Raw genomic sequence first — 144179 nt, 5'->3', positions numbered from 1 at the left:
AAAACAAGACCCGTATATATGCTGTCAACAAGAGACCCACTTCAGACCTAGGGACACATCCAATCTGAAAGTGAGGGGATGGAAAATGATATTCCATGCAAATGGAAATCAAAAGAAAGCTGGAGTAGCAATACTTATATCAGATAAAATAGACTTTAAAATAAAGAATGTTACCAGAGACAAGGAAGGACACTACAGAATGATCAAGGGATCAATCCAAGAAGAAGATATAACAATTGTAAATATATATGCACCCAACATAGGAGCACCTCAATACATATGGCAACTGCTAACAGCTATAAAAGAGGAAATCGACAGTAACACAATAATAGTGGGGGACTTTAACACCTCACTTACACCAATGGACAGATCATCCAAACAGAAAATTAATAAGGAGACACAAGCTTTAAATGACACAGTAGACCAGCTAGATTTAATTGATATTTATAGGACATTCCATCCAAACACAGCAGATTGCACTTTCTTTTCAAGTGCACACGGAACATTCTCCAGGATAGATCACGTCTTGGGTCACAGATCAAACCTCAGTAAATTTAAGAAAATTGAAATAATATTAAGCATCTTTTCTGACCACAGTGCTATGAGATTAGAAATCAATTACAGGAAAAAAATGTCAAAAACATAAACACATGGAGGCTAAACTATACGTTACTAAATAACAAAGAGACCACTGAAAAAATCGAAGAGGAAATCAAAAAGTACCTAGAGACAAATTACAATGAAAACACGACAATCCAAAACCTATGGGATGCAGCAAAAGCAGTTCTAAGAGGGAAGTTTATAGCAATACAAGCCTACATCAAGAAACAAGAAAAATCTGAAATAAACAACCTAAACTTACACCTAAAGGAACTACAGAAAGAAGAACAAACTGACAAAATTCGACACCCATTTATGATAAAAAAACTCTCCAGAAAGTGGGTATAGAGGGAACCTACCTCAACATAATAGAGGCCATATATTACAAACCCACAGCAAACATCATTCTCAATGGTGAAAAACTGAAAGCATTTCTTCTAAGATCAGGAAAAAGACAAGGATGCCCACTCTCACCACTATTAATCAACATAGTTTTGAAAGTCCTAGCCATGGCAATTAGAGAAGAAAAAGAAATAAAAGCAGTACAAATTGGAAAAGAAGTAAAACTGTCACTACTTGCAGATGACATGATACTATACATAGAGAATCCTAAAGATGCCATCAGAAAATGACTAGAGCTAATCAATGAATCTAGTAAAGTTGCAGGATACAAAATTAATGCACAGAAATCTCTTGCATTCCTATACACTAATGATGAAAAATCTGAAAGAGAAATTAAGGAAACACTCCCATTTACCATTGCAACAAAAAGAATAAAATACCTAAGAATAAACCTACCTAGGGAGACAAAAGACCTGTATGCAGAAAACTATAAGACACTGAAGAAAGAAATTAAAGATGGTACCAACAGATGGAGAGATATACCATGTTCTTGGATTGGAAGAATCAATATTGTGAAAATGACTATACTACCCAAAGCAATCTACAGTTTCAGTGCAATCTGTATCAAATTACCAATGGCATTTTTTTTTTACAGAACTACAACAAAAAAAATCTTAAAATTTGTATGGAGACACAAAAGACTCCAAATAGCCAATGCAGTCTTGAGGGAAAAAAATGGAGCTGGAGGAATCGGACTCCCTGACTTCAGACTATGCTATAAAGCTACAGCAATCTAATCAATATGGTACTGGCACAAAAACAGAAATATAGATCAATGGAACAAGATAGAAAGCCCAGAGATAAACCCATGCACCTATGGTCAACTAATCTATAACAAAGGAGGCAAGGATATACAATGGAGAAAAGACAGTCTCTTCAGTAAGTGGTGCTGGAAAACTGGAGAGCTACATGTAAAAGGATGAAATTAGAACACTCTCTAACACCATACAGAAAAATAAACTCAAAATGGATTAGAGACCTAAATGTAAGACTGGACACTATAAAACTCTTAGAAGAAAACATAGGAAGAACACACTTTGACATAAATCACAGCAAGGATCTTTTTTGATCCACCTCCTAGAGTAATGGAAATAAAAACAAAAATAAAGAAATGGGACCTAATGATACTTAAAAGCTTTAGCACAGCAAAGGAAACCATAAACAAGATGAAAAGACAACCCTCAGAATGGGAGAAAATATTTGCAAATGAATCCATGGGCAAAGGATTAATCTCTAAAATATATAAACAGCTCTTGCAGCTCAATATTAAAAAAAGAAAGAACCCAATCCAAAAATGGGCAGAAGTCCTAAATAGACATTTCTCCAAAGAAGACATACAGATGGCCAAGAAGCACATGAAAAGCTGCTCAACATCACTACTTATTAGAGAAATGCAAATCAAAACTACAATGTGGTATCACCTCACACCAGTTAGAATGGGCAGCATCAGAATATCCACAAACAACAAATGCTGGAGAGGGTGTGGAGAAAAGGGTACCCTCTTGCACTGCTGGTGGGAATGTAAATTGATACAGCCACTATGGAGAGCAGTATGGAGGTTCCTTAAAAAAATAAAAATGGAATTACCATATGATCCAGCAATCCAGTAGTGGTACTGGGCATATACCCAGAGAAAACCATAATTCAAAAAGGCACATGCACCCCAATGTTCATTGCAGCACTATTTACAATAGCCAGGTCATGGAAGCAACCTAAATGCCCATCGACAGACAAATGGATAAAGAAGATGTGGTACATATATACAATGGAATACTGCTCAGCCATAAAAAGGAATGAAATTGGGTCATTTGTAGAGACGTGGATGGATCTAGAGACTGTCATGCAGAGTGAAGTAAGTCAGAAAGAGAAAAACAAATATCGTATATTAACGCATATATGTGGAAGCTAGAAAAATGGTACAGATGAACCGGTTTGCAGGGCAGAAATAGAAACACAGATGTAGAGAACAAACCTATGGACACCAACGGGGGTAAGTGGTGGGGGGGGTGGCGGCAGTGGTGGTGTGAAGAATTGGGAGATTGAGATTGACATGTATACACTAATATGTATAAAATGGATAACTAATAAGAACCTGCTGTATAAAAAAATAAAATTCAAAAAAAAGAACGATGACATGAAAAACAAAATGATCACAAAATTATAATTTTAAAAATTCTCCAGGGAAAGTGCACAGCTGCCTCTAGATCCTGGAAAGATGACAAAGGTCTTATCTTTTAGAAGATTTGAGCTTTGGGAAGAAGATGTGAGATAAAATGAGAAAAAGGAAAGAACAAAGTTCCTGAAATAGTGGTCAAATGGTAGAAGTTTAAGAGTTAATTAGTGAGTATGCCTCTATGGTTGGAGATGGTAGTTGGATAATATGTGAATAGGTAATGATTGCAGCCCTAGGCTATGGTCAGTATGGCTTGGCATTGTTTTGCCTTCAGGAGTTGAAGTTTCCTGGCAGTCACAGAGTCAAGTGAAATCTGATGCCATGGAAAGATATAATAATGTTATATAGCTATGTGACCCAATTTTACAAGAAGATCCAGCTGATACTTCTATAAGAAAACATAAAATTGAAATTCAAATACCCTGGGGAAATGTGGAAGCTGTTCAGAATTAACATGAATGAGTATTTAGAAGAATCTGGGTTGGGGACCAGGAAGCATAGCATAAACTTGTAGAACTATATACATCAATGAACACAATTATGCAAAAAAGCCTTTAGTTTAGAGGAGCTTATGGTGACAAATCCACACAGCACAACCTGTCAGATCTAGGGATGCTGTCAGCAGGAAGCTGAAATTAAATATAACCAAGGTAGACTTGAAAATCTTGACTTTTCAGCAAAATATGTTGACAGGCATTGAAACTGTTCAACAGAAATATAACAGCTTTATTTGGGCTTAAGTGTATGCAAGTCATATTGCTTCTGATCCAAAAGCAAAAACAATAATGGAAGAGAAGAACATGAAATATGTTCATTGGGAAGATAGTCAAATAATAGGTTGAAAATAAGAAGGAAACCAAATATTCTCTTTCACCAGTTGAAGACATGTCAGAAACATTGTGAATCACTAAGTTTAAGTCAAGCTCTTGTATGTTAGATTTCACAACTGCTCAGTTGAATTTATTGGCTTATAACTTACTAAATGCATAAAGCTATTTATAGTAAATCTGTGCAAATAAGGCAGTTGTATGTGGGTGGAGGGGGGGAGGAGGAGGGAGAGGGAGAGAGAGAGAGAGAGAGAGAGAGAGAGAGAGAGAGAGAGAGAGAGAGATTGAACACCATTTTACTTGCATACCCCCAATCATGAATGCTCTCAAACTCCCTATGTTAGCAAGGAAGACATAACTTAATGGCTTAATTGGTGCAAGTCTCAGGGTAATCAATGATTAAATTCTAATTAATTTGTTTTGTGTATATTTCTATAGACAACTGCACTCTTAGCCATACTGAGATTGTTGGTTATAATATAGAATTATCCAGAGCCATTCAGTCTTTTCATACACAGTGATTTTTGCTTTTCCCTTATGTAATGTCCCTCCTACAAACTACAGATTAGAAATTGAGGCTTCTGAAAGAAACATCAAAAGGGCCTCAATAAAAGACTGTATCTAGTCTTAACTGTTAATAGTACAGGAAATAGACTCATGGGTACAGCTTCCAGTGTAAGCTAACATCATCACCTCAGACAGACATTTGTCAGACTGTGCAAGTGACTCCAACTTGTACAAGGATTCCTGCAAGGATTTCCGGGACTCTTTTACTCAGAAGCAGATGACTTTGTAAGGAAGTAGATTATTTACCCAAGATCAACAAAACATGAATTAATTACTGGGTCTAAATGTACCAAAAGAACTAATCAACTTGTGGTTAATATTCTCTCTTTAGTGTGCATATGAGAAAACCCCTTTTCTTTTTAATATACCTTGACTCCTCAATTTAACAGGGTCTATTTGTACAAACTGAAATGAAACATTGTTTAAATGGTATTTTATGATACCTGAGTCTTTGGAATACTGAAAAGACATCCTGGGGAAGTCTTACTATAGACTGTAAGCCAATTAAACATCAAGAAATTTTAAGAATAATGACTCTATAGAAAATAATATGGGAAATTCCCTGGTGGTCCAGTGGTTGGGACTTCATGCTCCCACTGCAGGGGGCACGGGTTCAATCCCTGGTCTGGGAACTAGGATCCCATATGCCACGTGGCACGGCCAAGAAAAAAAAAAACATATGTGTTGATTGGCTTACAAAACTATTCAGCATAATGTAACAATGGTTAAACATAATGGAAAAAACTTTTATTAAATTCCTTTATTTTTCATGATCTTGTAGTTACTTACAAATATTCAGTAAGAATCCTTATTCTTCCTACCAGAATATAATAATATATTATATTGTAATTACATTGTAATATATGACCATGCAACAGATCTTGTTAAATTTGGTGTGCAAACTCATTTTAAGGCATAAGAGCCACACTTCACTTATAGAAATGATGCCTACAAAGTCCTTTCAGAAAAATGGTCTCTCACTTGGTATACGGCTTATGGAATCCCAGGCTTACAGATACTAAAAGATGTCCCTTTCTATAGGCCACAACATTGACAAGTATGGGGATCTTAGGGAAAGAGGACCCATACAGTTTTAGGTGCAGCAGATAAATCCTGGTAGAGGTAGTCTGGATAATTATTAGTTATTGATCTCAGTAAAACTGGTAAGAGAATAAAATACTTCTTGCATTCCCTCCAAAATAAATTACAACCCTAGAGGCTTTACAAGGCTTCCAGAAAGAAGTTAACTCATAGCCTTAGTATCTAATTATATTAACTATATGTTAATAAGGATGTTTATGGACATTAATCAACATTTCTTTTTACAGCTATGCAAATAAAACTTGTCAAATAAAATAAAAATTCAAAATAATTGTATTGAACCAGAAAATTGCCAAGCACTTAGGTGAATGGAACCATGCCTCACAGGTAGAAATTTGACTACAGAGAGGAACTAGGGTAGTAAAACTGACATTTTGCCCTTTCACCATTATGAGTAAACATGTGCACCATCTGCAGTCAAGAAAATAAACACATCTAAAACCTGAGATAAACAAAAAACTTGTGGTCACCCAGTTTAGCTTTGGTGCCCCCCCCAAAATGAAAACTTAATCATTTCTTGTAAACATGGACTCTAACAAACAACCTTATTTTTCCTTCCACACTTATTAACTGCTATTCTTCTATAAAATACAGCTTTCCCTCCTCCATCTTTTAAGTATAGCACATGGATTATACTGTGTATACTACATATATATTATATGGATTCCTCTCTCATTCAGTATGTAATAATATAATCATTATTCTTTTTGATGCTTCATTGATCTCCAGTTTAAACAGGGGAACTTTTCAGGCTGGCTTCTGTGATCTTTTGACATGTCTCTACTAGTCTTTGGACACAACAAAATGTTGCAGGCTCACTTATACTTTTCTCCCCCAACACAAAATCAGGCATTTCTACAAGGGATCCCAGACAAATGGTATTTAGAAACTGACCACTAGATGAGCTCATTGCTGTGAGGTATCACTGCTTCTAGACCTTATCAGTGGGTATCATTATGTAATAGGGAAGAACAAATCTGACTCCAGATTGGATCTGGTTCTTTTACTTTAACCTTTGTATTCTATTGCTTTTGCTACAACTTAATAACTAAAAGAATGTTGCCTATAGCCTGAAATATACAAGGCAGCCCATTTTCAAGGCTCTGACCTTTAAAAGGCATAATGTCTTGTTGGAGGTTTATAGGAACACTGTGATCAGACCTACTCAGACAGTTGCAAGAACAAAGGATTGTGGCACCAAGAAATTTTCAATAACCAATCACTTTCCCTCCCCTTTCAGTATAAAAGAAGCCTGAATTCTAATTCCATAGGATGGTTCTTTGGGACATTAGTCTGCCACCTTCTCTGTCTGCTGGCTTTCTGAATCAAGTCACTTTTTCTTGTCCTAACAACTCATCTCTTAATTTATTGGCCTGTTGTGCAGCACACGGTAGAAGAGCTTGGACTCGGTAACGGTTAGTTGATATGGCTATCTCCAATTCCAATCCAACACTATAAGTTTCTTCCTCAGCTCTTTCCATTTCATAATTTTGTCCTCCATCTCCCAAGTTGATAACCTTGATTCCTGACAATATCAACATTTTTACTTATTTGCTCTATCCTACTATACACACAAGACAGCTTCAGAATTATTATAGCAATTCAACGACCAACCTTAAAGCTATTAAGTAAAGTTCAAGATGTCCTTAGGATATATCCCACTATGGGTGTACAGACAAGCACTGCTTTCAAAATTTACTTGAATTAATTATATTCTATGTGGTTACATTATCATTTGATATATAATTAAATTCTTTTGTTCTGCTTTTATTTTTTAATTTTAAGATTAGCTTTTTCATCCTCTTTTGGAATATGTAAAAGAGTGACATCATTTAAAAAATGAAAACTGTAAGATACACTTAGAAAAAATCCCCTCCCATCTCCATACCTTAGACTCCATTCCTGTGCAACCCTAGATAAAAACATTTTCATTAGTTTCTGGCCTATCCTTCCTGCAAGATAAGCATATCTATTTCCCCTTTTCCTTACATAAAAGATAGCATCCTGTTGAGATAGGCTAGGACCTAGGACCCTTTACTGGAGTGCTTGCACCTAGACAAACATCTCCTAGAGCAACAGAATACAAAGAAACTATAATGGACTAAAAATAACTGCACACCTTCACTGTTGGGACAATTATGAACAATACGCTACAAAAAGGCCACAAACCAACTGCCATTTCTGAGGTGCCTGGAGCAAAAGCAGGATACTGCACCTGATCCCTGCACACAACACCACCAAGGGGGTGGGCAGACCAATCCATGGACTGCCGCTGTTGTTACTCCTTTTAACGACCCAAGCAGCTTCTCTCTGGGAGCAAGCAAGGGCACCTTTTTCTAGGTTTCACTCCCTTATGCTGCAGCACAAGCCCCAGTAAAGCCTTGCCTGAAATTCTCATCTGGCCTCATCAATTTCTATTGACTGAAAAGTCCAAAGACCGGGATTGGTAACACTGTGTACCTGCTCTTTTGTACCTTGCCTTTATTTTCCACATAAAAACACATTCTGGAAATAACTCCATATTGATTCATAGAGATATTCCTCACATTTATGTCTGCAAAGTACTCTAGGTATGTTATGTATTAACTGGTCATTCTTAAATATGGGAAATGGGGTCCAATCATTATGAAATCATCAACCTTTGTGATCACACTCATTTCACAAGCACAGACAGCATTAGTAGGGGGAGCGTGGTTTTGAGAGCCATCTGATTTAGGGGAGAGTATGAGGGCAGGGATAGATCCCAGAAGAACCCAGCTGTAGGAGAATGCTGCTCAGCCCAGTAGCCAAACCTCCTTCCTCTGCCCCAATTGGTCCTAGTGCAGCTCCAGCTTTATCCCCAGGGATCTTCTCACAATTCTGGCACCCTCTCAGAGTTCTCTCCCCAAAAAGGCTCTCCTTCCCCCTCCCCAATTAAATTGCCTCTGCACTGGCATCTGAAGCATCTTTCTTTCATTTTTTCTTTTCCTTTCTTTTTTAGACCCAAGCTACACCTGTATATATTCTTTGTAAGTTACATGATAAAAGAATGTACAAGGAAAAATTTCAATTCTTCTCCTCCACACTAACTTCCCTAAGAGTAACCGCTGTTAACAGGACATAAACCACAGCTCTGGCTCATTTATAACTCCCCACTGAATCTGACTAATATACTTCAGTCTAAGGGGCAAGACCTTTTCTCTTCTCTCCCTTCCCACACAATGAGTGTAAGATCCCACTCTCTACTCAAGAGTTATGAGTGTCCAGACGCTCAGATGTGGGTTGTGCACAGATGATGGCGGGAGACCTGCGGCAGTCTCTGGGCCACCGGAAATTTTAAAATGAGAAGGCTGGCTGCGGAAGGTGGGACGTTCTATCACCCATTCATCTTCTGCCTGAATCCTAAAAACATTAGAAAGTTGCTTTTTCAAGCCCTTTTTTGGTTTGTAGCCAAAAGGGAGGAGCATGCTTTTTTCCCTCCATGAATCTATTTTAGTCGGTAGTTTGTCGAACTTTTAATTTCAAGGTCCTGAGTATCGCCCAGCGTTCTTTGATTTTTCTGGTATCTACGACACCCCATCATTGTGCGCGGTACCGGATGTAGCCACCAGGGGGCGATATGAGCCACTGATTTTTCCCAATTGAAGGTCTAAAGGAGAAGAGTGCTGACGGTTCACTTTCGTGGCATTTGACCAATCACCCAGGAGCTGCGCCGAACCCAAAGTTCTTCATCTTGGAGTCACCCCGGCTCCAGGGTGGTCCCGGGCGGGCAAAAGGCCCGCGCTGCCCAGGCCTCGAGCTCTGGCTATGACGCTCAGCCACTCCCTCGAGCAAAGTCCCCTAAAGGGTCCTGACCCGAGAAGCAGTCGGGCTTCTCGCGTTGATGGAAAGTGTTCCTCACCTTCCTGTCACACTGTGGCCGCTCTTCCCCATGTTCTGATAGCCTAAGCTGTGTACTGGGGCGGGCGCAGGGAAAGTGAGGACGAGTGATAGCAAAGCAGATGCAGGAAGCGGGAAAGATGAGGAGGAAGACAGCAAGGAACGCAGGAAGGAGAGAGGGCTCTCGAGAGTAGAATCGGAGGCGGAGGAGGAGGATGAGGCAATTCCACGAAGTCCCAAGGGCTGTTCTGAGGGTCTTCAGAGTTCCCAAGGCAGCGGGAATAGGACACTTGGAAAGAAGAGGAAAGGAACTTTTTTTTTCCTTGCGGTAATTTTACCTCAGGGCAGAAAACTCTAGAAATGCCGGCAGAGCAGGTGGATTTGGGGGAGCCCTAAAAGTTCTTCCCTGTCGCTCACCCCGAATGGATTTCATCTCATTCCACGACAAACAAACCTGAAGAGACGGCCGAGGGCAGGCGAGTCAGGCACCTCCTGGCGTCGCGCAGGAAGCGGGCTCGGGGCGGGGTGACGAGAGCGCCCGGCAGGAGGCCGCTCCTGGGCCCGCGGGGCTGTGCGTGGCCTGGCTCAGTGGCGGGAGCAGCGGAGCGGTCGACAGAGGGTTCCATGGTGTAATGGTGAGCACTCTGGACTCTGAATCCAGCGATCCGAGTTCAAATCTCGGTGGGACCTTTCTGTTTAGTTAGAAGAAGGGGATTTTTTACCCCTCATATGGGACGTGCTTTCCCGCTCCCGCGTCCCGGGGAGGCGCGGTCCGCGTGCTCCACGCGGACGTGGCGGGCAGGTGGAGAGACGAGCCCGCAGCGTCTCCGTTGGGCCCTGGCGACTCTGCCCGTCGCTGGCAATCGGAGGCCCCCGTCCCGCCGCCCAGGGGCGCAGCGACCGAGCCGGTGGCACCCCCTCGTCGGGTCACCCTAGGTCTCCTGGGCAAAAGGCAGAGGCTGCGCCCACTGAGTCCTGCCCCGCGAGGGCGCTTCGCACCGCACGTCTTGTAACTAACTGCGCGCTTGTCCCTGTGAGTAAAGGGTCGCGGTGCGGGGCTGTGACGTCGCCGAGCAGCCAGGGTGACAGCGTCTTAGCTTTCGGTTCGAGGGTTCCAGACCTGGATGGGAAGTACTGTATTGTATTCAGGTGCCCTATTTTATTCAGAATTTTAACTCATTCTATTCCAGTTTATTCCCATTTTATTCAGAATTTCTCGCTCTTAAGTCTCCATTGGACACGAAAAGGCACTATTAGGCTAAGATTTGAACCTGGACTCCAGGAAATCTCATCCCTTCATCCCAAGCTCAGCCAGAAAAGGGAGCCCGGGCTGCGGATTCCGGCGTCTGAGGAGAGCAGGGATCCCTGACCCACCTCCCCCCAGGCCTTTGAGACACGCGCAGATCTTATAGTCAAGGCTAGACTATAGCGAATATGCCGTGTTTGGTTTGATTTGAGTTGGGAACCACATTCATTTTTTTTAATCATTATAAAATTAATGTTTAAAATGTCGCCTCTAGACACTGAAAACACAATGTAACAAATGAACCCAGCCAAATGCCCCCAATTAGAGGAGAAGGTTGTTCTTGGAGCCGCAGGCGCTCTCCTCAGGGTGGGCGGCACCGGGAGCGTCAGCGAGGGCGCAGCTGGAGGGAATGCTGACTCCAGGCCTTGGGGGTCTCGGGCGGAGTCTGGGCGTCCTCAGAATGTGGAGTCCTCCGGTGAGGTGTGCGCCTCGCCACCTCGCCCGCCTGCTCTGTGGCCAGTAGGGGGCAAGGCACCAAGTCCAAAAGGTAGAACCATACGGTGTTGCCGGGGGTGATCAGGCACGGGAAGCCCGTTTTCTGTTAGGACTCGAATTCAGACCCAAGCAGGCAGGTTCCCATCACCGCACCAATCACACCACGACCGCTGTGCTCCACCCGGGACCTACGGAGCTGTGGTCGGATCCACGTTAGCCCAGCCGTCTTTCTCCTTTGCAGCTTTCCTCCTTCACGCCTCTCAGACCCGACACCTGCGCCCGCAGGCTGAGGCCGCAGCACCGCCTTGGGTGGGGTTGAGAGCCGGTCGGGGTGGTGCCCTCCTGGCCTTTCTAGGACTTTTATCTGGTTCTAAATCAACTACTAGAAGAAAAGTTTTGAAGAACAGCTGATCAGAAAAATCTAGGTTCCTCGAGGACCAAAACCTTACAGGTGGCATAAGAATTCTTGGTCTACCCACCACCCCGGGCCCCGGCGGCGGAATGCATCCTCCGCGAGGCATTTATTGGGCGCCTGCTGGATGCCAGGCCCTGCTCCGCGCGAGGGGCTGCCTGGTGAACAAACTCCCGGTCGTGCCTCGTAGAGCCCTTCTCTGGAGGCGCCCAGAGGGTGCAGAACGGTGGGGACACAGCCGGTTGCTGTCCTTCCCCCGTATGACCACCCGGGCCTGGAGGGAGACTTGAGGTGAGCGCGACGGGTGAGGCCGATCACGAGTGGGAAATGGAGGACTTGAGCCCGAGAGAGGCGGCAGTGGTCTCGTGTAGAGGGGCCGCTTTCGAGGCGGCCAGGAGCAGGCGAGGAGGGTCGTGGGTCCGGCGTTGCTTCGTCGGAGCCCCCAGTTTCCTCGGGCTCGGTGTCCACGGTCCACGAGACTCAGCGTCTCTGGCGCCGGCGAGGTTGGACAAGATAGAGACATTTGAATCTCTTTTCCGCTGGGGTTGGAAGGGACGGGGAATACATCCTGATTCCAGGATGTTATAAGAAAGCTTTGCAGCCGCTCGTCTCTGTGGCGCAATCGGTTAGCGCGTTCGGCTGTTAACCGAAAGGTTGGTGGTTCGAGCCCACCCAGGGACGGACTTTGACTTAGAATCTGATAAGCGAGGTCTCAGCTGTCGCTTTTATGCGCCTGCCCTTTCAGTTCCTCCCCAGCGCCCCTCTCCCGGAATCTCCACCCACCTCATCTCCGCCTGCTCCCGGTCTTTACCTGGTGCCCCTGGTCTCTTTGCAGCACCTGGAGGGCTGCTCTCACTAAGTCACCTGCCTTGTACGTTCCAGGACAACTGCCAGAGGATGAAGGCACACGCACACGGGTGGCGGCAATCCCTTACTCAAGCTGCGACGTCAGAAATCACGCTCCATGGCACCACCTGCGCGGAGTATTCACCGCCCCAACTCAGGACGCCTCACCCCTTTCATTTGGGACTGTCGCTTTCTACGCCAAGTGATCTGCAAAGTCAAGGCAATTCCTATACAAAAGTTTTTCTTCTGCGTTTTCAAATTGCTCGCTGTTAATCCCTTGCACTACGTTTCCTTTCAGACGGTGTAATTTTCATCTCTTTACGTTAGAGGAGAATTTTTAAATGTTTTTCCGTGTGTACATTTAACTGTTTTAACTTACGGAATACAGGTGGAATAAATGTTTTAATGTCCTTCTCTGGTGATTCTAACATCTATATCAGCTCTGGGTCATTTGCAAATGACCGATGTGTCTCTGCATTATGGGTCATTCCTCCTGCTTCTTTGGCTACCTCAAAACCTCTGATGGAACGCCAGGCATTGTGAATGGTGCCTTGTTGGAGGCGGGACAGTTTTGTGTTCCTGTAAACGCTGAACTTTGCTCAGGGATGCAGTTAAGATACTTGCAAACAGTTTGATCGTTTCAGGTATTGCTTTTACGATTTGAGATGTGGTTCCGAGCAGCGTTCCGTCTGGGGCTAACTAGCGTCCGCTACTCAAGGAAGATGGTACCGCGTACTCCAGCCCATGCCCTCACGAATTACGATTTCTTTTTTGTTGTTTTCCCCTTTAGTCTATACCTGCTTGGAAAAAGCACTATCTAGATGAGTTTCTCATCTTCTCAAAGATTTCTCCCGCCCTTAGGAAGTCCCCGCCTAGGGCCGCACTGCTCAGTACTGTGCTGCACGATGAACAGATCTCCTTTCCAGTTCTGATTTACTGTTAGCCTCTCTTTTCTCCCTGTGAGTCTGTCTACTGGAGGCTAACTCCTGCGGTCTCCCTGCTGTCTGCTCCGTGTTTTTAACTCAACAGGGTCCATGTGGGCTCTATTTCAGTTTGCCCTCATGTGTGTTGCTTGCAAACTCTCCAAGCAGTAAATTAGACCGATAGTTTCCCCATCACTCTGAGATTACTCACTCCCCTTTTTCAACAGACGCACAGTATTTTTCATTTGAATAAATTAATTTCATTGATTTGCGGCTGCGTTGGGTCGCCGTTGCTACGCGCGGGCTTTTTTCTTATTGCGGGAAGCGATAGCAATGGGCTGCGAGTCATCGCCGTACTTTCTGACGCAGTGGCTTGGCCTTGCTACGGAGCAGGATGTTCTGGCGCGCAGACTACAATAATTGCGAGACGGGGACTTCCGGAAACTTGCACCCGTCTTTCGCAACTGCGAAAGAAATTTTTAACCACTGCACTGCCAGAAAAACTCAGATAGCTACGCCCCGGATAAACCCTCACGTCACATCTTCTAGTAAAGTTTTGTTGTAAAAACCTAACGTCTGAAAAAAAAAAAAAGCTGCGGCAATGCTGAGTAACTTCTCCAGAGTAAGAACCAACTAAAATAGAAAAAGTAAATCACTACAATCTATCAGAAACGGCTTCCGTAAAACACCCCATTATTTACTATGAAAAGTTCATACGCGGCTTTCTTTAAAGGAAAAAGGAAGTACTAACCGGGGCCCACCCTACCAAGTAATACCTTACTTTTGTAGTACTTACAAAGTCTAAAAAATGAAACAAGTCCCGTGTTATATTTATCTAGTAATGTGTACAAACTAATTCTATTTTTAAAACACCAATTGCAGGGGGAAAGCGCGCACGCAGTCCCCCACTACCACAAATTATGCAGTCGAGTTTCCCGCATTTGGGGAAATCGCAGGCGTCAGCACACTCGCAGTGCAATGAGTGAGCCTCATCCTGGGAAAACCACCTTCATGATCATGGTATCTCCCCTGCCAGGTAAGTATGAACTGTATTCCCCCGCGCCCCGGTACAGCCTTAGACTCCTACACTGTACACACACGCTCACCACCCACCCTCCGCAACCCTCCCCTTCCACGCCTCTCAGAACCTCCAAACGACTCTGCTAACAAAATCCAAGCAACTTCTCTGGAAAACTTCCACAGCCCGAGAAGTGGCTCGCGGGGAATTGTACCCCTACGCTGCAAGATTTACATAAGCCAAGCCCCATTCCTGACCTCTATGGCGGCTCCTCTCCTCCAATCCCCGCCCTATCCCCGCCCTGCCGACATGACCAATGGGCGGGCCGGCTGCTGAAGGGGGAAGTGACGTCATCCTGCCCGCCCACTTCGGGAGCCCACCGAGCCGAGGTAACACGCCTCTTACCCTTTATCTGAGATACCGGCGGATTTCGCCAGCCTCCTCGAATTCTTGCCTTTTGTCCTGCGTTACACGCCGGGGACAGGAATTCTGGGATCGTGTGTTACGCTGATCCAAAAATTTTTTAAGTAGTAAAGAAATTGTAAAACAATGGATACAAGTATATATTTATGTATGTGTCTTGTGTATAGACATACAGATTCAGGGTTACATCTCAGAGTGCTACTCGGTATATTTTCTGTGCACGTCCTTCCTACTTCAATCTCGTGGTATACCAGGAACCATGTTTTTCCTTTCCCACCATACAGAATACAAGAAATGACGATTCTGAAAAAGAAGCTGATGACCAAGATAAGGGATAGAAAGATGACTTGTTTGCTTGAAGAGTGAGGTTGGTTGGTTGGTTGGTTTTCTCTTACAGGGTAAGACTGGGTTAGACCTGAGGGCGGGGAGGGGGGAAACTGCAGAAAGCAGCCAACTTGTGCTTTCAGACCAGAGGGCAAGGAGTGGTGTAACTTGATCCTTGAGGGTGCCTTTGGCTTAAGGGGGAAGTTGACTCTTCCGGAGAATCTTGGAGCCAACAACAAAGGAACTCAGCACCCAGCTAACTTCCAGGAAGAAGCTTCCTTTCCTCCCCTGCTTTCCCCCTTTCCCCCCCTGCTTTCCCCCTTTCCCCTCCTTTCTCTCTCTGCAGCCATCAGAAATAAATTCTGGCTCATTTCATCTGAAATATGCTTTATTCCAGGGATAGTAATAGCTCAGAGAATCTCCATCAAACTGGAGAACCAGACTGTACAAACAGGGAGGAATAAGAAAGGCCAATGGAAGGGAGCACACGGACCAAATGGAAAGGACACAAGTGCCCCCTGCTGAGTGACAGACCCTGTAGCTTTGCACAGGTGACACTACTGGCCCTGGACACTAGACACCTCCAATGGCTCCATGGCTTCTGCTGCACCTGGCCGGTGTTAAACTAAGGATCTTGAGGTGGGGAGATTCTTCTGTTGCAGGGGACAGAAAAAATTTCCCCGGGGCCTAGTCCTTGTGTCTCTCAACTTCTGTCAAATGCTGGAGTAGTTGTTGCTGATGGGGATTTGCCAACTCTTGGTAATAGACCCACATCTTAGCCCCTAGGAAAACTAAGAAAGCAAGTACGTGATCCTTAAAAGTTGCAGGTTGTGGGAAGTTCCTCATACAAACAAAGGGGGCTCAGATACTAGATGGCTTAGATATGGCAAAAGACCCCCCCCCCCCGTACCCAGCACCCTACAGCCAGCCCTGTGGATAACATTATAAATCCAGTGCCCAAGCCACTGCAACCCTGCCTCAAATATACACACGTGCACAACCCAACCTCGGAGCATACTAGATGTTTATCCCTGAGCACAGGGTGAAGGTTTCAACCTCTTATACAGGGCTGGTGGGTACATCATCCATTATTATTTACATTATCTCCACTGAGAATTGAAAAGTTTGAAAGTTCATATTTCTGGGGGTAGAGTAATTGATCTAAAGCCATGGTAAGAAATAGCCACCAAAACTGGTTCTAAATCCTCTCTATCCACCAATGTCCAAAGTAGGTGTTTCCTGTTGCTACTGTAACACATTACCACACAGTTAGTGGCTTATAAAAACACGCATTTATTATCTTGTGGTTCTGGAGGTCAGAAGTCCAAGATGCACCTCACTGGGCTAAAATTAATGTAACAGTGGAGTTGAGGTTCTTTCTGGAGGCTCTAGGGGAGAATCTCTTTCCTTGCCTTTTCCAGCCTCTAGAAGATGCTCACCTTCTACTCTCACAGCCCCCTTCCATCTTCAAAGCCAGTCACGGCTGATCAAGTTGCTCTCACAACACATTATTCTGACACCAACTCTCCTTCCTCCCTCTTTCACTTATATGGACCCTTGTGATTCCATTGGACCCACCAGGATAACCCTCCCCCCGATGTCAAGGTCCTTAATTTAATCACACCTGCAAAGTCTCTTTTGCCATGTCAAGTAACATGTTCACAAATTCCAGGGACCAGGATGTGGACATCTTTGGGGAAGCATTATTCTGCCACCACAGCCAGTCTCCTCAGTGAACACATTTCTGCAAACATATCAGTCAGTGGTGGCCCCTCTCTTCTGAAAGTCAGCCAGGTGAAAGCAACTCAGTCCACTGCCTTTGAGTGTCAGCCAGTCAACAGCTGTGCCCCGTGTTGAGGCATTTGAGTCAGAGAGAGAGAAGGAGAAAGTCTGTGGGGAGAGGAATCTGAGGCCCCAGTGCCTGGGAAGTTCCCAGGGACCAGAGCTGAGAGCTGCAAACAGCTTCATGGGAGGAGGAGGCTGGAGAGGGTGTTAGGAACTGAATGTATGTGTTCCACTACCCGCCCCCAAATTCATATCTTGAACCCTAATCCCTGTGGGGCTGTATTTGGAGAAGGGGCCTTTAAGAAAGTAATTAAGATTAAATGAGGTCATAGCCTTGGGACCCTAATCTGATAGAATTAGTGTCCTTACAAGAGGCGATACCAGAGAGCTTGGGCTCCTGCCCTACCCCAGCTCAAGCAAGGGGAAAAGGCCATGTGAGGACCCAGCGAGGCATCTGCTATCTGCATGCCATGAAGACAGCTCGCGTCGGAAACTGAATTGGTGAGAACATCAATCTTGATTTTGGACTTCCAGCCTCCAGAATTTGTGAAAACAGATTTATGGTTAAGCCAGCCAGTCCATGGTAATTTTTTATGGCAGCCCAAACTGACTAATACAGGAGGTTACTTAGCCATTGGCCCAAGCAGCTTCTCCTACCTGGGCCTTTGTGAGATCTGCCCCAGTTTTGTTCATTCCCTGTAATTAGTACTCACAACCTGTTTTGCCCTTGTTAGGGCTGATCAGTTACTTTAGAATGAAGATTGATCACCTGGTTTAGCATTTCATAGTGCAATTTACTCCATGTAACAATGACCTGCACCAAGGATCTCCTTAGATTTTTTTTTTTAAAACAAGTTTGACATCTTCCCAAATATCAACATAGTGTGACTTGGACAGCTGGATTGAGATTCCACAGAGTGACCCCATGACCCCATGTGGCCTGCATTTCCTTTTCTCATGGGAGATTTCCATGCTTTGGACTCTCCAGAACCACAGACCAGGGTTTGGCTGCTGGTAAGGAATCTGTGCCTAGCTCTGGGGAAACCTAGGGAAAAAGGAAAGATCCCCAGAATCAGGGCATGGGAGGGGGCAGGGGCTGAGAGGCTGCTCTTGTGGGAATAAAGAAGTCTGGAGGATGAGAGAGGAGGCTGGGGTGTGTGTGTGTCCAGCATGAGGTCAGGGGAAGTTCAAGAGAGGGCAGCTGCCATTCTGGGACCAGAGGCTAGAACCTCCATGGCATTCACGCTCTGGTCATCGTCCTCCTTATTCTTCCTCAGCTTCCGCCTTCCCCTTCCTCGCCATCCTCCCCTATCTTCTCCCCAGGCTTTTTTGTTCCCACTCCTCCTCCTTGTCCCTGCTCCTCTTGCTCCCATCCTCCCAACCCTTCCCCAACCCAGAGCAGGCCAACATGGGAAGGGGCTGCCCCAGTCTGAGAGGACGATGAGGGAGTATTTTCCACCAGCCTGAGAAACACGAACACATTGCTCTCTGGTCAGAACCTGGTTTGGAGGAGACAGAGCAAGATGGCTCTGCCTGAGGAGCTCATCCTCCACAGCCAACCCGGGCAGCACGGGCCTTAGGCCGACCCCGGGGATGTGTGACCAAAAGTCAGGAAGCTCTCTACTGGGACCCGGAACATCTGGTTCAGGAGGCCCCAGACAGGTTAACCTTTTGATGCCTGCTTCTTTACAAGGCCAAGTTCCAAGGAAAGGAGCATGGCGTGCCCACCCCACCCCGTCCGCATGGTGTTTACGCAAGGGTGGGTCTGAGAAAACCCATCTGTTCCATGGAGACCAGCTGAAAGTACATAGTCAGAAGTTAGTGGTGTCCCAGGTGCACCGACTCCACCACCACCTTCACTTCCTCTACCACAGGCTGGATGAGATTTCCACCATCAAAGTCAACCTGGGGGTGGGTGGAGGGTGGGGAAGCAACATCTGGATAAAGAAATCTAATCTAAACTGACTAGTTCTTTTTGTTTGTTTGTTTGTTTTTGCGGTATGTGGGCCTCTCACTGTTGTGGCCTCTCCCGTTGCAGAGCACAAGCTCTGGGCGCGCAGGCTCAGCGGCCATGGCTCACGGGCCCAGCTTCCCGGACCGGGGCACGACCCCATGTCTCCTGCATCGGCAGGCGGACTCTCAACCACTGCGCCACCAGGGAAGCCCTAAACTGACTAGTTCTTGTGCAATAGTATGGTCATCAATGGAGCATTTCTAGGGTTCTGATTTGACTTTGTCTTGCTTTGCTGTTCTACATTGCACTTTCCTATACTGTCTTAATTTTACTAAACTTTGTTGAAAGTAGACAAGTTTTTTTTTCTTTATTCCAATATTAGTTGGCACCTTAGTTAGTAGTGTTCTCAGCAGCAGAATAATGCCCCCTCTAGGTTGTTCCTGTTGTAATTCCCCAAGCCTGTGAATATATTACATCACATAGAAATGGAAACTTTGCAGCTGTGATTAGGATAAAGACCTTGAGATGAGGCCATTATCCTGGACTATTCAGATGGGCCCCCTGTAATTACACGGGACCTTAAAATTGGGAAGCAGAAAAGAAGGTCAGGATGATGCAAAGTGAGAAGGACTCTACCTGCTGTTGCTGGTTGTGAAGATGGATAAAGAGGGCACAAGCCAAGGAATGTGGGTGACCTCTAAAACCTTTTCAGAAAAGACAAGGAAACAAATTATCCCCTAGAGCCTCTAGAAGGTAAGGCAGCCCTATTGACCCCTTGATTTTAGTCCAATGAGACCTTTGTTGGACTCCTAACCTACAGAACTGTAATATAGTAAATGTGTGTTCTTTCAAGCCACTAAACTCATAGTCACTTATTACAGCAGACATAGAACACCAATTCAGTAAGTGTCCAGCACATTCATTCACCTTAGCAGTAATAAGATGGGGGACATAATGAACCCTGTATAAATCTGCAGGTTGTCTGTCTGTCTGTCTTTGGCTGACAGGTCAAGAAATATTGGTACATGTTTGAAGCATTACATTAGGTATGTTTTATCCTTTCCATTTTTTTCCCTAAAGAACTCTCACCCTGTTTCCTGCACAGGTGTACCCAAGATGGTTCTCACTGGAATTACAGCAAATTGAAGACATTGGTGGTGACACATTTGCTTTTAAGAACGGGTTCTAACATGTAGAGGGAAACAATATAATTTATGGAAAGTTAAATACTGTAGAATCCTCCATTCCAAAGATACATTTTTTGCAACTTTTTTATTTATTAGGGTGAAGAACTACTTTTCAAAGGTGAAACACAAGAATGCCTTTTAGGAATTTTCCCTAAAAGTAATTGATCCTGACCAGGTCTGAGATTTACTGGATTCATATGCTGTTGTTTTCATAAATGTTACATCCATAAAATGAAGTTCTTAGAAGTAATATTTGAGTTCTCCATTGACTACTGATTACATCATCAATGCCTTCCAGCCCTGGCAGCACAGGGATGAAGGAAGAATTGCTGGGATGCTTGAATAACCACAGGGCAAGAGGTCCTCAAATTTTACTACTTTATCTTTAAGTAATACGTCATAGTTTGGCTGACTTTTCATCCATTCTGCTAACTGCCAGTGAGTTCCTCTGCAGTGACAGCTAAAGGCACTTATGGAAAATACTTAAATAACCAAGTGTAAAAGCAGAAGTCAAAGTCACTTCATCTACTACGAAAGGAGGGCATGTGTCTACCTCAGGCCTGAGTCTTTTGATGGATCTTTCTGTGATTGATGGTGATGGTGGTGACAATGGTTGAGTTTTTTGTTCATGTTGTTGCTTAATTTTTCAACCATTACTAGGAAATAATTGTGGAGTGAGTGCTTGATTTTAATTCTGGCAGGCAAAAGAACATAACTAAGGACTTTTCCCAAGGAATGCTTTGAGATCTTTATGTCAATTTGTGGTATGACTTATACACTTTTTAATTAAAGATTCTTAAAGGAAAACAAGCTTATTTATAGGTTTGAATCAGTCTTATAGAACAATAGGTTTTCAACTGGGATCTGCAGCCCACCCGCATCAGAAACATGTGGTTTGTGTTTACGTGAAAAATGCAGACTCTAGGGCCTCACACCAACGAAACCTCTGGGGATTGGAGCCCAGGAAGGAGCTTCTGTAATCTCCACAGCTGATTCTGAGGCACTCTAAATGTAAGAACTGCCCTTTAATATTTTTAGATAAGGGGATTGTTACAAAATGACAAGACGGTAAATCATTCTTTTAAACTTAGACTTCAAGCATTAGACAGTGAGGTGAGCTCTTCGTGACAGTTTGTCTTTCCTATTCTTCCCCACTCAGCCTAGGGACTCGTGCAGAAATTAGAAACAAAGTAGGGGAAGAAAAACTTATTTCTTTACACACATTTTTTTTGAATTTTATTTTATTTATTTTTTATACAGCAGGTTCTTATTAGTCATCAATTTTACACACATCAGCGTATACATGTCAATCCCAATCTCCCAATTCATCACATCACCCCCCCAACCCCCGCCGCTCTCCCCGCTTGGTGTCCATACGTTTGTTCTCTACATCTGTGTCTCAATTTCCGCCCTGCAAACCGGTTCATCTGTACCATTTTTCTAGGTTCCACATATATGCGTTAATATACGATATTTGTTTTTCTCTTTCTGACTTACTTCACTCTGTATGACAGTCTCTAGATCCATCCACGTCTCTACAAATGACCCAATTTCATTCCTTTTTATGGCTGAGCAGTATTCCATTGTATATATGTACCACATCTTCTTTATCCATTTGTCTGTCGATGGGCATTTAGGTTGCTTCCATGACCTGGCTATTGTAAATAGTGCTGCAATGAACATTGGGGTGCATGTGCCTTTTTGAATTATGGTTTTCTCTGGGTATATGCCCAGTACCACTACTGGATTGCTGGATCATATGGTAATTCCATTTTTATTTTTTTAAGGAACCTCCATACTGCTCTCCATAGTGGCTGTATCAATTTACATTCCCACCAGCAGTGCAAGAGGGTACCCTTTTCTCCACACCCTCTCCAGCATTTGTTGTTTGTGGATATTCTGATGCTGCCCATTCTAACTGGTGTGAGGTGATACCACATTGTAGTTTTGATTTGCATTTCTCTAATAAGTAGTGATGTTGAGCAGCTTTTCATGTGCTTCTTGGCCATCTGTATGTCTTCTTTGGAGAAACGTCTATTTAGGACTTCTGCCCATTTTTGGATTGGGTTCTTTCTTTTTTTAATATTGAGCTGCAAGAGCTGTTTATATATTTTGGAGATTAATATTTTGTCAGTTGATTCGTTTGCAAATATTGTCTCCCATTCTGAGGGCTGTATTTTCATCTTGTTTATGGTTTCCTTTGCTGTGCAAAAGCTTTTAAGTTTCATTAGGTCCCATTTGTTTATTTTTGTTTTTATTTCCATTACTCTAGGAGGTGGATCTAAAAAGATCTTGCTGTGATTTATGTCAAAGAGTTCTTCCTATGTTTTCTTCTAAGAGTTTTATAGTGTCCAGTCTTTATTTAGGTCTCTAATCCGTTTTGAGTTTATTTTTGTGTATGGCGTATGGTGTTAGGGAGAGTTCTAATTTCATTCTTTTATATGTAGCTGTCCAGTTTTCCCAGCACCACTTATTAAAGAGACTTTCCTTTCTCCATTGTATATCCTTGCCTCCTTTGTCATAGATTAGTTGACCATAGGTGCGTGGGCTTATCTCTGGGCTTTCTATCCTGTTTCATTGATCTATATTTCTGTTTTTGTGCTAGTACCATACTGTCTAGATTACTGTAGCTTTGCAGTATACTCTGAAATCACGGAGTCTGATTCCTCCAGCTCTGTTTTTTTCCCTCAAGACTGCTTTGGCCATTTGGGGTCTTCTGTGTCTCCATACAAATTTTAAGATTTTTTTTCTAGTTCTGTAAAAAATGCCATTGGTGATTTGATAGGGATTGCATTGAATCTGTAGATTGCTTTAGGTAGTATAGTCATTTTCACAATATTGATTCTTCCAATCCAAGAATATGGTATATCTCTCCATCTGTTGATATCATCTTTAATTTCTTTCTTCAGTGTCTTATAGTTTTCTGCATACAGGTCTTTTGTCTCCCTAGGTAGGTTTATTCCTAGGTATTTTAATCTTTTTGTTGCAGTGGTAAATGGGAGTGTTTCCTTAATTTCACTTTCAGATTTTTCATCATTAGTGTATAGGAATGCAAGAGATTTCTGTGCATTAATTTTGTATCCTGCTACTTTACCAAATTCATTGATGAGCTCTAGTCATTTTCTGGTGGCATCTTTAGGATTCTCTATGTATAGTATCATGTCATCTGCAAATAGTGACAGTTTTACTTCTTCTTTTTGAATTTATATTCCTTTTATTTCTTTTTCTTCTCTGATTGCCATGGCTAGGACTTCCAAAACTATGTTGAATAATAGTGGTGAGAGTGGACATCCTTGTATTGTTCCTGATCTTAGAGGAAACGCTTTCAGTTTTTCACCATTGAGAATGATGTTTGCTGTGGGTTTGTCATATATGGCCTTTATTATGTTGAGGTATGCCCTCTATGCCCACTTTCTGGAGAGTTTTTATCATAAATGGGTGTTGAATTTTCTCAAAAGCTTTTTCTGCATCTATTGAGATGATCATATGCTTTTTCTTCTTCAGTTGTGAATATGGTGTATCACATTGATTGATTTGCATATATTGAAGAATCCTTTCATCCCTGGGATAAATTCCACTTGATCATGGTGTATGATCCTTTTAATGTGTTGTTGGATTCTGCTTGCTAGTATTTTGTTGAGGATTTTTGCATCTATGTTCATCAGTGATATTGATCTGTAATTTTCTTTTTTTGTAATATCTTTGTTTGGTTTTGGTATCAGGGTGATGGTGGCCTCATACAATGAGTTTGGTACTGTTCCTTCCTCTGCAATAGTTTGGAAGACTTTGAGAAGGGTGAGTGTTAGCTCTTCTTTAAATGTTTGATAGAATTCACCCGTGAAGCCATCTGGTCCTGAACTTTTGTTTGTTGGAAGACTTTTTTTTTAATATGTTGCCTCAATACATAAGGCAACTGCTAACAGCTATAAAAGAGGAAATTGATGGTAACACAATAACAGTATGTTGCCTCAATACATAAGGCAACTGCTAACAGCTATAAAAGAGGAAATCGATAGTAACACAATAACAGTGGGGGACTTTAACACCTCCCTTACACCAATGGACTGATCATCCAAATAGAAAATTAATAAGGAAACACAACTTTTAATGACACAATAGATCAGATAGATTTAATTGATATTTATAGGACATTCCATTCAAAAACAGCAGATTACACTTTCTTCTCAAGTGTGCACAGAACATTCTCCAGGATAGATCACATCTTGGGTCACAAATCAAGCCTCAGTAAATTTAAGAAAATTGAAATCATATCAAGCATCTTTTCTGACTACAACACTATGAGATTAGAAATCAATTACAGGGAAAAAAAACGTAAAAAACATAAACACATGGAGGCGAAACAATACGTTACTAAATAACCAATAGATCACTGAAGAAATCAATGAGGTAATCAAAAAATACCTAGAGAGAAATGACAATGAAAACATGATGAGCCAAAACCTATGGGGTGCAGCGAAAGCAGTTATAAGAGGGAAGTATATAGCAATACAAGCCTACCTCAAGAAATAAGAAAAATCTCAAATAAACAATCTAACCTTACACCTAAAGGAACTAGAAAAAGAAGAACAAACAAATCTCAAAGTTAGCAGACGGAAAGAAATCATAAAGATCAGAGCAGAAATAAATGAAATAGAAACAAAGAAAACAATAACAAAGATCAATAAAACTAAAACCTGGTTCTTTGAGAAGATAAACAAAATTGATAAACCATTAGCCAGACTCATCAAGAAAAAGAGGGAGAGGACTCAAATCAATAAAATTAGAAACGAAAAAGGAGAAGTTACAACAGACACCGCAGAAATATAAACCATCCTAAGAGACTACTACAGGCAACGCTATGCAAATAAAATGGACAACCTGGAAGAAATGAACAAATTCTTAGAAAGGTATAAGCTTCCAAGACCGAAGCAGGAAGAAATAAAAAATATGAACAGACCAATCACAAGTAATGAAAGAAGCAAAGTCTTTCTCAGGATTACAGTAGTTCACAAACCAGAAATGGAACACATGGTTATTGTGCATCTGTTGTATACCACGCACCTTACTAAGCAAGCTCCATGTGAGCCATAACTCATTCAGTCCTCGTGGGACACTCTCAGGTAGGTGTCTTATCTCATGGTAAAGCCGAGGGCACTGAGGCTCAGCAAGGTCCCTTCACTTGCCCAAGACTCCCGGCCACTGGGCTGTGGGACACTGGTCTCTCCTTGGCCTGACTCCCTGGCTCAGGCTCTGTCCGCTCCTCTCAGCAGTCGGACCCGTCAGCAACTAAAAGAGGATGTTGCTCACCTTTTCCTTTTTGCCCTGAACCAAATGATTTGAAACTATCTGAATCTTAAACATAAAGTTGCCAGACTGGCGCAGAGAACTCCTGTGGTCCCTCGCTCAGATCTGCCAGCTCCTAATCCATCAGTGCACTTTGTCCCGTGAGCAGAGCCGGCTGCTCATCCAGCCCCTCATCCAGCCCCTCCAGGTGAAGCCACAGCTCCACGAAGCTCTCCGTGGACAATCAGCAAGGGGTGAGAGGTTCATGTCTCCCAGAACCTCCTGCCCCCAGAATTATCTGCTCTCACTCAGGGTCCAGGGAGGCCTTGAATTTGGCTGTGCTGATGCCCTTAAACATCTGCAGAGCTCTATCTCAGAAACACCAACAGCCGGGACTGAGTTTCCATGAGGAGGAGAAGAAATTCTCAGACACACGTCTCAGAAGTGAGATGTGTGTGATATGGCACATCCCTGCCAGGCCATCATTCAGAAAGGGCCAGGAAAGGCCAAATTCCCCCAGACAGATGGGCTGAGAGGAATGAACGGAATATGTAAATAATACACAGATCCACCTGTGTCTGGGTTCTGATGATAACCTGAGGACAGTGTGGCTAGCTGTGATGCAGCAGCATGGGCACAGGTGGTCGGGTCTGCCCCATCCTCTCTGTACAAGGAGAAACACTGTAGAAGCCATACAAACACTTTATTTTTATTTTTATTTTTTTGCAGTACGCAGGCCTCCCACTGTTGTGGCCTCTCCCGTTGCGGAGCACAGGCTCCGGATGCGCAGGCTCAGCGGCCATGGCTCACGGGCGTAGCCGCTCCGCGGCATGTGGGATCTTCCCAGACCGGGGCACGAACCTGCGTGCCCTGCATCGGCAAGCGGACTCTCAACCACTGCGCCACCAGGGAAACCCCTAAACACCTGATTTTTAAATTACAACTTGACCTTGTATTGAAGGCTTCCTCACACAATAATAATATTGGTCAGTACTGTCGATGTTTGATAAAATGTTTTGTCCTTTTCCCATGCAAATGCAAAGAATATTCAAAGCATAGGTAGACAAATAAAATTACGTGATGAAATTACACAGTGATAATTAAAAACAATCCTAGACATTGATTCAAAATCACATTGGAGAATGGGGATACCAGGTTGTGACAATTCTTTCACCCACCAGATTTGTTAATTTAAGAGGTTTTACCCTTCAGCCCAATGTGAATTATCATAAAATCTGATTAAGTGTCCTAAAATTGATGATTAATGATTAATGAACTCTGCCTGAAAGAAATAGGAAGGGCACGCTGGACTGAGAGAAGTGCTTGTGGAAAAAGCCCTGGAAGCTCAGAGAGGCTCCTGGTGCAGGGCTGGGGTCAGGGAGGGGCCAGCCGAGTCCAGGAGGATTTGTAGAAGGGAGTTGTGGGAAGTGATGTTGCAGAAGAAAGAGGGGCCAGAAGGCAGGAGGACTACAAAGGCAGGTGAGGAGTTTAGAGTCTGTGTAGTAGAGGAGGGAGGATGAATTTCCACAAGCCGAGGAGCATGTGATGAAACAGGATTTGGGGGTAATAAGACAGGTGACCCTTGGTAGTGTGGAGAGGACAGAATCAGAGAAAGCAGTTAGAAGGAGATTGGATGAATCATTGATGAGAGTCAGTCATGGATGCTCTCTGGAAGACTAAGTGGTAACAGATGTATGAGAGACTTTAAAGAAACAGTTAAGCAAACCTCGCTGAGGATGAGGATGTATGGGGAGAGTAGGGGGGTGGACCCACGGCAATGTGGAGCAGGTCCTGTGGGCCATGACCCCACCTGAGCCTGACCTGGACTGGATGAGGGTACTTGATACCTTTGGTTAGCCCACGTTCTGAGAATGTGTTCATTTCACAGGAGAAATATCAAAATATTTGATTCGGAGCACTTTCCAGACCCCACTGGAGGGGTGTGTAATATAAGGAGTGTGCACTGTATCATCAATCTAAAGAAACACAAATTCTGATTCTGTAGCACTTCTGTACCTAAGCTTCCAATGAGGGATTCAGGCCTCTACTACACTACTTCTATCTGCTAATACCATCCGTCCCCACTCTGCCCCATGTGGCAATAGAATATACACATGTATGGGTGAGTGGAAAGGTAGACAAAGTTAAACGTAGGGAAGTTCGAAAGGTTCCAGAACTGTGAAGCATTCTATTAACTTGGTCCATATACTGTAGATTCTCAATTCCTTTTTCTATTGGTACCTGAAGGCTTTAGGCCATACTTCTTCCCCTGTTCTTTTATTCTTGTGGGTAGATATCAACAACTCTTTCTCCCCCATGCCATGAGGCCTGTTTAGAGCCTTCTCTCTAGGCTACAGGACTAAGACTAATAGCTGAAGAATAGGCGTGACCTCGTATGCCATCCAAAGCCCTCTAGATTCAAGTGGGTGATTTTTCATTTCAAGGATGTTGCAGCCTAGCACCTGCCATCTCAGCATCCCCAGGCACAGCCATAAAAATGACATCTCCTTCATGTACGCGATGTCTGCCTTTATTGTCTGGGTTATTGGGTCGTTTCACTCATAGGCAGGGACATCAGAAACAGGTGTTCTGGGAGGGATTAGCACAGGAAAACTTGGATTGGTCCTACTGAACCCTCTTTTCCTTTCAGGTGACACCTGGGAGGACTGTCACCAAAGGCCTTTGAGTTTCCAAGGCCCCGGGGTACAAACTTCACAAGCACAGCTTTGTAAAGCACCCACATGACCAATTATCTGCAACTGCAGCTGGACCAGCATTTTGATGTGGGCGCAGAAAAGCCACACTCAGTCTTTCCTCCACCATCTGGGGCTTTACTGCCAACCCCGATTCTGGAAACCAAAGACCACTCTTCCTAGGTAAAAAAAAGGGGATTAGGAAGCTCTAGTTGTCTCAGGGTTGAGGGTGGAGGGGGCAATGGGGCCTTTCCCATGCCCGCTGTAGGTCTGGTTGAAATCTGTGATGCTCTAACAGAGTGAGGAGAGCAAGAGCCTGGGATTTAGGACCAGCTCTGCCTCAGGCCCTGGGTTTGCAAACTCCTGATTGTTTAACTGGGCCAAGTTATTTATCTCCTTAGGTATTCACATCTCACATCCCTCTTCTGAACTCTTGGAAAATTATATCCCCATTCCATGGTCGTTGGGAATATTAAGCAACATGATGTCCAGAATGCCTGATCAGTAAAAATGGTTTGATAACAACTATGAATAGATACATCTAACCATTGTGTCTTTCTGGTGCTTTAACACTTACAAAATGATTGCACATGTGTTGTTTCCTCTGAGGTAGAGCACTTTTTTGATCCCCACTTTCTCTGGGACCCGTCTTCCCTTGCTTCCTCAGAAAGGCAGGTTGGCCAGTATTTTCCTCTCCTTTCAACATCCACCCTCAAGTCAATTTTCCCCTGCTAGGCGCTCTCAGTAACAGTGTGTTAGTAACATTCTGTAGCAATGTAAACCCTGGCCACACAACTCAGCCTCCAGTTTAGTTTTCATATCCATGTTATTTTCCCTTTTCCCCCTCTTTTTAAAATAAAGGGCCACCCTCACCCATGAGGTGTACTGATCTGTCTATTTTATGCCATTCCATTTAATTCATCATCTTCACTCATCTCCATGGCCATGTCCTCAGTTTTCTTCTCCTTGGGATCCACCTCTGCTCAGATTTTCTTAAAGGAGCTTCCAAACCCTCACATCCATTTCTTCTGGGACGTGTTCTTCTTACCCTCCACCTCTCTCCACATCTACACTGGAGCCTGGGGCTGCCTGGTGCTCATCCCTCAGGCGATGACCTCATCTGAGAAATGAGGAGAGACCCACGTCCTCAGGTGGAGGTGAGATAAGACAGAGCACCCCTGTGGCACCATGGAGAGTCTCATAGAAAGTGCTCAGGGAATGTAGGGGATGCATAGCCCTGACAAGAGCCATTAGGTCTTGTGGTATTTAGTTGTCTTCTCTTCCCTCTAGTCTCTCCTCTTCTTGTCCTTGGCTTCCCACATTACCAGCCATGACCTAACCCCACTGGCTCAGTCACTCTGTCTCCCGCTCACTTTCCACGGAGGCCTGAGATGAATCCAGGCTTCACAGCAGATTTTGCAGCAAAGGATAATTTTAATGCCCTTTATTTTTACACTCCTCCACCCAGTGATTCCTGCCCCCCATATCTAATAGCTCCTGTCACCCACCAGAGCTTCTCTCTCATTCTTCTGGTTTTTCTTTTCCAAATTCAGCTCATCAGGAGGATATTAGAGCAGTCCATTCAATACCTCAATACCCTCATGAATTAGTTCCATTATATACACACACACTTGTGTGGTTGCATTTTTATCATATTTTCCATGCCGTATTTAGATTGAGTATATATATGTATTACACATATTATGGATACATATATATGTGAAATATATATTGATGCACATTTGAAAATTTTTCCAGTTTCAGACTTCCCCCGTTCTTTTCTATCATGAGGTTTTCCTTCAATTTTGACTTTGCTTGATCTGTACAATCTCTTCCCTCCCATCAGTACAGCCTATGTCCAGCATGATTTTCTTGCCTTTGTCTTTTCTACCTAGGAACTTTTTTTAAATCAGTTTTATTTTTCTTGACTTTTTCTTTTGGCATTTGGGAACATGTTTGCCTCGTGGCAATCTTACCAGTACTGGGTAGTGTTAGGAAGATCAACAAAAAGCAAATACAAAAATGTCTCCATTGGTTTCCACTCACCATAGACTTTCAGATGGCCTTTCTTTTTCCCGGACACTTTCCTTACTTGATGTCCCTCCTGGGTGGGGGGGTAAGTCATAGTAAGATCATGCAAAACAACGGATCCTTTTGGCTGTGGTTTTATCTTCAGAGCTGGGTTTGGATGCTTCCATTGGAAAGAAGAACGCTCTCAAGCTGGAAGGTGAGGTCTTAGCTGCCAGCAAGCATGAGTGTCTGGTCTGTAACAAGGTTAATGCTTAAGTGTCCTGAAACAGAAGATTATCACAAGAAAACTGCTGTTCAGCAAGTGGAGACTAGCATGCCAATTCCCTGGCCTTCAAGCTTAGGGTACCGAGGTAATCACATCTGAGGCTCTTACGTGTACTTCTTCCTTATACTCTTTACCTAAGATCATAGCTCAGTCTCCCACTATTTTTTCTCTTCCTCGTTTGTTCACTCAACAGCTGATGCTACCTCGTCTGCTCTTTCCTCTCTTTTCCATGGGGGCTGCCACCCTGCCATGGCCCTTCCATCTCCATCTCTTGTTTGCACTCTGAACTCTGTTGAGTTCCTATAGCTGCTGTCCAATATTCCCTCTGAGCTTCCCTTTTAGCCACAGGGAACCCCAAATCCATGGTCCTCCTCATCAGAAGAGCATAATTTAGGCCACTGAACACATAGTACTTCGCCTGATCTCACACACTTTCTTGGTTTCTTTTTCTTATTCTCCCTTCTCCGCTCCCAAACTCCACTGCCTATTTCTTCCAGGATCATGTGTTAATGAATCCCTTGCATGTTGGGTTGGCTTTTGGAGAACCTTATCTAGGAAAACCCTTAATCCTCAACATCTGCACATGAATAAGAAGAACTGAAACTGAGGAAGAAGAGCACTGATTATAAAAACTAAGTAAGAACCTGGGTCATAGGTGGGATTGCTGGACTGGCCTGGAATCAGGTTCCCCTCAGCCCCAGGTGGGCAATTCTGTGCTAATGTGCATGGGGCTTCCAGGGACTGACGAGCTGGCAGTAGGTGGAGGACAGTAGATGGCACCCTAAAGGGACATTGGCCAAAAGGAGATCCAGAGGCCAGGTTTTCAATATGCATAATAGCATGAAGTGCATAGGCATTCAGACCTCTCCCCTTTCTTAAAATTACTCTTTCTACATGTTCAGTAAAAATCCAGAAGAAATGAACTGAGTTGGAATCTGAGGGCAGGGAATGTAGGAGAGCATGGTAGTGAATTAACTTTGGGCCAGATTTATGAAGACCCAGGGAGATACACAAGAATACAAGATGATCATTGCTTCAGACAAATCTAATTGAGAAGGCAAGTTATTTATATGAGAGTGTCAGAGAAAGATAAAAAAATCTTTAGGGCCAGTGGGAAAGAAGTCCATGCTGGAGTAGATGGAGAGAAGAAAAAGAATGGTGTGAAATAGTGTAGGTCTAATGAGTAGTCCTAAATCATGCTATTATAAAATAAAAACTGGGTGAGTTTTGATCTAACATGAACATGAACATGACTGCCTTAACCCAATCCATTGAAATTCTGATTCTAAAGTTCTGCAGTGAGGTTTGGGTATCAGTATTTTTAAAAACTCTGTTAATTTGCATCAAGGGATTATAAGGACTGTGGATATGGTAGGATATCAGTAACCAGTATGTCAATGTCCATTGTGTGGCTACTTCATAGAAAAGCTGAATATCAGCCATTAAGGGAATTTGCATTCTTCTCTCAACAGAACAATTTGTACAGCTCAGAGAAGAGAAAAGAGAAAAAAGATAGATAAGTTAGATATATAATATCTCTGTTTGGATCCAAGTTTCTCACAATTTTTATCGTACAAGATAGAGTTAAAAAAATTACATAAAAACCCAGAGTATAAAATAGTACCTCCCCTTCCCACAATAATGAAATTTAGTGTTTCCTTTTCTACTGTCAAAATGCAACTTGCAGTTCGCTATTCACTAAATGGATTTCCCTAACGGGTTCAGAACTGCAGATTCAACAAATTGTTGGGTTTTTTTTTTTCATTTAATTTTTTCCTTATGCAAAAACCCCATAATGAATCTTAGGCCTCATTCTCCTATGTTTATCCTTTTTCATGCCCTTCTATGCACTAGCATAAAATAGTAAGAGAGACTCTTTCATTGGGAAAAGTTTAAGAAGAAAGTGATGAGAATCTAGTATAACTAAAACTAATGCTTTTTCACTTTTACTTCAGAGTTTTGTTTTTCTATATGTTGAGAATATTCCTAGAAATGCCCTAAGGTGGATCCATTATGAAATTACCTTTGTAGAATGTTGGTGTCCATGGGATGCAAATGGGTTGGGCCACAGTTACACTCCTTGCTCTCTTTTTGCTAATTTCATTTTGAGTTTCCTGTTTTTCCATTTGTTCCTCAGCCCCTTTGGAGAAAGGGGCAAAGCCTTATTCCTGTCCAGGAGGGTGACCAAATAGCCTCCATTAACTGTTGACACCTCCAGATTGGAGACTTTCCTCTCCCTTCCCCCAAATGTATGGAAAGGGCCTGTGGCCTGGGTTCTAGGGCCAGGGTTGTCAATAACAGGCCACGTGGTTTTAGTTAGTCCCTAGCCCCTTGGAAACATAGCTCCTCATCTGTAAAAGGTGGAACTGGACTTGGATACATTCTGAGGTGTCTGTTGGCTCTCACATTCCAGGGCTTTCCCTGTAGCCTGCCCCTCCTCCTCAGAAGGCAGGGACGTAGAGATAGAAGAGGGTGTGTCTCTCTACCAAGGATCCTCTGCTCCCATAGCAGTCTGTTTCTGAAAGTGTACAAGGGATGCTAAGCACATCCATCCTGGTACATGTGAGAAAGTCATCATTTGGTCCAGATGAAGGGGATTCAAGAGGGACGTATGTGGCTGCTGAGGATTGGGTGGTGGGGATTCGGTTAAGCCTCTGCAGCAGCTTTGAGGTGGGATATCACCAAGCACTGGTGGGGTGAGGACAGGGGTCCCTAGATTCTGCACCACAGGCTGGATGAAAATTTAGGGAGGTATTTCTTCTAACTCATGTACCTCACTCTCCACTTCAGCCAGCCTGTGGCTCCCCCTTCAGCTCCTCCTGTCAACAGGAGCTCAGCCTGCCCCTGGCCTCTGTCACCATGTAGCCATCCCTCCAGGCTCAGCTATCAGCAGGACCTAACAAAACTCACATTTCATCTCTCTCTCTCCCTCTGTCTCCTCTCCCCCCCCGCCCCGTCTTTCACAGATACCAATTACTTTAGGAACTAAGAAAAGATATCGCCAATTTGGAAGAAACCACATTATAAAATGTACCTTTTCCATTTGATGAAAAATAATCTACAGCAGCAAGTCAAGTTAAAGCCCAAACAGAACACTGGAGGGATCCTTTCCTGAGAATCAACCTTACAACCAACAACTACTCTCCACACTCCAAGACATAGATCTGATGGAAGAAATCCCAGTTATCAGCCTCCAAGGGTGATTAATTGATAAGGAGACCAATGCTTTGATGGACACACAGTTTGGAGAGACCTTAACTCTTGCTCGTCTCAATGTTCATCCTCCACACACCGGCATCAGGAGCAACTGGAAGAAGGCAACATGTCAACCCGGTCATTCTTTGCCACTAGATGGACTGTACTAGGATCTGAGGGCATTAACTATGCAGTATTCTTGCTGAAACTGTTTAGCCTGAGTTTCATCATGAGGTAGTTATCAGATGACTGAAGAATTTAGGCCATTGAACAAGACAAGTGGCCTGTATTTCTTCAAACAGTCAACGTCTCCACAAATAGACAACAAAAAGGAGAATAGGTGTTTTGGATTCCCAAGGACAAAAAGATTGTGTCAGTATATTTCTTTAGTCCTTTGGAACCAAAAACCTCTCCTCAGCTTTTTGTGGTTGTCTTCAACGGTGGTGACATTGACTTGCTTGCAGAGGACAGGTCAGTTGTCTGGCTCAAAGGTCTACATTTTGCAGTTGTCTGATCATTTCCTGAAGGGTTCAGTTGAACCCTTTTTGCCAAGAACACCACTTACTGCATGCTGTGTGCTTCCAAGCACAGCCTCTTTGGAGACTAAGAGTGTCCACTTTGCCTGTCACCACTATTGTCATTTTAGCATTGGACAATTTGTTATGCAAGGGCCATGAGATCCATTCACTGGAAATACATGTTTTCTGTCTATAATCAGTAACTTGATTAGTGGTACTTTGAGAGTTTATGAATATCTTGTTCCGTGATGTTCTTTCTCTAAATATTTTACCATCCCTTATTGTTCCCTCATGTATGTCAATTATCATACTTGTGTTTGTACCCTGGATGTTTTCTAATTCAATCATTCTGTAAACTTGTATTCCTGGCCTTGTGCTGTGGGAAAGACAATCCATACCCCTTCCATATCATTAAAAGCTTTTTTGAGTTTCACTGTGGACTCATGCGTTTTTAAAATTCAGTGTTATAATCCATTATTATCATGATTGATTTTAGTGGGTATAGATATAAATTAATAGAAATATTCTTGGGCTTCCCTGGTGGTGCAGTGGTTGAGAGTCCGCCTGCCGATGCAGGGGACGCAGGTTCGTGCCCCCATCCAGGAATATCCCACATGCCGTGGAGCGGCTGGGCCCGTGAGCCATGGCCGCTGAGCCTGCACGTCCGGAGCCCGTGCTCCGCAGCGGGAGAGGCCACGACAGTGAGAGGCCCGCGTACCACAAAAAAAAATAATAATAAATAAATAAATATTCTTGTTTCTCCTATTCATCTTTATATAAAACTCTCCCACATTTTTAAAGCTATATTTACCATTTGTAGTCGATTGCATTTACTGTGTTTCTTTTCTGTGTTATTTTATTTGCGTGTGCATATTTGTGTGTGTGTGTGTGTGTGTTTGGTATTTAGGAAGGGCTGGCTAAATGCACTAATTTTAGCTAGTGCACTAAAATTTTTGACCCCTTAGTCCCTTAGTATGTTGTCACATTTCTAATATTTGGAGTATAAGTTTTAAATGACATCTCTCAACTTCAACTTTTACCACTGTGATGATCAAGGACATTATTCTACTTTTCTCTTTTCTTCTGTCTTTACCTACCACTTCTTACAGTATTATTTCAACCCAATCAAATGTATACCCTTTACATTCTATTTTTCCCACCTTGTCCCCACCTCTTTTTTTTTTTTTTTTTTTTAATGAGGGAACCGGCAAGGTAGGGGTAGGAGCTGGAGGGGCCCACCGGGCCCTTTATACCCCCTAGTGGCACAGGGTGGCTGCCCCACCCTGGGAGTGCCAGCAGCCTCCCTGCAGAGGCCTGAGGGTATGCCCAGGCTGCCCCCAGAGCAGGGCCCATGACACACTGGCTTAAATCTACAATTACATATATTCAATGATGACCAGCTGTACAAAACTCAAAAGTCTCCTCAGTCAGCTCTTGATGAGTAGAGTTCATCCTTAAAGATTCCTCATGATGGAGTAAGGACTCCCTAAGTTTGGCATATTTAATACTTGTTTTCTATTGCTTTGATACATGGACAGCTTGACTGAATATAAATGACTTGACCATAATGAATTTATTGATTTTTTAAAAAACATCTTGCTTTGTATGTTCTATTGAGATGTAGAATGTAACTTTCTCTCCATTGAGGGCAAAGGGAGGCCTGGAGCTTCACAGGAAATTTTTTTTTAATCTTATAAATAAATAAATAATTAAATTAAATTAAATTAAATCTTTTAGCTCTAATAGGATAGGTCTTAGAGTTGACCATTTCAGTTCTATTTCTCCCAGGTCTCTATGACTTTCTCTCTGATCCTTTCTCATCATCTTTTATTCATTACTATTCTGTTTGATGCTTTCATTTTTTAGTTCAATGTCCCTTATAATTTCAGATAAATATGATCCCTTATGTACTTTGTTATTTAGCTTCTTTTTCAGAGAATTTTCTTTTCCTTCAATTTTTTCTAATCTCTGCCAATTCTAATTTCTCATTTCTTCTTTCTTGTCTACTTCTATTTTGTGTTGTGCATTTGTTACGTGAAGTTTTGGGGGCCTTTCCCTGTGTGTGTGTGTGTGTGTGTGTGTGTGTGTGTATCTACAAATGCTTTGTTCACGAACAATTCAGATACAGATGCCGTTTTACACTTTTCCTATGTTTTGTGATTGATTTTGAAGGGAATTTTTTCATGACCTGAAATTTTTGACTATTTATATTTTTTCCTGTCATCTTAGAATAAATGTCTGTTGTATGATTTTCATTTCAACATGACTGGGTTTACTTGAACGAGAAACAGCAGTTCTAGGTAGGAACAGATTAGTGCTTTGAGTGGCTTAGTCGATTTCTTAGTTCTAGATCTGTCTTGTACAATTATTCTAGCAGATATAAGGTTTTGGGGAAAGGCATGGTGTGTCTCCTGATTCTGGGATTCTGTTTCTTCCAGTAGGACCTTTAATTTCTACCAGTTACTTCATTCTTTCTCTTCACCACAAGCTTCCAAAGGATTCTACCTTCATCTAGGTCTCACACTTGATCCCAGTAATTGTGCCTCCTCAAAATTGTCACCCTCTGGTCCTCTGCACTGTCAAACCCTTTCCTGTCAATTCCCCAGACACCAGAGCTATATACAACCAGGTCTCAGGCATCCTCTGAGTTTATCCACATGCTCTTTCTGTGAGTAATTTTACCTAGGTTCCCTCCTGAGTATGTCCTCCTTGCTCTCCTCTCCTTTATATGCAGAGTCTTTGCTGATCCCTCTACTGCTGTGTGGCTCCAAGACCTGGGTAAAAACAAACCAGTTGGAATTCACAGTGTTCTCTGGACTCTGGTTGTTTAGGGCAGGGTTATGAGTGGTGTCTTTGACTCTCTCTGTTAGTCTCTAGCCCTCTGAAATATGTGTTGATAGATTCAGCTGCCATTATCCTAGGGGGATCTGTGGTCTCCTATCATTCTTTTTCAAATGCAGAATTTCATTAGTATACAAAATTGACAGAATTATATAATAGAACATCCCCATCTTTGTCAGCCACGTTCAACATTTATCAACTTATGGCTGAAATTGTTTTACTACAATTCCACCCACTTATCTTTTCCTATATTATTTAAAGCAAATCTCAGACATCATATTTCATCTATAATTATGCCAGTATGTTTCCCTAAATGAAGACTCTTTCTGAAAGTATTATCATAGCACTACAATTATTCATAAATCAATTTAAAATCTTTAATATCATAAAATAGTGTTCAAATTCCCAGTTATTGTTTTTAAGTTAGTATCCTTTCTTGGGAGCCAAATAAAATCCACAAATTGTAATCAGTAGGATATGTGTTTAAGTCTTTACATATATGTTTACCCTCAGTTCCTTCCTTCCTTCCTTCCGTCCTTCCCTCCTTCCTTCCCCTCTCTCTCTCTTGCTCCAGCTCTCTCTTGGTCTCTTGCTGTCCTTTTTTTTTTTTTTTTTTTTAAATCATTCATTTGTTGAAGAAACTGAGCTGTTTGTTCTGTAGCATTCCTGCAGTCTAAATTGAATACCTGGGTGTACTTTAATAAATTCTCTTGTCCTCCATATTTCCTTTTTGGTGGTAGAATCTAGAGTAGTGCTGTAATAAAAAGAAAATGCAAGGCACATATGTAATTTAAACTTTTCTAGTAGCCACACTGAAAGCTAAAAAAGTATAATCACACAATAATATAAATATGACCTATTCAATACATAGCTAGTTAATGCTACACAGTAAAGGAAATATAATTCTACCGAAGTTTTAAAGCTGTGTTTAATAGAAAAAATATTGTGTATGTCTTCAGTTTTTAAGTTTACATTCACATGAATTATAAATTAAATATAATTAAAATCCAGTTCCTCAGTCCTACTAGCTACATTCCAAGTGTTCAACAGCCATATATGTCTAGTGGCCCCTATTTTGGACCTGGCAGATACAGAGACTGATGAGATTCACGTCTGATATCTTGGCAAGACTACCTCAGAAGTGGTGTGTGCTCTCTGATCAGGAGGCACATCAAGTCCAGTGTGTTTCTTCAAATAATATTAGCAGCTCTTGGAGTTCAAGGCCTAGATCCATTAACTGATTATGTGGAGCAAAAGGGTGATGTTCCATCATCATGTATTATTTAACTGGAACACTTGTATAAAAAGAAACTTCCCCTAAGTACTGTTTAGTTATTTAGTGGTACCTTCTGTAAAGAAAACTGCAGCTTAATGAGCAATTCCCCAAGCATCCTCTGTGGTCACCAGTTAGTTTCTTTTATTTCTTTTTTTTTTCCCCTGTGCTAATATGAATTCAAAGTTTCAAACACATTGAAGTATTTCAATTCATGGCAATATAGTCTTTACTGATACTCCAACTATCCTCTCTTTCAGCAGTGGAAGTGACTTTAAGCTGGCTCCTTCATCCTTTTGTTAAGATCCTAATAGTCTTTGAGACCTTTCCCGATACCAGTATGACAAGGTGCTTCTGTCTCATCTTGAATATTTTCTGCCCCTGAGTTGGACTCAGTCATTTCTCTAAGAATCTCTGGCTTATTTTTGTGCAAAACATTATTCTCAAGTCAAATTGTGTAACCTAAACATACTCATTGGAATTGGTTTATTTCTAGGTCTTTCCAGTGGACATAGCTAGGAAATACATACTCATATTTGTATTTATTCATGTATTCACATATATCCACATTCACAATTCAAATTCAGAACTACAGGCTTTTTATTGAATGTCTGTCGTACATCTGAATCTCTTTTCTCTAATACCAGTATTTTTGTTTTTAAGGACACTGGGACTAATAGAAATACGATATTTCATACAGTCTCCTTTGCTTTTTCCTACATTATATGGACAAAAGAATAAAGAAATACTAATAATGCCAATAACAACACAATTGAGGAAAGCAGTTTTTATTCTGTCACTGTCCTGGGGTACATATAGATTATTGTGTTTTATAGCCTCTTGGGAGAGTTCTTATCCATATGCTTGTTCCACAAAATGCATACACAGGTTCATTTGTTACATTGTGTTTTCAATGTCTAGAGGCGACATTTAAAAATTAATTTAATTTTATAATGATAAAAAAAAATGAATGTGGTTTCCAACTCAAATCAAACCAAACAAGGCATATTCACTATGGCCTAGCCTTGAATATAAGATCTGCACGTGTCTCAAAGGCCTGAGTGGAGGTGGGTCAGGGATCCCTGCTCTCCTCAGACGCCGGAATCCTTGGCCTTCCTCCTCCTTCTGGCTGAGCTTGGGACGAAAGGACGAGGTTTCCTGGAGTGAAGGTTCAAATCTTAGCCTAACAGCAGCTTTTCCGTGTCCAATGGAGACTTAGAAGCGAGAAATTCTGAATAAAATGGGAATAAACTGGGATAGGATCAATTAAAATTCTGAATAAAATAGGGCACCTGAATACAATACAGTACTTTCCATCCGGGTCTGGAACCCTCGACCCAAAACCTAAGACGCTGTCACCCTGGCTGCTCGGCGACGTCACAGCCCCGCACCGCGACCCTTTACTCACAAGGACAAGCGCGCAGTTACAAGACGTGCGGTGCGAAGCGCCCTCGCGGGGCAGGACTCAGTGGGCGCAGCCTCTGCCTTTTACCCTCGAGACCCAGGGTGACCCGACGAAGGGGTGCCACCGGCTCGGTCGCTGCGCCCCTGGGCGGCGGGGCCGGGGTCTCCGATGGCCAGCGACGGGCAGAGTCGCCAGGGCCCAGCGGGGACGCCACGGGCTCGTCCTCCCACCTGCCCGCCACGTCCGCGTGGAGCGCGCCGCTTGGAGAATCCGGTTTTCTTCAGGAGGAGGCGGCAGAGCGCGGGGGACGCGGCTGCGAGGCGTGGGCGGCGGCAGGAGGCTCGCGGGTCCGGGGAGCCTCCTTCTCGGGACCCAGACGGTCGGGTCCGAGAGCAGGACTGAGGAGGACGCGGGGGCGGGAAAGCGCGTCCACGCAGCGCGCCTCTGAGGCGCGAGTTCGCTTTCGGGAGGAGACCGAGTAAAAGACGGCTGGGCGCTGCCTAAAGAGAAAGGTCCCACCGAGATTTGAACTCGGATCGCTGGATTCAGAGTCCAGAGTGCTCACCATTACACCATGGAACCCTCTGTCGACCGTTCCGCTGCTCCCGCCACTGAGCCAGGCCGTGCACAGCCCCGCGGGCCCAGGAGCGGCCTCCCGCCGGGCGCTCTCGTCACCCCGTCCCGAGACCCCCTTCCTCCGCGACGCCAGGAGACGCTTGACTCGCCTGCCCTCGGCCGTCTCTTCAGGTTTGTTTGTCGTGGAATGAGATGAAATCCATTCTGGGTGAGCGACAGGGAAGGGCTTTTAGGGCTCCCCCAAATCCACCTGCTCTGCCGGCATTTCTAGAGTTTTCTGCCCTGAGGTAAAATTCCCGCGAGGAAAAAAAAAAGTTCCTTTCCTCTTCTTTCCAAGTGTCCTATTCCCGCTGCCCTGGGAGCTCTGAAGACCCTCAGAACAGCCCTTGGGACTTCGTGGGATGTCCCTTCCCTGGGACCCCAGGTCCAAGGGTAGAATCGCTGAGTGCTGGGGGCTTTGCTGGGGGATCCGGCCGCACACGTCGCACTGCAAGCACCCAGGGCGGCTCATGACCTGCCAGGTTATGTAACACAAGGGCCTCTGCTGAAGGCACGGTGAGGCCAAACAAAAGGAAATGCTGGAGTTTGAAGCAGAGGAAGGTATATGGCAGGGCCACGGACGGAGAAAGGGGACTCCTGCTCAAATGACCCAAACTCCCTGATAGGTTGTGAGGCAGGAGATAGATGGGCTCCAGGCTACACGTTTAAAAGTGGCCTCTTGCTCACACTTCCTGGGGTGAGAAGAAGATGGGCTCCAGGCCCGACATTAATTACCAGTCCCCTGTTTACATTTCCTGAAGCAAGAGACTAACGGGCTCCAGAACTACATATTTATGACCTGACTCCTGTCTATATTTCGAGATCTGCACCTCAATATAAAAACCAGCAACAGAAATACGGTAAATAACCAGACATTGGACATTTTTATGGCAGGGACAGAGTGGGACTAAACCCTGTTAAAAGATCAAGTGGTCATCCATTTCCCATCCTTGGGGCAAGGGAAACATTGCACCTTGGGGGGTCAAAAAGGAGGGGGCACCACCCCATAATATGTGATGCTAAAGACATGTAATGCTAAGGCCTCTGGGTTGTAATCCATCTTGGAAAAAGAGTTGCTCACGTGTGTTGGGGAGCGTCCTAGGGTAGGTCAGGTGTGATTCTTTTTCAATTATCTGAAAAAGAAACCAGATAATTGGCCAAAGGTAAACAAAGACCCGGAAGAACTGCGGTATATAAATGACTTAACAGCTTTTTTACTGCGCTCCTCCTCATTAGGGAGGACGCCCACACCCACACCCTTCCTCTCGGGTGGGCATCTCTGCCTTGCTTCTATCTTCACTAAACAGTTTCTCTGTGTGCTCTCCCACTTGTTGTTGTGCTATGTCTCTAATAATAAACTTTGTACCTGTTTTTACAGTTTTACCTCCATGAGAAATTCATTTTTCATTGGGGGCAAAAGCCAGGGGGCGTGGTGGCTAAGATTCCTAGTTTTCATCCAGGCTACCTAGGTTCAATTCCTGGGCAGGGAATTAAGATCTTGCTTCACGCCCCCCACTCACTGCTGCCTCTCAGAGATCAGTTTCAGGGAAGAGTTTTTATGGGCAAAATTTGGGGTGGGTGGCTGCAGAGTCTGTGACCTTCCTCTGACTGGTTGGTGGTGAGGTGACAGCGTGGTGTTCTAGGAATCTCAATCAGCCTCTGGTTCCAACCAATCTGGGGTCCAGGTTCTTGCGCCCACTGTGAATTTACCATCCTTCCGACCTGGGTGGGTCCCTAGTTCCTATAGAAAGCCTCAAGAGACCTGTATCAGATAGTTATGTATATTCCTTGAGGAGGAAACTGCACCGTGCCCCATGGCTGCATTATTGTTTCTTGACTGCCTTTCCTTTGTTTCTGCATTTCCTCAGTCCTCTCATTAGTAACTATTTGAATCTGCCCTTGGGAACTCAGTGAGGAGGCTGAAACCTTTTTCCTACAAACAAGAAATGGGGGACATCGAAAGGCTTTTGTACATGGGAGAGCCCCACAGGGTCCTGCTCCATTTCAGTGCCCCGTTTTCTTTGATACTCCTCAGTCTTGAGAGGAACAAAGGTATTAGACAAGAAAAGGAATAATATGTTTGATAGAGAGGTTAAAAATAAACTTCCCAGAGGAACTTTCTGTTAAGGGGATGTGGTTTCAAGGTGTGGTCAGGTGTAATCCTATTATAGGATTTGGGCTTTAGTTGGGTGATTTGTGGGAAGATGGGAGGAAGCAGGGTTTGCTCCATATTGAATACTGTTAGCATGGGCAATTCTATGATTGGAATAAGAAAGTAACAGTCATTTCCTTATGAAAAGAGGAAGATGTTTAAAATTTTGTAGGTTGCACAGTGACCTTGTTTTTCTCTGTGACTGGACAGAATTCTGAGGTAGCCTGTCTGAAGTTGATATTCTGTACCTGAGATTGTTTATTTCCAACATGAGAACAAATCAGTCAGGCTATGAAATCCCTATAACAGAGAACAAGAAAAGAGAGCACTCTGGTCTTTTAAGCTGTAGGTGCAAACCTGACTGGGTATCAGAGTGACTTTAACAAAGTTTCTGCAATTTTCTGTAGCTCAATTTGTCACCTAAAAATGGGACAAATAGGAATTCTTCCTACATGGGTTGTCCTAGGTTTTAAATGAGAAGTGCAGGTAAAGCATTAAGCCCCGTGCCTGGCACATAGTAAAGACTCAATACATGTTAGCTTTTATCAGTCCATCACTCTCAGCATTTTTATCATCAGCCTTATTCTTTTAAATAACTGCAGACCCTTTCAGGGTATGAATGGATTACTATAAATAAATGTTCTCCAGTTGATGGACATGAAATTGACTCCAGTGTTTATTTATACACATAATACTGCAGGGGACATCTACATGTCTATATCTAATCCAGTAATATCTCAGTATACTCCGGGGATTGTTTCCAGGACCCCCGTTCATACTGCAGAGGCTCAAGTTCGTTATATAAAGTGGTGTAGTGTTTGCATATAACCTATGCACATCTTCCTGTATACTTTAAATCATCTCTAAATTACTTAAGTTAAACACCTAATACTATGTAAATTCTAGGCAGATGTAACAGGGAAGAGCCAATTTTGACTCCATGTTGGATCTGTTTCTTTGACTTTAGCCTTTGTTGCTTTTGTTATTATAATCATACATAATGGCCTGTCTCAGGGAACTCTACCCACCTGTGACTGGCTGCAAGAAAGAAGAAATTAACACATCCCCTCCCTGAGGCTGGCCATTCCAGGAGATGTTTTGCAAGACTGATGGTCTTTTTACTTCCTCACCGCTTCTCCCCGTCTGATTCTATAAAAGAAATGGGCATCCAGACCCCGATAAGATAGTTATTTTGAGACACTAGTCTGCCATTTTCTCATTCGGCCGCCTTTCCAAATAAAGTCATATTCCTTGTCTCTGATTTATTGGCCTGTCATGAGGCGAGCAGAGCGAGTGCTCTCTCTTTCTAAGAGAGCACCTAGAAAGGGTATCAGGGTTAAATAAAAAATGTCTTTCTCCTCCGTGCAGAAGGGAGAGTTATGCTGGTATAATCAATTGAAGAAAACCATGTCTTTGGGCATGGGATGACTGTGCCTCTGACTTTTCCACAAAAATTTAGGAACTTCATCAACATCAACTTTGTTCAAATAAAGATCACCAAGTGAATAATCACAAGTTCTGAAATTCAGATTGCTAAATGTGTCCACCCAAGCACTAAAATACTGGCTGATGGTACCACCTTCCCAGATCCTATAGATTACTCATACCAAGAGCCACTGTGACCTGAGTATGCTGTCACATGACAGCCAGCAAAGTGGCCTCTGCAGATTTGTAAATCTACCTACAGATTTGTAATTTAACCATATCTACCTCTCATGAATTCATCACTGCCTTTCCTTTCTCTGGCAGCTCTAATAGCTCTTCAAGTAATTCTTGCCAAAATAATATACCTGGTTTTCTCTCCATGTGCTTTTTCCTACTTGACTTTTCTTTCAGGCCCTAAACATAGAATTTTCATAAGCTTTTCTCTCCTTTCCCATCCATATTCAAACCACTTGGTGGTATTTCTCTATTCTATTGTCACAAACTATTATTTCCTTTTCCTTAAAAATACCTAAATCCTCAAACAGACACGAGGACAATAAATACAGTACAACATTGCTCTTATTAAGAAAGAAGTAGGAAAAAATAACCACCTATCTTCCCAGGAGAATTCTTACCTTTTGGCCATATCCTCTCGAAACTTAGCTATTTCTTTTTTTTTTTTTTTTTTTTTAACATTTATTGGAGTATAATCGCTTTACAATGGTGTGTTAGTTTCTGCTTTATAACAAAGTGAATCAGTTATACATATACATATGTTCCCATATCTCCTCCCTCTTGTGTCCCTCCCTATCCCACCCATCCAGGTGGTCACAAAGCACCGAACTGATCTCCCTGTGCTATGCAGCTGCTTCCCACTAGCTATCTATTTTACGTTTGTTAGTGTATATATGTCCATGCCACTCTCTCACTTTGTCACAGCTTACCCTTCCCCCTCCCCATATCCTCAAGTCCATTCTCTAGTACGTCTGTGTCTTTATTCCCGTCTTACCCCTAGGTTCTTCATGACATTTTTTTTTCTTATATTCCATATATATGTGATAGCATACGGTATTTGTCTTTCTCTTTCTGACTTACTTCACTCTGTATGACAGACTCTAGGTCCATCCACCTCACTACAAATAACTCAATTTTGTTTCTTTTATGGCTGAGTAATATTCCATTGTATACATGTGCCACATCTTCTTTATCCATTCATCCGATGATGGACACTTAGGTTGTTTCCATCTCCTGGCTATTGTAAATAGAGCTGCAATGAACATTTTGGTACATGACTCTTTTTGAATTATGGTTTTCTCAGGGTATATGCCCAGTAGTGGGATTGCTGGGTCATATGGTAGTTCTATTTGTAGTTTTTTTAGGAACCTCCATACTGTTCTCCATAGTGGCTGTACCAATTCACATTCACACCAGCAGTGCAAGAGTGTTCCCTTTTCTCCACACCCTCTCCAGCATTTATTGTTTCTAGATTTTTTTGATGATGGCCATTCTGACTGGTGTGAGATGATATCTCATTGTAGTTTTGATTTGCATTTCTCTAATGATTAATGATGTTGAGCATTCTTTCATGTGTTTGTTGGCAATCTGTGTATGTTCTTTGGAGAAATGTCTATTTAGGTCTTCTGCCCATTTTTGGATTAGATTGTTTCTTTTTTTGTTATTCAGCTTCATGAGCTGCTTATAAATTTTGGAGATTAATCCTTTGTCAGTTGCTTCATTTGCAAATATTTTCTCCCATTCTGAGGGTTGTCTTCTGGTCTTGTTTATGGTTTCCTTTGCTGTGCAAAAGCTTTGAAGTTTCATTAGGTCCCATTTGCTTATTTTTGTTTCTATTTCCATTTCTCTAAGAGGTGGGTCAAAAAGGATCTTGCTGTGATTTATGTCATAGAGTGTTCTGCCTATGTTTTCCTCTAAGAGTTTTATAGTGTCTGGCCTAACATTTAGGTCTTTAATCCATTTTGAGCTTATTTTTGTGTATGGTGTTAGGGAGTGATCTAATCTCATACTTTTACATGTCCCTGTCCTCTTTTCCCAGCACCACTTATTGAAGAGACTGTCCTTTCTCCACTGTACATTCCTGCCTCCTTTATCAAAGATAAGGTGACCATATGTGCATGGGTTTATCTATGGGCTTTCTATCCTGTTCCATTAATCTATATTTCTGTTTTTGTGCCAGTTCCATACTGTCTTGATTACTGTAGCTTTGTAGTATAGTCTGAAGTCAGGGAGCCTGATTCCTCCAGCTCCGTTTTTAGTTCTCAAGATTGCTTTGGCTATTCAGGGTCTTTTGTGTTTCCATACAAATTGTGAAATTTTGTGTTCTAGTTCTATGAAAAATGCCAGTGGTAGTTTGATAGGGATTGCATTGAATCTGTAGATTGCTTTGGGTAGTAGAGTCATTTTCACAATGTTCATTCTTCCAATCCAAAAACATGGTATATCTCTCCATCTATTTGTATCATCTTTAATTTCTTTCATCAGTGTCTTATAATTTTCTGCATACAGGTCTTTTGTCTCCTTAGGTAGGTTTATTGCTAAGATATTTTATTATTTTTGTTGCAGTGGTAAATGGGAGTGTTTTCTTGATTTCACTTTCAGATTTTTCATCATTAGTGTATAGGAATGCAAGAAATTTCTGTGCGTTAATCTTGTATCCTGCTACTTTTCCAAATTCATTGATTAGCTCTAGTAGTTTTCTGGTAGCATCTTTAGGATTCTCTGTGTAGAGTATCATGTCATCTGAAAACAGTGACAACTTTACTTCTTCTTTTCCGATTTGGATTCCTTTTATTTCCTTCTCTTCTCTGATTGCTGTGGCTAAAACTTCCAAAACTATGTTGAATAAGAGTGGTGAGAGTGGGGCACCTTGTCTTGTTCCTGATGTTAGTGGAAATGCTTTCACTTTTTCACCATTGAGGATGCTGCTGGCTGTGGGTCTGTCATATACGGCCTTTATTATGTTGAGGAAAGTTCCCTCTGTGCCTACTTTCTGCAGGGTTTTTATCATAAATGGGTGTTGAATTTTGTTGAAAGCTTTCTCTGCATCTATTGAGATGATCATGTGTTTTTTCTCCTTCATTTTGTTAATATGGTGTATCACGTTGATTGATTTGCGAATATTGAAGAATCCTTGCATTCCTGGAATAAACCCCACTTGATCATGGTGTATGATCCTTTTAATGTGCTGTTGGATTCTGTTTGCTAGTATTTTGTTGAGGATTTTTGCATCTATGTTCATCAGTGATATTGGCCTGTAGTTTTCTTTCTTTGTGACATCCTTGTCTGGTTTTGGTATCAGGGTGATGGTGGCCTCGTAGAATGAGTTTGGGAGTGTTCCTCCCTCTGCTATATTTTGGAAGAGTTTGAGAAGGATAGGTGTTAGCTCTTCTCTAAATGTTTGATAGAATTCTCCTGTGAAGCCTTCTGCTCCTGGGCTTTTGTTTGTTGGAAGAGTTTAATCACAGTTTCAATTTCAGTGCTTGTGATTGGTCTGTTCATATTTTCTATTTCTTCCTGATTCAGTCTTGGCAGGTTGTGCATTTCTAAGAATTTGTCCATTTCTTCCAGGTTGTCCATTTTATTGGCATAGAGTTGCTTATAGTAATCTCTCATGATCTTTTGTATTTCTGCAGTGTCAGTTGTTACTTCCCCTTTTTCATTTCTAATTCTATTGATTTGAGTCTTCTCCCTTTTTTTCTTGATGAGTCTGGCTAATGGTTTATCAGCTTTGTTTATCTTCTTAAAGAACCAGCTTTTAGTTTTATTGATCTTTGCTATCATTTCCTCCATTTCTTTTTCATTTATTTCTGATCTGATTTTTATGATTTCTTTCCTTCTGCTAACTTTGGGGTTTTTTTGTTCTTCTTTCTCTAATTGCTTTAGGTGCAAGGTTTGGTTGTTTACTCAAGGTGTTTCCTGTTTCTTAAGGTAGGATTGTATTGCTATAAACTTCCCTCTTAGAACTGCTTTTGCTGCATCCCATAGGTTTTGGGTCATCGTGTTTCCATTGTCATTTGTTTCTAGGTATTTTAATTTCCTCTTTGATTTCTTAAGTGATCACTTAGTTATTAAGTAGTGTATTGTTTAGCCTCCATGTGTTTGCATTTTTTACAGATCTTTTCCTGTAATTGATATCTAGTCTCATAGCATTGTGGTCAGAAAAGATACTTGATAAGATTTCAATTTTCTTAAATTTACCAAGGCTTAATTTGTGACCAAAGATATGATCTATCCTGGAGAATATTCCATGAGCACTTGAGAAAAATATGTATTCTGTTGTTTTGGGATGGAATGTCCTATAAATATCAATTAAGTCCATCTTGTTTAATGTATCATTTAAAGCTTGTGTTTCCTTATTTATGTTCATTTTGGATGATCTGTCCATTGGTGAAAGTGGGGTGTTAAGGTCCCTTCCTATGAATGTGTTACTGTTGATTTGCCCTTTTATGGCTGTTAGCATTTGCCTGATGTATTGAGGTGCTCCTACGTTGGGTGTATAAATATTTACAATTGTTATATCTTCTTCTTGGTTCAACCCCTTGATCATTATGTAGTGTCCTTCTTTGTCTCTTAATAGTCTTTATTTTAAAGTCTATTTTGTCTGATATGAGAATTGCTACTCCAGCTTTCTTTTGATTTCCATTTGCATGGAATATCTTTTTCCATCCCCTTACTCTCAGTCTGTATGAGTCTCTAGGTCTGTAGTGGATCTCTTGTAGACAGCATATATATGGGTCTTGTTTTTGTATCCATTCAGCCAGTCTGTGTCTTTTGGTGGAAGCATTTAATCCATTTACATTTAAGGTAATTATCGATATGTATGTTTTTATTCCCATTTTCTTAATTGTTTTGGGTTTGTAATTGTAGGTCTTTTCCTTCTCTTGTGTTTCTTCCCTAGAGAAGTTCCTTTAGCATTTGTTGTAAAGCTGTTTTGGTGGTGCTGAACTCTCTCAGCTTTTACTTGTCTGTAAAGGTTTTAATTTCTCCATCAAATCTGAATGAGATCTTTGCTGGGTAGAGTAAGCTTGGTTGTAGGTTTCTCTCCTTCATCACTTTAAATATGTCCTGTCAGTCTCTTCTGGCTTGCAGAGTTTCTGCTGAAAGATCAGCTGTTAACCTTATGGGGATTCCCTTGTGTGTTATTTGTTGTTTTTCACTTGCTGCATTTAATATGTTTTCTTTGTATTTAATTTTTGACAGTTTGATTAATATGTGTCTTGGCCTATTTCTGCTTGGATTTATCCTGTATGGGACTCTCTGTGTTTCCTGGACTTGATTAACTATTTTCTTTCCCATATTAGGGAAGTTTTCAACTATAATCTCTTCAAATATTTTCTCAGTCCCTTTCTTTTTCTCTTCTTCTTCTGGAACCCCTGTAATTCGAATGTTGGTGCGTTTAATGTTGTCCCAGAGGTCTCTGAGACTGTCCTCAGTTCTTTTCATTCTTTTTTCTTTATTCTGCTCTGCAGTAGTTATTTCCACTATTTTATCTTCCAGGTCACTTATCCGTTCTTCTGCCTCAGTTATTCTGCTATTGATCCCATCTAGAGTATTTTTCATTTCATTTTTTGTGTTGTTCATCATTGCTTGTTTCATGTTTAGTTCTTCTAGGTCCTTGTTTAATGTTTCCTGCATTTTCTGTATTCTATTTCCAAGATTTTGGATCATCTTTATTTTGGATCATCATTACTTTGAATTTTTTTTCAGGTAGACTGCCTGTTTCCTCTTCATTTGTTAGGTCTGGTGGGTTTTTATCTTGCTCCTTCATCTGCTGTGTGTTTTTCTGTGTTCTGATGTTGCTTATCTTACTGTGTTTGGGGTCTCCTTTTTGCAGGCTGCAGGTTCGTAGTTCCTGTTGTTTTTGGTGTCTGTCTGCAGTGGCTAAAGTTGGTTCAGTGGGTTGTGTAGGCTTCCGTGTGGAGGGGACTAGTGCCTGTGTTCTGGTGGATGAGGCTGGATCTTGTCTTTCTGGTGGGCAGGTCCACATCTGTTGGTGTGCTTTGGGGTGTCTGTAGCCTTATGATTTTAGGCAGCCTCTCTGCTAATGGGTGGGGTTGTGTTGCTGTCTTGCTAGTTGTTCAGCTTAGGGTGTCCAGCACTGTAGCTTGCTGGTCATTGAGTGAAGCTGGGTGTTGGTGTTGAGATGGAGATCTCTGGGAGATATTCGCCGTTTGATATTATGTGGAGCTGTGAGGTCTCTTGTGAACCAGTGTCCCGAAGCTGGCTCTCTCACCTCAGAGGCACAGCACTGACTCCTGGCTGCAGCACCAAGAGCCTTTCATCCACACGGCTCAGAGTAAAAGGGAGAAAAAGTAGAAAGAACGAAAGAAAGAAAGAAAGAGGATAAAATAAAATAAGATAAAATAAAATAAAGTTATTAAAATAAAAAATAATTATTAAGAAAAAAAATTTTTTTTAAGAAAAAAAAAAAAAAGGACGGATAGAACCCTAAGACAAATGGTGAAAGCAAAGCTATACAGACAAAATCTCACACAGAAGCATACACATACACACTCACAAAAAGAGGAAAAGTGGAAAAAATAATAAATCTTGCTCTCAAAGTCCACCTTTTCAATTTGGTATGATTCGTTGTCTATTCATGTATTCCACAGATGTAGGGTACATCAAGTTGATTGTGGAGCTTTAATCCGCTGCTTCTGAGGCTGCTGGGAGAGATTTCCCTTTCTCTTTGTTCGCACAGCTCCCGGGTCTCAGCTTTGGATTTGGCCTCGCCTCTGTGTGTAGGTCGCCGAAGGGCGTCTGTTCTTTGCTCAGACAGGACGGGGTTAAAGGAGCAGCTGCTTCGGGGGCTCTGGCTCACTCAGGCCGGGGGGGAGGGAGGGGCACGATGTGGGGCGAGCCTGCGGCGGCAGAGGCCGGCAGGACATTGCACCAGCCGAGGGCGCGCCGTGCGTTCTCCCCGGGGAAGTTGTCCCTGGATCCCGGGACCCTGGCAGTGGCAGGCTGCACAGGCTCCCCGGAAGGGAGATGTGGATAGTGACCTGTGGTCGCACACAGGCTTCTTGGTGGCGGCAGCAGCCCCCTTAGCGTCTCATGCCCGTCTCTGAGGTCCGCGCTGTTAGCCGCGGCTCGCGCCTGTCTCTGGAGCTACTTTAAGCAGCGCTCTTAATCCCCTCTCCTTGCATACCAGGAAACAAAGAGGGAAGAAAAAGTCTCTTGCCTCTTCGGCAGGTTCAGACTTTTCCCCGGACTCCCTCCCGGCTAGCCGTGGTGCACTAACCTCCTGCAGGCTGTGTTCACTCCGCCAACCCCAGTCCTCTCCCTGCGCTCTGGCCGAAGCCCAAGCCTCAGCTCCCAGCCCCGCCCGCCCGGCGGGTGAGCAGACAAACCTCTCGGGCTGGTAAGTGCCCGTCGGCACCGATCCTCTGTGCGGCAATCTCTCTGCTTTGCCCTCCGCACCCCTGTTGCTGCGCTCTGCTCCGTGGCTCCTAAGCTTCCCCCCTCCGCCACCTGCAGTCTCCGCCCGCGAAGGAGCTTCCTAGTGTGTGGAACCCTTTCCTCCTTCACAGCTCCCTTCCAGAGGTGCAGGTCCCCTCCCTATTCTTTTGTCTCTGTTAATTCTTTTTTCTTTTGCCCTACCCAGGTACGTGGGGAGTTTCTTGCCTTTTGGGAGGTCTGAGGACTTCTGCCAGCGTTCAGTAGGTGTTCTGCAGGAGTTGTTCCACGTGTAGATGTATTTCTGATGTATCTGTGCGGAGGAAGGTGATCTCCACGTCTTACTCTTCCGCCATATTCCCCCTCGCTCCAGCTATTTCTTTTATCATTTCATTTTGTGAGGGCAATGTCTTTACCCCTAAAGAGAAAAATCAAAATTTTAAGTGTAAAGTTAAAATTACCTCAGTGTGAACACTAATCCTATTAACAATTACCATGCTATGGAAAGTTCAAAGGAATACAGGCTAGTTGTCTGTACCACGGAGGTTACACCTTCACTTGATCACCTTAGCCTACCACCACCAGAATATAATCATATTAACCTCAGTAGCTTACTCTTTTCTACTTTGTCTTTGGAAGATATTTCTCCTGATCTGCTTTCCAACCAATACCTGCCTCCTCCCTAACATAGTCTTTCAATTGGGAAATGAAATAGGGACATGAAGAAATGATAAATGGTCTTAAAAGTATACGGAAAATGAGGTGCAAAGTAAAAGGGTGGGGGGAATATGGGAAACACATCTGTACTTGTACTCTTATTAACAAAGAGGCTTTATACCACAGGGAGAAGGAAGTAAAAGTAAACTCTCAGTCCTGTTGTATGCCTACAGTTCCATGGAAGATAAGCCTTACCTTCTAAATTTTTTTATTTACTGAGAGTGAGGGTAAGGTCAAGGGCAACTCACAATATCCAATCTTAACAGATAAATTTAAGCACCAATGAACAGTTCCAGTGGCAGGAATTTAACACCAAGGACATGGCTAGACAAAGGTAGAATAGTATTTAAGTTGACATAGACAACTCTCAATTTATATGATTAGCTTTATGCCCAGATTTACAGGCACTATGCCATGTAGAAAATTTTAGCCGCACCCAACTCTAAAGTGTTACTCCACAAAATTCTGGAACGTGTAATTTTAGAATAGGAATATATCTTACCTAATACAATCCTTCTCTCTACAAATACTCTCAAGGGGTTATCTCATTCCTCCTTAAATATCACTGGTGATGGGGATCTCATCACCTGAGGAGATGATTTAATTGTTTGGCTGCTCTGCTTGCTGGAACATTATTCTTTTCATTGACCTCAGAACCTGGCTCCATTCAACTGGCACCAGTGGATTTAGCTCTGCCTTCTGGGGCCAAGGAGTCTAGTGTTAACAAATGACAGCGTTTGAACTATTTGAGAACAACTGTCATAACTTCTTTAAGTCTTCTCATTATTAGCCTTAAAGCCTTAATAGTACTAGTCCCCCATATAACAGGTTTCACGTTCTCTGCCACATGGTTACACTTCTCTGGGCACACTCTAGTAACTATCCTGGTGTGTCCCTCTTAAAACATGAGACTCAGAAAGTCAACACTCAATAAATAGCCTTCTGTGCTTTGCCATGTGTTCTTTTCATTTTAGCCTTGGGAATTACTATGTATATTCATAAGTCAATGAGGAATCACTGAAATGCTTCATTCGAGGTTAATCACAGGTCTTAAGAGGCTCATGAAACGCATTTTGAGAGTTGATTTGCAAATTATTTCTCATAGTACAGCCATAACTTTTTACTTCTCTTAACTAAAAACATTATGGAGGAAGAGGTCCATTTCCTGTCAGTGAGAGGCAGCCAATTCATCCAAAAAAAAAACCCAACCAACCAAACAAACAAACAAAAAAATCACTATAAATTAGATAGGTATGTATAAAAATGTGTACGTTATCCAGTGGTGCAATTCTTTCTTAATTCATTGGTACTGTTGTTGCAGTGTTTCCTTGTTCAGGCAACATGTCTTTTTTTTTAAGAAGATACTTTCATTTATTTATTTATTTATTTTTAATAGATCTTTATTGGAGTATAATTGCTTCACAATACTATGTTAGTTTGTGTTGTACACAAAAGTGAATCAGCCATATGCATACGTATGTCCCCATATCTCCTCCCTCTTGAGCCTCCCTCCCATCCTCCCTATCCCACCCCTCTAGGTGGTCACAAAGCACTGAGCTGATCTCCCTGTGCTATGCAGCAGCTTCCCACTAGCTAACTTTTTTACATTCGGTAGTGTATATATGTCAATGCTACTCTCACTTCGCCCCAGCTTTCCCCTCCCACCCCGTGTACGCAAGTCCATTCTCTATGTCTACATCTTTATTCCTGCCCTGCAACTAGGAGTATCCTCCTTCCTATCTTGCTCCTCCTCTTATATTACCAGTTTAAATCAATGGCCATAGCACCTGAGCAGATTCTTTTCTCGCTTTCATCTCCAACGTACATTCCATCCAAATCCTTTCAAATTCACCAGTGAAATTTCATTCAAATTTGTCACCCCATATTTCTTTACCTTAGTTAAAAGCCCTCATCATGTCTTACTTGGACTTTTATCACGGGCTCGAAACTGACCTATTTCCCATTTCACTCCCCTGTAACACATCTTCTGAATTACAGATCTGATTTGACTCTCCCTCTCCCAGTTAAAATCCTTCAAATGTTCTCTATTGCCTACACTGAATGTAAACCTCTTGCATGGCACCTAAGGACTTTTCTTTGCTTTGCCTCTATAAATATCTCCAGCTTCATTTTCTTTAATTCCTGTAATACTTCGTTTTCCAGAATTCTGAACTCCTTGTAGTTTTTAGGACTTGGTTTATTCTGTCATTTTTCTCTCACTTTGCATAAATATCACAAATTGTTCTCTTCTCTGTTATGGTCAAAATGTCCTTGTCCTTTTAGTAAACTTTAACTTTCCTTTACAGTGTACTTGCAGTTGTAGGGAGAATTGGGTACTTATTCTTTCCTGTTCCCATAGCCAGCTCCTCTACATTGTTAATGGACACTTGTTTAGAATATAGTAAATATCTGCTGAATGAATGAACACATTAAATGTCTGTTTACTTGTCTGTCTTCCTTGCTTGACTCTGAGTTCCGTAAAGATAGGAATTTTCTGTTTGGTCATATTTCCATCTCCAGCACCTAGCAGAGGGTCTGCCATATACTAAGAGGCCAGTAAATGTTAACTGAAGAATGTTTTTGAAGAACAGTGTAGAACTGAAGTTCAGAGATTTCCTAAGGGTTGCAAGACAAGGTTCAAACGGGATGAGCCTGAATTATAACTCTGTGGAACTAAGTCTTTCAGTCGGCTCTCAGGCCTCAGGCAGTTTGTATTTATGTAATCCTGACTAGTCCCTCCACGTTTAATGTAAAGATAATGTTACAAGAGAAGGAGATGTGGCTGCCATTCTGCTCTTTCAGTCCAGTCCAGCCTTTACCATGACTGGAAATTGAGAAGGTAGTTCATAAGCTGAGATCCTCAGATAAGAACTTTCTACTGTAGAGTTTAGAAAACCTCCAAAACTAAACTTGCAGTCATTGAATAGAGATGTATTAGCTACCTCCCATGTGCTAGGCACTGGTCTAGACTTGGAAGACAAAGGCAAATAAACATGATTCTTTTATTTAAAGAGCTTTCAATATACTACAAAGAAAGGGAGGAAATAAACAGGCTTTTTCCACACAAATAATGAGTAAAGAGAAGGCATACCAGGCAGAGAGAACAGCAGAAGCAAAGGCACAGGGTATAAGAGTACCTGCTGTGTTTGCTGCATAGTGGGTAAGTCATTCAGTGCATCTAGAAGATTGTAGGATGGATGGTAAAGACCTGCAAAAGATGGTCCTAAAAAGCAGCCTGTATCCAATTTGTGGAGGAACTTGAATGCCATGCTATGACATAATGCTTCCTTGTGATCCAGAGAATTGGTATCATTTCATACGGTTTGCAAGGTTTGCAAGGGAAGAAAGTTACTAAATGAAAGTGGAACACTTGCAAGGGCTCTTGAGAGGGCTACAAATGATACAAAAGAAAACTAGATTTCTGTCAAGGCAAGCAAGTGGGTTCAGTGTTCTAGAAAAGGGTGGAATGTTTTCTTGACAAGATAATAGTAATTCTAGAGAACAAAGGAAGAAGGCAAATGGGGCTTGGTAGGGAAAGGACAGGCCAGGGAAGAGGACAGGCTGAGTTAGGCAGGTGTGAAAGAATGGGAGAAACTAGCTGATTCTAAGTAAGGTCTTAAAATTGGCACAGTGAAGGTAGAATTCAGAGATGAGAAAGGCAAGGATTTGGTAGGCAGACAGTAGGGCTATGGGTAGAACAAAAAACTCAGGGTTCCTGTTGGAAGTTTGATAAAGTTATACGGAATCTCTGATGATTCCTTCCTTCCAAGTGTTAGAAGAAAGCTGGAGGAATTAGCACTAAGCTTTGCTAGCAGAGGAAACTGGGCTTTTTGTGTATTTCCCCTAAGATCCCCTAATCCTGTGGCCATGATGCAGAATCTTCCAAATACTCATTTTTCTTAATCCTTTCAGTGGTTCACTTGGTCCTGGAAAAGGGTCTCAGTTGTTCTAAGTGTACTAAGATGCTGTGGCCTATTTTAATGCAACTTTTTCCTCTTATTTAATTGACCCAATTAAAAGATCCAATTTATATGACTGGAATTAAGCCAACTTAATGGTTTACTTGCATTGGATTGCTGGTCCAATGCTCAAGGAGTACATGATCTACTGGATAGAATTAAAAGGAATTAAGAAATGAAAGAACTTTGAGGAAATTTGGAAAAGTTTTTACCTATCAGCTCTAACACCATTGCTTATTTTTTCTCTGCTACCATGAGGATCTTTACTAGGGAAGAAGATGCTGTAATTTCAACAAGCACTTTGAATGGTTTTAATTAAACATTAGTAATGGTAGCAAATTTTATTATAAAAATCATAGAATCAAATAACTTCTTTATTAGAAGGGACCTTAAAAATCATCTGATTTCTCCCTATTCTGAGGCTTGAAACTACTCCATATTGGCCTGGCAAAAGTTTATTTTTAATGTTAAGCTGATATTGTGCAAACACTCAAAGTTTCACTCCTTGTTTCTAGTTCAACCCTTTGAAGAGATACTAAGGAAATAAAACCTTCTGCCTTGGGGCATCTCTTCAGATATCTGCAGGGAATTTTCATATCTCCCCTAAATCTTATCCTCTCCAGCCACACCTCTCCAGCTCCTTTAGTTGTACTTCAAATGCCACATTTTCAAATTCCTTTACCATTCTTGTCTCTCTCCTTTTAATGTACTCCAGTTTCACTTTTAAAATATCTTTGGGTGTGGTCTGACCAGTTCAAAGAAGAACAGTTGTAAATTCCAGGACATTATGGTTTTTTAATAATGCCATATATAGTTAAGTCTTTTGGAAGCCAAATCATTCTTTTGATTCATATTGAGCCTACTATCTCAAACCTCAAAATCTTTTCTCACATTCTCCTAGCCAAAACTTTCTGAAAGAGGGAATATAAAGGGAGGAAAGTGAGAATTCGAATGGCTGAATTTTCTACATTCTGGACTAGTCTTTTTCTTTCTTTCTTTTTTTTTTTTTTTGGTACGTGGGTCTCTCACTGTTGTGGCCTCTCCCGTTGCAGAGCACAGGCTCCGGACGCGCAGGCTCAGCGGCCATGGCTCACAGCCCTAGCCGCTCCGCGGCATGTGGGATCTTCCCGGACAGGGGCACGAACCCGTGTCCCCTGCATTGGCAGTCGGACTCTCAACCACTGCGCCACCAGGGAAGCCCTTGATTAGTCTTTAACCAGGTCTTAATTTTTGGCTTAAATCAAATCACAGCACTTCTATATTTGACTTTCTCTAATTATAATGAAAGAAGATTAAATTCTTTTGCTTCACAAATATATATTAGTTGTCTCAAAACTAGATGCGTGGATTTTAAACTGGAGTGCACATTGGAATCACCTGGGGAACATTTTCTCAAATGTGGGGCTCTTATGTCTGCCTCACCCAAGTCATATTAAATAAACAGCATCAAGCAAAGCATGCCCATTTTGGGAAAACATCCTAGTAGATTCTGCTATATGTCTGTGGTTATAAATTACTACTTTATATTCCCTCAAAAATTAATTTTTGAGCACTAATTTTGTGCTAGTCACTGTTATAATCATACATACTGTCTCAGCTATTTATAAGCAAGAACATAAACATAATTAAACAAACCACTAAGTAATTCGGTAGTCATCTTGCATGATCACTTACCTTTAAATACTTGAGTGACCCAGTGTCTGTGGAGCTCTGAAATGGGCATAATGGCACCCAAGGGCTGGATCAAGCCTATGATTGCAAGAGTTGGCTTTTCTAGGTTAGGAGGGAAGACCTTTTTATACAGGGATATCTTGTTTTTGACTACTCTGACAGAATCTTCAGGAAAAGGAAAGGCAGGTCTTCCCTGGTGCCGCAGCAGTTAAGAATCTGCCTGCCAGTGCAGGGGACACAGGTTCAATCCCTGGTCTGGGAAGATCCCACATGCCACAGAGTCACTAACCCCGTGCACCACAACTACTGAGCCTGTGCTCTAGAGCCCAAGAGCCACAGCTACTGAAGCCCACGCACCTAGAGCCCATGCTCCACAACAAGAGGAGCCACCACAATGAGAAGCCCGCGTAGAGCTACAAAGAGTAGCCCCCACTCGTCGCAACTAGAGAAAGCCCTTGCACAGCAACAGAAACCCAATGCAGCCAAAACAACAAACAAACAAACAAACAAACAAACGGAAAGGCAAAGCTATAGCCTGTAGCAAAGATAACAGCATCAATGTCATCCTCCCTGGAGCCATCCTCAAATATGGCCACTGTCTCTGTGAATTCCTTCACATTTGTTTTCACCTTCACCAAGCCAGAAATTATACAGTTTGGCAGATCATCATTTATGGTTGGTTGCTGACTCAGAGCTCTGTGAAAGATGATAAAGAAGGAAAAACTAGAGAGATTATGAGAGGGAAAGATCATTACCATGTAAGTAAAATTCTACTTTGATTGAGGTGTTTAATCAATATGCCAATAGTCTCCCTTTATTCATGAAATTTGGGAAAGGTCTAATGTATACCAGCTTGATAAAGGTAAGGATCTCAGAGTAAAAGTTGGACCCTGGATGGGATTGAAAGAGAAGCTGTTGGAGAAGTGAGGGGAGGATTGTTTTATTTGAAGAGTACATGCATGGTTTCTCAAGGACTAATAATGCTCTCAGTGATATGATAAATCCACAGTCTAGTAGCTTCTATCCATATATCAAGAAATCTGCAGAACTGGACTATCAGCATTCTGTTGAGTCTCCTTTCCACTTCAAAGGTGCAAGAGCTAGGCTTGGACCATCATTTTCCAAATGGTATAATAAATTACATGTGTATAGTGACTTACAGTTATAAATTGATTTTACATACATTAACATATTTGAGTGTCACGCAAACCCAACGAAGGAAACAGGACAGTTGTCATTATCCAGGTTTTATAGATGAGGAAACTGAGGCCTAAAGAAGTTAAGTGGCTTTCCCAAGGTCACACAGCCTAGGATTTTAGGATTTATTTCAAAATGGTTTTTTATGAACTCTCTTGAGCTCCTCTGGGCATGGTAAGTAGTATTTCCTAGAAATAGCATAGGATAAGGTGAAGAATCTTGGACCTTTCTAAAAGCAGTGTGAATCCTTGGATCCTGTGTTAACAGGCTCTGAGAATCCTCAGCCCATCATGTTCAGACAGAGCTGGCCTCTTCTTAGGAACAAGATATGTTTAAACAGTATTACTGGTTTGCTGCATTTAGTAATTCTTTGACGCAAACCTTTAGGTACAGATTCTGTTCTCATTCCAACCTCATCATTTCATCTTTCTCTCCAAACTTACTCCTTTTCACTAACAGTAGCACCATCCACATTGTTGCCCAAGCCACAAAACTGTGAGTCTTACATCTGGTCACCAAGGCCATGCTTTCTCCTCTTAACACCCCCAGAATAGTTTTACTTATGCTGTTTCACCTGGGCCATTACAGCTGTCTCTAGGGCCTCCTGCTCCATCCCCTTTCAATCTATCTTCTACATCATTTTTGGAGTGATTGTTCCAAAATGTATTTATTATTATGTCACTCACCTGCTTAAAATCTTTCAGTGGCTCTGGGCTGTCTTCATTCTAAACGTTTTATTTAGTAGAGCATACAAACATTTTCATATATCTGCCCCGTGAACCAGGAGATATACTCAGTCACTCTTCCATCTTTGCCTGTAGTCCAGCCAAACCAAACTATGTGCAGGTCTCAGAGCATAATGTATTTTTTGCTATTCCAAGACCTTGTATTTATAATTAGAATGCTACTTCCTTACCCTGTTTGTTTGACTATCTCTTATTATTCCATAAAGCCTCAATATATTTTGTGATCACCAAAGTTATGGATGCTATAATTTCCATAATTGGGTGAAATAAATGCCTGAAAGGTTGTTGGCAGACACAGTCTCAAAATATCACCCCACTAATTAATTTCAAAGGAAAAAATATCTTTACAGTAAAGAAACCTAGTAGATACCACCTAGTCCAAGTGATCAAATTTTACATCATTAATATGCAATAAACTGCTATCATATGGCTCCTGATGTGATCCACCAAGAACGCCCAACATAACATGAGTATTAGCACCAAAACTGTTTAACCTAAATATAATAGAGGAAGAACAGCTATGAAAGTCCAAATTTAGAGACTTTCTGTAAAATAAATGGCTTCAATTCTTAAATAAACAAAACTCCATGTCAAAAAAAATAGAGCATTATTTCAGATTGAGAGATTAAAGAGGTACGATAACTAAATGCAATGGTGTAATACCTGACAGAATCCTGGATTTAAAAATAAAAAAGCTACAGGGAATTCCGTGTCAGTCCCGTGGTTAAGACTCCACACTTTAAGCCACACGGCATGGCCAAAAATAAAGAAAAGCTACAAATATTATTGAAACAATTTGGGAAATTTGAATATGCAGTATATTAGATAATGGTATTTTTATCAATGTTAAATTTACTAAGTGTGATAATTATGTTTATGTAAAGAATGCCCTTTTTCTTAGGCAATATATGCTAAAGAATGTAGGGTAAAGTGTCTTATTGGCTGCAACTTACTCTCGACTGGTTCAGAAAACAAAATGTATGAATACATGTGTATATATATATATATATATATATATATAGATGCTATATATGTATGGATCTATCTGTCTCCAGAGAGAGGGAGAGAGAGAAAGCAAATATAGTAAACTGTGAATAATAAGTGAATCGAAGTGTAGGGTATATGGGTGCTTATTGCACTCACTATTTTATAGGAAGTAAATCTAAACATTGGACATCCCTGATGGCGCAGGGACACGGGGACCTGTGTTCGAGCCCAGGAAGATCCCACATGCCACAGAGTAACAAAGCCTGTGTGCCACAGCTACTGAGCCTGCACTATGGAGCCCTCCAGCCACAACTACTGAGCCCATGTGCTGCAACTACCAAAGCCTGCAAACCTACACCTGTGCTCCGCAACGAGAAGCCACTGCAATGAGGAGCCTGCGCACCCAAACGAAAAGTAGCCCCTGCTCGCCGCAGCTAGAGAAAGCCCATGCGCAGCAACGAAGACCCAACACAGCCAAAAATAAATAAATAAATACATAATTTAATAAGAATAAAATAAAATAAAAGTTAAAAGGGAAAACAGCATTTAAAATCAGCCTCTGGAAATGCTATCACAGTCTACCTTGTAGGCTGTGTGAGGACTCCTATCCTTCATACTCTCATGGGACTCCATGCATTTCTTTATCATATTCTATTGTCTGTCTTCTTATTAGAGTATTAAAGGAAATATCCATTTCTCGAGTCTGTCATTTATTACTTGTGTGATCTTGGGCAAATTAGTTTCTCTAAGTGTCAGTTTTTATATCTGCAAAATGGAGATGAATATAGTACCAACCTATAGGGCTGTTGTGAGGATTAAATGAGATAACGCTTGTAACTCATTTAAAACTGTGCTTGTCTTATATTAAGTCCTCAAAAAGGTACAGTGTTATTATTAGTATTACTATTGCTATTAGGTCTTTAGTCTCAGTATTCTCATGCCCGTATAATGCTTGGCTCATACCAGATGCTCAGTTGTTTGTTGGATGAATGAATGAATGAATGATACATTGCCCGCTACTACCATTTTGTTGTTGCTATTGGGCATCATGTAAAAAGAACTGGTACCTCGGGGAATGATGAAATGGTTAATGCCAAGGAGAATTATAGCCTGAAAATTACAGACCAATAGATCTTGAACTTCTATGGGGGAAAGGTAGAAATCTAATCTCAGATTCTGTGGATTTGCTTAAAGTACAGATAGAGGTAGCTATACTATTAGCCTATGTGAACAGTCCTTATTCTTTGCCTTGGCTGTTACTGCCTACCTCCCCGCCTGGGAACATACCTGTGTTTAGGCTTCAGGCCAAATATTTCATGATCAAACCTTTGGTTCATCTTTTTTCCCAAAAATATATTTGCTAATGATTGACCACAAATCTTCTTCATAAAATATTGAAATCGAGAAGAGAATAACACATCGAAAGGATATCCATAGTCTCCTATACGATTCAAGATCCAAGCTCCTCTTCTGGTGCTGAGGAAAACCTGAGGCATGGGGAAAAAAATGTTTGTTTTTGCCATTCTCTGACTCATTTCTCTGAAAGAATGGGAACCCAGTTTCTTCAAGATGAAGTTTAAACTCATTAGTCTGGCTTTTTATTCCCTGGCAATATATATTTTTTAAAATTTCCTGCCATTTTCTTCTCAAACACTAAGCTTACAATTAAATTGGTGTAGTCACTGACCAAGACTATGTCTTGCTCTGAACTACCAGTGCATTTCTGTTTAATGTCATTATGCCTCCCTATCCCCTTCATTCTCCAAAGCCTATTCATTCTTAAGATCCAGATCAAGTCTCCCTCCTCCATGAAGATACCACTGACTGTTATGACTGATAATTTTCTCTCCATCTTCTGAACTTCTCTAGCACTTGTCACCTGTCCAACTCATTTAAAATCATGGAACAGTAAAGCTGAAAACAACTGGACATCATTTAATCCAAAACTTTCAGTCTTTATTTTGCCTTTGACATTGTTTACATGATTACAAAAAACTTATTTATATTGACATTTAACATTATATATTCTTATTTTTTATCTTTCCAAATGTGTTTTCTCCAAGGTGGGAGGTAGAACATATACATCCTTTAGTCCCCAACCTATCATCAGCATCACTTCCTTTTATTGAGAATTGTAACCTGTAAGTCGCTGTACTAGGTCCTTTATCTATATTTTTATTTAATCAGTACAACAACCTCTTGAGGTAGGTATTGTTATGTCCTTCTTATGGATGAGAAGCATGGAGAGGATGAATAACTTGCCTGAGGTCATATAGCACTAAGTGGTAGAGCTGAATTTCCGGCCTAAGTCTGACTGACTCCAAAGCCTGTGCTTAAGTAATGTTTCATCGATTATTTAAGGGAAAAACTGAAGATTGCAAGTAGAACAACAGGGAGCTGGTCTGTCTTTCTGTGTTATCTGCTGGCTAAAGTCCACATTCAGATAAAAGTTTCGTATTCAACTACCTGGCAAAAGCATCACTTTCTCTATATTATAAAACTCTCTGGAGATAGTTTCCCGGGTTGTAAGCTATATAAGTACATTGTTTTATGGTGTTTTGTCTAACACTTCATGTTAAAAGGTGACCTGTCTATAGAGAGCTAATCATGTACTTCATACATATATTCTCACCGATGGTGACCTTAAACTCTACCATACTCTGTGTGACACTTTTACGTGTCACCGTTGAAAGAGCCTGCATGGTCTTAGGAATCAATGGCTTTTTGTGCACTCTATATAACTTTTAAAATACAAGTTATGAGTAATGTAAATGCTCAGAGCTTTAATTAAAAAGTTCTCTGTGTATAAAACAGTGACAATAATATGTATATCACAAAGCTTTTTCAGACACAACCACTTTACCTCCACCTGCTCTTGCTGCCTTGTTCTTTGGCAATTTACAATTCCTCAGTGCTTGTAAGGCTCAGCTCCTCTACAACTGACCATTTAACAAGCCAATGGTATTAAAGAAAGCTCATGCCTTCGGTCCCCACCACATACCTGGTACATTCTTTTATCATAGCACCCATACCCTTTATTCTTTATATACCTATTTCCTAATAAATGCTTGTTGAATTAATTCGTGGAGTAATATATGAAATCAGTTTTGTGATGATCAATGGGGATAGACTGAGAGGAAGTGTTACTGAATGGAGTTTGTGGGTAAAGTTCATTTAACAAAGTTGTGGCATTAAAATTCTGTTTTAAAAAATAATTTAAAAACGATTTGTGGAAAAGCACAGCTTAATTAAAGTTACTGAAGAACAACCAGACCTTTATGTATTGCCAATAAAGTTGTGATTCAATAAATACATATGAATAACAAAATATATCAATAATGTCTTTTTCTAGGAATTTATAATGAAGATACTTTCTTCCCAGTTCAAAATCTATCATACAAAAAATAAAACAAACAAACCAAAAATCGCAAGGACATAGAAACTGCTTTAGAGTGAATGTTATTCTGTGTTACCTAATTGTATGCAATGGCTGGAGAGAGCTGCTTGTATGTGCTACAATGTGGTGGCTGCTTTTCATACTGATATCCATGTTGTCTTTTTTTTTTTTTTTTTTTTTAGGATTAAAGACCTGATGAGAGTTCACTTTAATGCAACTGACTAGGAAATTTGATTGTTTCAGTGACATAACATTTTAAGATAATAACTGGAATTATGACTAATTACATTAAAACAAGACATATCATGGACACCAAAGACATTGACAAATTTCTAGGAACTTCATACAATTTTGGAAACATTAATAACATATATCCATAAAAATATAAACTAAAGAAGATTAAACATTGCTTCTTTTTTTCTCAAGAAACTGTAAATAAAATTTAATAGGGTCTCATGTAGCCAGAAGGAGGCAGTGCCCCATTTAGAGGGGTGATTGTTATGTCAAAGTGATCTCCTACAGGGAACTCGTTAGACTGCAGGGTTACAGAATCATCAGCCTTCTTTCTCCTAGACATGGTACTGCCAGTCTTCTTATTTGATAGCTGAATGTTTTAAGTGCCATAAAAGAATCACAGAATTGATCTATGTACCCTTCCTAGCTCTTGGGTAGATTTCTTTTACTAAACTAGTCAGTTCTTTCAAGGTTGCATTCAACCAAGTGTACCTGTGTAGCTCACTGGATTGTACATTTCTGCAGGAGGACGTGTCCATTCCGTGGTGGGAGACTTTACTGGTGGTGAAGACACACAGCAGCCGCAGGTATGTCTTCTCCTTTTTCATGTTTTTAAAAAATAGATCTTTATTGGAGTATAATTGCTTCAGAATACTGTGTTAGTTTCTGTTCCACACCAAAGTGAATCAGCCATATGCATACGTATGTCCCCATATCTCCTCCCTCTTGAGCCTCCCTCCCATCCTCCCTATCCCACCCCTCTAGGTGGTCACAAAGCACTGAGCTGATCTACCTGTGCTATGCGGCTGCTTCCCACTAGCTAACTATTTTACATTCAGTGGTGTATATATGTCGATGCTACTCCCACTTTGCCCCAGCTTCCTCCTCCCACCCTGTGTCCTCAACATCCTCTATGTCTACATCTTTATTCCTGCCCTGCAACTAGGTTCATTAGTACCTTTTTTTTTTAGATTCCATATATATGAGTTAGCATATGGTATTTGTTTTTCTCTTTCTGACTTACTTCATTCTGCATGACAGACTTTAAGTCCATCCACCTCACTACAAATGAAGGAATTTAATTTCTCTTTATGGTGAGTAATATTCCATTGTATATATGTGCCACATCTTCTTTATCCATTCATCTGTCAATGGACACTTAGGTTGCTTCCATGTCCTGGCTATTGTAAATAGTGCTGCAATGAACATTGTGGTACATGACTCTTTTTGAACTATGGTTTTCTCAGGGTATATGCCCTGTAGTGGGATTGTTGTCTTTAGAAGGATTAGATTGCTTCTTTTTTCCATTTAGGGAGTAAAGAGGACAATTCCCCCACCATCCTAGGAGAGAAAAGCTTTCAATGACTGAGTACACTTTCCTTCAGATAAGAGCATAGCACTTCTGCTGGCCAACGGGTGATCCACACTCTGAATGCTGCATTCTAACAAGCTCTCCCAGCAATCACTTGGTCTTCTTAAAAGCCAGAGGCACACTCTGAAGAGACAGCTGAGTGAGATTATGAGCACAGTTTGTGGTCATGACCAAATTCCTTAGTGTGAGGCCAAATGAATGATGGGAATCTAACTTGTAACCTTGGCTCCATCACATCATCAATCATAATGTTGCCAACTGAGGCAGTGAAACCAAGCCCTGCATTTGCCATTGGCACTGATGGGCAGTGTGCAGGTATCTGTACACTCTGTTGGGTCCACCTGCAGCTTCCTTGGTGAAGTAAAGTAAATAATTTACTAATTCAAACCTGCTTGGCTGTGTGGCTAATTTCCACAGCCAGATCGCTCCCAGAATTCCCAATGCCAATTATAATGACTCTCTTTCCAGTGAAACTCTCTGGATTATTATGATCTTAACTATGAAAGTATTGTCCTTTGAACTTCTCAATTCCTGCAAGAGAAAGGAAAATAATTACTGGGTGATGGTTTATCTGATATCATTTGTTAAATCATTCATTTTTTTTTGCAGTGTGTAGAGTTTATGCATATATTCTCTGTATGTTCTTCTTTTACTCAGGTGCACTGTTGCCTTTCTGAATATTTTTGCCTGTTTTCTTTTCCCATAGCCTCAGAGTGGAACCTTGTGATTTCCTTATCATAAGTAGTCTGCTTAATTCAGGATCTGTTAGTATTTTGGACCTGTGGACTCACAAATCCAAACTGCTTCAGAAAATCTCCATTCTCTTTTGCATTTTCATCCTCTCTATTTTTTTTAATTGAAGTGTAGTTGACTTATAATATTATAGCAGTTTCAGATGAACAACATAGGAACCTGATATTTTTATAGATTATGCAACATACAAAGTTATTAAAATGTTACAGTCTTTTGACTATATTCCTTGTGCTGTATATTACAACTCTGTGACTGATTTATTTTATAACTGGTAGTTTGTATCTCTTTTTTTTATTCTTTATTTTTTTTTGTGGTAGGCGGGCCTCTCACTGCCGTGGCCTCTCCCCTTGCGGAGCACAGGCTCCGGATGCGCAGGCTTAGCAGCCATGGCCCACGGGCCCAGCCGCTCTGCGGCATGTGGGATCTTCCCAGACCGGGGCACGAACCCGTGTCCCCTGCATCGGCAGGCAGACTCTCAACCACTGCGCCACCAGGGAAGCCCAGTAGTTTGTATCTCTTAATCCCCTTCACCTATTTTGCCCATCCCCCACCACCTCTTTTCATCTTCTCTAAATATCTACTTCCATTCCAATGAGATTATATATGTTTTTATATACTCTATAGTATGCATAGAGTGTTTTTTTCCCCTCAAAATGAAAATCCAGGCCAAAGACTGTAATTAAACTGTTTCCTTAAGCATTCTTTATTTTCTTCCATAGAAACTCAATATTTGTTTGTTACTTCAATTGCTTAAAAAGCCTTCATTCAACCTAATGCAGATCAACTCTTATTATCCTTAAGAAAACTAAAATTATTGTGAAACTAAATATAGAGCCTTCTAATTTTCCTCTAGTCCCCCAAATTACTGTTACCTCTACCTCCTAAATAGCATTAATACAAGTTACCCCACCATCTTTCAGAAGAATATGCAGAATTAGGATAAGCCTTATTTCATCCCAAGATAGGAATCACTCAGACAACAATCCTCCCATTCTTTAGGGATCAGGTCACAGGCATACTTCAAGTGTCTTCCTTCCTTGTAGGCTACTTACCAGGGAAGCTTTCCAAGGGTAAGTGAGCATTGGTGTGATGGCCAGTGCAAACCATAACTCCATCAAAGACATTCACCTCCTTTCCCCCTTCAGATTCCGTGACCACCTCCCATTGGCCTGAAGTGGAGAAATCAGGCTGCTTCTTCACACTGCACACGGTGGTCTAAAAAGAAAAGGGATAGCCACAGGGGACTATAACCACAGTCAATATAGTGGACATTTTCCCTGACAGGACTCTCCTTGCAGAGGGTTACACAAACGGCTGATACCACATAACAGGCCTCATGCAGGGATATTTGATTTTCATACTCCACAAATCAGTACTTTTTTGTTTGGGGCTGTGGTCAGAGTGAGAAAACTTCCATGAGGCAAGCTAAATAAAACAGAGTTGGCAGACTAATGTTGCACTCTACTCTGCTTCTAGAAAAGTGCAAATTACTAGTTCTCTTGGACCATACCCTAAGGCAGTGTGATACTTGAATAAAGTTTGGGCTTCTCTTGTGCTTCTGAGACACTCCATGCACTAAATGCCTATTCCTCCCCATACCCCCAGACATCCTGAGACCCTCTGATGCCTTCTTACCTCAAGTCCTGTTCTCACTGTCTGGCCTTAAACTTGTGACTGAACTAGAGGGCTTTCTTTCCTAACAGAGTAGATAAACATCTCAGTGGCTCATATTTTATGTAAATGAACCTCTCTTTGAATCCCATAAATGCCCATTTTACAAGTAACTATAAAGAAAGAAGGTGTGAGATGGGATAGTCAGTGGCACAATTTTTAGCTTTAAAAAATAATAATAAATATGGGTTACTCTACCCAGGTTAAGGAAACATTAAGAATGTGTTCTATGTGCTTCTAGGGTTTATGACCATAATGTCTTGGTTGACTAATAGAGATACCCCTCTTGTATACCCGAGCCATCCTATACTATTTATTCTTCTTCTCTATCACGTTCTTACTTTTACACAGGCTGGTGCTTCTTCATGGATCATCCTTTTATTCTTTCTCCATTTGGAGATACTCACCCTTCAACATTTAGCTTGGTATTATCTCCTCTAAGAAAATTTCCCTGGTGCCTGATGCCTCATGCCCTGATGGGTTAAGTGTCCCTCCTCTTAGCTGCAATGAATAGATTTCAGTGGCATTTATCACTCAGTAACTCTTTCTTTTTAATAATTATGTTTACAATGAAATTTCATTTTTCTATCTCCTTAACTAGACGTGAAATCACTAATTTTTTTTGTTTTTGTGTTTTCAGTGCTTAGTATGGTAACAAACCTGTTCAATAAGTGTTTACAGAAGTGAAGAGAAGCACCACTAGGCTGTAAATGACTGACTTTGGAAGTCGTCACTGGATATTGCCATTTTAAATTTGTTTTTAAAGAGAACGGGTCGTGATTTAGTAGAATGATCAGAAGGTAGAAGATTTGGGCTTTTTGCCAGCTGTCAGAAGTATTCTTTTATGGTCATGGTTTAGAATGATAGGAATATCATGGAAGACTCTACAGCAGGAAGGAACCAATGAAGTGATCTAGTACAATCATCTTGTTTTACAACTAAACTCAAGATACATTGGCGTTGAGGAACTTACTTGTCTGAAATCACAAGTTGATTAGTGGTAGAGCAAAGACTAGAACTCAAGTTTTTGCTTCCCAATTCAGTGTTCCTCCCTCTACGCCAAAGTTAACTTATTTGCTTCCTCACTGGGTTGTTGTGATCACATAAATAATGCACTGGAAAGCACTTCAGAAAGTACAAAAGGGCTAAGCAGCAAGTTGTGGAAACAGAAGGTTTTAAAGTTCCCATACCTGTCAGTTCCCCTCATTGTTTTATTGTAATCAAATGATATAGAATGAAGGCAATGAAATGAAGGTGGCTTCCTGGATCTGAAGTCAAAATACATAGAAGAGGGACCTTTCCATGAATATTTTGAGACACAGAGAAGACACAGAGCGGAGTCTGGATAGGATAGATACATGAGCATATCAAACCAATCTAAGCACTGGTAAATAAGACCAGTTATTCATTTACTTGACAAACAACTCAGAACACAGAGATACCCACGAAATTCCCTACCTTAAATCGAATGTACTTTAGAAGGTCAAATTCATTGGCATACATCCTGAAATACTCCAGGACCTGGGAGTTGTGCATGAAGTTAGGATAGTGATCTGGGATGGGATAGTCACTGAAGCACATCATCTCCTTAGAAGTGTTGATGATCACTGACTTGTAAATACTGGCCCTTCCTTCTTCAGGTTCTTCCTGCAGTAAATAAAAAGCATTCATAGCAACTTGAGAATTAAGGTCATGGTTTATAAACAGCCAACAAACATCTGAAAATGTTTTCTGAAAGAAATGCCAATTTAAAAAAGTCCCCTCCCCACAACCCTTCACATCTCCCAGTATTTGTGCCCTCGTGCAGTCTCTTCCCCTTGAATCTAAGCTGTCTTCATGGCTTGCTTTTGACCAACAGCATGCAGTTGGGATGATACTGAATGGCTTCCAAGACTAAGTGATAGGTAGTCTTGCAGTTTCTGTCTGGTTCTCTTAGAAAGCTTGCTCTGGTGGAAGTCAGCAGCCACGTAAGAAGTCCAGCTACCCTGAGACCACCATCCTGTGAGGAAGCCTGAGCTAACCATATGAAGAGCATGTTTGGGATAGAGAGATGTGCAGCCAGCCCCAAGAAGTTCTAGTTATCCCAGCTGATGTTCTAAATATGTGAGCAGAGAGGTCATAGCACACGTACAGTCCCAGCTGTCACCTGATTGCCATGACATAAGACTCCAAGTGAGAACTGCCCATCTGAGTAATAGTCTTTTAAATAGTATATATATTTCAAAGCCTTGGGAAGTTTCAAGGTTTTCATACACTTGCCACCTTGTTCTCCAGGAAACACTGTACTAACTTACATTCTGTCCACTATGTGTTCCCATTTTACCTCGTTTTTACTAATTACAAAGACAATTACTCAGTGTTAACAAAAATGAGGTGAAATGAGATCTTAGTACAATGTTTTCTGGACAGCAATGTGACAAGAATATGAAACCCTTGCAACCTAGCCTTTTAAAGAAAGATTCAGCATTGTAGACAAAGATTTATGTTAAAGGATGTTAATGATAGTATTATTTATAACATAAAAATGAAATAAGCTAAATGCCTACAATATTGTGATTTATAGGAAATATATATTTGGTCATCCAGATGGTCAAAATATATTTCTCATATATATTTGGTCTTTCTCCACAGTTCCTAGCTCAGAGCTCCCAAAACTCTCCTAATTTCCTAAGTGTTGAGAGTGATAAAAAGTGCCCTTTGTTATGTTAATATGCTAACTTTTAGAAGGCAACTAAGGATGGGGGCTGGTTACCAATGGAGCAAACCCTGTGATTAGAGGGTTGTAATTTTCAGTTGCCTATCCCCTGACCTCTGGGGAAGCGACAGGGGCTGGAGGTTGAATCAATAGCAATGCCCAGTGATTTAATCAATCATTCATGCCTATTTCATAAAGCTTCTATAAAAATCCAAAAGTGTGGGGTTCAGGGAGCTCCCAGGATGGTGAACTGAATAGATTAGGGGAGAGCGGTGTGCCTGAGAGGGCATGGAAGTTCAGTTTGCTTCCCCTGTGCATCTCTTCCATTTGGTTGTTCCTGAGTTATATTCTTTTATAACAAACCAGTAATCTAGTGAGTAAATGGGTTTGCTGTGTTCTGTGAGCCGCTTTAGCAAGTTAATCAAACCCAAGGAAGGGGTTGTGGGAATTTCTGATTTATAGTCAGTTGGTTAGAAGCATAGGTAACAACCTGGCCTTGATAATGGCATCTGAAGTCCAAATCCAAGGAGAGGGTTGTTGGAACCTCCAATCTGTAGCTGGTTGGTCAGAAGCCCAGGTAATAACCAGGGCTTATGACTGGTGCCTGAAGTGGGTTCGAGGTGGCAATCCTGTAGTACTGAGCCCTCAATTTGTGGAATCTGATGTTTTATCTGGGTAGGTAAGCATCAGAACTGAGTTGAATTCTTGAACATCCTGCTAGTATTTGATAATTGTTTGCTGGTATCTGTGGACCACCCTCTGCCCACGCACATACACACACATTGGAATTGGTCTCAGAACCATTTAATGCCCAACAAAATACACTGTAATTTGAGAACCACTGCTCCAGATCCTTGCTACCTAAAGTATGATCTGTCAACTAGCAGCAGCAGGGACATCACTTGGGAGGTTGGTAGAAATGCGGAATCTCAGGCCCCATCCCAGACCTACTGAATTGGAACCTGCCTTTTAGCAAAATCCTCAACTGATTCAGATGCATCTGAAAGCTGAGAAGCATTGCTCTAGCTGACATTAAACCCCAGTTCACTGTTCTTTCCCCATCAAGGTTATCTTCTTTGCTTCCTCAAAAACTTCTAATAACTACCTCATGGAGGTGTTGTAGTGATCACATAAAATAGCGCCATATCTACCCAGATTGTTATATTAGTCTGTCACTGAGATATCATAAACAATGACTTTTCAACTCTACTAGAAGTTTTAAAAATTGTTTTGATTATGGAAAGTTACCTTAACCAATTTGGACCCCCTCTTCTCTTTTTATTCCAGAAAAAGATATTTGGATGTGACTGAACATTAAATGGCCACAAAGGAGAGTGTGTATTGGTTTTGCCCACATTATAGATGGTTTTCCTTCCATTTTTAGAGAAGAATTTTTCAATTTCAGAATCCTGAATAGATCATTCCCATTTCTCTGCCCCATACTTCAAGATCTCGTTCCCTTTGGCTACTAATAATGTTTTCACAAGTCTTTTCTAATCTACCTATCCATTTCAACCAAAGTATTCTTTCTAGTGTATGGTTGTATCTCTGCCCTAATTAAAATTTTGGATGCTACCCCATTTTCTCTAGTTTATATTTTTCAGCTTAGGATTCAAAGACCTCCATAATGTCTTAGAGTCTATTCTTTATCTCCCCAACTAGATTGTAAGCCCCTTGACTTGTATTCATGATCTTCCCCACAGCATATAAAATTATAAATAGCACTTAGTAGATACTTAATAGATGTATGTTGAATTATATTGAGAAAGATACATATAGAAAAAGGAAGTAAATTTCACAAAATGCATAACAAACTAATGAAATATATAAAAACTCATTTCAAAAACAGTTAAATGAGATGTTTTTATCTTATTCACAAGAATTTGTTGTAAGGAAAACTGAAAATAATATAAAAACAAATGCATATATTCATTTTGTATTATTTAAAATAGCAATGAATTAGAAACCACCTATTGTAAAATACCTCCCCCCAATAGGCAAGTTATGTTATCTCAATATGATGCAGAATTTGTCTTCCATGCCACTCCTTAAGTATCCTGCTAAATTCAAAGCTCATCCTTTCACCCCACTACTTAATGGCTTTGACTGATTCCATTTGGAAAACCAAATTTCTCATTTTGAAATTCACCATAGTTCACAATCTATCCCAATCCACCTTTTTATCTTCACTTAGTGCTCTCCTCAATTAATTTCAAGCTTCTGAATCATTAAATTGTTGTTGAAACTTTCCAGACTCTTTCACAACTTTAAACTTTTGTAACACTACAGTATTGCATCTTCATTTGGAAAATTCCTATCTATCATTCAAGAGTCACATCAAATGTCATTTCTTTGGTGAAGTATTTCTTGTTCTCTCCACAAAGTTAAATGCCCCATTCAACCTCCAAGCTGCCAAAACTTTCTGCTCATATTGCCGTCAAGGCAGCTTAGAACACACGATATTCTTAATTTGTTTATATGACTGTGAGGTACACTAAAGTAGTAATGGGTTTTATTTTTTGTATCTCTATCATCAACATAGTACCTGATGTATAGTGAATGGTTAATACATGCTTTGAAATGAATTAATTAAAGAGATTGAATTTGGAGACACTTAAAACTATGATTTTGAAATCTGTGTAGGAATACTGAAAATGGCCTATGATATAACTTTAAGTGGAAAAAGTAATATTACAAAATTAAGGTCACATTCTAATCACCAAATATATAATATTATGTGTGCCTGGGGCAATTGTATACCTATGTCTACCCATGTTTATATAATTACACACTGTATAATCTCTCCCCTGTTATACGAGTATGTTTTATTTATTTTATTTATTTTTTAATTTTTATTTATTTATTTATTTATTTTTGCAGTACATGGGCCTCTCACCGCTGTGACCTCTCCTGTTGCAGAGCACAGGCTCCGGACGCGCAGGCTCAGCGACCATGGCTCACGGGCCCAGCCGCTCCGCGGCATGTGGGATCTTCCCAGACTGGGGCACGAACCCGTGTCCCCTGCATCGGCAGGCTGACCCTCAACCACTGCGCCACCAGGGAAGCCCTATTTTATTTATTTTAAATCAATAAAACTTGAAAATAGGAAAAACAAATTGATTTATTAAGGAGGTAGGATTTTTTCTTTATTTTTGTAGAAATGTTGTTTATATAACACCTTCATGATAAAAAAAACTTCAGCAAACTAGGAATAGAGGGAAATATCTTCAATTTAATAAGGAGCATCTACAGAATACCTGCAGCTAATAGCGTACTTATAGTGAGAAAATGGACAATTTCCCCATAAAATTGAAAACAAGTTAAGGACAGCCTCTCTTACCACTTCTATTCAAAACTGTACTAGAAATCCTAACTAATGTAATAAGATAAGAAATGGAAACAAAAGATACAGCCTGAGAAGGAATAAATAAAATGATTTTTATTCACAGATGATATGACTGTCTAGGTAGAAAATCCCAAAGAATTAAAAAAAATTCCTGAAACTAATAAGCAATTATAGCAGTGTTGCAGGATACAAGGTTAATATACAAAAGTCACTTACTTTCCTATATACCAGAAATGAAAAATTGGACTTTGAAATACAGTACCATTTATAATAACACCACCCAAATTAAGTGCTTAGGAAAAATCTAACAAAATATGTATGAGACTTACATGCAGATACCATAAAACAGAGAAGAAGAAAAACAAAGATATAAATAAATGGAAAGATATGCTGTGCTCATAGATTGGAAGACTCAGTATTGTTAAGATGTCAGTTTTCCCAGCTTGATCTGTAGACTCAATGCAATCCCAACCAACATCCCAGCTAGGTATTTTGTAGATATTGACAAACTGATTCTAAAATTTATGTGGAAAGAAAAAAGGCCTAGAATAGCCAACTTTGTCCTTAAGTGTGGACTGTGCATAGTAGCTTTCTTCCAAAGAGTATAGCATGGGCTTCCCTGGTGGCGCAGTGGTTGAGAATCCGCCTGCCCATGCAGGGGAAACGGGTTCATGCCCTGGTCGGGGAGGATCCCTCATGCCACAGAGCGGCAAGTCCCTGAGCCATGGCCGCTGAGCCTGCGCATCCAGAGCCTGTACTCCGCAACGGGAGAGGCCACAACAGTGAGAGGCCCGTGTACCGCAAAAAAACCCAAAACAAAAAACAAAAAAACCCAAAGAGTATAGCATGACAAGGGAGGAAAAAAAAGAGCAACTTTACAGTGGTAAACCCTGTTTGCCAGGTCGTCAAGGTTACCATCAATCAATGTAATCAGTTTGATAGCATGTACCATTGATATGATGTGATGAGGGTCTTCCTCCCCAAAATTGCCTCCAGGGTCTTCCTCCCCAAAATTCATAACCCCAGTCTAACCATGATGAAAACATCAGAAAAATCCCAGTTGAGGGGCATTCTATAAAATACCTAACCAGTAATCCTCAAAACAGTCAAGGTCATCAAAAACAAGGAAAGTCTGAGAAATTGTCACATCCAAGAGGAGCCTAAGGAGACATGACAATTACATGTAACGTGTTGTCCTGGATGGGAACACCTGGAACCGAAAAAGTACATTAGGAAAAAACCTAAGTAAATCTGAATAAAGCATGGACTTCAATTAACAATAATATATCAATATTGGTTCATTAATTAGGACAAATGTATCATACTAATGTAAGCTGTTAATAATATCTGGGATATTGGTTCAAAATGGTGGAGTAGAAGGACGTGCGCTCATTCCCTCTTGCGAGAGCACTGGAATTACAACTAACTGCTGAACAATCATCGACAGGAAGACACTGGAACTCACCAAGAAATATAGCCATATCCAAAGACAAAGGAGAAGCCACAATGAGATGGTAGGAGGGGTGCACTCACAATAAAATCAAATCCCATAACTGCTGGGTAGGTGACTAACAAACTGGAGAACACTTATACCACAGAAGTCCACCCACTGGAGTAAAGGTTCTGAGCCCCACGTCAGGCTTCCCAACCTGGGGATCCGGCAACGTGAGGAGGAATTCCTAGAGAATCAAACTTTGAAGGCTAGCAGGATTTGATTGCAGGACTTCAGCAGGACTGGGGGAAACAGAGACTCCATTCTTGGAGGGGACACACAAAGTAGTGTATGCATCGGGACCCAGGGGAAGAAGCAGTGACCCCATAGGAGACTGAACCAGACCTACCTGCTAGTGTGGAGGGTCTCCTGCAGAGGCGGGGGGTGGCTGTGGCTCACCGTGTGGACAAGGACACTGGCAGCAGAAGTTCTGGGAAGTACTCCTTGGTGTGAGCCCTCCCAGAGTCCACCATTAGCCCCACCAAAGAGCCAGGTAGGCTCCAGTGTTGGGTTGCCACAGGCCAAACAACAAACAGGGAGGGAACACAGCCCCACCCATCAGCAGACAAGCAGATTAAAGTTTTACTGAGCTCTGCCCACCAGAGCAACACCCAGCTCTATCCACCACCAGTCCCTCCCATCAGAAATCTTGCACAAGCCTCTTAGATAGCCTCATCCACCAGAGGGCAGACAGCAGAAGCAAGAACTACAGTCCTGCAGCCTGTGGAACAAAAACCACATTCACAGAAAGATAGACAAGATGAAAAGGCAGAGGGCTATGTACCAGATGAAGGAACAAGATAAAACCCCAGAAAAACAACTAAATGAAGTGGAGGTAGGCAACCTTCCAGAAAAAGAATTGGGAATAATCATAGTGAAGATGATCCAGGACCTCGGAAAACGAATGGAGGCAAAGATGAAGAAAATGCAAGAAATGTTTAACAAACATGTAGAAGAATTAAAGAACAAACAAACATAGATGAACAATACAATAACTGAAATGAAAAATACACTAGAAGGAATCAATAGCAGAAAAACTGAGGCAGAGGAACGGATAAGTGACTGGGAGGACAGAATGGTGGAATTCGCTGCCACGGAACAGAATAAAGAATGAAAAGAAATGAAGACAGCCTAAGAGACCTCTGGGAAAACATTAAACACAACAACATTCGCATTATAGGGGTTCCAGAAGGAGAAGAGAGAGAGAAAGGATCCGAGAAAATATTTGAAGAGATTATAGTCAAAAACTTCCCTAACATGGGAAAGGAAATAGGCACCCAAGTCCAGGAAGGACAGAGAGTCCCAGGCAGGAAAAACCCAAGGAGAAACATGCCAAAACACATAGCAATCAAATGGACAAAAATTAAAGACAAAGAAAAATTATTGAAAGCAACAAGAGAAAAACAACAAATAACATACCAGGGAACTCTCATAAGGTTAACAGATGATTTCTCAGCAGAAACTCTACAAGCCAGAAGGGAGTGGCATGATATATTTAAAGTGATGAAAGGGAAGAACCTACAACCAAGATTACTCTACCCGGCAAGGATCACATTCAGATTTGATGGAGAAATTAAAACCTTTACAGACAAGTAAAAGCTGAGAGAATTCAGCACCACCAAAGCAGGTCTACAACAAATGCTAAAGGAACTTTTCTAAGTGGGAAACACAAGAAAAAAAAAAGGACCTACAGAAACAAACCCATAACAATTAAGAACATGGTAATAGGAACATGCATATCAATAATTACCTTAAACGTGAATGGATTAAGTGCTCCACCCAAAAGACACAGGCTCACTGAATGGACATAAAAACAAGACCCATATATATGCTGTCTACAAAAGACCCACTTCAGACCTAAGGACACATACATACTGAAAGTGAAGGGATGGAAAGATATATTCCATGTAAATGGAAATCAAAAGAAAGCTGGAGTAGCAATACTCATGTCAGATAAAATAGACTTTAAAATAAAGAATGTTACAAGAGACAAGGAAAGACACTACACAGTGATCAAGGGATCAATCCAAGAAGAAATTATAACAATTATAAATATATATTCACCCAACATAGGAGCACTTCAATACATAAGGCAACTGTTAACAGTTATAAGAGAGGAAATTGACAGTAACACAATAACAGTGGGGGACTTTGACACCTCACTTACACCAATGGACAGATCATCCAAATAGAAAATTAATGGGGAAATACAAGGTTTAAATTACACAATAGACCAGATAGATTTAATTGATATTTATAGGACATTCCATCCAAAAGCAGCAGATTACACTTTCTTCTCGAGTGCACATGGAACATTCTCCAGGGTAGATCACATCTTGGGTCACAAATCAAGCCTCAGTAAATTTAAGAATATTGAAATCATATCAAGTATCTTTTCTGACCACAACATTATGAGATTAGAAATCAATTACTGGGGAAAAAACGTAAAAAAACACAAACACATGGAGGGTAAACAAAACGTTACTAAATAACCAAGAGATCACTGAAGAAATCAAAGAGGAAATCAAAAAATACCTAGAGACAAATTACAACGAAAACATGACAATCCAAAACCTACGGGATGCAGCAAAAGCAGTTCTAAGAGGGAAGTTATAGATATACAAGCCTACCTCAAGAAACAAGAAATATCTCAAATACACAATCTAATGTTACACCTAAAGGAATTAGAGAAAGAAGAACAAACAAAACCCAAAGTTAGTAGAAGGAATGAAATCATAAAGATTAGAGCAGAAATAAATGAAACAGAAACAAAGAAAACAATACCAAAGATCAATAAAACTAAAACCTGGTTCTTTGAGAAGATAAACAAAACTGATAAACCTTTAGCCAGACTCATCAAGAAAAAGAGGGAGAGGACTCAAATCAATAAAATTAGAAACAAAAAAGGAGAAGTTACAACAGACACTGCAGAAATACAAAGCATCCTAAGAGACTACTACAGGCAACTCTATGATAATAAAATGGACAACCTGGAAGAAATGGACAAATTCTTAGAAAGGTATAACGTTCCAAGATTGAACCAGGAAGAAATAGAAAATATGAACAGACCAATCACAAGTAAGGAAATTGAAACTGTGATTCAAACTCTTCCAACAAACAAAAGTCCAGGACCAATGGCTTCACAGGTGAATTCTATCAAACATTTACAGAAGAGCTAACACCCATCCTTCTCAAACTCTTGCAAAAAATTGCAGAGGAAGGCACACTCCCAAACTCATTCTATGAGGCCACCATCACCCTGACACGAAAACCAGAAAAAGATACTACAAAAAAAGAAAATTACAGACCAATTTCACTGATGAATATAGATGCAAAAATGCTCAACAAAATACTAGCAAACAGAATCCAACAACACATTAAAAGGATCATACACCACGATCAAGTGGGATTTATCCCAGGGATCCAAGGATTCTTCAATATATGCAAATCAATGTGATACACCATATTAACAAATTGAAGAATAAAAACCATGTGATCATCTCAATAGATGCAGAAAAAGCTTTTGAGAAAATTCAAAACGCATTTATGATAAAAATTCTCCAGAAAGTGGGCATAGAGGGAACCTACCTCAACATAATAAAGGCCATATGCAACAAACCCACAGCAAACATCATTCTCAATGCTGAAAAACTGAAAGCATTTCCTCTAAGATCAGGAAAAAGACAAGGATGTCCACTCTTGCCACTATTATTCAACATACTTTTGGAAGTCCTTTCCACGATAATCAGAGAAGAAAAAGAAATAAAAAGAATACAAATTGGAAAAGAAGAAGTAAAACTAACACTGTTTGCACATGACATGATACTATACATAGAGAATCCTAAAGATGCCACCAGAAAATGACTAGAGCTCATCAATGAATTTGGTAAAGTAGCAGGATACAAAATTAATGCACAGAAATCTCTTGCATTCCTATACACTAATGATGAAAAATCTGAAAGAAAAATTAAGGAAACACTCCCATTTACCACTGCAACAAAAAGAATAAAATACCTAGGAATAAACCTACCTAGGGAGACAAAAGACCTTTATGCAGAAAACTATAAGACACTGATGAAAGAAATTAAAGATGGTACCAACAGATGGAGAGATATACCGTGTTCTTGGATTGGCAGAATCAATATTGTGAAAATGACTGTACTACCCAAAGCAATCTACAGATTCAGTGCAATCCGTATCAAATTACCAATGGCATTTTTTACAGAACTAGAACAAAAAAATCTTAAAATTTGTGTGGAGACACAAAGACCCCAAATAGCCAAAGCAGTCTTGAAGGAAAAAAACGGAGCTGGAGGAATCAGACTCCCTGACTTCAGACTATACTATAAAGCTACAGCAATCTAATCAATATGGTACTGGCACAAAAACAGATATATAGATCAATGGAGCAAGATAGAAAGCCCAGAGATAAACCCATGCAGCTATGGTCAACTAATCTATGACAAAGGAGGCAAGGAGATACAATGGAAAAAAGACAGTCTCTTCAATAAGCAGTGCTGGGAAAATTCGACTGCTACATGTAGAAGAATGAAATTAGAACACTCCCTAACACCATACAGAAAAATAACCTCAAAATGTACTGGAGACCTAAATGTAACACTGGACACTATAGAACTCTTAGAGGAAAACATAGGAAGAACACTCTTTGACATAAATCACAGCAAGATCTTTTTTGATCCACCTCCTAGAGTAATGGAAATAAAAACAAAAATGAACAAATGGGACCTGATGAAACTTAAAAGCTTTGGCAAAGCAAAGGAAACTACAGACAATACGAAAAAACCCTCAGAATGGGAGAAAATATTTGCAAACAAATCAGTGAACAAAGGATTAATCTCCAAAATATATAAACAGCTCATGCACTCAATATTAAAAAAACAAAGAACCCAATCCAAAGATGGGTGGAAGACCTAAATAGACATTTCTCCAAAGAAGACATACAGATGGCCAAGAGGCCCATGAAAAGATGCTCAACATCATGAATTATTAGAGAAATGCAAATCAAAACTACAATGAGGTATCACCTCACACCAGTTAGAATGGGCAGCATTAGAAAATCTACAAACAATAAATGCTGGAGAGGGTGTGGAGAAAAGGGAACCCTCTTGCACTGCTGGTGGGAATGTAAATTGATACAGCCACTATGGAGAACAGTATGGAGGTTCCTTAAAAACTAAAAATAGAATTACCATATGACCCAGCAATCCCACTACTGGGCATATACCCAGAGAAAACCATAATTCAAAAAGGCACATGCACCCCAATGTTTATTGCAGCACTGTTTACAATAGCCAGGTCATGGAAGCAACCTAAATGCCCATTGACAGATGAATTGATAAAGAAGATGTGGTACATATATACAGTGGAATATTAGCCATAAAAAGGAAAGAATTGGGTCATTTGTAGAGACGTGGATGGATCTAGAGACTGTCATACAGAGTGAAGTAAGTGAGAAAGAGAAAAACAAATATCATATATTAATGCATATATGTTGAAGCTAGAAAAATGGTACAGATGAACCGGTTTGCAGGGCAGAAATAGAGACGCAGGTGTAGAGAACAAACGTATGGACACCAAGGGGGGAAAGTGGCGGGGGTTGTGGGGGGTGGTGGTGTGATGAACTGAGAGATTGGGACTCACATATATACACTAATATGTATAAAATGGATAACCAATAAGAAACTGCTGTATAAAAAATTAAATAAAATAAAACTCTTGGTATTTACCCAAAGGAGTTGAAAACTTATGTGCATACATAAACCTGCACTCAGATTTCCATATCCCCACCAAGGTTAACTGAGGTATAATTGACAAATAAAATTATGTATATTTAAAGTGTACACCACAATAATTTGCTACATTTATACATTGTGAAATGATTATCACAATCAAGTTAATTAACAGATCCATCACCTAACACAGTTACCTTTTGTGTGTGTGTGGTGAGAATGCTTAACTTTTACTTCTTTAGCAAATTTCAAGTATCCAATACAGCATTATTAACTATAGTCACCATGCTGTACATTAGATCCTCAGAACTTATTCATCTTATAATTGAAAGTTTATACCCTTTGACCAACATCTTTTCATTTCCCCTACCTTCTATCCCCTGGTAACCACCATTCTACTTTGCTTACATGAGCTCAACGGTTTTTTTTCCAGATTCCACGTAAAATAATTCCACATCATACTATATTTGATAGCATACAGTATTCGTCTTTCCCTTCTGATTTATTTCACCTTGCATAATGGCTTCTATGTTCATCTATATTGTCACAAATGACAGGATTTCCTTTTTTTTTTTTTTTTTTTTTTGCGGTATGCGGGCCTCTCACTGTTGCGGCCTCCCCCGTTGCGGAGCACAGGCTCCGGACGCGCAGACTCCGGACGCGCAGGCTCAGCGGCCATGGCTCACAGGCCCAGCCGCTCCGCGGCATATGGGATCCTCCCAGACCGGGGCACGAACCCGTATCCCCTGCATCGGCAGGCGGACTCTCAACCACTTGCGCCACCAGGGAGGCCCAGGATTTCCTTTTATGGTTGAGTAATATTCTATTGTATGTATGTATAACGCAGTTTCTTTATCCATGCATGTGTTGGCAGACATTTAGGCTATTTTCATATCTTGAGTATCATGAATAATGCTGTAATGAATATGGAAGTGCACATATCTCTTACAGATACTGATTTTGCTTCCTTCAGATACATACTCAGAAGTGGGATTTCTGGATCTTATCACAGTTCTATTTTTAATTTCTTGAGGAACCTTCGTACTGTTTTCCACAATAGCAGTACAAATTTACATTCCCACCAACAATGTACAAGAGTTCCCCTTTTCAACATCGTTGCCAACATTTGTTATTTCTTACATGTATTTCTTTTGATAACAGCCGTTCTAACAGGTGTGAGGTGATATCTCATTGTGGTTTTGATTTGCATTTCCCTGATGATTATTGATGTTGAGCACCTTTTTATGTACCTGTTGGCCATTTGTATATTTTCTTTGGAAAGATGTCTATTCAGGTCCTTTGCCCATTTTTAAAATCAGATTATTTCTTTTCTTGATATTGAGCTGCCTGAGTTTCTCATATATTTTAGATATTAACCCCTTATCAGATATATGGTTTGCAAATATTTTCTCCCATTCTGTAGGTTGTCTTTTCATTTTCTTGATTGTTTCCTTTTCTATACAGAAGCTTTTTGCTTGGATGTAGTCCCTCTTGTTTATTTTTGCTTTTGTTGCTTGTGCTTTTGGATCATCTAAAAAATATCATTGCCAATACCAATGTCAAGGAGTTTTCCCTATGTTTTCTCTTCTAAGAGTTTTATGGTTTCAGGTCTTACATTTCAGTCTTGAATCCATTTCAAGTTAGCTTTGTGAGTGGTATAAGATAGGGGTCCAATTTCATTCTTTTGCAATGTGGATATCCAGTTTTCCCAACACCATTTATTGAAGATACTATCCTTTTCCCATTTTATGTTCTTGGCACCATCTCAAAGATTAGTTAACTGTATATGTATGGGTTTATTTCTGGCTCTCGACCCTCTTCCTTTGGTCTATGTGTCTGTTTTTATGCTAATATCATACTGCTTTGATTACTATAGGTTTTTAATGTAGTTTGAAATCAGGATGTGTAATGCCTCCAGATCTGTTCTTTTTTCTCAAAGTTGCTTTGGGTCTTTGGAGTCTTTTGTGGACACAGACATTTATAGCAGTTTTATTTGTAATTACCAGAACTTGGAAGCTACTTGGATGTCATCCAGTAGGCGAATGGTACATCTGAACAGCCAAGTATTATTCAGTGTTAAGAAGAAATCAGCTACCAAGCCATGAAAAGATATGGAGGAAACTCAAATGCATCTTACTAAGTGATAGAAACTAAAATGAAAAAGCTACTGTGATGGTTAATTTTATGTGTCAATTTGACTGGAGTAAGGTATGCCCAGATAGCTGAGTGTGTCAGTGAGGGTGTTGCTAGATGAGATTTAGCATGTGGATTGGCAGACTGAGTAAATAAGATCACCTTCACCAATGTGGGTGGGCATTATCCAATCCATTGAGGTACTGAATAGAACAAAAAGGTGAAGGAAGGGCAAATTTGGTCTCTACTTGAGCTGGGACATCCATTTTCTCTTGCTCTTACACATGTTCGCTCCTGGTTCTTGGGCTTTTGGACTGGACTATGACTTAAACCATTGGCTTCCCTGGTTCTCAGGCTTTCAAATTTTGCATTGGAACTATGCCACTGGCCTTCCTGTGCTTCAGCTTGCAGATGGCAGATCATGGGATTTCTCAGGTTCTGTAATCAGTGAACCAATCCCTCATAATAAGTCTCTTAATATATCTATATATCCTATTAGTTCTATTTCTCTGGAGAACCCTGACTAATACAGCTACATACTATATGATTCCAGCTATATAACATTCTGGGAAATGCAAAACTATGAAGACAATAAAATGATCACTGGTTGCCAGGGGTTTGAGGGGAGGGAGGGATGAATCGATGAAGCACAGAGGATTTTTAGGGCAGTGAAAATACTCTGTTTGATACTATAATGGTGGATTCATGTCATTAAATATTTGTTCAAGCCCATAGAATATACAACACCAAGAGTGAGCCCTAATGTAAACTATGGACTTTGGGTGATAATGATGTTTCAATGTAGGTTCTTTGATTATAACAAATGTACCACTCTGGTGGGGGATGTTGATGATTTGGTAGGCTATGCATGTGTAGGGGCTGGGAGTACATGGGAAATCTCTGTACATCTCAATTTAGCTGTGAAGCTAAAACTGCTCTAAAATAATAAAGTCTAAAAAAATGGAATCTTAAAAAACATTTTTTTCAATAATTCTCTTCATTAAAAAAAACAAGATGAGGCTTCCCTGGTGGCGCAGTGGTTGAGAGTCCGCCTGCCGATGCAGGGGACACAGGTTCATGCCCCAGTCCGGGAAGATCCCACATGCCATGGAGCGGCTGGGCCTGTGAGCCATGGCCACTGAGCCTGTGCGTCCGGAGCCTGTGCTCCACAACGGGAGAGGGCACAACAGTGAGAGGCCCGTGTACCGCAAAAAAAAAAAAAAAAAAAAAAAAAAAGATGGAAGACTAGCTGTACTAAGCTACAATTGTGTTGTGTTGGTATAAGAATAATCAAATGTGGACTTTCCTGGTGGTCCAGCAGTTAAGACTCCGTGTTCCCAATGCAGGGGGCCTGGGTTCGATCCCTTGTCAGGGAACTAGATCCCACGTACCTCAACAAAGATTCTGTGTGCTTCAACTAAGACCCTGTGCAGCCAAATAAATAAATAAAAATTTTTAAGTAATAATAATAAAAAAAGAATAGTCAAATGGATTAATAGGACACCATAGAGAATCCAGAAACTGGAATCTACACAAAAGCTACTAGAACTTACAAGTAATTAGCAAGGTCACAGTATAAAAAAGGTCAACATACAAAAATCAACTTCCATTTCTGTATACTTGTAATAAACAATTGGAATCCAAATGTTAAAATCAGTACCAATAGCTCATCATAAATGAAACACTAGGTATAATTATAATAGGATATGCAAGGATCTTTATTTTGAAAATCAAAAAATGTTGATGAAAGAAATCAGAGAAGACCTAAATGAATGGTGAGACATACCCTTTTCATTGATGGAAAAATTCAATATAGTTAAGATGTCAATTCTCCCTAAGTTGATATAAAGATTTAATGCAATCCCAATTAAAATCCCAGCAGAATTCTTTGCAAATATAGAAAAGATGATTCTAAAATTCATATGGAAATGTGAAGAAGCTAAAGTAGACAAAACAATTTTGAAGGGCAAGAACCAGTTCAAAGACTCACATTACACATTAAGATATATCATAAAGCTACAGTAAAGAAGATGGTGGTCTTGGTCAAAGGATAGACACATAGATCAGTGGAACAGAATAGACTCCAGAAATAGACCTTCATAAATTCAGTCTATTGATTTTTAATGAAGGTACAGAGGCAATTCAATGGAGAAAGGACACTCTTTTGCACAAATAATCCTGGAAAAATTAGACATCCTTATGCAAAAAAAAAAAAAAGTGAACCTTGACCTTCATCTCACACTGTATAGAAAATGAATTCAAAATGGATAATAAACCTAAGTGTGAGATGTAAAACTATAAAACTCTTAAAAGGAAATATAGGAGAAAATCTTCATGACCTTGGGTAGGACAAAGATTTCTTGGATACAAAACCAAAAGCATAATCCATAGAAGAACAAATTGATAAATTAGACTTTGTTAAAACTTCAAACTTTTCTCCTCAAAAGACATTAAGAGAATGAAAAAACAAGCCACAGACTGGGAGAAAAGTTTACTAATCATACACCTGACAAAGTTTACTAATCATACATGACATACATCATGTTTACCTAGAATATATAAAGAACTCTTAAAACTTAAAAACAAAATACAATTTAATAAAAGGGGGCAAAAGATTTGAACAGACACTTCACCAAAGGAGATATATGGATGGCAAAAACACATGAAGAACCCATTAGTCATTATGGAAATGAAAATGAAAACCAAATGGGAAATGCTTGGACACCTATTATAATGGTTAAAATTAAAAATAATGACAATATCCACTGCTGGTAAGGATCTAAAGCAACTGGAACTCTCCTACATAGCTTGTGAGAATGCAAATCGAATGATCATTCAGGAAAATATTTTGATAGCTTCTAATAAAGTTAAACACATACCTACAATGTGTCCCAGCAATTCTACTTTCTATGTATTTAGCCTAGAGAAATGAAAACACATGTCCACACAAAAACTTGTACACAAATGTTCATAGCAATACTATTCATAACTGTCAAAAACTGAAGACAACCCAAAATGGCCCTTCAACAGATGGATAAACAACTGTGGTGTATTCATACAATGGAGTGCTACTCCTCAGTAAAAAGGAATAAACTATTAATACACAAACAACATGGATGAATCTGAAATGCATTATGCTAAGTGAAAGGAGCCAGTCTCAAAAAGCTACATACCATATATTTCCATTTATGTGACATTCTGGAAAATATAAAACTAAAGTGATGGTGAAGAGATCAATGGTTTCTAGGAATTAGGGGTGGGTTGAGAGACTGATTAAGGAGTATTAATATTGTTCTTTACCCTGCTTTTGGTGGTAGTTATAGGAATCTATGCATTCTTAAAACTCATAAAACAGTAAACCAAAAAAAGAGTGAATTTGCTGTATGTAAACTTTAAAATAATTAATAGATAAATAACTTGAGATATATTAGAAGTTGGAGTCATCGTCTTGGGGCAAACTGAAAGTCCGCATAGCCTACAATTTTATGGCTGGTAGTGCCAAAAATAAGATGGTTGATATTTATCCTCTCTGACCCCATATATGCCAGTATCTTTTAATGGTTTTCAATGGTTCTGTTATGCATAACTGACTCATTCTCACTCTGAAAACACATTTATTTTACCTTTTAAACCATATACTAAAGGTCACAGTAACATGCAGTAACATTTTTACAGTTGGAAATTTTAAAAATCTAGAAGAATCAACAGAATAACTGTACTAAAAACAGAGTTCAAAAAAGGGGCAGAATATAAGATCAACATATGCAAATTGATGTTTTTTCCCATATACCAATTTTAAAAAGTAATAGAATAAAAGATCCCATTAACAATAGCAGGAAAAGCTAAACAGTTCCTAAGAATAAATTAAAAAGTAATATTCAAGACCTATTTGAAGAAAACAATAAAACCTGACTAAAAGACATAAAATATGACTTGGATAAATACCTTGTGCCCAGATAGGGAATCTTAGTATTGTACAAATTATTGTTTGCCAGTCTCCCAACATTAATTGGCAATCCAATCAAAATTTCAGTTGAATTTTTTATGGACCTTGATAAGTTGATTCTCAAATTTATATTGAATACTGGAAAAGAAAATGTGTCAAAAAATTAAAAGAAAGACAAAAATTGAAAAGAAAAATTTAAAAACAAACATTATATTGATTGAAACAGTGTGGTATTATTGTGTAAAAAGATAGCCTCGTTTATATAAAAGAATTCAGTTTGCAATAAAGATGCTATTTCAAATCATTGTAAGAAAGGATGAATTATCAATAAATGATGTCTATTATCTGTTTGGGGAAAAAGTTAAAGTTATGTCCTGCCTTTGTACTGCATCAAATTCCAGAGTCAGGTATAAAAACAAAACTAGAGAACTACTAGTAGAAAATATAAGAAAATATTTGTATAATCTGTGAGAAAAGGAAGGCATTTATAAGTAAAAGATAAATACAAGAACAGTGAAGGAAAAGTTTTACACATGCAAATTCAAAACTTCTGAATATAAATAATACTAAATAAGGAATTCAACAAAAGATTAACATTCAAAATGTGTGAAGAGCTTCACACAACTATTTTTAAAATACAAGACAATAGAAAAATAAGCAAAGGATATGAACAGGCCATTCAAAAAGAAGGACCTAAAAATGGCCAATTAGTTTATAAAGTGATCTTCAATCAGACATGTAACCAAAGAAATTTTAGGTAATGTGATATCTGTTTTCCTCATCAGATTGGAAACAAAACAAAACAAAAAGATTGGTCATATTCAGAATCGGAAAAGTGATGGAAGTGGGCATGCTCATCTGCTGTGGGTGGAAGATAAATTAATTAAGCTTTCATGTGGAACAATTTCATCAAAACTGTGAGTTCCTTTTACTACCAATTCCCTTTCAGGATTTCCTACAGAAATAGTTACACATGTGTATAAACAAAGATGTTTATTGTAGCATTGTTTGGGGTATAGCTTAGGTGCTGGAGCCGGACTATGTGGACTCTACCACTAACTACTTTTCTGACCTCAGGCAACTTAATATTTTTGTGGCTCAATTTTCTCATCTGTAAAATGAGGAATAGAATATTACCTACCCTGTGTCATTGTTGTGAGGAACAGAGAAAATAATATACGTGTAAAGTGTTCAGCACATGGCCTGGCACAACGAGTTCAAGTTATCAGGTGGCATTAATAGTGAAAAATTTGAAATAACTTCATAAATGTTCATCAAGATGGGGAAGGACTCTATTATGGGACACCATACTATAGACCAATATATATATATATGTATGTATATTTTTAAAAATTTATTTTGAATGAGGTGAATTTATTGTACTGATATGGAAAGATTAGCAAAGACTTTAACCAGCACAGCCCCTGTTTGGTTTCTGTAGCTCTCATGGCAAAGGGTAGGAACAATCTAAGCAAGCACATTTAAAGCTTTAGCTCACATAGAGTACATCACATCCACTTGCATTCCACTGACCAAAGCAAATCATATGGACCTGGCCTATTGGGAGGCACTGAAGTCATATTAGTTAAGGGCATGGATGTACAATCATCTTACAGGGGAGAAAGTGAACAGTTAGGAACAGTAATACCATCTACCAAAACTGGCTATCCATGACCCCATGACCCCACCATTGAGTAGACATCCTACACTCTATGTGTGAGTGTTTTCTATTTACCTTCAGAGTCCATATCTATGGGCCACACATATGAGAAAAACACTATGGAACATTTGCCTGTGGATTCCCCGAGCAAATGAGGTTACAATGGGACCTCAACAATGAGAGATAATTCCTAATTTCTTGTGTCTCCACTGTTAGGATGTAGATACTTAGGTGATCACCAGGCTCATTCCCAACTTAACTTTTTTGTTCCTTCACAATATCCTGGACATTCAAATTTGTGTTTAGTTCCTTGTAAAAAATTATTTCATTTAATGTTAACAACACCATTATAGGGTAGTTATTTTATCCTCATAATAAATTATTGTGTATCATAGGCTTTCCAGAAGTACTCTCTTATTGTTAAAACCCTTTGATTATGAGTATTAATTGTGCATGACAATTTTGAGTAGTTTGGGTGGATGGAGTTGGGAGAACTCCCTTGTATCAATGTTATAACAGTGTCTCAGGAATACATATCTGTAACAGGTGTGCTCATTTTTCAAACCTAAGACCCAGCTTTGTGGGGTTAGGGTATGAGATGGCTTTGGGCTCTTGTCAACCACAGCAGAAGGGGGTTCTTGGGATTGTAGCCTCTGGTAACAAGTTCACATTGTCTAAATTTATCTCAATGTAGGCTGAGTCATGAGAAACATTTGGCTTCATGATTTTATTATTGAGATGTCCTGTTACTTCTGTGGAAATATGTCACAAAGTTTAAATTCCAGAGTTGGAAAACTCAAAAGGCTTTAGGGATTAGCTAGGTGGATTGCATAAACACTATACTGCTGGGTGGAGAACAGAAAGAGTGAAATTACATGTGACTAATTTGATGGTAAGGCATGACAGTCAAAAAACATTTAATTAAGAAGGAAAACAAACACAGTCCTGTCAACAGAAGATCTATGGGCAAATTTTGGTGCATGGGTCAAGTTTACAATCTCTGAAATTATGCCCTACCTTTGCCAGTAAGTGCTAGTAGCAAATAGTAAAACACATGAGGAAGTCCAATGCCATGATCTTTAGTCAGAAGACTCTTCAAATGAAAGAATTTGCACCCAAAGAAATAGAGAAAAAGAATGCTCTAAAGAGAGTTTAAAATAAATTTATTTAAAATCCTCAGGACTTCCCTGGTGGTGCAGTGGTTAACACTCCACGCTCCCAATGCAGGGGGCCCAGGTTCAATCCCTGGTCAGGCAGGTGGATCCCACATGCATGCCACAACTAAGAGTTAGCAGGCTGCAAATAAGGAGACTGCCTGCCGCAACTAAGACCCAGTGCAACCAAATAAAGAAATATTTTTAAAAAAATAAAAATAAAATTCTCAAGGAAGGGAAGATGCTAGTTTGAATACACCCCAGCTCCACACCAGTCTCATCCCAACTCAGTTTTCATAAGTCAACATCTGTTGGTTCCAGCAGATAGTGGAGACCTCAGGATCAGTTTGAGGGCTGACAGAAAGAGCAGGTACAGGTCTTCCTCACCTTCTGGCTAAATCAGTTTCTCAAACTTTACCATGCATCAGAATCACTTGGAGGGCTTACTAAAACACAGATGACTGGTGACCGGAACTTCTGATTCAGTAAGTCTGAGGTGGGGTCTGAGAATTTCTATCAAGTTCCAGATGATGCTGGTGTTTCTGGATCAAGAACCAAATTCTGAGAAACACGGGGGCAGACAACAGTCTGGAGACCAGTATTGGAGATCCCTAATAAAAGGCAGTGTAAGGAAAGAGTTAGCTGACTCTTGGAACCATAATAGTGCTTCCCATATCTCCAAAAATAAAGAATTAAAACCAACCAGAATATGGGGAACAAATCTCCTACACAGAAAAAGTCCACATTTATGTATATATTGCCTTCTTGAGGAGGTGGAGCATAACTCCAGGCCTAAGATTGCTTATCCTTCGGAAGGCCACCTTGCATCTTTGGCCGATGGCTGGTGTCTGGGAATTTGGATTTTGGGAGGGTTCTTACCACCCTAACTGATAAGAGTGGCTCGCTGTGCCTACACTGTGTTACCGTGTGGTTTATACCGAACACCTGCTCTCCTTCTGGGAGTCTGGAATTTTGATATGGGCTGACAGAGGGTGCCTGTTTGACTAGCCCTCATTACAGACCTTAGGCACAGAGTGGAAAGATGTGAAAGTCTTCTGCTTACTTCTACTTTCTTAGAGAAAAAAGAAACAAGGTTTAGTGTTCATGAATTTAAGATGTCAAGTGAGCATAGTGATATTTTTCTCTTGCCATATTTAAGTGTTTTAGTGTAGGCACATAACCAAAGGTAATGTTTAGCGAAGCAAGTACAGAGGAAAGGGCAAAGGAATTGAGAGTGCATGGTAGGGTATGATTATAATGTTGGACCATGGCTTATAGACCAGGTGGGCTAGGAAGAGAAGATAGAGCAGGTTGATGGAGGGCATGAAGTGGAGTCAAAAAACTGTGGAGTTAGAGTAATGGAGTGAATGTGCTGAAAAGATAAGAGAAGGTTTTGGAGAGTGGGTTGTTTGAAATCGAGATTTTGATGGTAATGACATAGGTAGATTATAAAATAATTGGAATGAGAAGGTTACTGAAGTGAGATGCCAGGTGGTAAAGGTCTACCTCAACACTCATACTCATTCTCCCCTCCTCCTTAATAACAGAGCCTTGATTTTACTTGGACACATTCCCTCTCTGTATAAAGACACATTTCCTAGGCTCCCTGGTAGCTAGATATATGTGACTAAATACTTCCAATGAGATCTAAGTGGAAATGTTATATGGAACTTCTAGTAATTTTCCTTAAAAGAAAAGGGGCGTGGGCTTCTATATTTCTCTTTCCTTCTGTGTAGAATGTCCATATAATGGCTGCAGCTCCAGCAGCCATCTTGGACCATAAGGAAGAAGCCATATGCTGATAGTGGAGCAGAAAGAGATGCTGTGGAGCTGTTACACCATTTCAGGACTATCTTCCTCTATCTTTTCATATGAGAGGGAAATAAACTTGAACCTTGTTTAATCCATTGTTACTTTGGGTTTTTCTATTATATGCAGTTGAATCTAATCCTAACTAATACATTGGATTGGTGAAAGTATTACCTACACAGATGTGAACTAGAATAATGCTGCACATCCATGTTCATGGCAGCATTATTCACAAAAACCAAAACATGGAAACAACCTAAGTGTCTATCAGTGGATAAATAGAGAAAGAAAATTGTGGTGTATATACACAATGGTATATTATTCAGCAAAGAGATGAAGGAAATCCTGCCTTTGCAACAACATGGATGGACCTTGAAGGCATTATGCTAAGTGAAATAAGTAAGACAGAGAAAGAGAAATATTGTATGATCTCACTCCTATGTGGAATCTAAAAAACAGAACAAAGCACCTGAACTCATAGATGCACAGAACAGATTTGTGGTTGGCAGAGGCGGGGGGTGGGCAAAATGGGTGAAGGGGGTCAAAAGGTAAATACTTCCAGTTATAAGATAAACAAGTCCTGGGGATATAATGTACAGCATGGTGACTACAGTTAACAATACTGTACTGTATATTTGAAAGTTGCTAAGAGAGTAGATCTTTAAAGTTCTCATCATAAGAAAAAAATTTGTTAACTATTTGTGGCCATAGATGTAAACTAGATTTACTGTGGTGATCATTTCATAATATATATAGAAATCATTATATTGTACACCTGAAACTAATATAATGTTATATGTCAATTATATATCAATAAAAAATTGAGGTTAAAAAAACTGCTGCAAAATTTAACTACAGGAGTAGTTATATATATAGAGAGGGGGAAAGCTTGGTGCTAAAATCTTCACTGAATGAAGAGGAGTAAATGGGCGGTCCGTAAATAATTTCAAACAGGAGAGGTAGTGGGTGCTTTAAAGAAGCTGGGGAATTTGAGAAAGCAGGGAGAAACAGCAGTGAGGACCAAGGCAGCAAGGAGGATCAAGGAAGACACGCACCCCACCTTCGTTCCCGCGCTAAGATATTGCCTTTTAAAATCCTGTGTTTGATTGAGGAAATAAGATATGGATAGGACATGTCACTTGTGTTTCAAACTAAACAGTATTAGAGATGACATACTGACTCAGATCAATGATGTATCCCAGAATATTTTCTGGAAGAACATGCTTGCCCCACAGACATTTCAAAATGTTAAGTACCCCATAATCTCCTTAATCACTTTTTAATAAAATAGTGAAGTATTATTCACTATTTTATTTACTCCATTAAAGACTCATCCATATTTTAATCTCCCATGTTTAACTTATTCATGTAATTAATCATTAATTTACTGAGGTCTTACTGTGTTTCAGGTACTATATTAGGCACTAGGAACATACAGATTAATTACAAAGTATCTTCCTCAAAGGAATTTACTAGTTCAAGGAGGAACTAGGTGAGAGAAACAATTGGTATTCTATAGTGTGACAATGATAGTCACCAAATATAATTGAGCAATATTCCAGGTGCAGTGTGAAGCATAAAGATAGGTCACCTATTTCATCCCGGAGATTTCTGGAATAGGTAACAGATTACGTGAATCTTGAAGGTGAAATAGGTTGGGCAAGTGGAAAATATAATAAGAGGAGGATACAGCATGAGAATGTGTGTAGAAGCATGGAAAAACACAGCACTTTGGGAAATTCCAAGTAGCAGCCTGGAGGATGTTTGTATAGTATTATACATTATATTACTACTGACAAAAGTAACCATGCACAGATCCAGTATTGAGTAAAATTATCTCACTTATGAATGTACTTGTTATTAATATACCATACATTTTCCTAGTGGAGACTATTGGCCTAATGTGCTCAGCTATAAGAAAGAACTTACCTACGTATTTTAAGAAAATGTGTCTTTTGACCTCATATTACCATTTTCTCCTCTCTACAACTGTAGTCTATACTTATTCAACAAAGGAACAAAATTGCTATAGTAAGTAATAGTATGCTTTATTAGAAGAACTTAATTTGTAGAGTAATCAAGGGAAAAGATAGTAATTTAAATGAATGGTACTATCCAATATTCTTCCTCCTCTGAGAAAATTCCACTAGACTATGCCTCTGGGTCATATCCTGAACCAAAAGAATATTTTTTTTAATAATTTTAAAATTTTGAATAGTTTTAGATTTACAAAAAACTGGGAAGATAGTACAGAGTTCCTGTATATCCCACACCCAGTTTATTTTATTGTTCACATCTTACATTACAGTGCTACATTTGTCACAACCAATAAACCAATCAGTACATTGTTATTAACCAGAATCCATACTTTATTAATATTTCTTCCATTTCTACTTAATGTCTTTCTATGTTCCAAGATCCCATCCAAGATACATTACATTTAGACATCAGGTCTCCTTAGGCTCCTCTATACTATGACAATTTCTCAGACATTCCTTTTTCTTTGATGAGCTTCACAGTTTTGAGATGGTCAGGTATTTTGTAAGATATTCCTGAACCTGGGTTTGTCTGATGTTTTCCTCATGGTTAGACTGGGTTATGGTTTTAGGGAGGAAGACCACAGAGGCAAAGTACCCTTCTCATCACATCATATCAAGAGTACATACTATCCACATGACTTTACTGTTGATGTTAATCTTGATCACCCAGCTGAGGTAGTGTTTGTCAGATTTCTCCACCGTTAAGTTATTTTTCTCCCTTTACTGCTCTTTGGAAGGAAGTCACTCTATGCAGCCTACACTTAAGGAATGGGGAGTTTCCTCCAACTCCTAGAGGGCAGAGTATTTATATAAATTGTTTGAAATTCTTCCATATGGGAGTTTTCTCTATTCTACCCCACTTATTATTCAATCACTTATTTATACCATTATGGACTGATGGGTATTTTTTATACTTTATATTATAATCCAATGCTAGGCTATTTATATTGTTGTTCAAATTGTTCCAGCTTTGGCCATTGGGACCACTTTCAGTTGGTTCCTGTGTCCCTGTGACATATCCCCTATCAGTTTGCTTTTTGAGCACTTCCTTACTTTCTGGCACTACAAGAAAGCATTTTTCTGTATAATATAATTGGGGAAATGATACAACCTTTTAATATAATTACAAAAGCAAGATGTGGTAAATTGATGAATATTAATACACATTCACCAGTAGCTAGGGCTTTGTATCTTGAATTGTTTTGAGTTCACTTTCCTATTCACATCCTACTTTTAGCTTGGATTAGAATTTAACCAATGATTTTTTTTTTTTGGTAACCTTCCATATTATAAGTAAAATGAGAGAATCAATGAACTTAGAATTACATGCTTTTTATTTAAAGAGGAAACTGGGGTACTTATTGCTGATAACTAGGAATTACATTATCACAGGACTTTAATTCAACAGACTTACATGCTGAAAGAGGGATATTTATTTGTTAAAAGAAGGAAATGGAAAACAAGCAGCTTTCAATTTACCTTTGAATTAGAAGAGTCTGCAGATTCAAAGGTACTAGGTCCATTTCAATAGAGGATAAATCCCCAGTATCACAAGGATTATGGAAGAAAAAAGACCTTCTAATTCTCAAAAAGCATTTCCACAGGTGAAATTAGGTGAAATAGCAGGGAATTGTACAAATAGTTACATGATTAGGAGGAAGTTGTAGTTCTCACATTTCTGGTTCTCTTATTTATTGTACATTGGGAAAGATAATGATTTCTAATGTTGTTCTTCCAGTTGTTCAAATTTATTTTTTGGTTAAGCAATAGGTAGCAATCCCAAATGTATTACACCACAGCTTATTTATGAACACATTTGGCTGGTACATCCAGTTCCTTTCTTCATGAAATTAGGTGTGCCAGACATCTAACATTTAGTTAACTACTCTGACAGACAAGAAGAGAGCAAAACTTCTAGGGATGAGAAAACAGAATCAACAGCAGCACTTGGACATAAACTGGAGTCCTTGGTTTCATTTCATTTGCTTTGTTTTTCATAACTACAGTGTGCGACATAAGAAGAACTATTATAAGCAGAATACCCCTACATTTAGTTGTTATCAATCCTAATTTATTACATAACTGACCTCTTTGAATACTTATTACTTAGGCTCTCTGTGTGGGAGGGTGAGGAGGGGAGAAAGTAGGAGGTGGGAGGAGAAAATCCAATCACATTTGTAGGCCACACCACAGCAGTTGATGACTACTTATCATAGTTCTAAGATAAAGTCTTGTATCCTAATACAGGAACTAAGAGATCAAAAAAGACTGGACAGCTCATTTAAAATCCCAAGTTTTTCAGCTAAGTTGAACATGTTGGCAGCTGCTAGATTGTTAGAATGATCCATGAGCCTAGAAAGTTGAAGGTAGTTTCTTCATTGAGAAAATAGAGATGTTTTGCTTAGAGGAAAAGAGTGAAAATGACAAGGTATCAGACACCCTAGTGAACAGCTAGTGAAACAAAGTGTTTAAGTATCTATATATCTTATCTTAGATATATACAACTGTTATAAATCCATTATTTCCCTTATCTCTCAGGAAAAATACATTTAGTTACAATATTAAAAACAAATAAATTGATTCCTTCTAGAGTATTTTTAATTTAATCTTTAAAAAAGATTAAACTTCCAGTGGAAAACCAAATACTGTCAGAAGCACAGTTACATGGAGTCACCCATTTCTTATGTAGATATTGGCTTATGCTCCCCACCATAATATTTGATAAATGACAGCAAACATTTATTAAGCACCTACCACAAGGGTGGAGTCAAGATGATAGACTAGGAGGACGCGGAATTCGCGTCTCTGCACAACTAAGGCACCTACCAGGTACTGGTGGGGGACCACGGACACCTAAGGGGATGGGAGGAACCCCCAGCCACCAGGAAGGATGTGGGGCATGCGGCATGTGAGGGGGGAGGAGAAGTGGAGGCAGGACGGGACTGGCACTCCTGAGCGGTGGCTGGGGGAAGGGAAGGGATCCCACTCTTGCAGGGGAAAATTGGTCATTGGGAGGGCAGAGGAGCAAAAGGCAGCATGACCAGGTTTCCCCCGCCCACTTGGGCCCCCAGGAGCCTGCTGAGAAACCGGGCCTGATCCTCTGCTCACTGAGGCCCCCTCCAGCCATGCGGGTCCTGAGGGAGTGGGAGGGAGGGAAAGGGGAGAAAAAGTAAAGGCTGGACCTACAGGACCAGCACCCCTGAGGGGTGGCTGGGGGAGGGGAGGAGTCCTACACCCAGTGGGACCCACCCACGGTTAGCGGTCAAGCGGGGATGGGGGAGAGCCTGGGGGAGACCCGGGGAGAGGGGGCTTGGAGGAATGGAAGAGAACCCGGCCAGTGTTTTCCCTGTGCACTTGGGCACCGGGGAGCTCCCCAGCCTAATCCTCTTCCCTCAGAGCCTCCCTCCTGCCACACAGAGCCCAAGCCTCACCCCTACATCCCGCCCAGGGCCCTACCTCTACACTCGGAGAGCCCCTCTGAGAGCCCCTCCAACCACGCTGGGCCTAAATCCCATCCATACGCCCTCACCCAGGGCCTTACCTCCAAACTTCGGAACTCCACATTCCGAGGGCCCTCCTTTGGAGGTGCTACCTCTCCCCTTTCACGGGCAGGTCCTAAGCAGGGCTCCACCCCACGCCTGAATGTCACCCTGACTAGGCCCTGCCCCATGCTCAAAAGTCACCCCCACCACTGCCTAAGTTCCACCCCTGCCTAAACTCTGCCCCCCATAGCCAAGGCTTTTTTTTTTTCTTTTTCTTTTTCCTCTTTTAGATTGGGGTTCTGTTTTACCTTGTTGTTGATTCATTTATATTTTTATTTTTTCTAATAAATCTTTTATTTTTCTTATTTTATTTTATTCTTTTTACTTTGTTATTGTTCTGCTCCTTTTGGCTTGTTTCCCCCTCTTTTTTTTTTTTGTTTTGTTCTGTTTTTATTTTTATTTTTTTGCGGTACATGGGCCTCTCACTGTTGTGGCCTCTCCTGTTGCAGAGCACAGGCTCTGGACGCACAGGCTCAGCGGCCATGGCTCATGGGCCCAGCCGCTCCGCGGCATGTGGGATCTTCCCAGACCGGAGCACAAACCCGTGTCCCCTGCATCAGCAGGCGGACTCTCAACCACTGCACCACCAGGGAAGGCCCCCCGTCATTTTTTTTTTTTTTCTTTCTTTTTTCTGTTGTGGTTTTGTTTTACCTTGTTGCAGTTGTTTCAATTATATTTTTATTTGTCCTAATACATTTTTTATCTTTCTAATTTTATTTTGTTTTTTATTCATTGTTATTGTACTGTTCCTTCTTTTCTCTCTCTTTTTTTTTTTTTAACCATGCCACGATTTGCAGGATCTTGGTTCTCAGGCTGGAGGTTGGGCCTGAGCTCCTGTGGTGGGAGCTCTGAATCCAAACCACTGGACTAACAAGGATCCTCAGACCCCAGGGAATATTAATCAGAGTGAGGCCTCCCAAAGATCCTCATCTTGGCACCAAGACCCAGCTCTATCCAACTGCCTGCAAACTCCAGTGCTGGACGCCTCAGGCCAAACAACCAGTGAGACTGGAATACAGCCCCACCCATAAAAAATAAATATGACAAAGATATGTTGCAGACAAAGTAGCAAGGTAAAAACCTACAAGACCAAATAAATGCAGATGAAATAGGCAACCTACCTGAAAAAGAATTCAGAGCAATGATAGTAAAGATGATCCAAAATCTCAGAAACAGAATGGAGAAAATACAAGAAACATTTAACAAGGATCTAGAAGAACTAAAGAGCAAACAGTGATGAACAATACAATAACTGAAATTAAAAATACTCTAGAAGGAATCAATAGCAGAATAACTGAGGCAGAAGAACGGATAAGTGAGCTGGAAGATAAAATGGTGGAAGGAGCAGAATCGTGCAGGGAGCAGAAAAAAGAATGAAAAGAACAGAGGACAGTCTCAGAGACCTCTGGGACAACATTAAACACACCAACATTTGAATTAGAGGGGTCCCAGAAGAAGAAGAGAAAAAGAAAGTGTCTGAGAAAATATTTGAATAGATTATAGTCAAAAACTTCTGTAACATGGGAAAGGAAATAGTCAGTCAACTCCAGGAAGTGCAGAGAGTCCCATACAGGATGAACCCAAAGAGAAACATGCTGACACACATATTAATCAAACTATTACAAACTAAATACAAAGAAAAAATATTGAAAGCAACATGGGAAAATCCACAAATAACATACAAAGGAATCCCCATAAGATTAACAGATGATCTTTCAGCAGAAACTTTGCAAGCCAGAAAGGAGTGGCAGGACATATTTAAAGTTATGAAAGAGAAAAACTGACAACCAAGATTAGTCTACCTGTCAAGGATCTCATTCAGATTTGATGGAGAAATCAAAAGCTTTACAGACAAGCAAAAGCTAAGGGAATTCAGCACCACCAAACCAGCTTTACAACAAAAGGCTAAAGGAACTTCTCTAAGTGGGAAACACTAGAGAAGAAAAAGACCCACAAAAACAAACCTAAATCAATTAAGAAGCTGGTAATAGGAACATACATGTTGATAATAACCTTGAATGTAAATGGATTAAATGCTCCAACCAAAAGAAACAGACTGGCTGAATAGATACAAAAACAAGACCCTTATATATGCTATCTACAAGAAACCCACTTCAGATCTAGGAACACATATAGACTGAAAGTGAGGGGATGGAAAAAGTTATTCCATGCCAATGGAAATCAAAAGAAGGCTGGAGTAGCAATACTCATACAAGATAAAATAGTTTTAAAATAAAGACTGTTACAAGAGATAAGGAAGGACACTACATCATGATCAAGGGATCAATCCAAGAAGAAAACGTAACAACTATAAATATTTATGCACCCAACATAGGAGTACCTCAATACATAACGCAAATATTAACAGCCATAAAAGGGGAAATCAACAGTAACACGATAGTAGTGGGGGACTTTAACACCCCACTTACACCAATAGGCAGATCATCTAGAGAGAAAATAAATAAGGAAACACAAGTTTTAAAAGACACAATAGACCAAAGAGACCTAATTGATATTTTTAGGACATTCCACCTGAAAGTGGAAAAATACACTTTCTTCTGAGGTGCACATGGAATGCTCTCCAGAACAGATCACAAATCAAGCCTTGGAAAATTTAAGAAAATTGAAATCATATCAAGCATGTTTTCCAACCACAATGCTATGAGATTAGAAAGCAATTACAGGAAAAAGAACAGTAAAACACAAATACATGGAGGCTAAACAGTGCGCTGCTAAATAACCAAGAGATCAATGAAGAAATCAATGAAGAAATCAAAAAATACCTACAAACAAATGATGACGAAAACACAATGATCCAAAACCTATGGGACACAGCTTAAGCAGTTATAAGAGGGAAGTTCATAGCAATTCAAGCTCACCTCAAGAAACAAGAAAAATCTCAAATAAACAATCTAACCGTACAACTAAAGCAACTAGAAAAAGAACAAAGAAAACCCAAAGGTAGTAGAAGGAAAGAAATCATAAGATCAGAGCAAAAATAAATGAAATAGAAACAAAGAAAACAATAGCAAAGATCAATAAAACTAAAAACTGGTTCTTTGAGAAGATAAACAAAATTGATAAACCTTTACCCAGACTTATCAATAAAAAAAGGGAGAGGACTCAAATCAATAAAATTAGAAATGAAAAAGGAGAGATTACAACTGACACCACAGAAATACAAAAGATTATAAGAGACTACTACAAGCAACTCTATGCCAATAAAACAGACAACCTGGAAGAAATGGACAAATTCCTGGAAAAGTACAACTTTCCAAGATTGAACCAGGAAGAATTAGAAAACATAAACAGACCAATCACAGGTTATGAAATTGAAACTGTAATTAAAAATCTTCCAACAAACAAAATTCTAGAACCAGATGGCTTCACAGGAGAATTCTGTCAAACACTTAGAGAAGAGTTAACACCTATCCTTCTCAAACTCTTCCGAAAAATTGTGGAGGGAGGAACACTCCCAAATCTCCCAAATCATTCTACAAGGGCCTCCATCACCCTGATACCAAAACCAAACAAACATATCACAAAAAACGAAAATTAGAGACCAATATCACTGATGAACATAGACGCAAAAATCCTCAACAAAATACTGGCAAACAGAATCCAACAACACATTAAAAGAACTATACACCATGATCAAGTGGGAGTTATTGCAGGGATCCAAGGATTCTTCAATATATGCAAAACAACCAATGTGATACACCATATTAACAAATCAAGGAATAAAAACCATATGATTATCTCAATAAATGCAGAAAAAGCTTTTGGCAAAATTCAACACCCATCTATGATAAAAACTCCAGAAAGTGGGCATAGAGGGAACCTATCTCAACGTAATAAAAGCCATATATGACAAACCCACAGCAAACATCATTCTCAGTGGTGAAAAACTGAAAGCATTTCCTCTAAGATCAGAGACAAGGATGTCCACTCTTGCCACTATTATTCAACATAGTATTGGAAGTCCTAGCCGCAGCAATCAGAGAAGAAAAAGAAATAAAAGGCATACAAATTGGAAAAGAAGTAAAACTGTGACTGTTTGCCGATGACATGATACTATACATAGAAAATCCTAAATATGTCACCAGAAAACTACTAGAGCTAACCAATGAATTTGGTAAGGTTGCGGGATACAAAATTAATGCACAGAAATCTCTTACACTCCTATACACTAACAACAAAAGATCAGAAAGAGAAATTGAGGAAACAATCCGATTTATCATCACAACAACAACAAAAAAAAATAGCTAGGAATAAACCTACCTCAGGAGGCAAAAGACCTGTACTCAGAAAACTATAAAACACTGATGAAAGAAATCAAAGATAACATAAACAGATGGAGAGGTATACCATGCTTCTGAATTGGAAGAATCAATATTGTGAAAATGACTATACTACCCAAAGCAATCTACAGATTCAATGCAATCCTTATAAAATTAACAGTGGCATTTTTCACAGAACTAGAACAAAAAATTCCACAATTTTATATGGAAATACAAAAGACCCCAAATAGGGCTTCCCTGGTGGCGCAGTGGTTGAGAATCTGCCTGCCGATGCAGGGGACATGGGTTCGTGCCCCGGTCTGGGAAGATCCCACATGCCGCGGAGCAGCTGGGCCCGTGAGCCATGGCCACTGAGCCTGCACGTCCGGAGCCTGTGCTCCACAATGGGAGAGGCCATAACAGTGAGAGGCCCGTGTACTGCAAAAAAAAAAAAAAAAAAAAAAAAAAAGACCCCAAATAGCCAAAGCAATCTTGAGAAAGAAAAACGGAACTGGAGGAATCGGGCTCCCCAGCTTCAGACTATACTACAAAGCTGCAGTAATCAAGATAGTATGGTACTGGCACAAAAACAGAAATATAGATCAATAGAACAGAATAGAAAGCCCAGAGATAAACCCATGCACATAGGGTCACCTTGTCTTTGATAAAGGAGACAAGAATATACAATGGAGAAAACACAGCCTCTTCAATAAGTGGTGCTTGGAAAACTGGACAGCTACATGTAAAAGAATGAAATTAGAACACACCCTAACTCCAGATACAAAATAAACTCAAAATGTATTAAAGACCTAAATGTAATGCCAGACACTATAAAACGCTTAGAGGAAAACATAGGGAGAACACTCTATGATATAAATCACAGCAAGATCCTTTTTGACCCACCTCCTAGAATAAGGGAAATAAAAACAAAAATAAACAAATGGGACCTAATGAAACTTAAAAGCTTTTGCACAGCAAAGGAAACCATAAACAAGAGGAAAAGACAACCCTCAGAATGCGAGAAAGTATTTGCAAATGAAGCAACTGACAAAGGATTAATCTCCAAAATATACAATCAGCTCCTGCAGCTCAATATCATAAAAACAAACAACCCAATCCAAAAATGGGCAGAAGACCTAAATAGATATTTCTCCAAAGAAGACATACAGATAGCTAACAAATACATGAAAATATGCTCAATGTTACTAATCATTAGAGAAATACAAATCAAAACCAAAATGAGGTATCACCTCACACTGGTCAGAATGGCCATCAGCAAAAAATCTATTAACAATAAATGCTGGAGAGGGTGTGGAGAAAAGGGAACCCTCTTGCACTGTTGGTGGGAATGTAAATTGATACAGCCACTATGGAGAACAGTATGTAGGTTCCTTAAAAAACTACAAATAGAACTACCATATGACCCAGCAATCCCACTATTGGGCATATACCCTGAGAAAACCGTAATTCAAAAAGAGTCATGTACCACAATGTTCATTGCAGCACTATTTACAATAGCCAGGACATGGAACCAACCTAAGTGCCCATTAACAGATGAATGGATAAAGAAGATGTGGCACATATATATATTGGAATATTACTCAGCCATAAAGAGGAACGAAATTGAGTTATTTGTGCTGAGGTGCATGGACCTAGAATCTGTCATACTGAGTGAAGTATGTCAGAAAGAGAAAAACAAATACCATATGCTAATGCATATATATGCGATTTTAAAAAGCGGTACAGATGAACCTAGGGGCAGGGCAGGAATAAAGACACAGACTTAGAGAACGGACTTGAGGACACGGTGGGGGGGGAAGGGGAAGCTGGGATGAAGTGAGAGAGCAGCACTGACATATATACACTACCAAATGTAAAATGGATGGCTAGTGGGAAGCTGCTGCATAGCACAGGGAGATCAGCTCGATGCTTTGTGATGACCTAGAGGGGTGGGATAGGGAGGGTGGGAGAGAAGCTGAAGAGGGAGGGGATATGGGGATATATGTATACATATAGCTGACTCACTTTGTTGTACAGCAGAAACGAACACAATATTGTAAAGCATTTATACGCCAATAAAGATGTAAAAAAAAAAAAAAAGAAAAGAAAGTGCCTACCACATGTCAGGAACTCTGCTAAGGACAAACAAAGATGACTAACAGAGTACCTGAGCTCACAGTCCAGGAATTACTGGAAGGAAAAAGTGATGGGTTATAAGAGTAAGGGAGGCAAGTCAGTACAAATGAAAAGCTGAGATTTCACTGTAGGGAAAAGAGGAAAAAGGATTAATGCTTTGGAAAGAGAAATAAAAGTAGATTTCTGGGCAATGTGAAGCTGAGAGTTGTTCAATCTTGTCAGGTTCTAAAGGCATCTCCAGATCCAGCTTTCAAAGAAAACTGGGACAATGACAATGGAACAGCTAAAAATAGGTCATAATTATAGCAAAGAAAGCCACAGCCAGCATAAACCTGGCCATTGTTATTGTTGAAGTTGTGGAATTGCTGCTTTCAGTTACTCTTGTCATTAGCGGCTTCCTGATACGATCTTCTGTGGTGAGGATAGCTTTTCGAGCTCCATCCCACTTTCCAGGGCCCTGTAGCCGATACTGGATTGAAGTACAGGGTCCCCAAAATAACTGTAATGCCAATTTGGGGTCAGTGAAGGCCAGGGACAGCAGATTGGGCCTGACGCCCACCAGATCAGCAAGCTCATCCATGGTATCTATATAGTCTCCCTGAATGGTATGGCGTTGGCTGTCCACATACCTGAAGCAGAGAAGACAGAAGCCATGCCTATTAACAATTCAGTCAATCCATCAATTAATCAATGCTTTCTATCTGCTCTTGGCTCAATATTGGGCTAGGAGCTGTAGAAAATAGAGAAGAAAGACACTGTCTCTATCCTTAAGGGCCTTATAGTCCACTGGACTAGATAAGATAGATACACATGAAACAGAGAAGAATATAAGACTTTTGGTAAATCATGTGGTATTATACTCCTAAATAGAAATGTAGAAGAGGGTAGTTAAAATCGAGCTATGATAAGTTCTTGAAGGATGTGGAAGAAATAGATAAGCTGAGAACAAAGAGGAAAGTATTACAAGTCAATATATGTAATGTAGATTATATTTTGTAGGAGTTTGGCAGTGAAAGGAAGGAGGAAAATAGGAAAGCACCTAGAAAGGGTATCAGGGTTAAATAAAAAATGTCTTTCTCCTCCGTGCAGAAGGGAGAGTTATGCTGGTATAATCAATTGAAGAAAACCACATCTTTGGGCATGGGATGATTGTGCCTCTGACTTTTCCACAAAAATTTAGGAACTTCATCAACAGACTTTGTTCAAATAAAGATCACCAAGTGAATAAACACAAGTTCTGAAATTCAGATTGCTAAATGTGTCCACCCAAGCACTAAAATATTGGCTGATGGTACCACCTTCCCAGATCCTATAGATTACTCATACCAAGAGCCACTGTGACCTAAGTACGCTGTCACATGACAGCCAGCAAAGTGGCCTCTGCAGATTTGTAATCTACCTACAGATTTGTAATTTAACCATATCTACCTCTCATTAATTCATCACTGCCTTTCCTTTCTCTGGCAGCTCTAACAGCCCTTCAAGTAATCCTTGCCAAAATAATATACCTGGTTTTCTCTCCATGTGGTTTTTCCTACTTGACTTTTCTTTTAGGCCCTAAACATAGAATGTTCTTAAGCTTTTCTCTCCTTTCCCATCCATATTCAAACTACTTGGTGGTATTTCTCTATTCTATTGTCACAAACTATTATTTCCTTTTCCTCCAAAATATAATCTAAATCCTTAAACAGACACGAGGACAATAAATACAGTACAACATTGCTCTTATTAAGAAAGAAGTGGGAAAAAGTAACCACCTATCTTCCTAGGAGAATTCTTACCTTTTGGCCATATCCTCTCGAACCTTAGCTATTTCTTTTATCATTTCATTTTGTGAGGGCAATGTCTTTATCCCTAAAGAGAAAAATCGAAATTTTAAGTGTAAAATTAAAATTACCTCAGTATGAACACTAATCCTATTAACAATTACCATGTTATGGAAAATCCAAAGGAATACAGGCTAGTTGTCTGTACCACGGAGGTTACACCTTCACTTGATCACCTTAGCCTACCACCACCAGAATATAATCATATTAACCTCAGTAGCTTACTCTTTTCTACTTTGTCTTTGGAAGATATTTCTCCTGATCTGCTTCCCAACCAATACCTGCCTCCTCCCTAACATAGTCTTTCAATTGGGGAATGAAATAGGGACATGAGGAAATGATAAATGGCCTTAAAAGTATACGGAAAATGAGGTGCAAAGTAAAAGGGTGAGGGGAATATGGGAAACACATCTGTACTTGTACTCTTATTAACAAAGAGGCTTTATACCACAGGGAGAAGGAAGTAAAAGTAAACTCTCAGTCCTGTTGTATGCCTACAGTTCCATGGAAGATAAGCCTTACCTTCTAAATTTTTTTATTTACTGAGAGTGAGGGTAAGGTCAAGGGCAACTCATAATATCCAATCTTAACAGATAAATTTAAGCACCAATGAACAGTTCCAGTGGCAGGAATTTAACACCAAGGACATGGCTAGACAAAGGTAGAATAGTATTTAAGTTGACATAGACAACTCTCAATTTATATGATTAGCTTTATGCCCAGAATTACAGGCACTATGCCATGTAGAAAACTTTAGCCACACCCAACTCCAAAGTGTTACTCCACAATATTCTGGAACGTGTAATTTTAGAATGGGAATATATCTTACCTAATACAATCCTTCTCTCTACAAATACTCTCAAGGGGTTATCTCATTCCTCCTTAAATATTGCTGGTGACGGGGATCTCATCACCTGAGGAGATGATTTAATTGTTTGGCTGCTCTACTTGCTGGAACATTTTTCTTTTCATTGACCCCAGAACCTGGCTCCATGCAACTGGCACCAGTGGACTTAGCTCTGCCTTCTGGGGCCAGTATTAACAAATGACAGTGTTTGAACCATTTGATAACAACTGTCATAACTTCTTTAAGTCTTTTCATTATCAGCCTTAAAGCCTTAACAGTTCCCCATATAACAGGTTTCACGTTCTCTGCCCCACTGGTTGCCTTTTTCTGGGCACACTCTAGTAACTATCCTGGTGTGTCCCTCTTAAAACATGAGACTCAAATTCAACACTCAAGAAATAGCCTTTTGTGTTTTGCCGTGTGTTCTTTTCATTTTAGCCTTGGGAATTATTACGTATGTTCATAACTCAATGAGGAATCACTGAAATGCTTCATTTGAAGTTAATCACAGGTCTTAAGATGCTCATGAAACACGGTTTGAGAGTTGATTTCCCAATTATTTCTCATAGAACCACCGTAATTTTTACTTCTCTTAAGTAGAAACATTATGGAGAAGGAGGTCATTTCTTGCCTGTGATGCAGCCAATTCATCCAAAAAACAAAACAAAACCAAAACCCAATCAAACAAAAAATCACTATAAATTAGATAGGTAAATAGATAGGAATATATAAAGATGTGTACTGTATCCGGTGGTGCAGTTCTTAATTCATTGATACTGTTGTTGCAGTGTTTCCTCGTTCAGGCACATGTCTTTTTTACCATATGTATCTCCCTCCTTCCTATCTTGCTCCTCCTCTTATATTACCAGTTTACATCAATGGACATAGCCCCTGAGCAGATTCATTTTCTCGCTTTCATCTCCAACATATATTCCATCCAAATCTTTTCAAATTCACCAATGAAATTTCATTCAAATTTGTCTCCTTGTATTCCTTTACCTTAGTTTAAAGCCCTCATTACGCCTTTCTTGGACCTTTGTCACAGGCTCGCAACTGACCTATTTCCCATTTCATTTCCCCCTAACACATCTTTTGAATTACAAATCTGATTTGACTCTCCCTCTCCCAGTTAATCCTTCAATTGTTTTCTGTTGCCTACATTGAATGTGAACTTCTTGAATGGCACCTAAGGATTTTTCTTGGTTTTGCTTCTATAAATATCTCCAGCTTCATTTTCTTTAATTCCTATAATACTTTATTTTCCAGAATTCTGAACTCCTTATAGTTCTCAGGACTTGGTTTATTTTGTCATTTTCTCTAACTTTGTATAAATATTACTAATTTTTCTCTTCTCTGTTATGGTCAAGATGGCCTTGTCCTTTTAGTAAACTCTTATTTTTTACAGTGTATTTGCAGTTGTAGGGAGAATTGGGTACTTATTCCTTTCTGCTCCCATAGCCAGCTCCTCTACATTGTTATATGACCCTTGTTTAGGATATAGTAAATATCTGCTGAATGAATGAACACATTAAATGTCTATTTACTTGTCTGTCTTCCTTGCTTGACTCTGAGTTCCGTAGAGATAGGAATTTTCTGTTTGGTCATATTTGCATCTCCAGCACCTAGCAGAGGGTCTGGCATATACTAAGAGGCCAGTAAATGTTAGCTGAAGAATGTTGTTGAAAAACAGTGTGGAGGGCTTCCCTGGTGGCGCAGTGGTTGAGAGTCCACCTGCTGATGCAGGGGACACGGGTTCGTGCCCCGGTCCGGGAAGATCCCACGTGCCTCGGAGTGGCTGGGCCTGTGAGCCATGGCCGCTGAGCCTGCGCGTCCGGAGCCTGTGCTCCGCAACGAGAGAGGCAACGACAGTGAGAGGTCCGCGTACCGCAAAAAAAACAAAACAAAACAGTGTGGAACTGAAGTTCAGAGATTTCCTAAGCGTTCCAAGACAAGGTTCAAATGGGGTAAGCCTGAATTATAACTCTGTGGAACTAAGTCTTTCAGTCGGCTCTCAGGCCTAAGGCAGATTGTATTTATGTAGTCCTGACTAGTCCCTGCACGTTTAATGTAAAGATAATGTTACAAGAGAAGGAGATGTGGCTGCCATTCTGCTCTTTCAGTCCAGTCCAGCCTTTACCATGACTGGAAATTGAGAAGGTAGTTCATAAGCTGAGATCCTCAGATAAGAACTTTCTACTATAGAGTTTAAAAAACCTCCAAAACTAAACTTGCAGTCATCGAATAGAGATGTATTAGCTACCTCCCATGTGCTAGGCACTGGTCTAGACTTGGAAAACAAAGGCAAATAAACATGATTCTTTTATTTAAAGAGCTTTCAATATACTACAAAGAAAGGGAGGAAATAAACAGGCTTTTTCCACACAAATAATGAGTAAAGGGGAGGCATACCAGGCAGAGAGAACAACAGAAGCAAAGGCATAAGGTACAAGAGTACCTGTTGTGTTTGCTGCATAGTGGGTAAGTCATTCAGTGCATCTAGAAGATTGTAGGATGGATGGTAAATACTAGTGAAAGGTGGGCCTGAGAAAGCAGCCTGTATCCAATTTGTGGAGGAACGTGAATGCCATGCTATGACATAATGCTTCCTTGTGATCCAGAGAATTGGTATCATTTCATACGGTTTGCAAGGGAAGAAAGTTACTAAATGAAAGGGAAACACTTGCAAGGACTCTTGAGATGGCTACGAATGAGACAAAAAAAACTAGATTTCTGTCAAGGCAGGCAAGTGGGTTCAGTGTCCTAGAAAAGGGTGGAATATTTTCTTGACAAGAGAACAGTAATCCTAGAGGACAAAGGAAGAAGGGAAATGGGGCTTAGTAGGGAAAGGACAGGCCAGGGAAGAGGACAGGCTGAGTTGGGCAGGTGTGAAAGAATGGGAGAAACTAGCTGATTCTAAAGTCTTAAAATTGGCACAGTGAAAGCAGAATTCAGAGATGAGAAAGCAAGGATTTGGTAAGTAGAGAGTAGAACAAAAAACTCAGGGTTCCTTTTGGAAACTTGATAAATTTATAAGGATTCTCTGATGATTCCTTCCTTCCAAGTGTTAGAAGAAAGCTAGAGGGATTAGCACTAAGCTTTGCTAGCAGAGGAAACTGGGCTTTTTGTGTATTTCCCCTAAGATCCCCTAATCCCATAGCCATAATGCAGAATCTTCCAAATACTCATTTTCCCTAATCCTCTCAGTGGTCCACTTGGTCCTGGAAAAGAGTCTCTATTGTTCAAAGTGTACAAGGTGCTGTGGCCTATTTTAATGCAACTTTTTCTTCTTACTTAATTGACCCAATTAAAAGATCCACTTTATATGACTGGAATTAAGCCAACTTAATGGGTTACTTGCATTGGATTGCTGGTCCAGTGCTCAAGGAGTACATGATCTACTGGATAGAATTAAAAGGAATTAAGAAATGAAAAGAACTTTGGGACTTCCCTGGCAGTCCAGTGGTTAAGACTCCATGCCTCCGCTGCAGGGGGCGTGGGTTCGACCCCTGGTTGGGGAACTATGATTCCCACATGCACCACTGCACAGCCAAAAAATTAAAAAAAAAAAAAAAAAATGAAAGAACTTTGGGGAAATTTGGAAAAGTTTTTTATCTATCAACTCTAACATCATTGCTATTTTTTCCTCTGCTGCCATGAGGATCTTCAATAGGTAAAAAGAATCTGTAATTTCAATAAGAACTCTTTAAAAACATATTTATTTATTTATCTGGCTGTGCCAGGTCTCAGATGTGGCATGCAGGATCCTCTTTGCAGCGTGCTGGATCTTTAGTTGAGGCATGTGGGATCTAGTTCACTGGCCAGGGTTCAAACCCAGGCCCCCTGCATTGGGGATGTGGAGTCTTAGCCACTGGACCACCAGGGAAGTCCCTCAACAAGAACTTTGAATAGTTTTAATTAAACATTAGTAATGGTACAAAGAACTTCTTTGTTAGAAGGAACCTTAAAAGTCATTTGATTTCTCCCTATTCTGAGGCTTGAGTCTACTCCATACTGGCCTGGCCAAAGTTTATTTTTAATGTTAAGCTAATATTGTGCAAAGCCTCAAAATTTCACTCCTTGGTTCTGGTTCAACCCTTTGAAGTGATACTAAGCAAATATATAAAACCTTCTACCATGGGGCATCTCTTCAGGTATCTGAAGGGAACTTCCATATCTCCCCTAAATCTTATCCTCTCCAGGCCAAACCTTTCCAGCTCCTTTAGTTGTACTTCAAATGGCACATTTTCAAACCCCTTAACCACTCTTGTCTCTCTCCTTTTAATGTACTCCAGATTCATTTTTAAAATGTCTGTGGGTGTGGTCTCACCAGTTCAGGGAAGAACAGCTGTAAATTCCAACACATTATAGCTTTTTAATGATGCCAGATATAGTTAAGTCTTTTGGAAGCCACATCATTCTGCTGATTCATATTGAGCCTACTATCCCCAGCCCCAAAGTTTTTTCTCATGTATTCCTAGCCAAAACTTTCTGAAAGGGGGAACATAAAGGGGGGAAAGTAAGACTTTGAGTGGCTGAATCTTCTTCATTCTGGACTAGTCTTTAACCAGCTCTTAATTTTTGTATGAAATGAAATCACAGTACTTCTATATGTGAATTTCTCTAACTATAATGAAAGAAGATTAAATTCTTTTGCTTCACAAATATGTATCAGTTGTCTAAAATCTAGACGAGTGGATTTTAATCTGGAGTGCATATTGGAATCACCTGGGAAACATTTTCTCAGCACTCTTATGTCAGTCCCACACCAGACTTATTAAATAAACACCATCAGGAAAAGCATGTCTGTTTTGGGGAAACTTCCTAGGAGATTCTGCTATATGTCCATGATTATAAGTTACTTCTTTATATTTCCTCAAAAATTAATTTTTGAGCACTAATTTTGTGCCAGGCACTGTTACAATCATACATACTCTCTCAGCTATTTATAAGCAAGAACATAAACATAATTAAACAAACCACTAAGTAATTAGGTAGTCATCTTGCATGGTCACTTACCTTTAAATACTTGAGTGACCCAGCGTCCTTGGAGCTCTGAAATGGGCATAATGGCACCCAAGGGCTGGATCAAGCCTATGATTGCAAGAGTTGGCTTTTCTAGGTTAGGAGGGAAGACCTTTTTATACAGAGATATCTTGTTTTTGACTACTTTGACAGAATCTTCAAGAAAAGGAAAGGCAAAGCTATAGCCTGTAGCAAAGATAACAGCATCAATGTCATCCTCCCTGGAGCCATCGTCAAATATGGCCGCTGTCTCTGTGAATTTCTTCACATTTGTTTTCACCTTCACCAAGCCAGAAATTATACAGTTTGGCAGATCATCATTTATGGTTGGTTGCTGACTCAGAGCTCTGTGAAAGATGATAAAGAAGGAAAAACGAGAGAGATCATGAGAGAGAGAGAGAGATCATTGCCATGTAAATAAAATTATATTTTGATTGAGGTGGTTAATCAATATGCCAATAGTCTTCCTTTATTCATGAAATTTGGGAAAGGTCTAATGTATATCAGCTTGATAAAGATAAGGATCTCAGAGTAAAAGTTGGACCCTGGGGCTTCCCTGGTGGCGCAGTGGTTGAGAGTCCGCCTGCAGATGCAGGGGACACGGGTTCATGCCCCGGTCCAGGAAGATCCCACGTGCCCGGGCTAGGCCTGTGAACAATGGCTGCTGAGCCTGCACGTCCGGAGCCTGTGCTCCGCAACGGGAGAGGCCACAACAGTGAGAGGCCCGCATACCGCAAAAAAAAAAAAAAAAAAAAAGTTGAACCCTGGATGGCATTGAAAGAGAAGCTATTGGAGAAGTGAGGGAAGGATTGTTTTATTTGCAGAGTACATGCATGTTTTCTCAAGGACTAATAATTTTCTCAGTGATATGATAAGGCTACAGTCTAGTAACTTCTACCCATATGTCAAGAAATCTGCAGAACCGGACTATCAGCATTCTGTTGAGTCTCTTTTCCGCTTCAAAGGCCCAAGAGCTAGGCTTGGACCATCATTTTCCAAAAGGTATGATAAATTGCATGTGTATAGTGACTTACAGTTATAAACTGTTTTTACATACATTAACGTATTTGAGTCTCACACAAACCCAACGAAGGAAGCAGGACAGTTGTCATTATCCTGGTTTTATAGATGAGGAAACTGAGGCCTAAAGAAGTTAAGTGGCTTGCCCAAGGTCACACAGCCTAGGATTTTAGGATTTGTATCAAAATGTTTATTCATGAACTCCCTTGAGATACTCTAGGCATGGTAAGTAGTGTTTCCTCTAAATAACATAGGATAAGGTGCAGAATCTTAGACCTTTCTAAAACAGTGTGAATCCTTGGATCCTGTGTTAACAGGCTCTGAGAATCCTCAGCCCATCATGTTCAGACAGAGCTGGCCTCTTCTTAGGAACAAGATATGTTTAAACAGTATTACTGGTTTGCTGAATTTGGTAATTCTTTGACACAAACCTTTAGGTACAGATTCTGTTCTCATTGCAACCTCATCATTTCATCTTTCTCTCCAAACTTACTCCTTTCCACTAACAGTACCACCATCCGCATTGTTGCCCAAACCACAAAACTGTGAGTCTTACATCTGGTCACCAAGGCCATGCTTTCTCCTCTTAACACCCCCAGAATAGTTTTACTTATGCTGTTTCACCTGGGCCATTACAGCTGTCTCTAGGGCCTCCTGCTCCATCCCCTTTCAATCTATCTTCTACATCATTTTTGGAGTGATTGTTCCAAAATGTATTTATTATTATGTCACTCACCTGCTTAAAATCTTTCAGTGGCTCTGGGCTGTCTTCATTCTAAACGTTTTATTTAGCAGAGCATACAAACATTTTCATATATCTGCCCAGTGAACCAGGAGATATACTCAGTCATTCTTCCATCTTTGCCTGTAGTCCAGCCAAACCAAACTATGTGCAGGTCTCAGAGCATAATGTATTTTTTGCTATTCCAAGACCTTGTATTTATAATTAGAATGCTACTTCCTTACCCTATTTGTTTGACTCTCTTCTATTATTCCATATAACCTCAATATATTTTGTGATCACCAAAGTTATGGATGCTATAATTTCCATAATTGGGTGAAATAAATGCCTGAAAGGTTGTTGGCAGACACAGTCTCAAAATATCACCCCACTGATTAATTTCAAAGGAAAAAATATCTTTATAGTAAAGAAACCTAGTAGATACCACCTAGTCCAAGTGATCAAATTTTACATCATTAATATGCAATAAACTGCTATCATACAGCTCCTGATGTGATCCACCAAGAAGGCACAACATAACATATGAGTATTCACACCAAAATTGTTTAACCTAAATAGAGGAAGAACAACTATGAAAGTCCAAATTTAGAGACTTTCTGCAAAATAAATAGCTTCAATTCTTTAAAAAAAATCCATGTCAAAAAAAGAGAGAATTATTTCAGACTGAGAGATTAAAGAAATATGACAACTAAATGCAATGGTGTAATACATGACAGGATCTTGGATTTAAAAATAAAAAAGCTACAGGTAATTCCCTGGCAGTCCAATGGTTAGGACTCTGCACATAAGCCACATGGCATGGCTAATAATTTTAAAGAGCTACAATATTATTGAAACAATTTCGGAAATTTGACTATGCAATATATTAGGTAATGTTATTTTTATCAATGTTAAATTTACTAAGTGTGATAATTATGTTTATGTAGAAGAATGCCCTTTTTCTTAGGCAATATATGCTAAAGAATGTAGGGTAAAATGTCTTACTGACTGCAGCTTACTCTCGAATGGTTCAGAAAAAAAAATGTATGAATACATGTATGTATATATGGATGCCATATATGTACGGATCTATCTATCTCCAGAGAGAGGGAGAGAGAGAAAGCAAATATAGTAAACTGTGAATAATAAGTGAATCTAAGTGAAGGGTATATGGGTGCTTATTGTACTTACTATTTTATAGCATGTAAACCTAAACATTGGACTCTCTGTTGGCGCAGTGGTTAAGAATCCACCTGCCAATACAGGGGACACAGGTTCGAGTTCAGGTCCGGGAAGATCCCATATGCTGCGGAGAAACTAAACACGTGCACCACAACTACTGAGCCTGCACTCTGAAGCACGTGAGCCACAACTGCTGAGCCTGCATGCCACAACTACTGGAGCCTGAGCGCCTAGAGCCCATGCTCCGCAACAAGAGAAGCAACCGTGATAAGCCCAAGTACCATAACAAAGAGTAACACCTGTTCACCACAGGTATAGAAAGCCCACGTGCAGCAACAAAGACCCAACACAGCCAAAAATAAATAAATAAATTTATGAAAAATAAAATAAAATAAAAGTCAGAAGGGAAAACAGCATTTAAAATCAGCCTTTGGAAATGCTATCACAGTCTACCTTGTAGGCTGTGTGAGGACTCCTATCCTTCATACTCTCATAGGACTCCATGCATTTCTTTATCATATTCTATTGTCTCTTTTCTTGTTAGAGTATTAAAGGAAATATCCATTTCTCGAGTCTGTCATTTATTACTTGTGTGATCTTGGGCAAATTAGGTTCTCTAAGTGTCAATTTTTATATTTGCAAAATGGAGATCAAAATAGTACCAACCTATAGGGCTGCTGTGAGGATTAAATGAGATAATGCGTGTAACTCATTTAGCACTGTGCTTGTCTTATATTAAGTCCTCAAAAAGGTAGGGTGCTATCATTACTATTAGTATTACTACTAGGTCTTTAGTCTCAGTATTCCCATGGCAGTATAACACTTGGCTCATAACAGATGCCCAGTTTGTTGGATGAATGAATGAATGATGCCCTGCCCTCTATTACCATTTTGTTATTGTTATTGGGCATCATGTAAAAAGAACTGGTACCTCAGGGAATAATAAAAATGGTTAATGCCAAGGAGAATTACAGCCTGAAAATTACAGGCCAGTAGATCTTGGACTTCTGTGGGGGAAAGGTAGAAATCTAATCTCAGATTCTGTGGACTTGCTTAATGTAAACATAGAGGTAACCCTACTATTAGCCTATGTGAACAGTCCTTATTCTTTGCCTTGGCTGTTACTGCCCACCTCCCCGCCTGGGAACATACCTGTGTTTAGGCTTCAGGCCAAACATTTCATGATCAAACCTTTGGTTCATCTTTTTTTCCAAAAATATATTTGCTAATGATTGACCACAAATCTTCTTCATAAAATATTGAAATCGAGAAGTCAACAACACATCAAAAGGATATCCATAGTCTCCGACACGATTGAAAATCCAAGCTCCTCTTCTGGTGCTGAGGAAAACCTGAGGCATGGGGAAAAAAAATGTTTGTTTTTGCCATTCTCTGACTCATTTCTCTGAAGGAATGGGAACCCAGTTTCTTCAAGATGAAGTTTAAACTCATTAGTCTGGCTTTTTATTCTTTGGCAATATATATATTTTTAAATTTCCTGCCATTTTCTTCTCAAACACTAAGCTTACAATTAAATTGGTGTAGTCACTGACCAAGACTATGTCTTGCTCTGAACTACCAGTGCATTTCTGTTTAATGTCATTATGCCTCCTTATCCCCTTCATTCTCCAAAGCCTATTCATTCTTAAGATCCAGATCAAGTCTCCCTCCTCCATGAAGACACTATGGACCGTTCTGGCTAATAATTTTCTCTCCATCTTCTCAACTTCTCTAGCACTTGTCACCTGTCCAACTCATTTAAAATCATGGAGCAGTAAAGCTGAAAGCAACTGGACATCATTAATCCAAAACCTTCAATCTTTATTTTGCCTTTGACATTGTTTACATGATTACAAAAAACTTATTTATATTGACATTTAACATTATATATTCTTATTTTTTATCTTTCCAAATGTGTTTTCTCCAAGGTGGGAGGTAGAACATATACATCCTTTAGTCCCCAACCTATCATCAGCATCACTTCCTTTTATTGAGAATTGTAACCTGTAAGTCGCTGTACTAGGTCCTTTATCTATATTTTTATTTAATCAGTACAACAACCTCTTGAGGTAGGTATTGTTATGTCCTTCTTATGGATGAGAAGCATGGAGAGGATGAATAACTTGCCTGAGGTCATATAGCACTAAGTGGTAGAGCTGAATTTCCGGCCTAAGTCTGACTGACTCCAAAGCCTGTGCTTAAGTAATGTTTCATCGATTATTTAAGGGAAAAACTGAAGATTGCAAGTAGAACAACAGGGAGCTGGTCTGTCTTTTTGTGTTATCTGCTGGCTAAAGTCCACATTCAGATAAAAGTTTCGTATTCAACTACCTGGCAAAAGCATCACTTTCTCTATATTATAAAACTCTCTGGAGATAGTTTCCCGGGTTGTAAGCTATATAAGTACATTGTTTTATGGTGTTTTGTCTAACACTTCATGTTAAAAGGTGACCTGTCTACAGAGGGATAATCATGTACTTCATACATATATTCTCACCGATGGTGACCTTAACCGCTATCATAAATAAGCACTTTTATGTGTCACAATTGAAAGAGCCTGCGTGGTGCTAGAAATCAAATGGTTTTGTGTGCAGTCTATATAACTTTTTAAATATAGGTTATTAGTAATGTAAATGCTCAGAGTTTCAGTTAAAAAGTTCTCTATGTACAAAATAGTGACAAAAGTACATATGTCACAAAGCTTTCTCAGACACAACCACCTTATCTCCACCAGCTTTTGCTGCCTTGTACTTTGGCAATTTACAATTCCTAAGTGCTTGTAAGGCTCAGCTCCTCTATAACTAACCATTTAACAAGCCAATGGTATTAAAGAAAGCTCATGCCTTTGGTCCCCACTACATACCTTGTACATTCTTTTATCATAGCACCCATACCCTTTATTGTTTATATACCTATTTCCTAATAAATGCTTGTTGAATTAATTCATGGAGTAATATATGAAATCAGTTTTGTGGGGATAGATGGAGATAGACCTGGGAAGTGCTATTGAATGGAGTTTGTGGGTAAAGTTCATTTAACAAAGTTGTGGCCTCAAACTTCTACTTTTTTTTTTTTTTTTTTTTTCAGTACACGGGCCTCTCATTGTTGTGGCCTCTCCCGTTGCGGAGCACAGGCTCCGGACGCGCAGGCTCGGCAGCCATGGCTCACGGGCCTAGCCGCTCCACGGCATGTGGGATCTTCCCGGACTGGGGCACGAACCTGTGTCCCCTGCATTGGCAGGCGGACTCTCAACCACTGCACCACCAGGGAAGCCCTAAACTTCTATTTTTTAAAATAATTTAAGAACAATTTGTGGAGAAGCACAGCTTAATTAAAGTTACTGAAGAACAACCAGGCATTTACCTATTGCCAACAAAATTATGATTCGATAAAGACATGAATAACAAAATATATTAATGATGTCTGTTTCTAGGAATTTATAATGAAGATACTTTTTTCCCAGTTCAAAAGCTATGATACAGGGCTTCCCTGGTGGCCCAGTGTTTAAGAATCTGCCTGCCAATGCAGGGGACACAGGTTCGAGCCCTGGTCCGGGAAGATCCCACATGCCACGGAGCAACTAAGCCCGTGGGCCACAACTACTGAGTCCACCTGCCACAGCTACTGAAGCCCACGTGGCTAGAGCCCGTGCTCCACAACAAGAGAAGACACTGAAATGAGAAGCCTGCACACTGCAACGAAGAGTAGCCCCCGCTCACCGCAACTAGAGAGAAAGCCTGAGCACAGCAACAAAGACCCAATGCAGCCAAAATAAATAAATAAATAAATACTAAAATAAATAAATTTATTTAAAAAAAATCTATGATACAAAAAACAAAACAAGAAAACCAAAAAAAGTCAAGGATATAGAAATTCCTTTAGAGTAAATGTTATTCTGTGTTACCTAATTGTATGCAAAGGATGGGGAGAGCTGCTTGCATGTGCTAAAATGTGGATGCTTTTCATACTGATATCCATGTTGTCTTTAGAAGGATTAGAATGCTTCTGTTTTCTATTTGGGGAGTGAAGAAGAGTGAAGAGGAAAATTCCCCAAACATCCTGTGAGTGAAAAGCTTTCAATAACTGAGTACACTTTCCTTCAGATAAGAGCATAGCACTTCTGCTGGCCAACAGGTGATCCACACTCTGAATGCTGCATTCTAACAAGCTCTCCCAGCAATCACTTGGTCTTCTTAAAAGCCAGAGGCACACTCTGAAGAGACAGCTGAGTGAGATTATGAGCACAGTTTGTGGTCATGACTAAATTCCTTAGTGTGAGGCCAAATGAATGATGGGAATCTAACTTGTAACCTTAGCTCCATCACATCATCAATCAAAATGTTGCCAACTGAGGCAGTGAAACCAAGCCCTGCATTTGCCATTGGCACTTTTGGGCTGTGTGCAGATATCCATACTCTGTTGGGTCCACCTGCAGCTTCCTTGGTGAAGCAAAGTAAATAATTTACTAATTCAAACCTGCTTGGCTGTATGGCTAATTTCCACAGCCAGATCGCTTCCAGAATTCCCAATGCCAATTATAATGACTCTCTTTCCAGTTAAACTCTCTGGATTCTTATAATCTCGAGTATGGAAATACTGTCCTTTGAACTTCTCAATTCCTGCAAGAGAAGGGAAAATTATTACTGGGTGATGGTTTATCTGATATCATTTTTTAAATCATTCATTTTTTTGCAGTGTGTAGAGTTTATGCATATATTCTCCATATGTTCTGCTTTTACTCAGGTGCACTGTTGCCTTTCTGAATATTTTGCCTGTTTTCTTTTCCCGTAGCCTCAGAGTGGAACCTTGTGATTTCCTTATTATAAGTAGTCTGCTGAACTCAGGATCTGTTAGTATTTTAGACCTGTGGACTCACAAATCCAAACTGCTTCCAAAAACCTCCATTCTCTTTTGTCTTTTCATCCTCTTTATTTTTTTTTAATTGAAGTGTAGTTGACTTATAATATTATATCAGTTTCTGATGTACAACATAGTAACTTGATATTTATATAGGTTATGCAACATACAAAGTTATTACGATATTACAGTCTTTTGATTATATTCCTTGTGCTGTATATTACAACCCTGTGACTGATTTATTTTATAACTGGTAGCTTCTATCTCTTAATCCCCTTCACCTATTTTGCCTATCCCCCACGCCCTCTTTTCATCATCTGTAAATACCTACTTCTATTCCAGTTGGAGTATATATGTTCTTATATACTCTAAACTATACACAGAGTGCTTTTTTCCTCTCAGAATGAAAATCCAGGCCAAAGACTGTAATTAAACTCTTTCTTTAAGCTTTATTTTCTTCCTTAGAAACTCAATATTTCTGTTTATTTCCTCGATTGCTAAAAAAAACCCTCATTCAGGTTAAAGAAGATGTGGTAAATATATACAATGGAATATTACTCAGCCATAAAAAAGAATGAAATAATGTCATTTGCAGCAACATGGATGGACCTAGAGATTGTCATACTGAGTGAAGTAAGTCAGAGAAAGACAAATATCATATGATATCGCTTATATGTGGAATCTAAAAAAAAATGGTACAAATGAACTTATTTAAAAAACAGAAATACACTCACAGATGTAGAAAACAAACTTATGGTTACCAGGGGGGAAATGTGTGGGGGAGGGATTAACTGGTAGACTGGGATTGACATATACACACTACTATATATAAAATAGGTAACAGATAAGTACCTACTGTATAGCACAGGGAACTCTTCTCAGTACTCTGTAATGACCTATATGAGAAGAGAATCTAAAAAAGAGTGGATATATTTATATGAATAACTGACTCACTTTGCTGTACAGCAGAAACTAACACAACATTATTAATCAACTATACTCCAAAAAAATTAAAAAAGAAAAAATCCCTCATTCAATCTAATGCAGATCAACCTTTATCCTTAAAAAAACTAAAATTATTGTGAAACTAAATATAGAGCCTTCTAATTTTCCTCTAGTCCCCCAAATTACTGTTATCTCTACCTCCTAAATAGCATTAATACAAGTTATCCCATCACCTTTCGGGAGAATATGCAGAATTAGGATAAGCCTTATTTCATCCCAAGATAGGAATCACTCAGACAACAATCCTCCCATTCTTTAGGGATCAGGTCACAGGCATACTTCAAGTGTCTTCCTTCCTTGTAGGCTACTTACCAGGGAAGCTTTCCAAGGGTAAGTGAGCATTGGTGTGATGGCCAGTGCAAACCATAACTCCATCAAAGACATTCACCTCCTTTTCCCCTTCAGATTCCGTGACCACCTCCCATTGGCCTGAAGTGGAGAAATCAGGCTGCTTCTTCACACTGCACACGGTGGTCTAAAAAGAAAAGGGATAGCCACAGGGGACTACAACCACAGTCAATATAGTGGACATTTTCCCTGACAGGACTCTCCTTGCAGAGGGTTACACAAACGGCTGATACCACATAACAGGCCTCATGCAGGGATATTTGATTTTCATACTCCACAAATCAGAACTTTTTTGTTTGGGGCTGTGGTCAGAGTGAGAAAACTTCCATGAGGCAAGCTAAATAAAACAGAGTTGGCAGACTAATGTTGCACTCTACTCTGCTTCTAGAAAAGTGCAAATTACTAGTTCTCTTGGACCATACCCTAAGGCAATGTGATACTTGAATAAAGTTTGGGCTTCTCTTGTGCTTCTGAGACACTCCATGCACTAAATGCCTATTCCTCCCCATACCCCCAGACATCCTGAGACCCTCTGATGCCTTCTTACCTCAAGTCCTGTTCTCACTGTCTGGCCTTAAACTTGTGACTGAGCTAGAGGGCTCCCTTTCCTAACAGAGTAGATAAACATCTCAGTGGCTCATATTTTACATAAATGAACCTCTCTTTGACTCCCATAAATGCCCATTTTACAAGTAACTATAAAGAAAAGAGGTGTGAGGTGGGATAGTCAGTGGCACAATTTTTAGCTTTAAAAAATAATAATAAATATGGGTTACTCTACCCAGGTTAAGGAAACATTAAGAATGTGTTCTATGTGCTTCTAGGGTTTATGACCATAATGTCTTGGTTGACTAATAGAGATACCCCTCTTGTATACCCGAGCCATCCTATACTATATGTTGTTCTTCTCTATCATGTTCTTACTTTTACACAGGCTGGTGCTTCTGCCTGGATCATCCTTTTATTCTTTCTCCATTTGGAGATGCTCACCCTTTAACATTTAGCTTGGTATTATCTCCTTTAAGAAAACTTCCATGGTGCCTGATGGGTTAAGCAACCCCCTTCTGAGCTGCAATGTATAGATTTCAGTGGCATTTATCACTAACTCTTCATTTTTAATAATTATGTTTACAATGAAATTTCTCTTCATTTTTCTATCTCTATAACTAGACTGTGATATCACTAATTTTTTTTTGTTTTTGTGTCTTCACTGCTTATTATGGTAACAAACCTGTTCAATAAGTGTTTAAAGAAGTGAAGAGAAGCACCACTAGGCTGTAAATGACTGACTTTGGAAGTCGTCACTGGATATTGCCATTTTAAATTTGTTTTTAAAGAGAACGGGTCGTGATTTAGTAGAATGATCAGAAGGTAGAAGATTTGGGCTTTTTGCCAGCTGTCAGAAGTATTGATTCTTTTATGGTCATGGTTTAGAATGATAGGAATATCATGGAAGACTCTACAGCAGGAAGGAACCAATGAAGTGATCTAGTACAATCATCTTGTTTTACAACTAAACTCAAGATACATTGGCGTTGAGGAACTTACTTGTCTGAAATCACAAGTTGATTAGTGGTAGAGCAAAGACTAGAACTCAAGTTTTTGCTTCCCAATTCAGTGTTCCTCCCTCTACGCCAAAGTTAACTTATTTGCTTCCTCACTGGGTTGTTGTGATCATATAAATAATGCACTGGAAAGCACTTCAGAAAGTACAAAAGGGCTAAGCAGCAAGTTGTGGAAACAGAAGGTTTTAAAGTTCCCATACCTGTCAGTTCCCCTCATTGTTTTATTGTAATCAAATGATATAGAATGAAGGCAATGAAATGAAGGTGGCTTCCTGGATCTGAAGTCAAAATACATAGAAGAGGGACCTTTCCATGAATATTTTGAGACACAGAGAAGACACAGAGCGGAGTCTGGATAGGATAGATACATGAGCATATCAAACCAATCTAAGCACTGGTAAATAAGACCAATTATTCATTTACTTGACAAACAACTCAGAACACAGAGATACCCACGAAATTCCCTACCTTAAATCGAATGTACTTTAGAAGGTCAAATTCATTGGCATACATCCTGAAATACTCCAGGACCTGGGAGTTGTGCATGAAGTTAGGATAGTGATCTGGGATGGGATAGTCACTGAAGCACATCATCTCCTTAGAAGTGTTGATGATCACTGACTTGTAAATACTGGCCCTTCCTTCTTCAGGTTCTTCCTGCAGTAAATAAAAAGCATTCATAGAATCTTGAGAATTAAGGTCATGGTTTATAAACAGCCAACAAACATTTGAAAATGTTTTCTGAAAGAAATGCCAATTTAAAAAAGTCCCCTCCCCACAACCCTTCACATCTCCCAGTATTTGTGCCCTCGTGCAGTCTCTTCCCCTTGAATCTAAGCTGTCTTCATGGCTTGCTTTTGACCAACAGCATGCAGTTGGGATGATACTGAATGGCTTCCAAGACTAAGTGATAGGTAGTCTTGCAGTTTCTGTCTGGTTCTCTTAGAAAGCTTGCTCTGGTGGAAGTCAGCAGCCACGTAAGAAGTCCAGCTACCCTGAGACCACCATCCTGTGAGGAAGCCTGAGCTAACCATATGAAGAGCATGTTTGGGATAGAGAGATGTGCAGCCAGCCCCAAGAAGTTCTAGTTATCCCAGCTGATGTTCTAAATATGTGAGCAGAGAGGTCATAGCACACGTACAGTCCCAGCTGTCACCTGATTGCCATGACATAAGACTCCAAGTGAGAACTGCCCATCTGAGTAATAGTCTTTTAAATAGTATATATATTTCAAAGCCTTGGGAAGTTTCAAGGTTTTCATACACTTGCCACCTTGTTCTCCAGGAAACACTGTACTAACTTACATTCTGTCCACTATGTGTTCCCATTTTACCTCGTTTTTACTAATTACAAAGACAATTACTCAGTGTTAACAAAAATGAGGTGAAATGAGATCTTAGTACAATGTTTTCTGGACAGCAATGTGGCAAGAATATGAAACCCTTGCAACCTAGCCTTTTAAAGAAAGGTTCAGCATTGTAGACAAAGATTTATGTTAAAGGATGTTAATGACAGCATTATTTATAACATAAAAATGAAATAAGCTAAATGCCTGCAATATTGTGATTTATAGGAAATATATATTTGGTTATCCAGATGGTCAAAATATATTTCTCATATATGGTCTTTCTCCACAGTCCCTGTCTCAGAGCTCCCAATACTCTCCTAATTTCCTAACTGTTGAGAGTGATAGGAATTGTCTTTTATTATGTTAATATGGTGACCTTTAGAAAGCAACTAAGGATGTGGGCTGGTTACCAATGGAGCAAACCCTGTGATTAGAGGGTTGTAACTTTCAGTTGCCTATACCCTGACCTCTGGGGAGGCGACAGGGGCTGGAAGTTGAATCAATAGCAATGCCCAATGATTTAATCAACCATGCCTATGTCATAAAGCCTCCATAAAAACCCAAAAGAGGGCTTCCCTGGTGGCGCAGTGGTTGAGTCCGCCTGCCAATGCAGGGGACATGGGTTCGTGCCCCGGTCCGGGAAGATCCCACATGCCGCGGAGCGGCTGGGCCCGTGGGCCATGGCTACTGAGCCTGCGCGTCAGGAGCCTGTGCTCCGCAGCGGGAGAGGCCACAGCAGTGAGAGGCCCGCATACCGCAAAAAAAAAAAAAAAACCCCAAAAGAGTGGGGTTCGGGGAGCTCCCAGGATGTTGAACCGAAGAGACTAGGGGAGAGCAGTGTGCCTGGAGAGGGCATGGAAGCTCAGTGTCCTTTTCCCTATGTACCTCTTTCATTTGCCTGTTCCTAAATTATATTCTTTTATAACAAACAAGTTACCTAGTGAATAAATGGGTTTCCTGTAGCTGCTCTAGCAAATTAATCAAACACAATGGGGGGAGGGGTTCGTGGGAATTTCTGATGTATAGTCAGTTGGTCAGAAGTATAGGTAACAACCTGGACTTGAGAATGGCAACTGAAGTCCAAATTCAAGGAGGGGGTCGTTGGAACCTCCAATCTGTAGCTGGTTGTTCAGAAGCCCAGGTAATAACCAGGGCTTATGACTGGTGTCTGAAGTGGAGTCGAGGGTGCAGTCTTGTAGGACTGAGCCCTCAATCTGTGGAATCTGACACTGTCTCTGGGTAGATAGGTATCAGAATTGAGTTGAATTCTTGGACATCCTGCTAGTGTTTGAGAATTGTTTGCTGGTGTCTGGGGACCACCCGCCACCCACATACACACACTGGAATTGGTCTCAGAACCATTTAATGCCCAACAAAATTCACTGCAATTTTGAGGAGCACTGCTCCAGATCCTTGCTATCTAAAGTAGGATCTGTGGACTAGCAGCAGGGCATCACTTGGGAGATTGTTAGAAATGCAGAATCTCAGCCCCCACCCCAGACCTACTGAATTGGAACCTGTCTTTTAACAAAATCCTCAAGAGTTTCAGACGCATCTGAAAGCAGAGAAGCATTGCTTAGCTGACATTAAACCCCAGTTCATTGTTCTTTCCCCATCAAGGTTATCTTCTTTGCTTCCTCAAAAACTTCTAATAACTACCCCATGGGGGTGTTGTATTGATCACATAAAATAAAGCCATAGCCACCCAGATTGTTATGTTAGCCTCTCACTGAGATATCATAAATGATGACTTTTCAACTCTATTAGAATTTTTAAAAATTGTTTTGATTATGGAAAATTACCTTAACCAATTTGGACCCCCCTCTTCTCTTTTTATTCCAGAAAAAGATATATGGATGTGACTGAACATTAAATGGCCACAAATGAGAGTGTTCATTGGTTTTGCCCACATTATAGATGGTTTTCCTCCCATTTTTAGAGAAGAGTTTTTCAATTTCAGAATCCTGAATAGATCATTCCCATTTCTCTGCCCCATACTTCAAGATCTCGTTCCCTTTGGCTGTTAATAATGTTTCCACAGGTCTCTTCTAATCTATCCTACCTATTTCAACCAAAGTGTTCTTTCTAGGGTATGGTTGTATCTCTGCCCTAATTAAAGTTTTAGATGCTGCCCCATTTTCTCTAGTTTATATTTTTCAGCTTAGGATTCAAAGACCTCCATAATGTCTTGGAGTCTATTCTTTATCTCCCCAACTAGATTGTAGGCCCCTTAACTTGTATTCATGATCTTTCCCACAGCATATAAAATTATAAATAGCACTTAGTAGATATTTAATAGATGTACATTGAATTATACTGAGAAAGGTACATATAGAAAAAGGAAATAAATTTCACAAAATGCATAACAAACTAATGAAATACATCAAAATTCATTGCAAAAACAGTTGAGTAAGATATTTTTATCTTATTCACAAAAATTTGCTGTAAGGAAAATTGCAAAATAATATAAAATCAAATGCATAGATATATTCATTTTACAGTATTTAAAATAGCTATTAATTAGAAACCACTTAAAATTCCTCCCTACCCCAGTAGGAAAAGGGTTTAGTAAATTATGGTATCTCAATATGATGCAGAATTTACGTTTCACACCACTCCTTAAGTATCCTGCTAAACTCAAAGCAGATCCTGTCAACCCACTGCTTAATGGCTTCAACTGATTGCATTTGGAAAACCAAATTTCCTATTTTGAAACTCAGCATATTTCACAATCCATCCCAGTCTATTTTTTATCTTCATTTAGTGCTCTCCTCAGTTAATTTCAAGCTTCTGAGTCATTAAATTGTTGTTGAAACATTCCAGACTCTTTCACAACTTTAAACTTTTGTAACACTATACTACTGCATCTTCATTTGGAAAATTCCTATCTATCATTCAAGAGTCACATCAAATGTCATTTCTTTTTTTTTTTTTACAACTTTATTGGAGTATAATTGCTTCACAATGGTGTATTAGTTTCTGCTTTGTAACAAAGTGAATCAGTTATACATATACATCTGTTCCCATATCCCTTCCCTCTTGCATCACCAAATGTCATTTCTTTGGTGAAGTATTTCTTGTTCTCTCCACTGAGTCAAATGCCCCATTCAACCTCCAAGCTGCCAAAACTCTCTGCTCAGATTGCCCTCAAGGCAAATTAGAACACACAATATTCTGCATTTGTTTCTATGACTGTAAGGTACCCGAAAATAGGATTTGTGTCTTATTTTTTGCATCTCTGTCATCAAAACAGTACCTCATATATAGTGGATGCTTAATAAATGCTTCAAAATGAATTAATGAGTGAATTATAGAGATTGAATTTGGAGATACTTAAAACTATGATTTTGAAATCTGTATAGGAACACTGAAAATGGCCTATGATATAACTTTAAGTGGAAAAAGTAATATTACAAAATTAAGGTCACATTCTAATCACCAAATATATAATATTATGTATGCCTAGGGCAATTGTATACCTATGTCTATCAATGTCTATATAATTATACATTGTACAATCTCTCCCCTGTTATATGAGTATATTTTATTTATTTTAAATCAATAAAACTTGAAAGTAGGAAAAACAAATTGATTTATTAAGGAGGTAGGATTTTTTCTTTTATTTTTGTAGAAATGTTGTTTATAGTACACCTTGATGATAAAAAAAAACTTCAACAAACAAGGAATAGAGGGAAACATCTTCAATTCAATAAAGAACATCTACAAAATACCTGCAGCTAACAGCATACTTAATAGTGAGAAACTGGACAATTTCCCCCCCATAAAATTGAGAACAAGGCAAGGATATACTCTCTTACAACTTCTGTTCAACACTGCACTAGAAATCCTAACTAATATAATAAGATAAGAAATGGAAATAAAAGTATACAGCCTGGGAAGGAATAAATAAAATGATTTTTTATTTTGCGCTACACGGGCCTCTCACTGTTGTGGCCTCTCCCGTGGCGGAGCACAGGCTCTGGACGCGCAGGCTCAGTGGCCATGGCTCACAGGCCCAGCCGCTTCGCGGCATGTGGGATCTTCCCGGACCGGGGCACGAACCCATGTTCCCTGCATTGGCAGGCAGACTCTCAACCACTGTGCCACCAGGGAAGCCCAATATAATATGATTTTTATTCACAGATGATATGACTGTCTGTGTAGAAAATCTCAAAAATTAAAAAAAAAAATTCCTGGAACTAATGAGCAATTATAGCAGGGTTGCAAGATACAAGGTTAATATACAAAAGTCACTTACTTTCCTATATACCAGAAATGAAAAATTGGACTCTGAAATTAAAAAAACAGCATCATTTATAATAACACTCCCCCCAAATTAAGTGCTTAGGTAAAAAATCTAACAAAATATGTATGAGACTTATATGTAGATACCATAAAACACAGAAGAAGAAAATCAAAGATATAAATAAATGGAAAGATATGCTGTGCTCATAGATTGGAAGATTCAGTATTGTTAAGATGTCAGTTTTCCCAACTTGATCTGTAGATTCAACACAATCCCAATCAACATCCCAGCTAGCTATTTTGTAGATATTGAGAAACTGATTCTAAAATATATGTGGAAAGTAAAAAGGCCTAGAATAGCCAACTTTGTCCTTAAGTGTGGACTGTGCCTAGTGACTTTCTTGCAAAGATTATAGTATGACAAGGGAGAAAAAAAAGAGCAACTTTACAGTGGCAAACCCTGATAAACACCATCTCAAGCCAGGTCGTCAAGGTTAACATCAATTGGTGTGATAAGTTTGATAGTGTTTACCATTGATATGATGTGATGAGAACAGACCCTACCTTTAAGGACTTCCTCCCCAAAATTCATAACCCCAGTCTAACCATGATGAAAACATCAGACAAATCCCAGTTGAGGGACATTCTATACAATACCTAACCAGTAATCCTCAAAACTGTCAGGGTCATCAAAAACAAGGAAAGTCTGAGAAATTGTCACAGCCAAGAGGAGCCTAAGGAGACATGACAACTGCATGCAATGTGGTGTTCTGGATGGGAACTCCTGGAACAGGAAAAGGCCATTAGGAAAAAAAAACCTAAGTAAATCTGAATAAAGCATGGACTTCAACTAATAATAATGTATCAATACTGGTTCATTAATTAGGACAAATGTATCATACTAATGTAAGATGTTAATAATATCTGGCATGGGGTATATGGGAACTCTGCACTATCTTCCTATTAATTCTGTAAATCTAACACAGTTCTAAAATTCAAAGTTTATTTAAACATGTTGTTTGTACAAAGCACATTTTTTCAAAAAAAATTAAATTAATGAGTGGTAGGGTCCTTTTGGAATGAAGATGTTTGAGGGGGCAGGGGTAGACACATTCCTAACTATCAAATTTGACTTCATTCATTCATTCAGTAGATATTTCTAAAGTCCTTCTGTAATAAAAACACTATATTAATGCTAAAAAATCCAAGTCTGGGGCCTCCCTGGTGGCGCAGTGGTTGAGAGTCCGCCTGCCGATGCAGGGGACACGGGTTCGTGCCCCGATCCCGGAGGATCCCACATGCCGCGGAGCGGCTGGGCCCGCGAGCCATGGCCGCGGGGCCTGTGTGTCCGGAGCCTGTGCTCCGCAACGGGAGAGGCCACAGCAGTGAGAGGCCCGCGTACAGCAAAAAAAAAAAAAAAAAAAAAAAAAATCCAAGTCTGTCCCTGTTTTCCAAGGGTTGAAAGTTTAGTACAAGGAGTAGAGCCATGCTTTCCACAGCAGCTGTGTTGGGGTCACTGAGCTAAATGAATCACAGATCTTACCCCGTGACAATAATCATATATTTGTATTCTTTTTCAAGTAATTAAGACAACAAAGTGTTATTGTGTGTCAACAAAAACCTTCAAGCCCTTCTAAACACCTGATTGGATCCTAGGTGGGGTTCATCACTGTCAACTCACTGGTTTACAAAAGAGAGTGAGGGCAGAGCAGTACTGGGTCAGTGAGTGGAAAAAAAAGCTTCTGCTCCTGCATTTTAGTATTTCCTACCATCGGCGAATAATCTGGCCTCTAGAGATGTATCTTGATTCTATTTCCTGCCTAAGCACATGACTCGCATTGAGTAGGAAGTCCATATGAGAAAAGAGAGAACCAGCGACGTAGCGTAGTGTAATTGGAACTGAATGGATTGGAGGCAATAGTAAGGGCAGAAGAAAGGAGAAAAATGACTCCCCTTCAGTGGGAGGAGTGAGAACAGTGTGGATCTTCTGTTCCTTTGACAGACTCTCAGAATCCCATGGGACAGAAGCTGTCTTAGGACTGTTGTTCTCAGAGTTGCCTTCACACTGGACTCATCTGGGGAACTCTAAAATACTAATGCCTGGTCCTTACTCCCACAGACCCTGTTTTAATTGCTCCTTCTCTAATGTGTAGACAAGGTTGAGATCTGCTGGTAAGAGGTCGTGTGGTGGCCCCGGAAAGCTCAGGGCACCAGAGTTTATCCCATCTACCTCAGAAGTCTTTTCTCCACACATCCTTAGCTAAACTGCAGAATGCCTGAGGGCAGTGGCAGGAAGTTATATAACTCTGTATCTCCACACCATCTAACAAAGTCTGAGCTTCAGAAATGTTTGTTCAATGAACTGTTATCGATTTTGTTTTCATCGCGCAATGTGATCCTCATTTATCACCTGGGAAAGCTGGGGTAAAAGCTGAAGGGCAAAGGTTTCCATGTTGGCTGTGCATTAGAAATAACTAGTGGAGAGCTTTATTGACACCCCAGGCCAATAAAACCAGAGTCTGGATGGACTGATATCAGTATTTGTTAAAGTTTGTTAAAGTTCCCCAGGAGATTGTTCAGTGTTGCAGCCAAAGCTGACAGCCACTGCTCTACAGTTACCCTCTTTTAAGTATTTTTGTATCCATTCAGTTGTCTTTTTTAGGGGTGGAGGGTGGTTGATATTTAAGAATTAAAAACACCTATTCAACTAAGGGTGTTTATTACTTAATTTCACATTTTAAATTAAAATGTATTAAATATGCCTCATTTTACATTATATTATATCCATATGGTACCTTTGTATCACATATACACTTTAGAACCTCACTATGTGAATTGTAATTATCAGATCAGCAGCATCAACATCACCTGGGGCTTCACCTGAAATATAGAATCTTGGCACCACCCCAGATTAATGAATCGGAATGTACACTTCAGCAAAAGCTCCAGTGATTCATGTGCACATTAAAGTTGGAGAAGCACTGCTTTGGCATACTTTAAGGATTTTTAAAATTCAGATTGACTAAAGAATATTAAAAATTATTTTCCAGCATTACATACTTCTTAAAACCTCAGCATTTCATAAGGAATTTATCATTTTAAGCTATTTCGTTCATAAAGTAATATTGCAGGATGAAAATTAAAGTGATACGTCTCACATTACTACCGACTTTTCACCATCAGTCTTGTCTAACATTAATGAGGAGATCAAGAAGAAAGAAATTTATACTGAGTCCCTGAGACCTGTTACAAGAAAGAGAAAATGGAAGCCCTGAGTTGCCAGTGGCTTACTGGACACCCGGTAGCAATGGTGGAATTCCAAAGTGCTTGGGGTGCTCCTATATATGAAACCCCCAATGAATTACAGAAAATTTAGGGGGGTAGGATGGGGGAGAGGAAGACTCCAAATAACAAGCAAGGGGGTCACAGAAAAGCAGCTCTCAGAGGCAATTCTTGAGGAAACCAGCATCAGCATGTAAAACATGTTTAATCTGCAATTAATGGATGTTTATAATACCTCAGGCTCCACAACTGTGTAACTGTGGAATAAGTGAGAATGAAGGTCTCTACTTCCACAAGCATTCTAAGCAGCCACCCAAGATATTTTGCTTCTCTAGGATTCATTTATATTGGTGCCTAATATATGCCAGGCATCCCCCGTGGCTCTAGAAATATAGCGGTGTTTGTGTGTGCATTTATAATATATGTAAAATATATGTATGCTATATATAATATGATAGACACAGATGTGGTCTGTCTTAACAGCAGTCAGAGCACTATGATGAAATATAGCTTATTTATTTTCAAGAAAGCAGTTTATAAGGTGCTGAAATTTTTCCAAGAATATAATCAGAAAAAACTCCAAATTGGGTCTTTAACAGAGAGGAAGTTTAAACCACTTTGGAAATAAAACCTGATAATCAGGTAGGATGGTGGACCCTTCACTAATTTCATGCCTGGTCAGTAGTTGCCAGACCTGGCTAGGATGCTTACCAGACACCACATGTGTGGGCCACACTCTAGGCCTACCGAATAATAATTGATGTTTAGCAATTATTGTGCCACTGTTATTAGTGATGACATAATTATTCATTCACTTAATCCCCACAATAATTCTATGAAGTGGGTGCCAGTATTATCTCCTTCTTAAAGATGACAACACAGAGGTACAGATGGGTTTAATGGTTTTCCCCAAGGTCATAGTAGGATTTGAACCCAGATGTGCTCTTAACGTCTACACCATGTTGTGGCTGGATTTCAAAAGTAAAATTTCCTATTGATTACAAAAGATTTATTAACAGTCTTTTCAGCCCATGCCCAAGACTGATTATGACCGAGGCATGAGTGGTGTGCTAAGGAGTATCCACCCTAGATCCGAATAAGGACGATTGTCAAATAGAGTTAGTCCCCAAGACAGAGCCAAGATGTAAAACAACTGTACTGCTGTTCTACTAAGGAATGCTATGAATGAATGAAACCACTTTTAAGTAGCTGGCCAACACCGTCTCCATTTTGTGAAATATGAAACAAATCTGGACACCTTAATACACTTAAAATACTGGCTTAAAAAGTGAGTTGAAAAGCAAACCCAATGGATGTTGCTTTGGAGATCAGTCAAGGAGGGTGATATTCTTTGACATATAATAAGCTTAACTATCATTTAAGTAAGAAGATACCTTAACTGTTAGTAACAAGTTGCAGGGCTGGGTGTGCATATTAAAGCAACTCAACTTTAAAACTGAGTCTGTGCAAGGACAAGAAAAGCCAGTTGCAGGTGCCCTCTGCCCTTCCCTGAAGATGGGACTACTGCTTTGATTTCTCAAGTGAAGGAAAAGTGCAAAGCAAGGAAGGCGGCCAGATTTTATATCCTATTCAAGCACTAGAATCATTAGAGAATTGTCTAAAGTAAAGAAGGAAGGAAGCAACGAAGGAAGGAAGGTAAGAAATAAAAGAAAAAAAACAGTAAGAAGAGATTGAAAAGGGGGATTCCTGGAAGGAGTTGTAAGCAGTATTCTAGATCACTTACCGATGAACACAGACCAAGAGCAACCACTTTACATGTCTGCCATTCTGCTACACCCCCCACCAAGATTGTTACCCTTTTCTGGATAGCAGCAAAACTCATTACAGACAGTGCCCAACGTGTGATTTTTTGACTTTACAGTGGTTCAAAAGCGATACACATTCAATAGAAACCACACTTCGAATTTTGAACTTTGATCTTTTCCCGGGTTAGCGATATTTTGTAACATACTCTGGTGATGCTGGGCAGTGGCAGCTTCCAGTCAGCTGGAAGGATCAGGAGGGTAAACAACTGATAGACTTACAACCATTCTGCACCCAAACAACCATTCTGTTTTTCATGTTCAATACAGCATTCAATAAATTACATGAGCTATTCGACACTTTATTATAAAATAGGCTTTGTGTGAGATGATTTTGCCTGACTGTAGGCTAATGTAAGTGTTTTGAGCACGTTTAAGGTAGGCTAGGCTCAGCTATGGTGTTAGGTAGGTTAGGTGTATTAAATACATTTGTAACAGGATATTTTCAATTTACGATGGGCTTATCAAGATGTAACCTCATTGTGGGCTTCCCTGGTGGCACAGTGGTTGAGAGTCCGCCTGCCGATGCAGGGGACGTGGGTTCGTGCCCCGGTCCGGGAGGATCCCACATGCCGCGGAGCGGCTGGGCCCGTGGGCCATGGCCTCTGGGCCTGCGTGTCTGGAGCCTGTGCTCTGCAACGGGAGAGGCCACAACAGTGAGAGGCCCACATACAGCAAAAAAAAAAAAAAAAAAAAAAAAAAAAAAAAAAAGATGTAACCTCATTGTAAATCAAGGAAGATCTGAAAATGAAAATGATCTCTGTGCCATTTTCACAGACATCAGTAAAGGAAAAAACGAGTGATACCTGCGTCCCATTTTGCTGCCAGCGTAGGGAAAGAGAACCTGCATAGAACCTGAGGTGATGACTGCTGAGAGGAGGTCAGCAGGTTGAAGTCTGGCAGGTTTAATCACTGTGAAGCCCGTCATACTTCCTGACACGAGGTAAAATATCTTATGCACCTAGTTACAGCGAGAATTCCAAGTATTAAGGAACCAGGAGATTTACCTGAAACCTCCACAGCCCTCCGATGTCATCAGTCCCTTCAAAGCAGACAGGCTCCAAACCTTCTTCCAGGCAGCACTTGATAGACGTGAGCCCACTCGCTCCTCCCCCAATCACAGCAATTCTTTTCTTGGTCATGGTCTCCAGAGATCTTCACCGGGCTGGGTCAGTGTAACCTGTCCTAAAGAAAGGATGACAAAAGACAGAAAGCACACACCAGTTATCACCTTTCAAAGAAGAGCTTGAACGTGGCATTTAGATAAATTCTGCAGCAGCAGGTGCCTTTGGGGAACCCAGATTCCATTGTCCTCGTGGACCACCGGGAACTACTACACCTTGGATGGGTGAGCCCTGTGCCTGGAAGACCCAGAGCTGAGACCCAGAGCTGAGAGCTCTGCTGCAGTACCCGACCTCGCTGCCTTTGCCCCAATACTGGCAGATCCTTCAGCTGCGATCTGGAGGGCACTGCACTTTCAGCTCTTTGCAAAGAAATGTAAAGCAACAAAGTACAAACAGCAGCAATAGCCAATGTGGAGGGGCTGTTCAGCTCCACCTCCTTTCAGGCAACACACCGCCCACTCAGCAGCACCCATTACCCCCACAGAGGGGATAAAATGTGGGCCAAACCTGCTCTGGGCAGAAAAGATTAACCGTATGACCTCTCTGTTTTTCACCTGCAGTTGCCCACACTCTCAGCTACTCTCAGGGGAGACCCTAGGGGTCGGAATCTCCATCACCCACCCTTCCCATTCACTTTTAACTTTCTGGTGTTGTCTTATAGTGACAAACTCCTACTGGTGAAGGGAAACTGTCACCAACAACCCCGAAGCAAGTCTTGCTCCAGAAGCTTACGCGGAGAACATCTATCTTTCAGGAGAACTGTCAGAACACATCCCAGCCCCTCATCCACCTCTCCAAGCCAACCCCCAACCCCACAAATCGGATCTTTGGTTCTGTGCTAAGGGAAGAAATTTACTTTAAAATACCCATGCACTGAGCTGGGTGCTGGGGTACAGTGGGGAGTGAGGGGATTAAGTTTCCTACTTAGAGGAGCTTATAGTTTAGTAGAGAAGACTGATACACAGATAATTTCAAAAACATAAAAATACTGTAAAAAAGAACTTTCCTCACACAGCTACCTGTGTGATTACAAACACAAAATATCCACTTTTAAAATGTAACAAATTTTTCAAATTATTCAGAAAAGACCAATGTAATGGATATAGGATTTCATACACTGGGTCAGAATCAGGGCTCATTCAACCCAGGAGTCTATTTTGACAGGTGTAAGGGGTTCTGGGAGAGCTGGGTTGTGAGAGATGCCATGCATCTTTGTGCACCTTATACTACTCCCTGAGTCAACCTTGCTGAAGATGACTTGATGCCAATAATTCCAGCCCAGGGCTTTGACTTACTAACATCACCCCAAAAGTATCCTTCCCAGACCAATCGTTATTTCTCAAGGGTTTACCTTATGTGGTACAAAAGATACAATAGGAATGGACACATGTAATCCTCTCAGCAACCCCAAGAAGAACATACTATCAACTACTTCTTCTGCAAGTAAGTGGAAAGGCAGGGAGGTACACCTGGCAGTCTGGCTTCAATCACTATATATACTGCTCCTTTATGAGGATATTTTTACATCTTTTTTAGCCACAGGTCCTTTGTCTATTTCTCAGCTCTCTATTGCATCCCCTTTCTTTGCCTAACTCCTGTCTTTACAGTTTACACTTTAGTTGAACTGCTTTTAGCTGTTGCCTTATCTCAACTACTTTAAAATATGTTTAAAAATTGATCTTTGGTTTGGGAAATCATTTGGCTTCATCAGGAAGTCTCCTGTTCAAAATATGGTCTGAATTATATGAACACACACACACACACGTAAACATACACACAGTGGGGAACACATGACATCAACATAGCCTAATGGGAGAATAAAGAGAAAGAAGCTTAAGGATGGAGTTATATATATTTCTCAGTAATTAAAGTATTTTTGCGTTTTGATGTGGTTCAGTCTTTTTGTTATGGTTCTTCTTCTCAAAATGTCATTAATCTCTCAATAGTCATCTTAAGACAAGCTAATCAAAAAGTTCATATTTTTCTTTAAAAAAAAAAAGCTACTATTTAGTTTTGTTCTGGATTCTCTTCTCACTTTGATCCGGAAATCCCTTTAACTAGTGTCCTTACTGTGAAATACCATGAAATAGAATGTCTTTTGTCACCAAATATCTTTTCTTCTGTCTAATGCTACTTTCTCTTAGAAAGAAAAAGCAGGGTTTTTTTTTCCAGTTGCCTAAATGCATCTCCCTTCAGATTTCAAAAATATTAACCTCTTGTTTTATCTCTCCCCAAGATTTATGGCAGCAGAAGGGCCACTGAATAGTAAAGAACAAGAAGTTCTCATATAATCATCCTGTTTCTATTAGACCATGATTTATTGGGTGTTGGAGAAGTTAGTGACTTCCTTTGAGTTAATGAGTTGCTGGACCACAAAAAGCCAATCTGAGTCTGAGGGAGATGATTGCAAGTCACCCAGAGATCCCAGAATTTGAGCTGGAGGTAGCACCTGGATGGAATTTGGAGTTGTCTCCCTTGGGGAGGGGATGAGCATATCAGGAGAAGGATGAACACAGAATTCTTGTGGCTAGAGGGGTGTCAGACACTGCTAACTCTTCATTTAAATCTGTTTTCCTCCTATTACAGCATTATAGGACTGTAGCTGGGATGGGGCTGCCCAAATAGCAACAGTATTTCCCAGTTTCCCTTGCAGCTGCACGTGGACATATGACTAAGTTCTCACTGAGCTCCGTCTAACCCATTTAAAAGGCAATGGTTTGCCCTGGACTTCTGCCCACTCTTCTTTCCTGTATCTTAGAATAATGATAACCAGAGAGATGTTTGGGAACTTTGTATTGAAGTAGGTCCACCATCAGATTGGGGCCCTAAATGACTGGATCTTCTAATCTGGATCTATTAATCTTGTACTCTTACATGAGAGACAAGTAAATTGCTATTTTGTTTGTGCTATCGAATTTTTAATTTTGCTTTTTACAGCAGTTTAGATAACCCTAATTAATATTAGTATCAATATTCTTTGGACCTGTAACTTTTTAGACTGATAACTTTCATAGAAGTTTTCAGTTATAAATGTGAATTTATGCTATAATAGTACTTTTAAAAATAAAATTCTGAAAAGAGTGTTTTAATGCAACCATTTTACATATTGGAAGTTTAACTTATAAATGAATTACTTGTAAACTGGATAATTCTGAATGTACTAGAGATGCCTAGTTATAGGAAAACTGATGAATACTTTTATAAAGTGAATATTAATGTCTCTCTACTAAATCTGTTTTAGAATTTCAGAACAATACAAGAATTACTTTTAAAACTTAGTATTTTAAAATATAATTTTAATGCTCTACTACTTTTTTTAAAATAAACTTATTTATTTTATTTATTTATTTTTGACTGTGTTGGGTCTTTGTTGCTGCGCGTGGGCTTTCTCTAGTTGCCATGAGTTGGGACTACTCTTTGTTGCGGTGCACAGGGTTCTTCTCATTGTGGTGGCTTCCCTTGTAGTGGAGCACTGGCTCTAGGCATGCGGGCTCAGTAGATGTGGCTTGTGGGCTCTAGAGCACAGGCTCAGTGGTTGTAGCACACAGGGCTTAGTTGCTCTGCGACCTGTGGGATCTTCCAAGACCAGGGATCGAATCCGTGTCCCCTGCATTGGCAGGCGGATTCTCATCCACTGTGCCACGAGGGAAGCCCTGCTCCACTACTTTAATTGTGTTTTGTAATTAATTACTTTTAAACTTGGCAAATATGTTTTATGTTGTTTTAAAATTATTTGTAAAATGTTTTAAACCTTGAGTCAAATTTTCTCTCTGTTTAGGCTAACTGCAAATTTGCAAATGAGTATATACAGGCTCAAATTTTTTTTTTTTTTTTTTTTTTTTTTTTTTTTTGCTGTACGCGGGCCTCTCACTGTTGCGTCCTCCAGACGCACAGGCCCAGCGGCCATGGCTCACGGGCCCAGCCTCTCCGCGGCATGTGGGATCTTCCCAGACCGGGGCACGAACCCGTATCCCCTGCATCGGCAGTCAGACTCTCAACCACTGCGCCACCAGGGAAGCCCCAGGCTCAAATTTGACTAAAGTTTTTCTACAGACAAAAGGCAGGCAGAGGACATGGTGGGTGGGGGGAGGACCATAGCGTCCTGCTCCATTTCAGCTGTGCTTCCTGTGCATCCAGTTCTGCATGCCATTCTCTAACATACAAACACAAGTAATGGAAGAGTCTGCCCTTTGTGATTTTCAAAGATGATTGGAAATACAGAATATAAACCCATTAAAAAGATTTAGAGATACTTAAAAATACCATAAAAAACAAGAGGAAAATCTCCAATGAAGAAATGACTGGGTTCTAAAAAGTTAATCAATTTTAACAATTTTAATCAATTGTTGAAAATCAGAATACATTTTCCCATAGAAACAATGTCATTTTCCATGGTTAAGGCACTGGAAATGTTGTAAAAACCAATTGAAGCACAAAAGAAAATCAGTTAAAATTATGGATCAGTAGGAATGGAAGTTTTGTGGTAATGGCTCATTCACATAGAGAAGAACAACACTCATATCTGATGAGTCTCTGGGGGCTCTTGTCCTCCCATTCACTCCTCTGACACAGGATCCTTCTTGTGGCCTGCACATCAGAGACAGTTCAGACTTGGCCTAGATTGGGGACAGTGGAGATCACAAGAAGAAGATGATTCTAGGTATGGTTCAGAGGTAGAATGACTGTAATGATGGATGTGGAGCAGAGATGTCATACAGAGAGTTTTCTTGTGCACTTTCCCAGCCAATATCCACCTCCAGAGGTAAGTATTGTTTCCTTTTGTTTTTTATTACTGAGGTATAAATGACATGTAACATATTAGTTTCAGGTGTACAATACTTGTACATCTGCATATGATATTTATATATTGTGAAATGATAAACAAAATAAGTGTAGTTAACACCTGGTGCTTTTATTAATTCTCAAACTTCATATAAATAGAATTATATAGTATGTACTCACTCTCTGTGCTTGGAATCGTTACACAATTTAGTGATTTTAAGATTTATCCAGGTAGTTGCATGTGTCAGTAGGTTGCTCTTTTTATTTGTATGAATCTATAATTTGTTTATCCATTCTCCTATTGTTGAATATTTGGATTATTTCCACTTTTTGATGTAATGAAGGTGTTTTATTCTTGAACAAGTCTTTTTTGTGGATGTCTCCTCTCATTTTTCTTGTGTGCCTAAGAGTACAATTGCTTGGTCATAGGGTAGGTTTATGTTTAACTTTAGTTGAAACTGCCAAAAAGTTTTCAAAAGAGGTTGTGCCATTTTATACACTCACCTGCAATATATAAAAGTTCCAGTAGCTTCATAGCCTCTCAACACTTGGTACTGTTAGTCATTCTTGTAGGTGTGTGGTATTATCTCATGGTGTTTTTGATTTGAATTTCCCTGATTACTAATGATGTTGAACGTCTTTCCATTTAATTTCTTGGCCATTTGTATATCTTCTTTGCAAAGTGTCTGTGAAAACGTTTTGCCTGTTTTTGAAAGCTGAGTGGGCTTATTGAGTTTTAAGAGTTCTTTGTTCTATCTGGTTACAAATCCTTTGCAGATGTATGTATTTCAAAATATTTATTTATTTTTGGCTGTGTTGGGTCTTCGTTGCTGTGCGTGGGCTTTCTCTAGTTGCAGCGAGCAGGGGCTACTCTTCATTGTGGTGTGTGGGCTTCTTATTGCAGTGGCTTCTCTTGTTGAGGAGCACGGGCTCTAGGCATGTAGCCTCAGTAGTTGTGGCACATGGGCTCAGTGGTTGTGGCTTGCGGCCTCTAGAGCACAGGCTCAGTAGTTGTGGTGCACGGGCTTAGTTGCTCTGCAGCATGTGGGATCTTCCCAGCCCAGGGCAGGAACCTGTGTCCCCTGCATTGGCAGGCGGATTCTTAACCACTGCACAACCATGGAAGTCCCTCACTTTCTTAATTGTGTTTGTTGATGAACAGAAGTTTTAAATTTGGATGAAATGTATTTTATCTTTTCTTCCTTTATGGTTAGTACTTTTTGCTCTTTTATAAGAAATCTTTGCCTACACCATGCTCATATAGTTTACTGTGTTCCCAGCTAGAAGAATTATAACTTAGATTTCACATTTAGATCTGCAATCCATATTTTAAAAATCTATTTTCGGGCTTCCCTGGTGGCGCAGTGGTTGAGAGTCCGCCTGCCGATGCAGAGGACACGGGTTCGTGCCCCGGTCTGGGAAGATCCCACATGCCGCGGAGAGGCTGGGCCCGTGAGCCATGGCCTCTGAGACTGCGCATCCAGAGCCTGTGCTCCGCAACAGGAGAGGCCACAGCAGTGAGAGGCCCGCATACGGCAAAAAAAAAAAAAAAAAAAAAAAAAAACTATTTTCTTTATTTTTTGGCTGTGTCGGGTCTTAGTTGTGGCATGCGGGATCTTCATTGAGGCATGTGGGATCTTTTCCTTGCGGCATGGGCTGTTTGTTGTGGCGTGCGGGCTTCTCTTTAGTTGTGGCGTGTGGGTTTTCTCTCCCTAGTTGTGGTGCTTGGGCTCCAGGGTGTGTGGGCTCTGTAGTCTGTGGCACGCAGGCTCTCTCATTGAGGCCTGTGAGTGCAGTAGTTGTGGCATTCGAGCATAGTTGCTCCACGGAATGTGGGATCTTAGTTCCCTGACCAGGGATCAAACCCGCATCCCCTGCATTGGAAGGCAGATTCTTTACCACTGGACCACCAGGGAAGTCCCCTGCAATCCATTTGAAATTAATTTTTTTAGTGGTATGAGTGTAAGAGTCAAGGTTTATTTTTTTCTATCTGGATGCTGTGTTCTTCCAACACCATTTATTCTAAGGTCTTTCTTTCCCCTAGAATTGCACTGGTGTCTTTTTCATTGGTCAAGTAACAATATGTGTGAGCCTATATCTGGACTCTATTCTGTTCCATTGCTCTATTTGTTTATCCTTATGCCTATACCATAGTGTATTAATTACTTACCTTGATAGTAAAATCAATTTGAAAATTGGTAGCATAAATCTTCTATCTTTATGCTTATTTTAAAGATGATTTTGACGATTCTAGGTTTTTTTGCAATTGCATTTAAATTTTAAAATTAGCCTATCAATTTCTACCAAAAAAGCCTGCTGGGATTTTGATTAGGATTGCATTGAATGTATAGACCAATTGGGGAGAAGTGACATCATAACAATTAAATCTTCCTCTGTGAAATAGGCTCTTTCTTCTTTCATTAGGTCTTCTTTGATTTCTTCTTGTTTTATGATTTTCACTGTAGAATCTTATGCATTTTATTTAGTCCTGTGTACCTTATTATGTTTTAAATCCTATTGTAAATGGTATTATTTTTACATTTTCATATTTCAATTGTTTGCTACAAGTATAAAGAAATACAGCTGATACTTGTATATTGACTTTGTATCACATGGCCTTGCTTAATTCACTTATTACTTCTAGTAGTTTGTACATTCCTTGGATATTCTATGTATACAATCATGTCATTTATGAATAAAGTCAGTTTTACTATTTCCTTTCCAATTAAAAATTTTTTTTTCTCTCCTTATTGCACTGGCAGGAACTCCAATACAATGTTGAATAGAAGTGGTGATAACAGATATCCTTGTCTTGTTAGGGCGAAGCATACACTATGTCACCATTAAGTGTGATATTATTTGTATGTTTTAGGTAAATAATCTTATCAAATTGAGGAAGTTTCTCTCTATTCCTAGTCAACTAATAGTTTTTATTATGAATGGGTTTTGAATTTTATAAAATGCTTTTTCTGTATCTTTTAAAATGATCACATTGTTACAATTATATTGAATGACTTTTTAAGTGTTAAGCCAGCTATATATTTCTGGAATAAACTCACAAGACCATGATGTGTATGGTTCTTACATAATACTGTATTTGATTCGTCAGTATTTCATTTGGATTTTTTTCCCACCTGTATTCTTAAGGGATATTACTCTGTATTTTTTTTTTCTTGTAATGTCCTTGATAGATTTTGGTATCAAGGTTATGCTGGCCTCTCTGAAAGATTTTGTGTAGAATTGTTCATCTGTTTCCTTAAAAGTTTGGTAGCATTTATCAGGGTAGCCATCTGGATCTGGTGTTTTTGTTGTTGGAATGTTATAAATTATGGATTTAATTTCATTAAAAGATACAGGATTATTCAAAATTTCTGCAAGTTGTTTTCCTAAAAAGTTGCCCATTTCATCTAGGCTGTCAACTTTATTGAGATAAAGTTGTTTATGAAGCCTCATATTATTTTTTTTAATGTATGTGGCATCTATAGTGATGTTGCCTCTGTCATCCTTGATATTAGGTATATCTGTTTTCTCTCTTACTCTTTTCCTTGATCAATTCTGTCAATTTTATTAATCTTTTCAAAGAATCATCTTTTGGCTTCATTGACTTTCTCTTTTTTTTTTTAAATTTATTTATTTTTGGCTGCATTGGGTCTTTCTTGCTGTGCATGGGCTTTCTCTAGTTGTGGAGAGTGGGGGCTACTCTTCATTGTGGTGCCCTTGCTTCTCATTGTGGTGGCTTCTCGTGTTGCAGAGCACGGGCTCTAGGCATGAGGGCTTTATTAGTTGTGGCTCGCGGGCTCTACAGCGCAGGCTCAATAGTTGTGGTGCACTGGCTTAGTTGCTCCGCAGCATGTGGGATCTTCCCGAACCAGGGATCCTACCTGTGTCCCCAGCACTAGCAGGCAGATTCTTAACCACTGCGCCACCAGGGAAGTCCCTGACATTCTCTGTTTTATATCTCTTTTCTATTTCATTAATCTCTGATTTTATTTCTTTCTTTCTACCTTCTCTTTTTCGTACCTTGTTGAGATAGATACTTAATTCATCAAATTTCCATCTAAGAGCTACTATAGCTGCATCTCACAACTTTTGATATGCTGTATTTTCATTACTGATACTTTCAAAATATTTTCTAATTTCTATTGTAATTTCATCCATGATGAATCAGTTACTTAGAAGTAAGTTATTTAATTTCCAGATGATTTGGGATTTTCTAGATATGTAACCAAACAGGATCCTATGGGTCTTTCCCCTAACAGACCTCTTCCCTATATCCTCTGATTTAGCTCCTCTGAAGTATTTTACTTAGATGATTGTATCTGACACACAGTTCCTGAGTTGTTTTATAAATGCTAAAACCACCACCAAATGGATGAAGTTAACTACTTGATGACTGTGGGCACGTAGCCCGCAGACCTACTGGAGCCTGAGGATTGATAATGTTAAGCCCTGTGACAGCGCCCTGTTACCTCACCATCAACCAATCAGAGAATTTGGCAGGAGCTCATCACATACACTGGGATGCCCCTCCCTTACCTTAACTTTAAAAATGCCTTTTTGAAACCCATTGGGGAGGTCAGGCTTTTTGAGCACTAGTTGTCCCGGGTTCCTTATATGGTGCCTTACAATAAATGCTGCACTTTCCCTCATCACAACCCACCAGGCGATTGGACCCATGTTTTGGTTTGGTAACAGATATCTTGTTATTGATTTTTGGTTTAATTTTTCTGTGGTTAAAGAACATATTTTATGTAATTTTAATCCTTTGAAATTGATTACTAGTTTTATGGCTCAGCATATGATATATTTTGTTCATTGTTCCATAAGCACTTGAAAAGATGGAGCAACCTACAGCTTTTGAGTACAGTTTTCTACAAGTGTCAGTTAAGTTGCTTAGTATTGTTGCTCAAATATTCTATATCCTTACTAATATTCTGCCTGCTTGTCTATTGATTACTGAGGAGATATGTTAAAATCTCCAACTTTAATTCTATATTTGTCTTTCTCATACAGTTCTGTCAATTTTTTGCTACATAAATTTTGATGTTATATTATTAGGTGCATATACATTTAGAATTATGTATTTCTCCTATGGAATTGATCTTCTAATTATTATGAATTTCCTTTTATTCTCTGTTACTTCTTCCTTAACACCTCCTTTGACCATTAATAATATAGCCATATCAGTTTTCATATGGTTACTCTTTTCACGGAGTATCTCTTTCCATGTTTTATTTCCAATTACT

At 40.1% G+C, this 144179-nt stretch overlaps 2 protein-coding genes and 4 non-coding genes across 7 annotated transcripts; 2 read left to right on the top strand and 4 right to left on the bottom strand.

Annotated features, from left to right (window-relative positions):
• The first annotated feature begins 10146 nt into the window (after nt 1–10146).
• Nucleotides 10147–10218, top strand: TRNAQ-CUG (transfer RNA glutamine (anticodon CUG)). The gene has a single exon. It is a non-coding gene; the product is annotated as a tRNA-Gln (tRNA).
• Nucleotides 10219–12288: 2070 nt separating this feature from the next.
• TRNAN-GUU (transfer RNA asparagine (anticodon GUU)) lies at nt 12289–12362 on the top strand. The gene has a single exon. It is a non-coding gene; the product is annotated as a tRNA-Asn (tRNA).
• A 1968-nt stretch (nt 12363–14330) lies between these two features.
• Nucleotides 14331–14494, bottom strand: LOC132484756 (U1 spliceosomal RNA). The gene has a single exon (XR_009531308.1). It is a non-coding gene; the product is annotated as a U1 spliceosomal RNA (small nuclear RNA).
• Nucleotides 14495–40155: 25661 nt separating this feature from the next.
• On the bottom strand, nt 40156–40227 carry TRNAQ-CUG (transfer RNA glutamine (anticodon CUG)). The gene has a single exon. It is a non-coding gene; the product is annotated as a tRNA-Gln (tRNA).
• Nucleotides 40228–51591: 11364 nt separating this feature from the next.
• Nucleotides 51592–83793, bottom strand: LOC132503551 (flavin-containing monooxygenase 5-like). Its single transcript, XM_060120083.1, is given in 8 exon segments — nt 51592–51668; nt 57601–57785; nt 58102–58293; nt 61815–62014; nt 65919–66061; nt 67336–67498; nt 69413–69601; nt 83653–83793. Coding segments are annotated over 8 exon segments (1290 nt in total).
• A 20426-nt stretch (nt 83794–104219) lies between these two features.
• Nucleotides 104220–134169, bottom strand: LOC132481960 (flavin-containing monooxygenase 5-like). Of its 2 annotated transcripts, XM_060086917.1 has the most exons (8): nt 134035–134169; nt 122798–122986; nt 120729–120891; nt 119031–119173; nt 115707–115906; nt 111626–111978; nt 105718–105790; nt 104220–104565 (listed from the first exon to the last, which is right to left on the bottom strand). In XM_060086917.1, exons 1-8 carry the CDS (start codon nt 134167–134169, stop codon nt 104220–104222), a joined length of 1602 nt encoding a protein of 533 aa, XP_059942900.1. The 2 variants fall into 2 exon arrangements, with proteins under 2 accessions (XP_059942900.1, XP_059942909.1); XM_060086926.1 differs by lacking the exons at nt 104220–104565; nt 111626–111978 and having other exon boundaries at nt 105763–105790.
• Nucleotides 134170–144179: the final 10010 nt, after the last annotated feature.

Source organism: Mesoplodon densirostris, chromosome 2, assembly GCF_025265405.1.
Source record: "Mesoplodon densirostris isolate mMesDen1 chromosome 2, mMesDen1 primary haplotype, whole genome shotgun sequence".
In the NCBI taxonomy this organism is placed as follows: domain Eukaryota; kingdom Metazoa; phylum Chordata; class Mammalia; order Artiodactyla; family Ziphiidae; genus Mesoplodon; species Mesoplodon densirostris.
This window is presented reverse-complemented; position numbering and strand designations above follow the sequence as displayed.

Excerpts from the sequence above, each read along its gene's own strand:
- LOC132481960 (XM_060086917.1), bottom strand. The coding sequence starts at position 134,169 with ATGACCAAGAAAAGAATTGCTGTGATTGGGGGAGGAGCGAGTGGGCTC. Across the intron at positions 120,892-122,797 it reads TAAAGTACATTCGATTTAAG|ACCACCGTGTGCAGTGTGAA; the intron begins GTAGGGAATTTC and ends TTTTCTTTTTAG. Across the intron at positions 119,174-120,728 it reads ACCCTTGGAAAGCTTCCCTG|GAATTGAGAAGTTCAAAGGA; the intron begins GTAAGTAGCCTA and ends CTTCTCTTGCAG.